At 47.7% G+C, this 144,179-nt stretch overlaps 2 protein-coding genes across 2 annotated transcripts; both read left to right on the top strand.

The window, feature by feature from the left end:
• The first annotated feature begins 17,770 nt into the window (after positions 1–17,770).
• Positions 17,771–19,532, top strand: LOC309546981 (E3 ubiquitin/ISG15 ligase TRIM25-like). Its single transcript, XM_082246751.1, has one exon. It carries the CDS (start codon positions 17,786–17,788, stop codon positions 19,352–19,354), a length of 1,569 nt encoding a protein of 522 aa, XP_082102877.1. The 5' UTR covers positions 17,771–17,785; the 3' UTR covers positions 19,355–19,532.
• Positions 19,533–45,974: 26,442 nt separating this feature from the next.
• LOC309547901 (uncharacterized protein) lies at positions 45,975–124,100 on the top strand (the record flags this gene model as incomplete). Its single annotated transcript, XM_082247903.1, is given in 3 exon segments — positions 45,975–46,719; positions 46,722–47,541; positions 122,259–124,100. Coding segments are annotated over 3 exon segments (3,225 nt in total). The 3' UTR covers positions 123,919–124,100.
• Between the last annotated feature and the right edge of the window lie 20,079 nt (positions 124,101–144,179).

Below are 144,179 nucleotides of genomic sequence, written 5' to 3'. Positions count from 1 at the left end.
CTTTAAGATAAAAACAACAGGAAGACAATCTTTAGCATTTTGTGGTATAACATCTACATACATTTATTTTGCACCTCCTAATGTGATAATATTGTAATTCACCAGCTAGAGCTTTGGTATATGCTGACTTTTACATTTAGCATGGATGGGTGGGTGGATGGGCAAGTAAAACTATGCCTTTATATATCAATAAGGGCTTGTGGCCACTGAACGTTTTAACATCATTACATAAACATACATAATCATAGGTTGGAATGGATGGACTGATGTCTTTAAGATAAATCATAAACTAGGTACTAAAACATTTGCAAAGGAATAATTGGTTCAGGGAAAGTCAGAAAATGACACAGATTCAATATACTGTTAACAGGCAATGCGTTTAGGGACACACAGGAGAGAATGCTGGGGTGGTTACTGGGTAATTTTAGAAATGGTTATGAAAATATAAATCTTTACTACTATGTGCATGCGGACAGAGGGTAGTTACAAAATAATGACATCTGTAATTTGATGTACATCCAAAATAAGCAAAATTCGGGTGAGATGACTAATACATGTAATGTAATCTAAAAAATTAAACATACCTTGATATAGTCCTTCTGCAAGATTTTGATGATAGCAGAGCAGGTCTCAGGGATGATGACTCCAAGAGCTTGGGGGTAGATGCCTGTGGTGAACTTGAGATCCTGCAGGCTTCTCCCTGTTGCAAGATATCTCAAAGTTGCAATTAACCTTTGTTCAGGAGTAATTGCAACCCGCATACACGTATCCTGCTTCAGAATATAGGGGGACACCAGGGCAAGAAGACGATGAAAGATGGGATCCGTCATCCTCAAATAATTCCTGAAGTCATCCGGATTATTTTCCTGGAGCTCCCTCAGCAAGGACATGTGTCAAAATTGATCAAGGTTAAGCAACCAATTTTTGGTCCAGGAGGTCCGCTTCTTCTTCCTCTTGCTCATAACTCGCCTCAGAGCCATAACTCCAAGCCCAACTACAGCAAGAGTCTAATCCTCGGTCTCCATAATAAATTCTCGAACGATGTCTCGGAAACTAGCGAAATGTCTTTAACCAAACAAATGCTACCGAAAATCACAGCGAGATGCCCAGAAGGGTCACGGCCAAAAACTCACTTCCTCTTTTGTAGCGTCGGACGTGCGTCGAACGTGCGTCGAACGCAGTGACGTCATTTTCTGTTGGCCAACAAAAGTCCAGTGCAGTCTAGGAGCACATTCCAACCAACAAAACAACACTGGACAAAAGTCGGCCGATCGGTCGGCCGATAATCGTTGCGTGTGTACGAGCCTTAAGAGTAATCTAGTCTTCAAATGGCAGATCAGTAGAATGAAAAATACATCTACTGGCACCTCTAACCAAGAGGAACCCATGGAAATACCTACAGGGACCATTCCCCAACCACCCAATAGAGAAATAGAACAAAGAGGGGGTTACATATCCCATAATAAACAACCCTACCAAGGTAATAAAGGAGGTGGGAGAAATCAGTACCATAATAAACAAACAATTATGGACCTTCTGTACATAATCAATATAATCAAAGACCGTTTTCCAATCATTGAAATGACCAGGGTCAAAGACCCCCTTCCAATGATTGGCAGATTCAAGGTCCATCTAATGCTAGGAATGCAAATTTTGTACATCCAACATTTACACCCAAACGAAAACCACCCATTTCCACTTACAACCGGTATGCGCCGCTTGAAGAAGAGGATTTGGATTCTCCATCTTTTAATAGGGTTATCACACAACACCCATACCATACCCCTAACCAAAGATGGAATCATAATAGGGATTAGTATCAAGATACTATGCTCTCCCCTCGGAGACCTTCCCAATACTCAGGACCCCCTCCCCAATATTACAATCCTAATCAAAATAGGAATCAGCACCCTGGGGATTTTCACAGGGGCAACAACAACCACAAACAAGATTTAGAACTAAGAGAGGGATCAGAGGGGGGAGGCGCAAGAGATCTCAAAAGAAGGCGGGTTTAACGGATGCAGGAATATTCAACCTTTCCAGGAAAGTGTTTACAGAGGAGGAAAAACTGGTCCTGAATAAGGGCCTAAAGTTTGCTCCTCCGAAAACTTTGAATAAGTTTGACACTTTCATGGATATACTGAAATACATTCGCAGGTTGAACGTAAAAAGATATTTAATTTCCAATCCCACCCGTACTTCAAATAATAGCGAAAATAGGTATACACATACTTCATTAGCTAATGCTTCCCTTTTCAATCCTCCCAATGCCATATCCCCACCTATTCAGGTGTTTAGAGATTTGGTAATAAAAGATTTGAATAACATTAGGATTACTAGACCCTCTAGTGACAACACACTTCAATTAGGTCTACAGCAATTATGCAATGATAAAAACATTGTTATTCGGCCCGCCGATAAAGGCGGAGGAGTTGTAGTCATGGACAAATGCGACTACATTACTGAGATGAACAATATTCTTGGTGACAGGGACACATACAAAGTTTTGAATGGGAATCCAACTTTTAAATATAAAAAGGAACTTCAAATTTTAGTTGATAAAGCCTTTACTAAAGGCATTTTAAATAAAAAAGAAAAAGCCTACCTGATCCTTTCTGCTCCACGATTGGCAGTCATTTATTTTTTGCCAAAGGTACATAAAGACCCTGTTAAACCGCCGGGTTGCCCCATCATAAGTGGGATTGACGCTTTATGTTCCCGTATTGGGAAATATGTTGACGAATTTCTCCAGCCCTTGGTTGTAAAAATGCCGTCATATCTAAAGGACACTACTCATGTGTTAAACATTGTACAAGATGTAGTCTGGAAAGATGGACTCATTCTGGTTACAGCTGATGTCAATTCACTGTATACCATAATTTCCCACCAACATGGGATGGAGGCAGCCAGACATTATCTTGACTTAGATGGTACATTAGCTGTGGAACAGAGAAACTTTGTCCTTCAGTTATTGGAATTTGTTATGACTCACAATTTTTTCTGGTTTGGGAACACATATTATTTACAGGATCGCGGAGTTGCCATGGGGGCTAAATTTGCCCCGAGCCTTGCTAATCTTTTCTTGGCCAAATGGGAGGAGGATGTCGTCTTTAGTGACCAACCGCCACAACTTATTATGTGGCGAAGGTACATAGACGACATCCTCCTCCTATGGGATGGCGACTCCGCATCCTTAGAATTATTTATGCTGGGCCTCAACTCTAATGATAAGGGTATAAAATTGGATTATTTTTGTAGCACCTCAGAAATCACTTTTCTTGATCTCAACCTAAGAATGCAAGATAACGGTCTAATTACTAACACTCATTTTAAAAAGACCGACCGCAATAGTTTTATATCAATAGACAGCTGCCATTATAAACCATGGCTAACAGGTGTACCACAGAGCCAATTTATGCGCTTACGGCACAATTGTACTCTTACAGCCGATTTATACAAACAGGCATCTGAATTGAGATCCAAATTTATTAATAAGGGCTACGATGGCCTTTCCCTTGACACTACTATTAACGAAGTGGCCAATTTAGATAGGAACACTTTGCTTTTGCCTAGTAACCTGAGTCATTCTCAGGATTCATATAAAAATACTTTTGTAACATCATTTTCCACCCAACATTATTTAATTTAAAAAATATTCCAGAAACATTGGCCCATAATTAAGAGTGACCGTATTCTTGGCCCTGCATTACCTGATAAACCTTCAGTAGCCTTTAGGGGGGTACCTTCCCTCAGACATAAAATAGCTCAAAATGTGATAGATATACTAAAGAGACTTACATTTTTTTCAGACCTGAAAGGTTATTACCCTTGCCATAGGTGTAACATCTGTGCCATTAATAGTTTCAAAGGTAGGAAAATAGAAACATTTATTTCAACACAAACTGGAAAGGAATATATAATAAACTCCTTTATAACACGTAACACCAAAAATGTTGTATATCTAATACAATGTAAATGCGGTAAACAATATATTGGCTGCACCACGAGGGCTCTTCAAGTCCGACTCGGTGAACATGTGGGTAATATTAAGAGAGGCTTTCCAGGCCATAGTGTGTCCAAACATTACAATTTGTCATCATAAAAATCCAAAAAACACCTTCTTTACAGCGATTGATAAACATACCCCACACTGGAGGGGCTCCAATGCAAAAAGGGAGATTTCACGTGCAGAAACCAAGTGGATTTACTGTTTGAAGACTTACGTTCCCTTTGGCCTTAACGTCGAATGGGACGTAAATTGTTATATCAACAATAGTTAGTTCCTTTGTCCTTTTCTATTCCCATTCTCTCTTTTTTAATTTTTAATGTTTTATTTTTTATTGTATTTGTTATACAGTAAATGTATTTATTTTTTATAGGATGTTTTTTAATTTCCATTTTTGTGCAATATTGATCATTTAATATGTTCATGTATAAGGGATATGTGTATAATATATTCAATCTATACATATTTTTGACCACAAGATGGAGCTCTGACCGGGATAAATATATATTTTTATATATTTTTTTATTTTTCATTTTATTAATTGCAGTTTGTATTTTACATACTGATAACAATATTCGGACAATACCGAAAGGTGTGATCGTTTTTTTCTTTATAATTTTTTATTTATCATCTGTCATACTTCAGTTACACTTATTCCGGTCCTTAATCGAGTTTCCTTATGTTATAAATAAACACTTCCGCCCTCCTTTTCTTCATTGTGTAGTGTATAGATGGCGGCATACGGTGCAACACTTCCGCCCTTACCCATGTAGCATTGCAGTGTCGTTTGTGGACCCGCCTATGGATCAATTAGGGGGATATTTATAGGCGTGGAGTCACGTCCGATGTACAAGCCCCTGATGATGTCAGACGTATGATGAAACCGGTCGGGCCAGCGCGACATCAGACGTGAGGAGACCACGCCCCCACTAGCCGGCTTCCTTGTGATGACAGCATGCTGGGAGACGCCGCTGCATTTCTTTATTTCATTTGACATTGGAGGAGAGACATCTGGTGGAGTTCCCTTGTATTACATCTAGCCTATATTGGTCTATCCATTCATTTGGGTGACCCATACATTCTGGTAAGCTGCTAGTTTGCTTACTCTGTGACCTTATTCTCCTGGTGTAGCTCCTTTATTTTTTCTCCTTTTATCTCACCTCTGTTTCCGGAACTTACCTGCTGAGACCTATGGTTTCCTCGTTTTTCCTTGACACCTTTACATCTGTTTTTTTTACACTTGTGGTGGATACTTCTTGAATATTGCTTTATACAGAATTACACTATGCCCCTGTTATCCTCCCTTTATTTATGACATTGTCTGCTGCTTGAGTGCTGAGTACCTATCGTGTATATTGGAGGAGAGACATCTGGAGAAGTTCTTTTATGAGCAACCGCCGAGTTTCCCACATAGTAACTTGTGCTGATTACTGGGTGGCCACCCTGCTGGATCCCCGTTACAAGGACAACGCACCGTCCTTAATTCCCTCACTGGATCGTGATCGGAAGATGCGCGAGTACAAGCGCACGCTGGTAGATGCACTTCTGGAGGCATTCCCAACTGACAGTGGGGGCACAGTGGAAGCACAAGGCCAAGACAGGGGAGGAGGAGGAAGAGGTCGTCAATGCTGCCAGGGCACCGCCAGCACCTCAGAAGGCAGGGTTAGCATGGCTGAAATGTGGAAAAGCTTTGTCAGCACGCCACAACAAGCAGCACCAGCTGATATGGGACGTCTTAGCAGGAGGCAGCATTTCACTAACATGGTGGAGCAGTATGTGTGCACACGCCTAGACGTACTGAATGACGGGTCTGCCCCCTTCAACTTCTGAGTCTCCAAGTTGGGCACATGGCCTGAGCTTTCCCTTTACGCCTTGGAGGTGCTGGCCTGCCCTGCAGCCAGTGTATGTCAACGGGTCTGTGGTAGTGAGCCCTTATAGAACCCCAGCTCAGGATTCCCCAGGGCGCGGAGTCTAAGCCCCAGCCTGCTTCTTCACCAGGGCCCCTGATGGTGGGGATGGACTTGCAGCAGACTGGAACCAGGTCGCGGCCCCCAGGTAGGCCCAGCTGAGAATGTGGAGACCGCTGGCGTGTGCAGGGTAAACAGGAGACTACAAGGAGATCCAAGAGACAAGCCGAGGTCAGGACAGGCAGCAGACAAACGTAGACGGAGAAACAAAGCCGGGTCGGTACACAGGAGATCAGATACAATAGCCAAGGGATACACGGATGGGAGCTCAGAGAACAGCGAAGTTGCTCAAGCAAGGAACAGTGCACTGAGCATGTGTGTATATAGGGAAGCAAACAGGGAGGTGACCCAAGAAGTAATTGACAGGAACAGGATATAACCCACAGTGGAGCAGGCGACGCCCATAGGAAACAGAGAAGCCCAAACACCACATGTGAAGGGAGGCAAAACAGAAGCACTGCAGCAAGGAGGTAAGAATATACAGACAAAACTATAGGCTAACTTGTGACAGTGTATTATCTGAATGGGTATTTAGCACGGCTGGGGGCGTTATCACAGACAAGCGCAGCCGCCTGTCCAGAGCCAATGTGGACAAGCTCAAGGCAAAGCTCCCACAGGACTACCGTACCTTGTGCAGAATAATCATGTATACCGGCCTTACCCAGCCATTGCTGTATTTGATCTTTCTTACTCTTTTGGAGCGTACCCGAATGTAAATTTCTCTTACGTCCTCCGACAGTCGCCGCCTCTTCATATTCGTCACAATGGGGTATTAGACTTTGCTCTAAAGGAGTAGCTAGGCAACAGAATATGTTAACATTAAAGCTTTTAACATATCCCACCCTCAAGGGGTGGTCCCCTCAGTCAATACCCTCCTACTTCCTGCAACCATATCTCAGTTTCAAGGTCTAGCTTGTCAGGAGTAGCTGGTTCTCTCTGTGCTGGGGCTTTGTACCCCAGCCTCTTTCTTCTTTTTTGATTTTTTGTTTGAGTTTTTTCTCTCTCTTTACCTAGCTGTTCTTTTTGTCAGCATTAGTTAGTTCTTCTGACGAAGAGGATCATGCGGGCTGGGTCTCGGGCTGATCCCCCTGGTCGCAGGTCGTGGATCAGTGGCTTCCCAGCCTGCCATCGAGCGTTCAGCCAGGTAACGCTCCTGGCACAGTGAACGACCCATCCCTGTTCGGTGCAGGGATGATTGGTGAGGTGGCTACCTCACTGGACGCTGTGCGGTTTCTTAACCCCCATTTTGTGCGTCTTGTATGCGACTCTCCCTGCCTCATGTGCAGCGGCTTGTTCGCCTGTGCGGGTCCCCCACAGCATTGAGAGGTAAGTGTATCTATGTGGGGACCTGTCTGTCTGGGGGGGTGTCAGTCTGGGACTGTGTAACCTGCCTCTGTTCACACTGTTTGTCTCCCTATCACTCTGCTGCATGCTGCGGGCTGCAAGGGGGGGGGGGAGCTGTGTGACACTGTCTGTGTCAGCCTTGTTCAGTGTGAGAAGCTGTGTGCTGTGGGGCATGTTTTGTGGCATGTTTGGGCACAATACAGCGATCGCTGCGGCGATCTGCCATGTTTTTTTATTTATGGATGGTGTTATGTGCATTACTGTACTGTAGGAGCGGCGGTTTCGGCGCCAAACGGCGCCATTTTGCCTGCACTCGCTCCGGCCGCATGTTCTACATGCATGGCGGCCATTTTCTTGTAGCCTCCCATAGGCTTTAATAGAGCGCCCTGGTCTCATCACTTCCTCTTCTCCTGGGTACACCGATCGAGGCAGCAGCAGCGGCGAGGGTCTCCTCAGGTTTTATCCTTCTGTTCTTGCTATATCCATTGCCTGTGTTCAGTTTATTGTTCCCTGTGGGGGTCTCATTGTGCTTGTGTGTGGTGCGGTGGGCTGCGCTCGCCGCGCTTGTTAAAGGGGCAGTTAACCCTTTATTCTCCGGCATATCATATTGGGGCAATGGATTCTCAGGAGGGCAAATTTCCTGCCACCTTGGTGGAAAGCCAGGGGACCGCTGTTTCCCCCCCAGGGGGTGATTTGGCTATTGTGGCCGGCCTTGCTGCTCAGGTGCAGATGCTGGTGGCTGCTCAATCTACTAAAAGACCCAGAGTTTCTATTTCCTCTGATTCTGAGGGTGAAGGTGATGGGGCTGTTATGGCGGGGGTCTCCTTATCGGGGTCCCGCTCCTCCCTGGATCTAGTGGGGTCCGAGGTGGAGGCTGAAGTTGAAGGGGTTGATAATTCTCCCCCTGGCTCGCCTGAAGAGCTTGCAATCATGGATGAATTGATTGCTTCCATAAAACAAACGCTGCGTTTGCAGGATGAAGTGTGTCCCCCCGCTGCCTTGGCAGCTTATCGGACGCAGAGAAAACGCAGGACGCCGCAGGTTTTTCCCTGCAATGATGATTTTCAGCGCGCTGTTAAGGAACAATGGCGCAATTTATGCAAACCTTTTGCTGTGCCAAGTAGGTTCAAGCTGCGTTATCCTTTTTCGCCTTCCACTGATGAAAGGTGGTGTGTGCCACCCCCGGTGGATCACGCAATTGCGGTTTTGAACAAATCCACTGCGACTCCTGCAGAGGATTCCCCGGTGTTCCGTGATGCCACGGATAGAAGAATGGAGTCTCTTGCCCGTCATACTTATTCTGTTACGGGTTCTATGCTTAAAGCTCTGTTTGCCTCTCTCATGGCGGCCCAGGCGGTCGCAAGTTGGACGCGGATGCTTAGGCGCGTCCTAGTGGCTGATTCGGCCTCGCCGGCGACCCTGGATATGGTGGATCAAATCCACCAGGGTGTCATGTATCTGTGTGATGCGGACTTGGACTTAGTCCCGTTGGCTGCACGTGTACACAGCGTGGCGGTGTTGTCTCGCCGCCTGGATTGGTTGAAGTGTTGGTCGGTGGACCAATCTTCACGTAAGACCTTAGCCAATCTGCCTTATGATGGGTCTCGCCTTTTTGGGGAGTCCTTGGATGTGTTGATTAAGGGGATCACCGGAGGTAAGAGCACTCTCTTGCCCCATTTCCCCAAGGCTAAGGGGGCTTCTGGGAAGAAGCATGCTAATTTTCGGCCCCCTCAGGGGTCCTTTCGTGCCTTTCGGTCGCACTACAAGGGCAAACCGTTCAAGGGACAAGGCTCTCAAAAGAAGCCCTGGTCTGGTAAACAGAAGTCCGGTCAGTCCGGACCCGCTGCCCATAACAGTGCGGCCTGAAGGGGCGCCCTCACCCAGTTTTGGGGTGGGGGGACGCTTGCTCGGTTTTCTTCAACCCTGGTTGGCCCGCGTGCGGGACAGGTGGGTTCAGGAGATCGTTCGATCTGGTTACAAGATCGAGTTTCTCTCTCGGCCGGAGAGCAGATTTTTTCCCTCAAATCTTCAACTGTCTCCAGAGCGTTTACGGGACCTGCACCTGGCGGTGCGAAACCTGAGGGCTCAGGGAGTGGTGGTTCCGGTGCTTCATCGGGACAGATTTCGGGGGTTTTATTCCAATCTGTTCACCGTGCCCAGGAAGGAGGGCAAGGTTCGTCCAATTATTGGACTTGAAGGCTCTAAACCGCTCTGTGCGGGTTCGCAAGTTCCGCATGGAATCCCTGCGGTCGGTGGTGGCTGCCCTGGTTCCAGGGGAATTCATGGCCTCCATCGATTTGAAGGATGCGTATCTTCACATCCCCATTTTCGAGGGTCACCAGAGGTACCTTCGATTCGCCATTGCGGAGGATCACTACCAGTTCGTGGCGTTACCTTTTGGTCTCGCCTCGGCTCCGCGGGTTTTCAGCAAGGTGCTTGCACTGGTTCTGGCATTATTGAGAGCCCAGGGCATCTCTGTCCTGGGGTATCTGGACGACATTCTGGTTCGGTCTGCGACCAGCCAGGGTCTGGAGAAGGACCTGTCTGTCACGCTGCAAACTCTGCAGGAGTTTGGTTGGATGATAAATTTTCCAAAGTCGACACTGAGTCCGTCGGTTCGTCTTCCCTACCTGGGAATGATCCTGGACTCGGTTCAGGCGAAGGTCTTCCTGCCGGAAGACAAACTCGGAACTCTTCAGGAGGAAGTCAGGTCCCTCAGGGACTTTCCGCACTCGTCTCTGTGGACGTGCATGAGATGTCTGGGATTGATGGTCTCGGCCTTCGAGGCGATTCCCTTCGCCCAGTTTCACACGCGGGGTCTCCAAGCGGAGATCCTGTCCAGGTGGGACGGGCGACCTCAATCTCTGGATCTTCAAATCTCGTTGGGCCATCGCACCAGAAGGGACCTTCTGTGGTGGCTCCAGTCCCCGATGGTGTTGGGGGGCAAGTCTTTTCGTCCTATATCGTGGACGGTGATCACCACGGATGCCAGCCTGTCGGGCTGGGGTGGTGTTCTGGGCATTCTGTCCACCCAGGGAACTTGGTCGGAGGGGGAGTCCTCCCTTCCGATCAACATTCTGGAATTGCGTGCGATAAATCTCTGTCTTCATCGTTGGACGGACCGGCTGCAGGGCTGCCCGGTTTGGGTGCAGACGGACAATGCCACGGCGGTGGCCTACATCAACCACCAAGGGGGCACCAGGAGTGCCCGAGCGGCTCGAGAAGTGGCCGACAGTCTGTCCTGGGCCGAGACTCATGTCCCGGCGATAACGGCGGTTCACATTCCGGGGGTGGAGAACTGGCAGGCGGACTATCTGAGTCGCCAGACCCTGGATCAGGGGGAATGGTCTCTCCACCCGGCTGTCTTCCAGATGTTGTGCGCGAAGTGGGGTCTTCCAGATGTGGACCTGTTCGCGTCTCGTCTCAACGACAAGGTGAGAAGGTTCGTGGCAAGGACGCGCGACCCTCGGGCAGACGCGTCGGACGCGTTAGTGGCCCGTGGCATCAGTACAAGCTGATGTACGTGTTTCCACCGATTCAGTTGCTGTCCAGGTTCCTTCGCAGGTTACACTCGGAACGCAGCACGGTGATTCTTGTGGCGCCGGATTGGTCACGCCGGTCCTGGTACGCAGACCTCGTGAATCTGGCGGTCGACGCCCCGTGGCGTCTGCCTCTTCGAGACGATCTCCTGTCTCAAGGGCCGATATACCATCCTGCTTTACAGTCACTGGCTTTGACGGCCTGGCTGTTGAGACCGAGGTCCTGAAGGAGAGGGGTCTCTCCCCTGAGGTCGTTCATACCTTGATCAACGCGAGGAAGTCTTCCTCGGGGAAGGTTTACTACCGTACTTGGAAGGCCTATTTTGCCTGGTGTGAGTCCAGGGGGTTTTCACCCCGCACGTACTCGGTTTCCCGAGTGTTGTCCTTCCTTCAAACAGGTGTCGATCAGCGTTTGGCGCTGGCTACGATAAAGGGTCAGGTGTCTGCGCTGGCCGTTCTTTTTCAACGTCCCGTGGCTTCCAACTCCTTGGTTGGCACTTTCGTTCAGGGAGTGCGGCATCTGGTTCCTCCTAGGAGGGATCCTCTGCCCCCTTGGGACTTGAATCTCGTTCTATCTGTGTTACAACGTGCTCCTTTTGAACAGATCAGGGAGATCTCGTTGTCTATGTTGTCCAAAAAGGTCGCCTTTTTGGTTGCGATCACTTCGGCTCGCAGAGTGTCGGAACTGGCGGCTTTGTCCTGCAAGTCTCCGTATCTGGTTATTCACTTGGATAAGGTGGTCTTGCGACCTAATCCTTCTTTTCTTCCGAAGCGAGTTTCGGAATTCCATCTCAATGAGGATATTGTCTTGCCTTCGCTGTGCGCGAAGCCTAGACATCCGAAAGAGGTGAGACTACATTCTTTGGATGTTGTTCGGGCGATAAGGGTTTACCTTAAATCGACTGAGTCTTTTCGAAAGACGGATTCCTTGTTTGTTCTTCCAGAGGGTCCTCGGAAGGGCATGGCAGGGTCGGCCTCTACCATCTCCAAATGGATCAGGCAGACCATTGAACAGGCCTATGCTTTGCAGGGGAAGGTTCCCCCTGTGCCTGTGAAGGCGCACTCTACTAGATCTCTGAGTACGTCTTGGGCCTGTCGTCATGGGGCTTCTGTAGCCCAGGTGTGTAAGGCGGCGACCTGGTCGACCGTACACACTTTCACAAAATTCTACAAGGTAGATGTTCAGGCATCGGCGGATGCTTCCTTTGGCTGCAAGGTTCTTAGTGCGGCTGTTCCCTAGGATCTCCTGTTGGGATCCCTGGCTGTTGGGATATGTCTTTTATCCCCTGGTTATTTGTTTTTCCTGGGTTGTTGCTCCTGTTGAGCAAGTTTTTTCCTTTTGCCCAGCTGGTTTCCTTCCTTTGGTAAGGTTCCTTTCTTTAATGCGGAGACTGCGTTGCCTTACGGCGCGGATGCGTTTCCCACCCCTCATGTTTGCACTGCTTTGGGACGTCCCCATTGTGACGAATATGAAGAGGCGGCGACTGTCGGAGGACGTAAGAGAAAACTGAATTTTTGTAAAATCTTACCTGTAAAATTCCTTTCTCTGAGTCCTCCGACAGTCGCCGCCCCCGCCCCTCTTTTGGGGTTTTGGTTATATACTCTACTGCTATTCCACTGAAACTGAGATATGGTTGCAGGAAGTAGGAGGGTATTGACTGAGGGGACCACCCCTTGAGGGTGGGATATGTTAAAAGCTTTAATGTTATCATATTCTGTTGCCTAGCTACTCCTTCGGAGCAAAGTCTAATACCCCATTGTGACGAATATGAAGAGGCGGCGACTGTCGGAGGACTCAGAGAAAGGAATTTTACAGGTAAGATTTTACAAAAATTCCGTTTTTTTTTAAAATTAAAAATCAAAACCAGCGTTGGCTACCTCGTCCTTCTCCTCCACTGCCGCCGCCGCTTCCACCTACACCGCCATATCCACCGCCATATCCTCCGCCACCTCGACCTCCTACTCCATATGGGCCTCGTCCTCCTCCTACATCATTCAAGATGATTATTTTTTATTTTTATGTTTTTTATGTTCTTTTAAGTTATTTCCCTATCCACATTTGTTTGCAGAGCACTTGCCATGCTCTTAAGATGGTTTTGCTGCCATTTGCAGCCCTCTAGCCCTTTCCATGTTTGTTTTAGAGGCATTTTAGTGCTCAAAAGTTCGGGTCTCCATTGACTTCAATGGGGTTCGGGATCGGGACAAAGTTTGGGTTAAGTCCGGGTCACGAACCCGGACTTTTTTTTCAAGTTCGGTCAAACCCGACGAACCCGAACATCCAGGTGTTCGCTCAACTCTAGTTATCAACACCAAGATAAGATGGCCTCCTACCATAACAAGGAGACCTGTAAAGACCAACAACATCTGTGGTGTGACCCCACCATGGCCTCTATTATGTCATGGAAAGATGGATAGTAATCCTGAAGGAGATATCCACACGTCCAGTCCACCTCCGCAATTATAGAGATGTCATTCCCCATTAAAAACCATAGCAATCGCCATAGTGTAAAACCGTATTATTTATTGTAAAATGTATAAAAGATTGCACTTACGGTAATATATATATATATATATACATAATCATATACAGTATCTCACAAAAGTAAGTACACCCCTCACATTTCTGTAAATATTTTATTCTATCTTTTCATGTGACAACACTGAAGAAATGACACTTTGCTACAAGTAGTGAGTGTACAGCTTGTATAACAGTGTAAATTTGCTGTTCCCTCAAAATAACTCAACAAACAGCCATTAATGTCTAAACCGCTGGCAACAAAAGTGAGTACACCCCTATGTGACAATGTCCAAATTGGGCCAAATTAGCAATTTTCCCTCCCCGGTGTCATGTGACTCGTTATTGTTACAAGGTCTCAGGTGTGAATGGGGGGCAGGTGTGTTAAATTTGGTGTTATCGCTCTCACTCTCTCATACTGGTCACTGGAAGTTCAACATGGCACCTCATGGCAAAGAACTCTCTGAGGATCTGAAAAAAAGAATTGTTGCTCTACATAAAGATGGCCTAGGCTATAAGAAGATTGCCAAGACCCTGAAACTGAGCTGCAGCACGTTGTCCAAGACCATACAGAGGTTTAACAGGACAGGTTCCACTCAGAACAGGCCTCGCCATGGTCCACCAAAGAAGTTGAGTGCACGGGCTCAGCGTCATATCCAGAGGTTGTCTTTGGGAAATAGACGTATGAGTGCTGCCAGCATTGCTGCAGAGGTTGAAGGGGTGGGGGGTCAGCCTGTCAGTGCTCAGACCATACGCCGCACACTGCATCAAATTGGTCTGCATGGCTGTCGTCCCAGAAGGAAACCTCTTCTAAAGATGATGGACAAGAAAGCCGCAAACAGTTTGCTGAATACAAGCAGACTAAGGACATGGATTACTGGAACCATCTCCTGTGCTCTGATGAGACCAAGATAAACTTATTTGGTGTCAGATGGTGCCAAGCGTGTGGCAGGAACCAGGTGAGGAATACAAAGACAAGTGTGTCTTCCTACAGACAAGCATGGTGGTGGGAGTGTCATGGTCTGGGGCTGCATGAGTGCTGCCGGCACTGGGGAGCTACAGTTCATTGAGGGAACCATGAATGCCAACATGTACTGTGACATACTGAAGCAGAGCATGATCCCCCTCCCTTCAGAGACTGGGCCGCAGGGCAGTATTCCAACATAACGACCCCAAACACACCTCCAAGACCACCACTTGCTAAAGAAGCTGAGGGTAAAGGTGATGGACTGGCCAAGCATGTCTCCAGACCTAAACCCTATTGAGCATCTGTGGGGCATCCTCAAACGGAAGGTGGAGGAGCGCAAGGTCTCTAACATCCACCAGCTCTGTGATGTCATCATGGAGGAGTGGAAGAGGACTCCAGTGGCAACCTGTGAAGCTCTGGTGACCTCCATGCCCAAGAGGGTTAAGGCAGTGCTGGAAAATAATGGTGGCCACACAAAATATTGACACTTTGGGCCCAATTTTGACATTGTCACTTAGGGGTGGGGACTCTGATATGATATATGGAGGGGCATTGAGAACTCTGATATGAAAGGAGTGGGGGGGGGGCAGAGGACTCTGATATTAGGAGGTGGACTAAGGACTATTATTAAACTGAGGGTGTACTGAAGACTCTGATATGAAAGATGGGGGGGAGGGGGTGAGGACTCTGATATGAAAGAGGGGGGTGAGGTCTCTGATATGGAATTGGAAGGGTACTAAAGACTCTGATATGAAATTGGGGGGGGGGTACTGAAGACTCTAATATGAAAAAGGAGGGGGGTGAGGACTCTGATATAAGGAGGGGGACTGAGAGGGAGTTACTGCAGACAATGATATAACAGAAGGGGGGAATGAGGACTGTAATGTGGAAAAGGGGGGCTTCTGATGTGATGACCCATTTTAGACTGGGGGGGGGGGGACTCTGATTTTCTTTACTTTCAAAGGATGCAATGACTAAAAAAGGGTGAGAAACTGCTATACTGAATGTCCAGCAGAGGGCAGTAGAGGACTCTACACACTGTTCAATAAAATGAAAGGAACAATTTGTAATCAGAGTAGAGCATCAAGTTCCAGTAAACTCCTGGGATATTGATCTGGTCAGTTAAGTAGCAGAGGGGGTTGTTAATCAGTTTAGCTGCTTTGGTGTTAATAAAATTAACAACAGGTGCACTAGATGGGCAACAATGAGAAAACCTACAAAACAGGAATGGTTTTGCAGGTGGAGGCCACTGACTTATTTCCCTACCTATCTTTTCTGACTGTTTGTCACTAGTTTTGCATTTGGCTAGGGTCAATGTCACTACTGGTAGCATGAGGCCATACCTGAACCCTATAGAGGGGGGTCAGTGTCACTACTGGTAGTATGAGGCCATACCTAGACCCTATAGAGGGGGTCAGTGTCACTACTGGTAGTATGAGGCCATACCTAGACCCTATAGAGGGGGTCAGTGTCACTACAGGTAGCATGAGGAGATACCTGGACCCTATAGAGGTTGCACAGGCAGTCCAAATCCTCCAGGATGGCACATCAATACGTCCCTTTGCCAGAAGGTTTGCTCTGTCTCCCAGCATGGAGGGGATTCCAGGAGACAGGCAGTTACTCTAGGAGAGCTGGACAGGACCGTAGAAGGTCCTTAACCCATCAGCAGGACCGGTATCTGCTCCTTTGTGGAAGGAGGAAATGGATGAGCACTGCCAGAGCCCTACAAAATGACCTCCAGCAGCCACTGATGTGAATGTCTCTGAGCAAACAATCAGAAACAGACTTCATGAGGGTGGCCTGAGGGCCCGACGTCCTCTAGTGGGCCCTGTACTCACTGCCCGACACCGTGGAGCTTGATTGGCATTTGCCATTGAACACCAGAATTGGGAGGTCCACCACTGGCACCCAGTGCTTTTTACAGATGAAAGCAGGTTCACCCTGAGCACATGTGACTGACGTGAAAGTGTCTGGAGAAGCCATGGAGAATGTTATGCGGCCTTTAACATTGTTCAGCATGACCGGTTGGGTGGTGGGTCAGTGATGGTCTGGGGAGGCATATTCATGGAGGGACGCACAGATCTCTACACTAGGGATGAGCTTCGAGTTCGAATCGAGCATAAGTTTGACTCGAACATCGGCTGTTCACTTGTTTGTTGAATGACGGAGCTGTCAAACTCAGATAGAAGCTAGTTACCCAGACAGAGTCCAAAGTAATGCGACTGCCTTGGTGGCCTAGCTGGTAGAGTAACCTACTTGCAACCAAAAGGTTGTGAGTTTGAATCCCCAGGCCAGCAGGTGATTAATATTAATTTTGGATTTTAATTAAAACCTATTAATTGTCCCGCCCCTTCTGAAGTGACGTCAGTAATTTATTCACTGCACCTGAGCAATGGATTATGGGGCGCTGGTGACGCCAGAGCCCTATAAAAGAGCTTTCAATCTCAGATAGAGAATTGTTAGGCAGAGAGAGTCCTAAGTTACTCAGCTGCCTTGTTGGGGTAGCTGTCAGAATAACAGGCTAGCAAGTGAGAAACTATGAGTTTGAATCCTTTGCCCAACGGGTGATTAATAGTCACTTACATTTAAGCCTTAAAATGAGGATTTTTCGTGTTCGTATGTACCGAACAGGGGGGTGTTTGGCTCATCACTACTCTACAGGCTAGACAATGGCACCCTGACTGCCATTAGGTATCAGGATGAAAACCTTGGACCCATTGTCAGACCCTACGCTGGTGCAGTGGGTCCTGGGTTCCTCCTGGTGCACAACAATGCCCGGTGAGAGTATGCAGCCAGTTCCCAGAGGATTAAGGAATTGATACCATTAAATTGCCCCCAAACTCGCCTGACCTAAACCCAGAAGAACACCTCTGGGACATTTTGTTTCCATCCATCCAACACCGCAGGTTGCACCTCAGTCTGTTCAAGAGCTCAGTGATGTCCTGGTCCAGATCTGGGAGGAAATAACCCAGAACACCATCTATCATCTCATTAGGAGCATGTCCCGATGTTGTCAGGCATGCATGCAAGCACACGGGGGCCACACACACTACTGAGGACCATTCTGAGGTCCTGCAATGAAATTTCACCAAAATGGACTCGCCTGGTGCATAATTTTTTTCACTTTGATTTTCGGGGTGTCTTTGAATTCAGCCCTCTGTAGGGTGATAATTTTCATTTCCATCAAACAATGTGGCATTCTTTCATTCCTAACACATTACCCAGTCCATACCAGTATAGATCCCAACACATCACCCAGTCCATACCAGTATAGATCCTATTGTGAATTGTTAGACGGACAATCTGGTTGTTTTACTGGCTGGCTGGTCAGTGTGCTGGGAAATCTTTTGTTTGTGATGTGTAGGAGGATGTCACCCCTCCCCCCTCCCAATGCATTCCTCTCCGGTGTCAGAGACTTTCAGATTCCTTTCTCTTCTGCTGTCAGCGATGGCGTCTGCAGATCTGAGAGCTGAGCTGGTATGTTCCGTCTGTCTGAACATTTATACAGATCCTGTAACCCTGAGATGTGGACATAACTTCTGCCGGGTCTGTATTGATGGTGTGCTGGATACACAGGAGGGGTCTGGAGGATATTCCTGTCCTGAATGCAGAGAGAAGTTTCCAGATCGTCCTGCACTGCAGAAGAACATGAAACTACGTAACATAGCAGAGACTTTCCTGTCTGCTCAGCCACATCAGGAGGAGTCCGGAGTCTTATGTAGTCACTGTGTGGACTCTCCTGTACTTGCTGTTAGATCCTGTCTGCTCTGTGAGGTTTCTCTGTGTGATAAACACCTGAGAGTCCACAAAAAGTCCCCAGAACACATCTTATGTGACCCCACCTTGTCCATGGAGAGCAGGAAATGCTCCGTCCATAAGGAAGTGTTGAAGTTTTTCTGCACTAAAGATGGCAGCTGTGTCTGTATGTCTTGTTATGTGATTGGAGGACATAAAGGACATAAGATGGAGTCACTGGATGAGGCTTCTGAGAAGAAGAAGGAGACACTGAGGAATGTTCTGCAGAAACTTCTGACAAAGAGAGAGGAGACGGAGGAAAGAGTCCAGAGTCTGCAGGAACACAGGAGGAAAGTAAAAGAAGAAGCAGCTGGTGACACCGAGAGAGTCACTGCCCTGTTTATAGATCTCAGGAGACGTCTGGAAGACCTGGAGAAGAGAGTCCTGAGGGAGATCTCCGGGAGGGCAGAGCGGATCTCCATCTCCATCCGGGATCTGGAAATAAAGAAGGAGGAGCTGTCCAGGAAGATGGTGGACATTGAGGAGCTGTGTAACATGACGGATCCACTGACTGTCTTACAGGAATCAGACACAGGTGACTTGTGTGATACTGAGGATGGAGATAATGAGGACAGAGAGAGACATGAGGAACTCATCCATGATGGAGGGGGTCTGGGTGTGGCGGGGGTCTTACACACAGGTTTATCTGATATAATAAGAGAGGTAAATGTATACTTCCCAATACAGGGAGCTGCAGACATATTACTGGATGGAAACACAGCTAGTAATAATCTACAGATATCATATGACAGGAAAACCGTATCCTGGTCAGATATAGATCAGAATCACCCAGAAACACCAGAGAGATTCCAGTGTCCTCAGGTGATGAGCAGTAAAAGGTTCTCTTCAGGCAGACATTACTGGGATGTGGATGTCAGGGGGTCAGAGAGCTGGAGAGTCGGGATGTGTTACCCCAGTATAGACAGGAGAGGGGTGGAGTCACTGATTGGATATAATAAGAAGTCCTGGGGATTGCTCAGGTATAATAATCAGTATCGGGTGAGACATGACAGTGATGAGATCCGCTTACCCCCCAATCCCTCCAGTAACAGAGTCAGGATAGATTTGGATTATGAGGCTGGGCGGATCTCCTTTTATGATCTGTGTGACCCGATCCGACACCTCCACACCTTCACCACCACCTTCACTGAGCCCCTCCATGCTGGGTTATGTGTAGGGGGAGGTTGTATAAAGATATGTGGGGGGAGGGGGGAGATGTGAGAACTCCGCCCACAGTCTGGTGACATCACAGGGACGGGGGGTGGGATTGGTTCATTGATCAGCCAATGATTGGAGGAAGTGGTGACTCCTGGGAGAAGTATGATGGCTGCCATTGCAGGCCTCCTTCTGAAAATGCTAGTTCCCTGGCTGTGTGTAATGTAAGAACATATAAAGTGATAGTAAATTAAAAATAAAAAATGACAGATATGATGGCGTCTGTCACTGACATGAACACCGCAGTCTTTGTTTCTCGGAGTCCCCCTGTAACTTCCTTCTTTTACCTGTTGGATCCCAACTCTCTATATACCATACAATCCCCTATACACCGTACAATCCCCTATACACCATACATTCTCCTATACACCATACATTCTCCTATACACGTACAATCTCCTATACACCATACAATTCCCCATACACTGTACAATCTCCTATACACCATACAATCTCCTATACACCGTACAATCTCCTATTCACCGTACAATATCCTATACACCATACAATTCCCCATACACCGTACAATCTCCTATACACCGTACAATTCCCTATACACTAGGGCTGTGCATCTTCACTTACCTCACGATTCGATGCGATTACGATTATTAGGGTCGCGATTCGATACGATTCGATTCCGCGATGCATCACGATGCATCACGATTACTGCCCAATGCCCATGCCCATGCCCAGCCCACTGCCCAATGGTTTTCAAAACTTTATCAAAAAAACAAACAATCAAGCAGTCACAAATAAAAGAATCCTTTTTATTTTCATTTGCATAAAAGGACACTTTCCTGGACCCTGTCATTGCCTGCAAGCCCTGCATACTTTAGTGCACTTGCACTGCAAACATATAGGAAGGTCTGAAAATGCAAACAGCATAGCAGAGACAGACAATAACACTAGTATTTTACTAGAAGTGACAGTAAAATTAGTAAAAAACTGTAGTAGTGCAGTTTACTGCTTCATAAAAGAAAATATTAATATAAGCCAGGTCTACCACCATTTAAAGTACAACTAAAGGCAAAACTTTTTTGATTTTAGATAAAGTTTTGCCTATAGTTGTACTTTAAAGCCAAGATAGGAGCCAGCCAAGCTAATATTCTTGTGAAAATGGTCATCATAAATTCCCACAAAACATTATATATAAATCCTTTTATGTGAATGCATTGCAATAAATTCCAGGTGTGCCATAACCTGTCCTCTACAAAACAGAGCACTTCCTGACTAGTAGCAAACACCAAGGGTGAACCTGGCAATAGTGCACTGCTGCATAACTTCCATGTTCACCGTGATGTTTGTTTCCCTCTGCAACTGCAAGTCAACTCAAGTGAGTTGATGGCTGCTAGAGGGGAGTTACAAATATAAGCTTTAAGCTTATCAATTCACTTATGTCACTTTTATGTCACTTACTTTACAGAAAACTTGCCTTCAGTTGTCTAGATACACTTTTACCTTTAGTATTTGTTTGGTTGAGGGAACCCCCTACACTTGCTATTGCTACAGAGTACAACAGACACCAGACAGACAGACATGCGTTGCAATAAATTCCAGGTGTGCCATAACCTGTCCTCTACAAAACAGAGCACTTCCTGACTAGTAGCAAATATCAACGGTGAACCTGGCAATAGTGCACTGCTGCATAACTTCCATGTTCCGTGATGTTTGTTTCCCCCTGCAACTGCCAGTCAACTCAAGTGAAGTGAGTTGATGGCTGCTAGAGGGGAGTTATACAAATATAAGCTTAAGCTTAAATATCAATTCACTTATGTGAATGGACCATTTTTGAAAACAAGCCATTCTCCATCTCTCCAGTGCGAGAAAAGCTGTAAAAAATATAAAATGTTCCAGGTTCACTGTGATTGTGTTTGCCCCTGCCATTGCCAGTCAACTAAACACAGTGTGTGTGTGTGTGTCGTGACTCGTGACAACTCAAAAGCTTATACGCAGCCTCAGCATCAACTCAACACACACACACACACACACACACTGTGTGTGTGTGTGTGTGTGTTGAGTTAATGCTAGAGCTGCGTTATAAGCTCTTGAGTTGTCACGACAGTCAGTCAGTCACGTTACAGAAAGAAAACTTTACCTGCACTGCACTGAGCAGCACTCTACCACGTCGATTTCATCTGTAACTAAAGCCAAGCTAGCCAACAAGCCACCATTAGAGGAAGGAAAATCCTTGAGAGAATACATTGTAAACTGAAGCTTAACCTTGAGGAAATCCTATGGGGGGTCACATTCACAAACTCACAAATATAGTATATTACACAAGAATCCACAATTGGAGTATTTATTTGTGATCCAATAAGATAAGATTTACTCGAGGTTAAGCTTCAAATGTACAAGTTATTTCTCTCAATGATTTTCCTTCCTATAATGCTGCTCCGTGGCTGGCTTGGTGTCAGTCAGTTGTCTAGAAGAAAATACACTTTAATATTATTTATTTGGTTGAGGGTTAAATGAACCCCTGCCTACTTGCCTAGACACTTTTAGTGTGAAGCAACGGAACGGATTATGGATTGGAAATGGACACATTGGACAGGACAATCTTCAAAAACAAGCCATCAGTGCTATAAAGCTATAAAACAAGACTGGTGATGTGACTGACTGGTGACTGGCAGCAGACTGAATTAGTAATTACTAATTCATTAAAAACATGAATTAGTAATTATTTCAGTGCTTAGCATTTGGGAACATGTAGGTTTTTCTGTAAGAACACTAGCTGATCCACATGCTCAGGTTTCAGACTGCTTCTTTTCGCTGTTATAACATCTCCTGCAGTAGAGAAAACCCGCTCTGCAGATACACTTGTACTTGGGATACACAAGTATTGCTTTGACAGCTGAGAGAGGAGGGGGAATATGACCTCATGCTCACGCCACCATTTTAAAGGGTCCTCAGCGAGAGGCAGAGGTGGGGCTTTACAATATTTTTCCATTTCGTCTTCTGCCTTGGCATAGGGGGTCTTAGGTTTTATTGCACCATCAGTGAAAACTGCCCCATCAAAGTCATAAGCAGCGATGTTGTGGCCTTTTTTTTGGGAGGAGAATGGCTGTCCTCAATGGGTGTTTCTTCTTCCACAGTTGCCTTTTCCCTAGGCACTTCATCCACATTTGTCCTTCTATTAGATGTAATCTGTGTGTTTGAACAAAAGATAATAGTATAAGAAGAGCTGAACTGACTAAGAGTGTGATTCATTGATGAGGTGTGGGAAACTGCACGGTAATCCATACCATACAGTTCCACTTCCCACACCGCATCAGTGAATCAGGGCATGTTATTACACAACACAATGTAGCTGAGCTTCTATCTGTCTGGGAGGAAACATGATGAAATTCTAATTACCTCCAAATATGCAGCCGCCTCAGTCACTCCTCTGTATATCTCCGATCTCTCCTTCTCTGTGAGAATAAAAGGCAGTCCTTTAAAGCGAGGATCCAGTGCAGAGGCTGTATGAAGGATCTTCTTCTCTGCCTCACTGCTGTACCTCTTCAGGAGTTCTGTTTTGATGGCATTCTTGATCTCATGGGTCATGGGTGTGTCTCCCATGGTGTCTGTCATGCTCTGGAGCAGTTGTGCATTTAGAGGGGCAATGAGAGACACTGTTGGGTTGCGCTCTTCTGACATCAGCAAGGTTGCATCCTTCATTGGCTTTAATGCACTCACAGCGTCCTCTGCATTTGACACATCTGTTTCATTGAGAGTGCAGAGCTCAGACTCTCCTTTTCTGACTTGTGACAGCAAAGTGGCACAAACTGCAGGTTGTTGTTCTAAGAACCTCTCGACCATGTCATATGCGCTGTTCCATCTTGTTGGCACATCAGTTATTAGCTTATGATTCTTCAGGCCCAGACATTTCTGTTTCTCTTTTAGACAGTGGCTTGCTCTAGTGCTGCGATGGAAGAATGTGGATATTCGTCGCACTCTGGCGAGAAGCCTGGAGAGCGTGGCCCCTTTCAGTGCCCGCTGAAATGCAAGATTGAGTGTATGGGCAAAACATTTAACATGAGGAAATTTACCAACTTGAGATGCAACTATCATGTTCGCCGTGCTGTCGGTCACAAGCACTACAGATTTATCAGACAGCTGCCATTCTTCCACGACATGAGACAGTAGCTCTGCCAGATGAGCACCTGTGTGAGACTCATAAATGGCTCTTGTTTGCAACACATGTGACAAGACCTGCCAGTCCTTAGTAACGTAATGTGCTGTTATTGTAACATAGGACTCCGTTGTGACTGACGTCCATGAATCACACGTTATTGCGACTCGACTGGCTTGGTTCATTGACGCAAGTACCTGAGCTATGGTGTCGTGGTAGAGTGCAATTATAACGTTTTCTGTAAAGTGACTGCGTGACGGGATCTTATAACGTGGCTCTAGCGTCTTCAAAAAGTAGCGAAACCCGGCTTTGTCCCCAACTGAGTAAGGCCGTAGGTCCTTGGCGATGAAAGCTGCCACAGCTTTGGTTAGATTCTTCCCTTTTTCTGAGTTGGGCGGATAAGTTGACAGTATGTCATTAATTCTTGGCTGATCTGGGTCTAGCAGTCTTTCCTTGGCAGTGGTGGCGACAGGTGTTACTAACTCAGAGTGAAAACGGCTAACATGGTTTCTCAAGTTCGTAGTATTCCCTAGGTATTTAATTTTTGTGTGACAGGCTTTACATACGGCGTGTGTCTTGTCCAACTCACGCTTCCCTGTGTGTTCGTAAAATCCAAAATGTGCCCAGATGTTTGCTCTTAAAACGCTAGGTGCATTTTTTATCTCTCGATCTTTTTCTCCTTCTGCCATTACCATACTACCACGTATGTGACGGAGACGGATGACGTAAGTTGCCAAACTCTGTCAGTGTTTTAAAAAAAAAAAAAACACTTGTAAACTAAACAAAGAATTGAACCGAGGTTCAGAAGGTGGGACTTTAAATGAGGCTCTACCTAATAGGGGCAAGATGCCTCCATCCCTATTCATGTTGAATATGAGGGGAATATCATAGCAAAACAATAAATAAATATAATACATCAGGCAGTGGGCTTGTACGGAGATAATAATGACGTAGAAGCATAGTAATATAGCAGTAATTATTGTACATCAGTACATAGGAGCCCACTGCCTACAAAAAGGTACAAAAATGGGGGGACGGTAAAAGAAGGGGGGAAAATGGGACTTTAAATGAAGTGTGAGGACATGCAGTTGGTAATAATCGGGTACTTGATTTGGACACTCTCCCCCTTTCTGTTCACTAGCTTTTCTGGTCTCACTCTCATTATTGGGTCTCTTGGTAGTGGTACTCTTTCTATGTCAATGCCTATTGGTTCCTATGGTACTCCATACCTATCTTCTCTATGTTCACTTTTTCCCCATACTTATCACCATACCTCTCTGGCATAGGCCACTTACATCACTGTTTTGGTATCCTACCTTTTTGTAAGAAACCTTCTCTACCTATCATTCTTTAAGTCACACTACTATAAATGTCACCATTTTTTGAATATTTATTCATATTTTTGTACTCACCCCTACAGATTACTTTGGTGACTGCTAATTTGAAACCGCCCCCTTGTTAATATCTTGGCTACACTTCCTCTCTATGAATGTCCTCTTGATGTGCCCCATGTGGCTGCTGGTTGGACTCCCTCAGCTCCCGGTGTGGACATGTTGCCCTCTTGACCCAAGCTACATGATGTTCTCTCAGTCTTGCATACTGATTCTACTGCTGTATATTTATATAGATTCTATGATGCACCTGCTCTTGATAAAGTGGTTATGTCCACGAAACGCGTCGAGCTTTTTATCGATGCATCTGCTCTACTACGATTTGGATTCTACAATATGTACCCATAGCTACCAAGGAACCTATGTACAAGTCTATTACATCATGTGTTTTCGATATTATGCTCTGTACTGTACCATGATCTGCCAATACTATATGCATGTACTATGCAATTGATGCAATGTTACACAAGTTTATATGTAATAATAAACCTGTTTTATTTTTTATCAATGTTCTCTAAACAATTATTACCAACTGCATGTCCTCACACTTCATTTAAAGTCCCATTTTCCCCCCTTCTTTTACCGTCCCCCCATTTTTGTACCTTTTTGTAGGCAGTGGGCTCCTATGTACTGATGTACAATAATTACTGCTATATTACTATGCTTCTACGTCATTATTATCTCCGTACAAGCCCACTGCCTGATGTATTATATTTATTTATTGTTTTGCTATGATATTCCCCTCATATTCAACATTTCCACTTGTAAACTAAGCCGCAACAAGTCAACCAAGCAACATCTTTCATAAAATATGACTGTCTGTCTGTCTGTCTGTCTGTTAGACTCCCTCCCTCTGCATGCACTGAGCCAGAGCCACTGAGACCCCCCCTTACCCCACAGCTGCCTGCCTGTCACAGTGACAGAGATCCCCCTCCCCCCACAGCTGAGCTGACAGCCTGACACACTGACAGAGACCTGGATGTCCCACTGTCCCACACCTTCCCCACCCCACAGCACTGACAAACACTGAGTGAGTCCCCCCCTTGCCCAGACCCCCACAGCTGACACTGACAGAGACCCCCCACTGACACTCAGAGAGAGCCCCCCTGGCTGCCAGCCTGCCACAGCAGAACAGTACCCCCGGGCCCCGACCGACCGTCCCCTGTCCCAGGCCCCCCCCATCACAGACATCCCCCCCCCAGAGATACAGACTTGAGACCCCCATGAATGATTATACAATTATGAATTATTCGTTCGGACTTAACATACCTGCTGTGTGACTGTGTGGGTTGTTGTTGTGCACTGCATTGCAGAGGAGGACAGGTGCTGTGCTGCTCTCTGGGCTCAGTGGCGGGCGGCTGGCGTCACTGGCAGTGGCGTGGCGGCTGGGCCTGGGACGGTCGGCTACGGTGAGGCGGGCGGTGCTGGCTGCGATGGGGACGCACTTGGGGCTCCTGTGTGTGGAGTCTGTGGACTGGCTTCTGGTTTGGCTGGCTTCTTGGCTGCAAGGCCGCAGGTGGGACGCCGATACACGCGGGGGATGTTCTTGCTGCGCCTCGGCCCGGGTCAAAGAGATGGAAGAGGAGGGGCGGAGCCTTTTTATTAAGCTCCCGCACTAATCCACCAATCAGCTGCGATCTTGTGACTTTTTCTCCCTTGCGCGATAGGGTGTGGCTGCGGCTCATGACGTCATTTCCTAATCGATTATGCTGGCAACCCGCATCGATGCAGAATCGCGAAGGGTCGAATCGCGATGCATCGATCTTTAGATTATATTCCGCAGGCCTACTATACACCATACAATCTCCTATACAGCGTACAATCTCCTAGCGTACAGTGATATAGCAGATTGTACAATCATATTGTATGGGGTATAGCAGATTGTACAATCAGATTGTATGGTGTATAGCAGATTGTTCAATCATATTGTATGATGTATAGCAGATTGTACAATCAGATTGTATGATGTATAGCAGATTGTCAGGGTTCATACACATTTTCACCAATGAAATTCCATGACTTTTCCATGACTTCACGTAAATATTCATGACCTAATGTTTCATGAAATGTCTATGTATACATGTTAAATAAGAAGAAAATCTATGTCACACCCAGCATATTTTTACTAATATAAATGACCAGCTTTGTAGTGTACAGTGGAATATGAAATATTTATTTAAATAACGCTTGCACAGTAACGTTTTTAAAGCTGCATTTCCCTGGCATTGCTGTAACACTGTGAACGGACTGGTATGGATGGCACAGACAGTCAGATGCACAAAATGCAGCACTTACTCTTTTAGGCCCAAGCCACAGTCATGAGGTGCAGGGAGACTGGTATGGATGGCACACATCTGATGCACAAATGCGGCACTTACTCTGGAAGAACAGTAATGGGTGCTCCTGCTTGCCAAAATAAAGCAGTTCAGGCAGTCATGATGCAGCTGGACACTGTGATATGGATGGCACAGTTAAATGCATAAAATGCGGCTCTTACTACTCTTAGGCTGAACCTAACAGTCCTACAAACAGGCAGAGAAGAGTTAACAGAAAGGCGCCACTCAGGATTGGATGCTTAATAATTTTATTGACATGAACGTTTTTCATGTCATGTTCATGTTTTATTTATTATCTTACTAGACATTAAGCCCGTTAAATTAACGGGCGCTAGAACATATGGCTGACTGAGCGGGGGCTGCGCGCATGGTACAGGGGAATGCGGGGCTGCGCGCATGGTACTGGGGAATGCGGGGCTGCGCGCATGGTACTGGGGAATGCGGGGCTGCGCGCATGGTACTGGGGAATGCGGGGCTGCGCACATGGTACTGGGGAATGCGGGGCTGCGCACATGGTACTGGGGAATGCGGGGCTGCGGACATGGTACAGGAGAATGCGGGGGCTGCGGGCATGGTACAGGGGAATGCGGGCATGGTACAGGGGAATGCGGGGGCTGCGGGCATGGTACAGGGGAATGCGGGGCTGCGGGCATGGTACAGGAGATGCAGTGCTGCAGGCATGGTACAGGAGAATGCGGGGCTGCGGGCATGGTACAGGAGAATGCGGGGGCTGCGGGCATGGTACAGGAGAATGCGGGCATGGTACAGGGGAATGCGGGGGCTGCGGGCATGGTACAGGAGATGCAGTGCTGCAGGCATGGTACAGGAGAATGCGGGGACTGCGGGCATGGTACAGGGGAATGCGGGCATGGTACAGGAGAATGCGGGGGGCTGCGGGCATGGTACAGGGGAATGCGGGGCTGCGCGCATGGTACTGGGGAATGCGGGGCTGCGCGCATGGTACTGGGGAATGCGGGGCTGCGCGCATGGTACTGGGGAATGCGGGGCTGCGCACATGGTACTGGGGAATGCGGGGCTGCGTACATGGTACTGGGGAATGCGGGGCTGCGGACATGGTACAGGAGAATGCGGGGGCTGCGGGCATGGTACAGGGGAATGCGGGCATGGTACAGGGGAATGCGGGGGCTGCGGGCATGGTACAGGGGAATGCGGGGCTGCGGGCATGGTACAGGAGATGCAGTGCTGCAGGCATGGTACAGGAGAATGCGGGGCTGCGGGCATGGTACAGGAGAATGCGGGGGCTGCGGGCATGGTACAGGAGAATGCGGGCATGGTACAGGGGAATGCGGGGGCTGCGGACATGGTACAGGAGATGCAGTGCTGCAGGCATGGTACAGGAGAATGCGGGGACTGCGGGCATGGTACAGGGGAATGCGGGGACTGCGGGCATGGTACAGGGGAATGCGGGCATGGTACAGGAGAATGCGGGGGGCTGCGGGCATGGTACAGGGGAATGCGGGGGCTGCGGGCATGGTACAGGAGATGCAGTGCTGCAGGCATGGTACAGGAGTACCATGCCTGCAGCACTGCATCTCATGTAGTATGCCTGCAGCCCCCGCATAATGGCAGGCAGTGCAGCAGTGGAGGAGTCTAACTTACCTGTTCCTGATATGTGCTGGGGAGGATGGGGGAGCTCCTCGGTGTTGGAGGCCGGTTCCCGGGTGTTGGGGGTCACCCCTGATAATGGTGCGGTGTGAGGGCCGTTCTGAATTCCTATGTGCTGGGGGCGGGCACTGACCTTTTTAGGCTGGGGGAGCTCCTCGGTGTCTGAGGCCGGGTGTTGGGGGGTCACCCCCGATGATGCTGCGATGTGAGGGCCGTTGTACTGCCGATCGTTTCAGTAGCCACCGTCTGATCCGTATGTGCTGGGGAGGCGGGAGGCGGAGTTCCGATCCGTTGCCTTAGATTTAAAAATGGCGCCACACGTCATTGCGTATACGCCGCTGCTCGGTAATTTCCGGGAATACCCAAACGTATCCGAGCTTTCCCGAGCGGCGGCGTATACTCAATGACGTGTGGCGCCGGGTGGCGCCATTTTTAAATCTAAGGCAGCGGTTCGGAACTCCGCCTCCCGCCTCCCCAGCACATACGGATCAGACGGTGGCTACTGAAACGATCGGCCCTCACACCGCAGCACCGTGAGCACCGGTAGTACAACGGCCCTCACACCGCAGCATCATCGGGGGTGACCCCCAATACCTCTGACACCGAGGAGCTCCCTCAGCCTAAAAAGGTCAGTGCCCGTCCCCATTCCCAATCCCATTGGCTGTCTGTGGTGCACATGCGCAGTAGCGCACTTCCACGGACACACGGAATCTTGAATCTGCGGACGCAGAGACACTGGGGTTTTATTAATATAGATTCCGTAATGTTTTATTGCCACTGTGTGCCACATACTATTTACTTTGCCTTCCGGGTCCGCGGTATGCCCGTGCGATGCCCACGTGATGACGTGGGGGTGCCGTAACCGAAACGGTTACCGCCCCCTTCCGCGTCATCATCACATTCATGCGGCCGGCCCGCCCTCCAGTGACGCTTCCGCTTCCTGTGATTGGTTTGTCATCTCCCGGCTGTTATTGCTGCTGCTGGCCAGTCACTTCCAGGCAAACCGCGACCGGCCCTCCCCGCTGCCAGTGATTGGTTCACGATCATCTCCTCGGCTGCTGCTGGCCAGTGACAGCGCACGGGCATACCGCGGACCCGGAAGGCAAAGTAAATAGTATGTGGCACACACTGGCAATAAAACATTACGGAATAAGATAATAAATTAAACTAATATTAAGCATCCGCTCCCCGCTCCTCCCCAGTCAATATTTCCATGACTTTTCCAAAACCTTTGTGTGTTTCCTAAGATTCCATGACCTTTCCAGGCCTGGAAAGTGTCATCTCCAAATTCCAAAACTTTTCCAGGTTTTCAAGGACCGTACGAACCCTGGATTGTGCAATCAGATTGTATGGTGTATAGCAGATTGTACAATCAGATTGTATGGTGTATAGCACATTGTACAATCCGATTGTATGGTGTATAGCAGATTGTACAAACAGATTGCATGGTGTAGGGCAGATTATACAATCATATTGTATGGTGTATAGCAGATTGTACGGTCAGATTGTATGGTGTATAGCAGATTGTAAAATCAGATTGTATGGTGTAGAGCATATTGTACAATCAGATTGCATGGTGTAGAACAGATTGTAAAATCAGATTGTATGGTGTAGAGCACAGGTTGTACAATCAGATTGTATGGTGTAGAGCAGGTTGTACAATCAGATTGTATGGTGTATAGCAGATTGTACGGTCAGATTGTATGGTGTATAGCAGATTGTAAAATCAGATTGTATGGTGTATAGCAGATTGTATGGTGTATGATTAGACAGTTGTGGGACTTTATAGGCAGCTAACAGATAAATTGATGAAAACGGATATTTATTAGGAATTATCGGTAACAGACAGGAAACGTGAAATATAATGAGATGGAGAACTCAAACGGTGATGATCCAATCTGGCATCCTCCACCCGACGTGTTTCAGCATCTCTATGGCTCCTTCATCGGGGGGGAGGAGGTAACCTTGTAGTCAGTGATTGGTGGATGAAAAAAAATCCACCGCCCGACACGTTTCAGCGTCTCTATGGCTCCTTCATCGGGGGGGGGGGGGGGTAACCTTGTAGTCTGTGATTGGTGGATGGAAGAACATTCTCCGACCTTAGAGGTAACGTGTGTTGTACTGGATAGAAGAGCCAATCGTAACGAGGAGCTACTCAACCTGGAAACAGCAGGGGGCACTGAGGCCGGGCAGACAGGGCCCTGCCCCCATACACCCATTATGGAATGGCAGATCTCACACTGAGTAGTGATAGAAGTATGGGATCGCTTTACACAGCACAGCTAGAATGATGTGTCCTCCATACTGCCCCTCCCCCAAATCATTGCACAGGACAAGGTCCATAAAGACATGGATGAGTGAGTTTGGGGTGGAGGAACGTGACTGGCCTGCACAGAGTCCTGACCTCACCCCCATAGAATGCCTTTGGGATGAATTATAGTGGAGACTACGAGCCAGGCCTTCTCATCCAACATCAGTGCCTGACCTCTGGAAGAATGGTGAAACATTCCCATAGACACACCCCTAAACCTTGTGGACGGCCTTCCCAGAAGAGTTGAAGGTGTTATAGCTGCAAAGGGCGGAGCCAACTCAATATTGAACCCTCCGGACTAAGACTGGGAGGCCATTATAGTTGTTGTGTAAAGGAGGCGTCCCAATACTTTTGGTAATATAATGTATAATCTGCCACACCCCCAACTAAGTGCCCCCCTACATGTACTGCCAGTAAGAGGGGCGTCTCCATGTGCTGCCACCTTGTGTCATTTTTCAGAAGTGCACTGAGCCCGTCACCCCCCCTCCCCCACACATTACACGAGTACCCCCCTCCCCCACACACATTACAGGACTACCCCCCCACATTACACCATTATATACCCCCCCACACATTACACCATTATATACCCCCCCCACACATTACACCATTATATACCCCCCCCACATTACAGGACTACCCCCCCACATTACAGGACTACCCGCCCACACACATTACACCATTATATACTGTAAAATATAGAATATATCTAATATTCTAATCTCTTTAGGCGTTTAGATTTGATTAGCATTGATAGCCAGACTGACTTTAACCACTTACCGCCCGCCCGCCGTCATATGACAGCGGGACGGTGCGGCTATTATCCTGGGCGGACGTCATATGACGTGACCCAGGAAATGCAGGGCAGGCGCGCGATCGCGGGCGCGCCGCCGTGCACTGCCGGTGTCGGCGTGTCACCGGGACACAGCCGGTCACCGGCAGGGGGGAAACAGCCAATAGGCATTGCTGTTTCCCATGTGATTGGCTATGTTGCAATGACATAGCCGATCACAACAGTAGATGCCGGTGTTCCGTGAAAAATCCATACCCGTGAGAAAACCATACCCTCGTCACTTCCGGTGCTCCTACGGAGGGTATGGATTTCTCACGGTAGTTAAACTTGCGGCGCTTACATTAAAACAGCTCCTCTGCAACATAAATCATCTCCGCTCTTCGCCTCTCACTTCCCTCATCTCCGCTCCTTCCCCTCTCACTTCCCTCATCTCCGCTCCTTCCCCTCTCACTTCCCTCATCTCCGCTCCTTCCCCTCTCACTTCCCTCATCTCCGCTCCTTCCCCTCTCACTTCCCTCATCTCCGGTAATAAATATAAAAGGGGATCACGGAGCCGCGATCGCCGTCAAATTTACATCTCATACTCCCGCCACCGCTTTTATATTTATTACCGGAGATGAGGGAAGTTACAGCGATAGCAGAGGAGATGATTTATGTTGCAGCCGAAGTGTTTTAATGTACCCGCCGCAAGTATTACATTAGACACAGTGCCGTGATCATTTCATGCCCACCGAGCATGCGCACTTGTCTAATTCTTTAATGTTCAATCACGTATCCGGGGCTCTGAGCATGCGCACTGCTGCGCTGCTCAGCTGTTTCAGCCCGGAAGTGACGAGGGTATGGTTTCTTCACAGGGTATGGTTTTTTAACGTTACACCGGCAGAAGACCGCGCATGCGCGATCGGGAGTGTGCAGCGCGGTCATGTCGGTGGCTCTGTGTTCCGTAGGAACACAGTTGTCACCGGCAGTAGTAAACAGTCACTGACAGTGAATCCATTCACAGCCGATCACAAAATGTAAACACAGAGCAGTAACTCACTGTTACAGTTTCCAGTGTGAGGAGAGAAGAGCTAGAAACAGTGAGTTACTGCTCTGTGTACCTGTCACAAAGTGAAAGCACAGAAATAAAGGTCCCCACACAGTCCTCAGTCCCCCCCAATGTCCCCTGTCACCCAACAGTCACCTCATCAGTGCCCAGAAATTGACACCCATAACGTTCACATGTGAGCGCAGCGATCGCAGGCAGAATCACCGCGATTCTGCCGCGATCCGGAAATCATTGCAAATTGCAGGACGCCTGTGCGTTGCCCGTTTTTTGCAATAGCACCCCAAACGCTGTGCGATGTTGCCCCCATTTCCGCCTGCTGAATCGCGGTAACATCGCGCAAACCGCATGACGCCCAAAAAAGGCACAAGAGCTTCTTTGGGGCGTCATGCGTTGTTTGCGTGATGTTACCGCGATTCGGCAGGCGGAAATCGCAGCAACATCGCACAGCGTTTGGGGTGCTATTGCAAATCAGGGGCATCGCACAGGCGTCCCGCGATTTGCAATGATTTCTGGATCGCGGGCGGAATCACAGTGATTCTGCCCGCGATCGCTACGCTCACATGTGAACATAGCCTAAAGTTCACCGGTCACCAGAGACTGCCATCAGTACCGCCGTGCACCATCGCCCGTCACCTGTCACCCATCAGTGACCATCGCCCGTCACCCGTCACCCCATCAGTCATCGTCATCTGTCACCCCATCAGTCATCGTCATCTGTCACCCTATCAATCATCGTCACTTGTCACCCCATCAATCATCGTCACATGTCACCCCATCAATCATCGTCACATGTCACCCCGTCAGTGATTGTCATCTGTCACCCCATCAATCATCGTCACTTGTCACCTCATCAATCATCGTCACATGTCACCCCATCAATCATCGTCACATGTCACCCCGTCAGTGATTGTCATCTGTCACCCCATCAATCATCGTCACTTGTCACCTCATCAATCATCGTCACATGTCACCCCATCAATCATCGTCACATGTCACCCCGTCAGTGATTGTCATCTGTCACCCCATCAATCATCGTCACTTGTCACCTCATCAATCATCGTCACCTGTCACCCCATCAGTCATCGTCACCTGTCACCCCATCAGTCATCGTCACCCCATCAGTCATTGTCACCTGTCACCCCATCAGTCATCGTCACCTGTCACCCCATCAGTCATCGTCACCTGTCACCCCATCAGTCATCATCACCTGTCACCCCATCAGTCATCGTCACCTGTTTGCCATATACATGCAATCACTTACTGACCGCCTAACGACTATATGCGTCGGCCATTAAAAGCTAAATACTGTGGTTATGGCAGCAGATAGCCCCCATAACCCCGGTATTTTTTGAAACGGCGGGCGGTTGGCTTTCAGATAAGGGTGGTCCCAGTGGCGGATTCGCCGCAGAATTACCCTTACGGTGCAGGGGAAGAGGTGCCCCTCCCGCCGCGTCCCAGACGTTTTCCCAGCTTACCGGACCCGCCGGCAGCGGGGAAAACTATCCGGTCCCGGATCCTCAGAGACAGGAAATCGAGTGAGGGCAAGATGGCCCTCACTCGACTCTATGGTCTTGGAGGACCGGAGCTACGTCAAAAGACTTTTCCTAGCAATCGGTTTAAAGGGACGGTTTTTTTTTTTCCTCTTTCAACAATTTTTTTTTCTTTTTTTTTTTTCCTCTTTCAACAATTTTTTTTTTTTTCTTTTTTAGTGTAGTTGTGAGGTGTGAGGTCTTTTTGACCCCAGATCTCACAATAAAGAGGACCTGTCATGCCTATTTCTATTACAAGGGATGTTTACATTCCTTGTAATAGGAATAAAAATGATCAAAACATTTTTTTTTTTAAACTGTGTAAAAATAAAAAAATAATAAATAAAATAAATAGGAAAAAAAAAAAAAATTAAAGCGCCCTGTCCCCGTTAGCTCGCGTGCAGAAGCAAACGTATACGCAAGTCCCGCCCACATATGTAAACGGTGTTCAAACCATACATGTGAGGTATCGCTGCGATCGTTAGAGCGAGAGCAATACTTTGAGCCCTAGACCTCCTCTGTAACTCTAAGCTAGTAACCTGCAGAAATTTTTAAAATGTTGCCTATGGGGATTTTTAAGTACCAATGTTTGGCGCCATTCTGTGAGCATGCGCAATTTTTAAGCATGACATGTTGGGTATCTAATTACTCGGCGTAACATTATCTTTCACATTATGGGAAAAAATTGGGCTAAATTTACTGTTTTCTTATTTTTTAGTTCAAAAAAGTGAATTTTTTTTCAAAAAAATCGCATTTGGAAGACTGCTGCGCAAATATGGTGTGATAAAAAATATTGCAATGATCTCCATTTTATTCTCTAGGGTCTCTGCTAAAAAAAAATATATAATGTTTGGGGATTCCAAGTAGTTTTCTAGCAAAAAAAATGATTTTAGCTTGTAAACACCAAGTGTCAAAAATAGGCCCAGTCTTAAAGTGGATAAATGGACAACTTTGTGAAAAGTGCTACTTGGATGTTAGGCCTCTGTATGTGGCCAGGCTGTGATAAAGTGTTACACATGTGGTATCGCCATACTCAGGAGGAATAGCAGAATGTATTTTGGGGTGCAATTTTTGCTATGTACATGCTATGTGTTAGAAATATTGCATAAATGGACAGCTTTGTGTAAAAAAAATGTGTTTTCATTTTCTTTCCACATTTTCCAAAAACTTGTGGAAAAAAATGACATATTCAAAAGACTCATTATGCCTCAAAAATTATACGTTGGGCTGTTTGCTTTCCAAAATTGGGTCATTTTATGGGGGTTTCCATTGTCCTGGTGCTCCAGGGCCTTCAAAAGTGCGATAGGTTGTCAGGAAATTATATGTGTAATTTGTGCTCCTAGAATGCCGGACGGTACTACTTGGATGTTAGGCCTCTGTATGTGGCCAGGCTGTGAAAAAGTCTCACACATGTGGTATCGCCATACTCAGGAGGAGTAGTAGAATGTGTTTTGGGGTGTAGTTGCAAGTATACATATGCTGTGTGAGAGAAATAACCTGTTAATACGTCAATTTGTAAAAAAAAAAAAAAAAATAAAATCTTCATTTTGCAAAGAGTTGTGGGAAAAAATGACAACTTCAAAAAACTCACCATGCCCCTTATTAAATACCTTGGAATGTCTACTTTCCAAAAAGGGGTCATTTGGGGGGTATTTGTACTTTCCTGACTTTTTAGTGTCTCAAGAAATGAGATAGGCCTTCAGTACATCAAGTGTGATCAATTTTCAATGATTAGCACCATAACTTGTGGACTCTATAACTTTCACAAAGACCAAATAATATACACTTATTTGGGTTATTTTTACCAAAGATAAGTAACAATATAAATTTTGGCCAAAATTTGTGAAGAAAAATTACTCATTTGCTAAATTTTATGACAGAAACAAAGAAAAATGCGTTTTTTCACAATATTTTCAGTATTTTTTATTTATAGCACAAAAAATAAAAAACCCAGTAGTGATTAAATACCATCAAAAGAAAGCTCTATTTGTGTGAAAAAAAGGACGCAAATTTTTTATGGGTACAGTGTTGCATGACTGAGTAATTGTCATTCAAAGTGTGAGAGCGCTGAAAGCTGAAAATCAGTCTGGGCAGGAAGGGGGTGAAAGTGCACTGTAGGCAAGTGGTTAAAAACAAAGTGTGATTTTATTCAAACACACTTGGCATCAACAATACAATGTAAAAGGTATAACAGTTCAGTTGAGTACATTGTAAGTGAATAAGAAGGAATATTAGTTGCCTGCTAGCTCTGCTTCCAAAGGTGTCTGAGAAACAGCTGTTGTAGTTAGGCTGAGTGTGTAGGCCTAAAGAAAACAATGAAATGAGGTTTCAGCATGTATGCGTTACCCTTCAGTGTGAAGGAGTCTGTGTGTTGTGAGTCTCTGATGTCTGATGTCCTAGTCTGTGTGTGAGTGTCCTGCCGAGGTCCGAATCGCCTGGCAATTTATCTTACATGTATACGTCATGAACTTCCAATACTCCAAGCCTTGTATGGCATCATCCATAATTTCTGCTAACTTCAGTAGTTCTATAGAAGAGGAGGTACTAAGCTCATAAAGTCATATATGGTCTTTGATTGACAAGCCCACATGTAACACTCTATTCTTGTCCTCTAATGTGGTTAATGTCATGTACCAAATAACCATCATTTATCTTACACAAAAGTAACACATATAACCAACTTATACAACTTGTATAACATTAAGTAAATACATACAAATACTATTAATTATGACTGGGATTACACTAATCCTAACTAACATTATTTAAACTAATATATGTATATTTCCTAGTATTACACATGGATCCTATTCTTGTCTTCCATGACATTCTATCCCACAGATACCTTATATGTCATCTCCCAACTAGCTACATACTCCAGAATTATCTGACATTTTACTGTCTCAGCTCAGATGAAGAATCTCATTGTTAATCACCGGATCATGGTCATTCACACATAATAATACTACGATTAATCATAAAATCACATATATTTTGCAAGCTTGCTGTGAATATAATATAATTCCAATAAGTGCCGAATTATGAATTTGGAATAAATATCTAACATATACCCACCCGCACATTACACCATTATATAACCCCCCCCCCCACACATTACACCATTATATACCCCCCCCCGCACATTACACCATTATATACCCCCCCCCCGCACATTACACCATTATATAACCCCCCCCCCACACATTACACCATTATATAACCCCCCCCCCACACATTACACCATTATATACCCCCCCCCACACATTACACCATTATATACCCCCCCCCCCGCACATTACACCATTATATACCCCCCCCCCGCACATTACACCATTATATACCCCCCCACACATTACACCATTATATAACCCCCCCCCCCCCACACATTACACCATTATATAACCCCCCCACACATTACACCATTATATAACCCCCCCCCCCCACACATTACACCATTATATAACCCCCCCACACATTACACCATTATATAACCCCCCCCCACACATTACACCATTATATACCCCCCCCACACATTACACCATTATATAACCCCCCACACATTACACCATTATATAACCCCCCCCCACACATTACACCATTATATAACCCCCCCACACATTACACCATTATATAACCCCCCCACACATTACACCATTATATACCCCCCCACATTACAGGACTACGCCCCCCCCCCACATTACAGGACTACGCCCCCCCCCACATTACAGGACTACCCCCCCCGCACATTACACCATTATATACCCACCCACACACATTACACCATTATATACCCCCCCCCCCACACATTACACCATTATATAACCCCCCCCCCACACATTACACCATTATATAACCCCCCCACACATTACACCATTATATAACCCCCCCCACACATTACACCATTATATAACCCCCCCACACATTACACCATTATATAACCCCCCCACACATTACACCATTATATACCCCCCCACATTACAGGACTACGCCCCCCCCCCCACATTACAGGACTACGCCCCCCCCCCACATTACAGGACTACCCCCCCCGCACATTACACCATTATATACCCACCCACACACATTACACCATTATATACCCCCCCCCACACATTACACCATTATATACCCCCCACACACACATTACACCATTATATACCCCCCCCCCACACATTACACCATTATATACCCCCCCCCCACACACATTACACCATTATATACCCACCCGCACATTACACCATTATATACCCCCCCACACACATTACACCATTATATACCCCCCACATGCACATTACACCATTATATACCCCCCACACACACATTACAGGACTACGCCCCCCCCCACATTACAGGACTACCCCCCCACACACATTACACCATTATATACCCACCCGCACATTACACCATTATATACCCCCCCCACATTACAGGACTACCCCCCCACACACATTACACCATTATATACCCACCCGCACATTACAGGACTACCCCCCCATATTGCAGGACTACCCCCCCCCCCCACGCACACACACATTACACCATTATATACCCCCCCCACATTACAGGACTACCCCCCCATATTGCAGGACTACCCCCCCCCCCCACGCACACACACATTACACCATTATATACCCCCCACACACATTACACCTTTATATACCCCCCCACATACACATTACACCATTATATACCCCCCCCACACACATTACAGGACTACCCCCCCACACACACACATTACACCATTATATACCCCCCACACATTACAGGACTACCCCCCCACATTGCAGGACTACCCCCCCCCCCCACGCACACACACATTACACCATTATATACCCCCCACACACATTACACCTTTATATACCCCCCCACATACACATTACACCATTATATACCCCCCCACACACATTACAGGACTACCCCCCCACACACACACATTACACCATTATATACCCCCCACACATTACACCATTATATACCCCCCACACACATTACACCATTATATACCCCCCACATTACAGGACTATGCCCCCCCCACATTACAGGACTACCCCCCACACACATTACATTATTATTTACCCACCCACATATTACACCATTATATACCCCCCCACATTACAGGACTACCCCCCCCCACATTGCAGGACTACCCCCCCCCACACACACACACACACATTACACCATTATATACCCCCCCACATACACATTATATACCCCCCCACACACATTACACCTTTATATACCCCCCCCCCACATACACATTACACCATTATATACCCACCCGCACATTACACCATTATATACCCCCCCACATTACAGGACTACCCCCCCACACACATTACACCATTATATACCCACCCGCACATTACACCATTATATACCCCCCCCCACATTACAGGACTACCCCCCCACATTGCAGGACTACCCCCCCCCCCCCACGCACACACACATTACACCATTATATACCCCCACACACATTACACCTTTATATACCCCCCCACATACACATTACACCATTATATACCCCCCCCACACACACATTACAGGACTACCCCCCCACACACACACATTACACCATTATATACCCCCCACACATTACACCATTATATACCCCCCCACACACATTACACCATTATATACCCCCCACACACACATTACACCATTATATACCCCCCCACATTACAGGACTACGCCCCCCCCCACATTACAGGACTACCCCCCACACACATTACACCATTATATACCCACCCACACATTACACCATTATATACCCCCCCACATTACAGGACTACCCCCCCCCCCCCCCACATTGCAGGACTACCCCCCCCCCACACACACACATTACACCATTATATACCCCCCCACATACACATTATATACCCCCCACACACATTACACCTTTATATACCCCCCCCCCACATACACATTACACCATTATATACCCCCCCACACACATTACAGGACTACCCCCCCACACACACACATTACACCATTATATACCCCCCACACATTACAGGACTTCCCCCCACACACACATTACACCATTATATACCCCCCCATATTACAGGACTAACCCCCCCCCCCATATTACAGGACTACCCCCCCCCCACACACATTACACCATTATATACCCACCCGCACATTACGCCATTATATACCCCCCACATTACAGGACTACCCCCCCCGCATTACAGGACTACCCCCCACACACACACATTACACCATTATATACCCCCCCACATACACATTACACCTTTATATACCCCCCACATACACATTACACCATTATATACCCCCCACACACACATTACAGGACTACCCCCCCACACACACACATTACACCATTATATACCCCCCCACACATTACAGGACTACCCCCCACACACGCATTACACCATTATATACCCCCCACACACATTACAGGACTACCCCCCAAACACACATTACACCATTATATACCCCCCCGCACATTACACCATTATATACCCCCACACACATTACACCATTATATACCCACCCGCACATTACACCATTATATACCCACCCGCACATTACACCATTATATACCCCCACATTACAGGACTACCCCCCCCCCCACATTACAGGACTACCCCCCCCCCCCCACACACACACACACACATTACACCATTATATAATGGGGCTTCTGATGTGATGAAATGAAAGGAACACTTTGTAATCAGAGTAGAGCATCAAGTCCAGTAAACTCCTGGGATATTGATCTGGTCAGTTAAGTAGCAGAGGGGGTTGTTAATCAGTTTAGCTGCTTTGGTGTTAATGAAATTAACAACAGGTACACTAGATGGGCAACAATGAGAAAACCTACAATACAGGAATGGTTTTGTAGGTGGAGGCCACTGACTTTTTTCTCTACCCATCTTTTCTGACTGTTTGTCACTAGTTTTGCATTTGGCTAGGGTCAATGTCACTACTGGTAGCATGAGGCCATTCCTGGACCCTATAGAGGGGGTCAGTGTCACTACTGGTAGTATGAGGCCATACCTGGACCCTATAGAGGGGGTCAGTGTCACTACTGGTAGCATGAGGCCATTCCTGGACCCTATAGAGGGGGTCAAGAGGGGGTCAGTGTCACTACTGGTAGCATGAGGCCATACCTGGACCCTATAGAGGGGGTCAGTGTCACTACTGGTAGCATGAGGTCATACCTGGACCCTATAGAGTGTAACGCTCCTGCGTTTCATGTATGGTGTGGATTTTCAGCTGCAGAAATATTCCACTTCAGTAGTCATGTAAGAGATATGCTGAGATACCATTCCCAACCTCAATGACTCATCATGTGTGGAAGGTCTTAATTCAGCTAGTAAATACACACACTCAACAAGCTGGTTCCTAGAGTGACTTTATGTATGTAGTAACACAGTGATGAAGATTTAAGAGACAGGTTGAGTGGAGGTGGTAGGTGACAGACACATGAAGGTAAGACAGTAGTAGATGGATGCAGGTAGGTTTAGCAATCATGTATGGTAGCAGATGACAGAGTAGCAGGTGGACATACAAGAGTGATCAACCCAGTGCAGGAATAAGTAGCAGTAGTCTTAAGAGCTAGCAATCTAGATATGCAGATGTGATAAATAGTCTTTACTATGCAGAGCTAGATAGTGTAAGCTTAGTATAAGTTTATAGAGGGTTCCCCTGCGGGGTACTTAGCACTAATAGCAATACAGCCGAAGGTTGGTTCAGGAGGAGCGGATGATCCGGAAGCGGGATGCAGGGATCAGCGCAGCGAGGTTCCGTCAGCGAGGTAGGCTTGCAAGCACGAAAGCTTCAAGCCAAGTTAGCATCCAGGTAAGGGTGTTTGAACGAACACATGTGAGTGAGAACCGGCGATTTAAATAGCCATCTAGTCCGGCGCTGAGTGATGACAGCTTCAGTCTTAAAGGTGTATGCGCACCTTTCCAAAAGAGAATGGTGGGGCGCATACACTTGTGAAAAGAGTAATTTAGGGTACCAAAGGTACCAGAACATTACATAGAGGGGGGTCAGTGTCACTACTGGTAGTATGAGGCCATACCTGAACCCTATAGAGGGGGGTCAGTGTCACTACTGGTAGCATGAGGCCATACCTGAACCCTATAGAGGGGGGTCAGTGTCACTACTGGTAGTATGAGGCCATACCTGAACCCTATAGAGGGGGGTCAGTGTCACTACTGGTAGTATGAGGCCATACCTGGACCCTATAGAGGGGGTCAGTGTCACTACTGGTAGCACAGGCAGTCCAAATCCTCCAGGATGGCACATCAATACGTCCCATTGCCAGAAGGTTTGCTCTGTCTCCCAGCATGGAGGGGATTCCAGGAGACAGGCAGTTACTCTAGGAGAGATGGACAGGACCGTAGAAGGTCCTTAACCCATCAGCAGGACCGGTATCTGCTCCTTTGTGGAAGGAGGAACAGGATGAGCACTGCCAGAGCCCTACAAAATCACCTCCAGCAGGCCACTGGTGAGAATGTCTCTGAGCAAACAATCAGAAACAGACTTCATGAGGGTGGCCTGAGGGCCCGACGTCCTCTAGTGGGCCCTGTGCTCACTGCCCGGCACCGTGGAGCTTGATTGGCATTTGCCATTGAACACCAGAATTGGCAGGTCCACCACTTGCACCCTGTGCTTTTCACAGATGAGAGCAGGTTCACCCTGAGCACATGTGACAGACATGAAAGTGTCTGGAGAAGCAATGGAGACTGTTATGCGGCCTTTAACATCGTTCAGCATGACCGGTTGGGTGGTGGGTCAGTGATGGTCTGGGGAGGCATATCCATGGAGGGACGCACTAGGGATGAGCTTCGAGTTCGAATCGAGCGTAAGTTTGACTCGAACATTGGCTGTTCACTTGTTCGTTGAATGACGGAGCTGTCAAACTCAGATAGAAGCTAGTTACCCAGACAGAGTCCAAAGTTATGCAGCTGCCTTGGTGGTCTAGCTGGTAGAGTAACCTACTTGCAACCAAAAGGTTGTGAGTTTGAATCACCAGGCCAGCAGGTGATTAATATTAATTTTGGATTTTAATTAAAACCTATTAATTGTCCCCCTTCTGAAGTGACGTCAGTAATTTATTCACTGCACCTGAGCAATGGATTATGGTGTGCTGGTGACGTCAGAGCCCTTTAAAAGAGCTTTCAATCTCAGATAGAGAATTGTTAGGCAGAGAGAGTCCTCCTAGGTTACTCAGCTTCCTTGTTGGGGTAGCTGTCAGAATAACAGGCTAGCAAATGAAAAACTATGAGTTTGAATCCTTGCCCCAGCGGGTGATTAATAGTCACTTACATTTATGCCTTAAAATGAGGACTTGTGATTTTTCGTATGTTTGCTACACCCCCCTGTTCGAGATGTTCTGGTGCGTACCGAACAGAGGGGGTGTTTGGCTCATCACTACTCGACAGGCTAGACAATGGCACCCTGACTGCAATTAGGTATCAGGATGAAATCCTTGGACCCATTGTCAGACCCCACGCTGGTGCAGTGGGCCCTGGGTTCCTCCTGGTGCACAACAATGCCCGGCCTCATGTGCTGAGAGTATGCAGCCAGTTCCCAGAGGATTAAGGAATTGATACCATTAAATTGCCCGACACGTCTGTTTGTACACTGTCTGTCTACTTCATTCATGAGGAATAAAAGAAACCTTTTTGATTTCACCATATACCTTGAGTGCGGTGTCAAATTTTGGATTTCTTCAGTTCTCGGATGACGGATCTGACCTGCACCAGGTTTGGAACACACACCTGAGCGGCTTCCCCCTTCTCATTGCTTCACCATTAAATTGCCCCCACACTCGCCTGACCTAAACCCAGAAGAACACCTCTGGGACATTTTGTTTCCATCCATCCAACACCGCAGGTTGCACCTCAGTCTGTTCAGGAGCTCAGTGATGTCCTGGTCCAGATCTAGGAGGAAATAACCCAGAACACCATCCATCGTCTCATTAGGAGCATGTCCCGACATTGTCAGGCATGCATACAAGCACATGGGGCCCCACACTACTGAGGACCATTCTGAGGTCCTGCGATGACATTTCACCAAAATGGACTCGCCTGCTGCATAATTTTTTCACTTTGATTTTCGGGTGTCTTTGAATTCTGCCCTCTGTAGGGTGATAATTTTAATTTCCATCAAACAATGTGGCATCCTTTCCTTCCTAACACATTACCCAGTCCATACCAGTATAGATCCTAACACGTTACCCAGTCCATACCAGTATAGATCCTAACACATTACCCATTCCATACCAGTATAGATCCTAACACATTACCCAGTCCATACCAGTATAGATCCTAACACATTACCCAGTCCATACCAGTATAGGTCCTAGCACATTACCCAGTCCATACCAGTATAGATCCTAACACGTTACCCAGTCCATACCAGTATAGATCCTAACACATTACCCATTCCATACCAGTATAGATCCTAACACATTACCCAGTCCATACCAGTATAGGTCCTAGCACATTACCCAGTCCATACCAGTATAGATCCTAACACGTTACCCAGTCCATACCAGTATAGATCCTAACACATTACCCATTCCATACCAGTATAGATCCTAACACATTACCCAGTCCATACCAGTATAGATCCTAACACATTACCCAGTCCATACCAGTATAGATCCTAACACATTACCCATTCCATACCAGTATAGATCCTAACACATTACCCAGTCCATACCAGTATAGATCCTAACACATTACCCAGTCCATACCAGTATAGATCCTAACACATTACCCAGTCCATACCAGTATAGGTCCTAGCACATTACCCAGTCCATGCCAGTATAGATCCTAACACATTACCCAGTCCATACCAGTATAGATCCTAACACATTACCCAGTCCATACCAGTATAGATCCTAACACATTACCCAGTTCACACCAGTATAGATCCTAACACATTACCCAGTCCATACCAGTATAGGTCCTAGCACATTACCCAGTCCATGCCAGTATAGATCCTAACACATCACCCAGTCCATATCATCCTAACACATTACCCAGTCCATACCAGTATAGATCCTAACACATTACCCAGTCCATACCAGTATAGATCCTAACACATTACCCAGTCCATACCAGTATAGATGCCAACACATTACCCAGTCCATACCAGTACAGATCCTAACACATTACCCAGTACATACCAGTATAGATCCTAACACATTACCCAGTACATACCAGTATAGATCCTAACACATTACCCAGTCTATACCAGTATAGATCCTAACACATTACCCAGTCCATACCAGTATAGATCCTAACACATTACCCAGTCCATACCAGTATAGATCCTATTGTGAATTGTTAGACGGACAATCTGGTTGTTTTACAGGCTGGCTGGTCAGTGTGCTGGGAAATCTTTTGTTTGTGATGTGTAGGAGGATGTCACCCCTCCCCCCTCCCAATGCATTCCTCTCCGGTGTCAGAGACTTTCAGTTTCGTTTCTCTTCTTCTGTCAGCGATGGCGTCTGCAGATCTGAGAGCTGAGCTGGTATGTTCCGTCTGTCTGAACATTTATACAGATCCTGTAACCCTGAGATGTGGACACAACTTCTGCCGGGTCTGTATTGATGGTGTGCTGGATACACAGGAGGGGTCTGGAGGATATTCCTGTCCTGAATGCAGAGAGAAGTTTCCGGATCGTCCTGCACTGCAGAAGAACATGAAACTACGTAACATAGCAGAGACTTTCCTGTCTGCTCAGCCACATCAGGAGGAGTCCGGGGTCTTCTGTACTCACTGTGTGGACTCTCCTGTACCTGCTGTTAGATCCTGTCTACACTGTGAGGTTTATCTGTGTGATAAACACCTGAGAGTCCACAAAAAGTCCCCAGAACACATCTTATGTGACCCCACCTTGTCCATGGAGAGCAGGAAATGCTCCGTCCATAAGGAAGTGTTGAAGTATTTCTGCACTAAAGATGGCAGCTGTGTCTGTATGTCTTGTTATGTGATTGGAGGACATAAAGGACATGAGATGGAGTCACTGGATGAGGCTTCAGAGAAGAAGAAGAAGACACTGAGGAATGTTCTGCAGAAACTTCTGACAAAGAGAGAGGAGACGGAGGAAAGAGTCCAGAGTCTGGAGGAGCACAGGAGGAAAGTAGAAGAAGAAGCAGCTGGTGACACCGAGAGAGTCACTGCCCTGTTTATAGATCTCAGGAGACGTCTGGAAGACCTGGAGAAGAGAGTCCTGAGGGAGATCTCGGGAGGGCAGAGCGGATCTCCATCTCCATCCGGGATCTGGAAATAAAGAAGGAGGAGCTGTCCAGGAAGATGGTGGACATTGAGGAGCTGTGTAACATGACGGATCCACTGACTGTCTTACAGGAATCAGACACAGGTGACTTGTGTGATACTGAGGATGGAGATAATGAGGACAGAGAGAGACATGAGGAACTCATCCATGATGGAGGGGGTCTGGGTGTGGCGGGGGTCTTACACACAGGTTTATCTGATATAATAAGAGAGGTAAATGTATACTTCCCAATACAGGGAGCTGCAGACATATTACTGGATGGAAACACAGCTAATAATTATCTACAGATATCAGATGACAGGAAAACTGTATCCTGGTCAGATAGGAAGCAGAATCACCCAGAAACATCAGAGAGGTTCCAGGATTATCCTCAGGTGATGAGCAGTCAGAGGTTCTCCTCAGGGAGACATTACTGGGATGTGGATGTCGGGGGGTCAGAGAGCTGGACAGTCGGGATATGTTACCCCAGTATAGACAGGAGAGGGGAGGAGTCAGTGATTGGAAGGAATAAGAAGTCCTGGGGATTGGTCAGGTATAATAATCAGTATCGGGTGAGACATGACAGTGATGAGATCCGCTTACCCCCCAATCTCTCCAGTAACAGAGTCAGGATAGATTTGGATTATGAGGCCGGGCGGATCTCCTTTTATGATCTGTGTGACCCGATCCGACACCTCCACACCTTCACCACCGCCTTCACTGAGCCCCTCCATGCTGGGTTATGGGTATTGGAAGGTTGTATAAAGATATGTGGGGGGAGGGGGGAGATGTGAGAACTCCGCCCACAGTCTGGTGACATCACAGGGACGGGGGGTGGGATTGGTACATTGATCAGTCAATGATTGGAGGAAGTGGTGACTCCTGGGAGAAGTATGATGGCTGCCATTGCAGGCCTCCTTCTGAAAATGCTAGTTCCCTGGCTGTGTGTAATGTAAGAACATATAAAGTGATAGTAAAGAGAAAATAAAAAATGACAGATATGATGGCGTCTGTCACTGACATGAACACCGCAGTCTTTGTTTCTCGGAGTCCCCCTGTAACTTCCTTCTTTTACCTGTTGGATCCCAACTTCCTATAACAGACCAATCTGTCCAGCAGAAGTGGCAGTTAGAGGGTTGGGACAAACCATTTACCACTGACAGGGGTGCTTACAATGATCGGCTTTTATTAGTTTATGGAAAACCTTTATCCCAAAAAGAGACACAATCCCCTATATACCATACAATCCCCTATACACCGTACAATCTCCTACACACCGTACAATCTCCTACACACCGTACAATCTCCTACACACCGTAAAATCTCCTACACACCATACAATCTCCTATCCACCATACAATCCCCTATACACCGTACAATCTCCTATACACCGTACAATCTCCTATACACCGTACAATTCCCTGTACACCGTACAATATCCTATACACCATACAATTCCCCATACACCGTACAATCTCCTATACACCGTTCAATATCCTATACACCATACAATTCCCCATACACCGTATAATCTCCTATACACCGTACAATCCCCTATACACCGTACAATTCCCTATACACCATACAATTCCCTATACACCGTACAATCTCCTATACACCGTACAATCTCCTATACACCGTACAATCCCCTATACACCGTAGAATCTCCTATACACCGTACAATCTCCTATACACCATACAATTCCCTATACACCGTAGAATCTCCTATACACCGTACAATCTCCTATACACCGTACAATCCCCTATACACCGTAGAATCTCCTACACACCATACAATCTCCTATCCACCGTACAATCCCCTATACACCGTACAATCTCCTATACACCGTACAATCCCCTATACACCGTACAATTCCCTATACACCATACAATTCCCTGTACACCGTACAATCTCCTAGTGTACAGTGATACAGCAGATTGTACAATCAGATTGTATGGGGTATAGCAGATTGTACAATCAGATTGTATGGTGTATAGCAGATTGTTCAATCATATTTTATGATGTATAGAGGATTGTACAATCAGATTGTATGATGTATAGCAGATTGTGCAATCAGATTGTATGGTGTATAGCAGATTGTACAATCAGATTGTATGGTGTATAGCAGATTGTACAATCAGATTGTATGTTGTATAGCAGATGTATAGCAGGTGTATGATTAGACAGTCGTGGGACTTTATAGGCAGCTAACAGATAAATTGATGAAAATGGATATTTATTAGGAATTATCGGTAACAGACAGGAAACGTGAAATATAATGAGATGGAGAACTGAAGGGGTGATGATCCAATCTGGAATCCTCCACCCGACGCGTTTCAGCATCTCTATGGCTCCTTCATCGGGTGGGAGGAGGTAATCTTGTAGTCAGTGATTGGTGGATGGAAGAACATTCTCCGACCTTAGAGGTAACGTGTGTTGTACTGGATAGAAGAGCCAATCGCAACGAGGAGCTACTCAACCTGGGAACAGCAGGGGGCGCTGAGGCCGGGCAGACAGGGCCCTGCCCCCATACACCCATTATGGAATGGCAGACCTCACACTGAGTAGTGATAGAAGTATGGGATCGCTTTACACAGCACAGCTAGAATGATGTGTCCTCCATACTGCCCCTCCCCCAAATCATTGCACAGAGCAAGGTCCATAAAGACATGGATGAGTGAGTTTGGGGTGGAGGAACGTGAGTGGCCTGCACAGAGTCCTGACCTCACCCCCATAGAATGCCTTTGGGATGAATTATAGTGCAGACTGCGAGCCAGGCCTTCTCATCCAACATCAGTGCCTGACCTCTGGAAGAATGGTGAAACATTTCCATAGACACACCCCTAAACCTTGTGGACGGCCTTCCCAGAAGAGTTGAAGGTGTTATAGCTGCAAAAGGTGGGCCAACCCAATATTGAACCCTCCGGAGTAAGACTGGGAGGCCATTATAGTTTGTGTGTAAAGGAGGCGTCCCAATACTTATGGTAGTATAATGTATAATCTGAACCCCCTAAGTGTCCCCTACATGTACTGCCAGTAAGAGGGGTGTCTCCATGTGCTGCCACCTTGTGTCATTTATCAGAAGTGCACTGAGCATAGACATTTATACCCTTCACCCCCCCCCCCCCTCACACACATTACAGGACTACCCCCCTCCTCCACACACATTACAGGACTGTGACGGTGGCGGGTATCAGACCCCTGGCCTTCTCATCCACCTCGTGACCAAAGACCAAGCAATCTCACACCCTGCCGTCACTTGCGTAACAATGCCACTCTCAGCTGCACCCGGCACACAGATTGTCCAGCTTGCAGGACCACAATCTAGATGCCAGCAGACTGAGAGCGATTGTCACCGGGCTAATTAAACAATTAACCCTTTCACTGCCACCACCTCTACGTTATAATGAGCCCAGAGGACGCTCGTGATTTTACAAATATCAATTATGACCTTAGAATAACCTTCTGTAACACACACTGTCACCTCAGACAAGAATGGTTCAGATAGGTTAGCCTAAACAGTAGCGCTCTTCAGGAGGCCGGTTCTTTTGGGTCAGTTTGCGTTTAAGAGCTTAGAGACAAAATTAACACTTTTCAAAATAAGGTTTAATTATAAGAAAGGTTAAAATTGGTGCTGTAGGAGCGTGGGACATGCTCCTCCATCTTTAGTATCCATTTAGTATATCTATGTGTTTAAACTCCATTCTGCACGTATCTCGCAAATGATGACCAGTATAGCGTGTTCTAATTATACTATCATGTTTCCTGTCGCCTTATAGTTTAGTTCCTCTTTATGAGGATGAGATCAGAAATGTCTAAGCTTTCATTATTAACCAATAGAATTTACTGAATAAGTTAATGCCTGTAAATGGAGCGTGTTTCCTATAGCTTGAAATTGATTAGTTTATACCCCCTTATAAGGAATGTACCCTAGACACCCCCCCCCCCTTTTTACTGTGCATCCTGTATTCTTTGTATAAGATCTCTGGATTTGTATTAAACAGACGAGAAGTCCTTTGTATCACACGCAGACTACTTGTGTTTATTCCAGTGACAAAGGACTCTTCCGGAGGCTCCGCTCTTACATAGAACAGATTAGACTTAACTATAGTGAGGATGGGATTGACCAAATCACTAACAGGTGCGAATAAAAATATTTACAGAAAAAGGGGTTACAAAGAAATAGAGACACAATACAACAATTCGGAAATATGAGAATAAAGAATGAAAATACTTGCATTAAAACGGTCCTGGTATTACCTTCGTTTCAGAAGCTGAACCGGTATGATTGGTTCCCCTTGGGCGATGTTATGGCTTCGATGGTAGGATGAGAACTGACTGCTCTCTCAGTTCCTGTCCTTTTCTCTGACCCTCCAGGGGGTGTCACCAGAAGTCTATAAACTGCTAAGGGACCTCCCGGTTTGACAGATTAATAAAAGCACTCATATCTTGTGCTATGAAACGGTTACATGCTTGAAACCGATATTTTATGGTCCGGTTTTGAATGTCCTATCTTTAGACACTAAGGTGTCCTTTTATGAACGGGTGAATTTTTTTCTCCGTTGGCTTCTCTGCAGTTCTCCAGGGAAAATGATCACATCTGGCACCCATTTTATGAATCGGAGAACTTCAGTTCGCCCAGGGTGATCAGAGGAGAACTGTTTTCTCGGAGATCTGTGTAGAAGTCAATGGAGTGTCTGTAATCTCGTGAGACAAAGCGAGATTACAGTAGTATGAAAATCACTGGCGCGCTTTAACAAGCAGTGATAAATTATCACTGCTGAGTACATGAGGTTAATAAATAATAGTCCCCTTATATAAATATATATATATATACACTGAATACACACACACATACATTGTATATATATATATATATACACATTAAATATATATCTACATGTATGTGTGTATATATACATAAATATGGCAGGGGGACATGATTACTGTGTTGGGGGGTCTAAACGAGGAAGAAGGAAGTCGATAATCTTCCTTTTTCCCCCTCAGTTCTCCCCCGATTCTGTCTTCACTCCCCGCTTCACAACCTCCAGGCTGGTGAACCCGGGAGTGTGAATTCTGGCACAGATCACCAGTGAAGTGCGGGGATCGCAGCTTCATAGTCTGGCTGTTTCTGTGTCAGTCAATGACAGATTCCCGTGTGAAGAGATGATCAGCAAAGAACATGTTCTCCCCCCATCATTTCTGTTTCATAAACTGAGAATGATCGGGAATGAGCTGCAATCAGCAGGATCACTGCTCATCTCCGATTCATAAAAGGACACCAAAACATGGGTTATCTCGGAATAACCTCTGACCTGTAAGGCATCTGATCGCTAGCTTGTCTCCCCTAGGCATGAGGGGGTTCATGTTTGATATTAATTCGATCAGTATTTTATGTGGCACCCAAATATCTACTTTCTAGAGACATATCTTGCTTGGGTATAAAGTTAGGAAGTTTTGTGGTTAACTGTGTCATTTTCGAATGACCTAGGAGCCATATGCTGTGTTCAGATTACCAATTAACTCTAGAGCACGAGGAGACGGAATGTCTGCTTGTGTATATTAAAGGTGTGAAAAGTGTCAGCTACGCAGGAACCTGCATTCAGTGACACTAATTGAGGTGGGGTGGAGCCTGGGTCACTGAACAAAATGGATGCCGAGGACAAGATGGTGTCCTCACGCACGATACCATTACAAGGACTACCCCCCTCCCCCACACACATTACAGGACTACCCCCCACACACACACACACATTGGACTCCACATATAGGGGCAGTTATTCCTGGAAGAGGTTCCGGGTGACTTCCTCTGTGACTGAGCCGGGTAGTGATCTCCATGGAGACAGAAGGACTGAGCCCAGGACCGCACCACACATTACAGGACTACCCCCCCCCACATTACACCATTATATACCCCCCCCACATTACACCATTATATACCCCCCCCCCACACACACATTACACTATTATGAACCCCCCACCACCACACATTACACCATTATATACCCCCCACACACACATTACACCATTATATACCCCCACCCCCCACACATTACACCATTATATACCCCCCCACACACACATTACACCATTATATACCCCCCACCCCCACACATTACACCATTATAATCACCCCCACAAACATTACACCATTATATACCCCCCCCACACACACATTACACAATTATATACCCCCCACACACATTACACCATTATATACCCCCCCACACACACATTTCACCATTATATACCCCCACCTCCACACATTACACCATTATATACCCCCCACACACATTACACTATTATATACCCTCCCCCACACACACACATTACACCATAATATACCCCCCACACACAAATTACACCATTATATACCCCCCCCACACACATTACACCATTATATACCCCCCACACACATTACATCATTATATACCCCCCCCCACACACACATTACACCATTATATACCCCCCACACACATTACACCATTATAAACCCCCCCACACACATTACACCATTATATAGCCCCACACATTACACCATTATATACCCCCCCACACACATTACACCATTATATACCCCCCACACACATTACACCATTATATACCCCCCACATTACACCATTATATACCCCCCCCCACACACACACACACACATTACACCATTTTTATACCCACCACCCCCACACTTTACACCATTATATACCCCCCACACACATTACACCATTATACAGTATACCCCCCCACACACACATTACACAATTAAATACCCCCCCCCCCCCACACACACATTACACCATTATATACCCCCCACAGACATTACACCATTATATACCCCCCACACACACATTACACCATTATATACCCCCCCACACACATTACACCATTATATACCCCCACCCCCACACATTACACCATTATATACCCCCCACACACACATTACACCATTATATACTCCCCCACACATTACACCATTATATAACCCCCCCACACACATTACACCATTATATACCCCCCACACACATTACACCATTATATACCCCCCACACATACATTACACCATTATATACCCCCCTCACACACATTACACCATTATATCCCCCCCCCCACACACACATTACACCATTATATACCCCCCTCCCCCACACACATTACACCATTATATACCCCCCACACACATTACACCATTATATACCCCCCCCCCCACACACATTACACCATTATATACCCCCACACACACATTACAACTTAATATACCCCCCACCCCCACACATTACACCATTATATACCCCCCCACACACATTACACCATTATATACCCCCCACCCACACACATTACACCATTATATACCCACCCACATTACACCATTATATACCCCCCCCCCCACACACACATTACACCATTATATACCCCCACACATTACACCAAATCATCTCATTCATTTATAATATCCAAAGAAAACTTCTCCATCCATTCATCCATCCATATCCCCATCCATCCATATCTCCATCCATCCATCCATATCTCCATCCATTCATCCATATCTCCATCCATTCATCCATATATCCATCCATTCATCCATCCATATCTCCATCCATTCATCCATCCATCCATATCCCCATCCATCCATATCTCCATCCATCCATCCATATCTCCATCCATCCATATCTCCATCCATTCATCCATATATCCATCCTTTCATCCATATCTCCATCCATTCATCCATCCATCCATATCCCCATCCATCCATATCTCCATCCATCCATATCTCCATCCATCCATCCTTCCATATCTCCATCCATTCATCCATATATCCATCCATTCATCCATCCATCCATCCATATCTCCATCCATCCATCAATGTCTCCATCCATCCATGTCTCCATCCATCCATTTGTTCATCCATTTATGTCTCCATCTTTCTATCTATCCTTCCATCCAAGTCTCCATCCAACCATCCATCCATGTCTCCATCCATCCATGTCTCCATCCAAGTCTCCATCCAACCATCCATCCATGTCTCCATCCAAGTCTCCATCCAACCATCCATCCATGTCTCCATCCAACCATCCATCCATGTCTCCATCCAACCATCCATCCATGTCTCCACCCAACCATCCATCCATGTCTCCATCCATGTCTCCATCCATCCATGTCTCCATCCATACATGTCTCCATCCATGTCTCCATCCATCCATGTCTCCATCCATCCATGTCTCCATCCATCCATGTCTCCATCCATGTCTCCATCCATCCATGTCTCCATCCATACATGTCTCCATCCAACCATCCATCCATGTCTCCATCCAACCATCCATCCATGTCTCCATCCATGTCTCCATCCATCCATGTCTCCATCCATACATGTCTCCATCCAACCATCCATCCATGTCTCCATCCAACCATCCATCCATGTCTCCATCCATGTCTCCATCCATCCATGTCTCCATCCATACATGTCTCCATCCAACCATCCATCCATGTCTCCATCCATGTCTCCATCCAACCATCCATCTATGCGAGTTTGGCACATTGCAGATCTGGCAGACAGATTATTGGGCGGGGGTGGAGATGACCCAGCGGTCATGGTGCATGTGGGCACTAATGACAAAGTTAAAGGTAGGTGGAGGATCCTTAAGAACGATTTCAGGGACTTAGGTAATAGATTGAGGAAAAGGACCTCCAAGGTGGTTTTCTCTGAAATACTGCCTGTACCTCGAGCCACACAGGAGAGGCAGAAGGAGCTTAGGGAAGTTAACAAGTGGCTGAGGAATTGGTGTAGGAAGGAGGGGTTTGGGTTCCTGGAGAACTGGGCTGACTTCTCAGTCGGCTACCGGCTCTTTAGTAAGGATGGGCTGCACCTTAATGGGGGCGGTACAGCTCTTTTGGGGAGAAAGATGGCCACCGAGTTGGAGGGGCTTTTAAACTAGGAGACGGGGGGAGGGCTCAGAAGTAGATTCAGTCAGGAGGGAGCAAAGGACAGAAGGCAGCTGTAGGGTCAGCAGCGACAGTAGGTCCACAGCGTCAATCGGTAGGTCTGTGCGGGAAAATCTCAGACCAAACAGGAATAAACATAACCAATCACGTTTAACTTCTGTAAAACTAAGAGGGGTATATGCTAATGCCAGGAGCCTAGCTAATAAAATGGATGAGTTGGAAATGTTAGTACATGAGGAGGACATAGACCTTGTGGGAATAACAGAGACTTGGTTCGACCCCTCACATGACTGGCTGGCAAATATCCAAGGGTATTCGGTGTACCGGAAGGACAGGGTAGGAAAAAGAGGGGGAGGGGTATGTCTCTACGTCAAGAACAATATAAAGGTGACAGAAAGGAGTGACATTACGGAAGGGATGAGCATGGATTTAGAATCTGTGTGGGTTGAACTCCATAGGGAAGGAGAAAAGGGAAAAGTAATTGTGGGGGTTTGCTATAGGCCACCTAACCAAGGGGAGGGGGTAGAGCTGGAATTTTTAGCACTATTGGGTAAAGTGGCAAAACTGGGATCAGTCATCATATTGAGGGACTTCAATTATCCCGACATTGATTGGGATGAGGGGACTGCACACTCACAGAAGGCCCGTCTATTCACGGAAACCTTACAGGACAACTACATATCACAGTTGGTGGATTCTCCTACCAGAGAAAACGCAGTCCTGGATCTATTGATCACTAATGACCCAGACATAATCTCGGAGGTAGGAGTCCAGGACAACCTGGGCTCTAGCGATCACAGGATGATCACATTTAGTGTAAATAACAATATAACAAGGCAAGTGGGGAACATAAGAACCCTAAACTTCAGAAGGGCAAACTTTCCAAAATTGTACTCATTGATGGAAAGGGTTAACTGGGACCAAACCCTGGGATCCCTGACCACAGAGGAAAAATGGGAATGCTTTAGGAACATATTAAACAAAGGCATCTTGCAGTGCATTCCTATGGGAAATGCATTTAGAAGAGACAAAGCCAAACCTGGCTGGCTAAACCGTAACGTTAAAAAACTTATTAGGGGAAAAAAATTGGCCTTCAGGAAATATAAATCAGAGGGCACAGTATCGGCTTTCCAGCAATACAAGGAGGAAAATAAGAAAAGTAAACACGAAATCAAGATGGCTAAAATCAACTTTGAGAGACAAATAGCGGAGGATAGTAAAAAAAAAACTCAAAGAAATTCTTTAACCACTTAAGCCCCGGAAGATTTTACCCCCTTCCTGACCAGGGGTTTTTTTGCGATTTTTTACTGCGTGATTTTAAAGGACAATTGCGCGGTCGTGCGACGCTGTACCTAAACAAATTTGACGTCCTTTTTTTCCCACAAACAGAGCTTTCTTTTGGTGGTATTTGATCACCTATGCGATTTTTTGATCATGCGCTATAAACAAAAAAAGAGCGTAAATTTTGCAAAAACAACAATATTTTTCACATTTTTGTATATGAAATTCCCCAAAAAAATGTAAAAATCAAAATTTTTTAACATTTTTGGCCTATTTGTTTTATGCTACCTATGTTTGGTAAAAAAAATCGCAAAAAGCGTATTTTGATTGGTTTGCGCAAAAGTTATCGCGTTTACTAACAAAGGGAAAGATTTTTGTCATTTTTGGTGTTTTTTTTTTTTTAACGCGTAATGGAGGCGATCTGCGATTTTTTTTTCGGTACTGCGACATTGTGGCGGACAGATCGGAACCTTGACTGACATTTTTGACACTTTTGGGGGTACCAGTGACATTACTGCAGTAATCAGTGCTATACATATGCACTGTTACTGCAAAAATGACACTGGCAGGGAAGGGGTTAACTTTATTGGACAGGGAGGGGTTAAGTGTGTCCTAGGGGCATGATTCTAACTGTGCAGGGACATTGCTATTGGTGTAAAAACAAAGATCAACGGTTCTACATAGTAGAACCGTCTGATCTTCATTTTTACACAGGGAGAACTGACAGGCCGCTTGTTTACACAAGCCGCTCTGTCTTTCTCCCTTCACAGGAGCGATCGTAGTGTGACTGGCGCACATTGGGTCCGCCGGTCACACGCACTGACTTGTCTGTGAACGAGCCGCGGCGGGCGCGCGCCCGCCCGCAATTGGCTCGCAAGTCAGTGACAGGCGAGTGACGTACCGATACGTCACTCTGCCTGGCCGGGGCTGACCGCCGCAGTATATAGTCGTGCGGCAGTCGGCAACCGGTTAAATATATCAACAGCAAAAAAACGAGGGCAGAGCATATTGCACACATAATTAACAATGCTGGGAGGATGGTTACAGAGGACACTGAAAAAGCAACCGTGCTGAAATCTTTTTCTCGTCAGTTTTTACACAGGAAAAGGAGGGGTACACTGACCATGACTGTATGGGGTACACTGACCATGACTGTATGGGGTACACTGACCATGACTGTATGGGGGTACACTGACCATGACTGTATGGGGTACACTAACCATGACTGTATGGGGTACACTGACCATGACTGTATGGGGTACACTGACCATGACTGTATGGGGTACGCTGACCATGACTGTATGGGGTACACTGACCATGACAGTATGGTTAGTAGTAATACACAGGACTTGCCACTATGGCTAACAGAGGGTGAAATCAGGGAAAGGCTGGATAAACTTAACACAAACAAATCACCAGGCCCGGATGGCGTACATCCAAGAGTACTCAAGGAACTCAGTAAGGTTATATCTAGGCCACTGTTCCTGATCTTTGCTGACAGTATTAGGACAGGAGATGTACCAGGGGATTGGAGGAAAGCTAACGTGATTCCGATATTCAGAAAGGGCCAGAGGCATATCCCGGGAAATTATAGGCCTGTCAGTCTGTCATCGATAGTATGTAAACTTCTGGAGGGGATGATAAGGGACTATATCGTAGAGTTTGCTCTACGATATAGAGTTTGGTTACACTGTTAAGTTTATCCAGCCTTTCCCTGATTTCACCCTCTGTTAGCCATAGTGGCAAGTCCTGTGTATTACTACTAACCATACAGTCATGGTCAGTGTACCCCATAAAGTCATGGTCAGTGTACCCCATACAGTCATGGTCAGCGTACCCCATACAGTCATGGTCAGCGTACCCCATACAGTCATGGTCAGTGTACCCCATACAGTCATGGTCAGTGTACCCCATACAGTCATGGTCAGCGTACCCCATACAGTCATGGTCAGTGTACCCCATACAGTCATGGTCAGCGTACCCCATACAGTCATGGTCAGCGTACCCCATACAGTCATGGTCAGTGTACCAAACTCTAGACTGCACTAAACCTGACTGCACTTTTGTTACTCCAATTTAGAGGCTTCTCCCAAAAACAAAAATTCAAAAATTCAAAATTGTAGTTTGTTCTTTATATTTTTCTAGGGTCCTCTATTAAATTCGCACAATACCCCACATCAGTCTCCTAATAGTTACCCAAATCAGGACAGCAACAGGGTGGAGTTCACTAAAGCTGTGGCCCTAGGACTGTATATGCCCATTAAAAAACTTAACCTGAGATATTTGGATTAATCTATTTTGATCTCAAGATATCACCCAAATCATCCACTCTGCTCCTCTTAAGGCATCCTGATCTCCAGCTCACTTGTTACCTCCTCCCAGGCCCACTATCAGTACTGCTCCAGAATCTATAGAAGCCCATACTCCAGTATGTCCAGCCAGCTCTTACCCCCGTCCACCAGTAGGTGATCCCTGAAAACTCATTTATTCAGGGAAGCCTACTCTGCTTTCACCAAGAACTTTACCTCAGCCAACTCCATCAGATCATTTCCCCCTGCAGCTATTATCTTTTTGTACAACCGCCTCCCCTTGGATTATAAACCCCTTAGGTAGGGCCCTTCTATTAACGCATGGCAGAAACTGCGGGCGCTATTCAAATCCTGTTGCCCAAAGTTTAACTACCAAACTTTTAACTCTGCCCCAAATCCCAAAGGAAGTTTCTGTAGATGTAAAGGGGTGTCATGTTTGATATGAAGTATTTTCTCTGGGGTAATAGTGGTACGTCCCGGTGTTCCTGCTATATCCATGCCAAGGACAAGACAAGATGTGCAATAGATCCCCGAGGTAGTGTACCCCGCTGAGTACAATTTAACCTGATGCTGAACACAGTGCATCACCAGACATACACTGATAGTAGCACCAGTGCCCTGGTCTCAAATAATTTTAACTTTGTTTAGGACAGGTTGGGACAAAACCTCGGCATTCGTGACACATGACCCCTTCCTTTTCCAGCATTGCTCACTCATGATTCTGTCTTATTTCCTTTGACATAACACAACACTTTCCTTTCTCCAGCATCCATCAATATCAATCATTTGAGGTTGTCCGGACTCATAAACCATCAGAACATAATGGACTCTGGGGAGTAACACTGTAGAGTCGGATAGGATAGTACCCAAATTGACCAAGGTATACGCACGATGTTCAGTCCCTGCAATCAGGGACGAGAACAGTGCAAATCTGGTTTTGACAGCCATGGAACGGAGTCATCCACCAATCCATATGACTCGTAGTAAACTTGGATACTACCCCCACCTGCCTGTCTTTGAGAAGTGGAAATTGTCCCACTAAGGAAGAGGCAATCTGTCAGGGAACTAGCCGCATGAATACGCACGCACGTATTGCAAACGCACGTCCGCTAGGGCGAAGACGTGTGCGTGCTGGCCCACAAAGTGGATGTCCAATCCCAGCACCCTCTGGCCTTTAAAAGGATATCTGTGGCACATGAACATTGCTGACTGGTCTTCAGCTTCCTGTTTCCTGTTTCCTGCTTCCTGTGTTTGTTGCTGCTTCTGATCACCTGTTGACAACCCGGCTTGTTCTTGGATTCCTCTTGTCTCGCTCCCAGCTCTGACCTCGGATTGTTCACGGATCTTCTCTTGTCATCTGCCCTGTGTATGACCCCGGCTTGCCTAACCACGACTCTGCTATCTGATCTGCTGACCTCTGGCTTACTGACCTCTGCTTCTGTCCCCGACTACGCCTTTGGCTGTGCCTTGTCTGCTGTGATCTGCCTTGGTGCCCACCTGCTGTACCCAGCCTGCAGAACCTGCTTCCAGTACTTACCTGTTGATCCTGCCAGCTGCACTCTCCATTACAAACTACTTCCAGCCGTGTGCAGTCTGCAACTACCACAGCACTCCTGGGTCCTAGTGCTCACCTCCTCTGGTGTTCACCTGCAGAGATATATTCCTACCATCAACCCTCATCTGGGGCACAGCTGGCAATCCCTGCTACTTTGGGCTTCGTGCTTCCTGTTACCACCTTCAGGGACACCAAGCACTCAGCCGCAAGGAGAGCCCTCTCGGCATTTCGGCTTCAGGACCAGGTACGTGACAGTACCAGTCAGCCATAAAATGTCTGAAGCCGACAGAGGTGCGTCTCCGCTAGAGGCTTTGTGCCAACAAGTTACAGCCCTCACACAAGCCGTACAGAATTTACAAGAAGGCTATATGCAACTAGAAGGTCGCCTGCACAGCATACCCTCTACGTCCTTTTCTGCTTGCCAGAATACCGCACATGAGGTCTCTGCTCCAGCCTCTGCTGTTTTTGAACGCACCGCTGTCATACCCACAGTAGTGGTACCTCCACCTGAACCAAGGGTCCCCATACCCGAACGTTTCTCCGGGGACCGAAGAAAATTCAGAGCGTTTAAAAATGCTTGTCAGTTATACCTAGCTCTGCAGCCACGGACTTTCTCCCTTGAAACTGTCAAAGTCGGTTTCATCATCTCCTTGCTGACAGAAGAACCTCAATCCTGGGCCCATCATCTTATGGAACAAAGTAACCCAGTCCTAGACTCAGTTTCAGCCTTTTTTGAAGCCATGGCACAGCTGTATGATGACCCCCAGCGAATGGCTTCGGCCGAAGCGGCCCTGCACACACTCCAGCAAGGGAATCGGCCTGTAGAGGACTATACGGTTGAATTCCGCAAATGGTCAGCAGATACAGACTGGAATGAAGCCGCACTCAAGTACCAGTTCCGGCTTGGTCTGTCCGAGGCGCTCAAAGATGAACTGGCCCGGGTGGAAGCTCCCACTACCCTTGAACGCCTTATACAGTTGGCTATACAGCTTGACCGCCGATTACGGGAGCGGCGCTTTGAACGGACTCAATCTTACAAACCTCCAGTAACCACCACTACACCCATGCAATTCGGCCTGTTGCGGCCTTCCCTGACCCCTGAAGAGAGGATCCGCCGGCGGCAAGCCAACCTTTGTCTATACTGTGGCGGTACGGGACATTTCCTTCGAAACTGCCCTGTGAGACCCAGTAAGTTCCTGTCCTCTCGTCCCACATATGCCTCGGTCGCTGGATCCTCCCCCGCTCATATCATCTTGCCTGTCTCACTGCAAGTGGCAGAAGGGGAAGTCAAATTCCGAGCCATTGTTGATTCAGGCGCCTGCAGTTGTTTTCTGGATCTTACATTAGCTAAGAAATTACAGATTCCACTTAGACCTAAAAGACTGAGTCTTACTGTTCACCTGGCAGACGGCACCATTCCCAAGTCGGGGCCCATTACCCAAGAGACTGAACCAATTCTAACGATTACTGACTCTGGACATCAAGAGTTCCTATGTTTCGATGTCCTCTACTCCCCCTTGTTTCCGGTAATACTCGGCCTTCCCTGGTTGAGGGCCCATAATCCCAAGATTGACTGGTCTAAAGGGGAGATCATGTTCCCTTCAGCCTACTGCCAGCAGCATTGTTTCGCTCCTGAACCATTGGACTCTCCCAGCTGCCTGACCGTTCAGGCAGTCTCAGATATCGGTCAGTATGTGCCTACTAGCTATCATGACTTCCTGGATGTGTTCGATAAGAAGAAAGCTGATGTGTTGCCACCTCATCGCTCTTATGACTGTCCTATTGAACTACTTCCAGGTGCAGAAATTCCTTTTGGTCGGATTTTTCCATTATCAGAAATAGAGCTGGAGGCTCTACGACTCTACATAAACGAGAATCTGGAAAAAGGATTTATCCGTCCATCCTCTTCCCCTGCAGGAGCAGGAATCTTCTTTGTTCAAAAGAAGGATCATACACTCAGACCTTGTGTAGATTACAGGGAATTGAATAAAATTACGGTCAAGAACCGCTACCCGCTACCTCTCATACCAGAACTGTTTCAACGATTTCGAGCTGCTCGAGTTTTCACTAAACTGGATCTACGAGGTGCATACAATTTAGTCCGAATTAGAGAAGGCGACGAGTGGAAAACGGCCTTCCGAACCCGTTTTGGACATTTTGAATACCTTGTGATGCCTTTTGGACTTTGCAATGCCCCAGCCACTTTCCAACACCTTGTAAATGACATCTTTAGAGAATTTCTGGATTACTTCCTTATAGTCTATCTTGATGATATTCTCATTTTCTCTGCATCTCTTGAATTGCATCGTGTGCACGTAAAGAAAGTCTTGTCTACCCTCAGGAAACATGGACTCTACGCCAAGGCAGAGAAATGCGAATTTGAGAGACAAACCATCCAGTTCCTAGGATTGATCATATCCACTGATGGTATCGCTATGGACCCCCAAAAGGTGTCTTCCATTCTGGAATGGCCTGCCCCAGTGGATAAAAAAGGAATCCAAAGATTTGTGGGGTTCGCCAACTTTTACAGGAGATTTATTAAAGGGTTCTCATCCATTATTGCTCCCATTACCCAGCTCACACGTCAACATTCCCGATTTCAGTGGTCCCAGGAAGCCCAGGCGGCCTTCAATAAACTGAAAGCTCTTTTCACCTCCGCTCCAATACTTCGGCACCCAGACCCTGCTCTGCCTTATGTCTTGGAGGTTGATGCCTCCGAGGTCGCCACTGGGGCAATCTTGTCACAACGTATGGGGCCTAAAGCCTTGCTCCATCCGGTAGCTTTTTTTTCTCGGAAGCTGAGTCAAGCAGAAAGGAATTATGATGTCGGTGATCGGGAGCTACTGGCTATCAAAACAGCCTTAGAAGAATGGCGATATCTTTTGGAAGGAGCTGCCCATCCAGTGATGATATTTACAGATCACAAGAATCTGGAATATCTTAGGACTGCTAAACGCCTTAGGCCTCGGCAAGCACGGTGGGCTTTGTTCTTCTCCCGATTTAATTTTCATATCACCTACAGGCCAGGGTCAAAAAACGGCAAGGCCGATGCACTTTCACGAATGTTTCCAGAGACCCCTGAAATAGCCTCCTCCAGTACCATCCTTTCACCACAAAACTTTTTGTTGTTGCAACCTGATTTAAAATCAGCCATCCAGCAAGCTTCCACTCAGTGTCCGGAGTCTGAAGTTTGTTCCTTGAAAAAACAAGACAATTTTTTCTGGCAAAATAACAAGATCTTCGTTCCACAAGAAGCAAGGACCCTAGTCCTGAAGGCATGTCATGACCATCAATTAGCGGGTCATTTCGGGGTACACAAGACCATTGAGCTCATTCAACGATCTTTTTGGTGGCCAGGCCTGAATCAGGACTGTAAGGATTATGTTGGCTCCTGTACTACGTGCCTTCGTAATAAGGGAAGTAACACCAGAGCCTGGGGCCTGCTAAGGCCGTTACCAATTCCTGATTTGCCCTGGAAGATGTTGTCAATGGACTTTATAGTGGACCTGCCTCCGGCTGAGGGATTCACATCCATCTTTGTAGTAATTGATCGATTATCTAAGATGTCGCATTTTGTGCCTATGGTGGGCACACCTTCAGCCACAGACACGGCTCAGGCTTTTATTAAAGAAGTAGTAAGACTTCACGGCTTGCCCAAAAGCATTGTATCAGACAGAGGTGTGCAATTTACCTCCAAATTCTGGAGAACCCTTTGCAAAGCTTTAAATATTGATGTCTGCTTGTCCTCAGCCTACCACCCACAAAGCAATGGTCAGACAGAGAGGACCAACCAGACCTTAGAGCAGTATCTTCGGTGTTTCTCCACCTTTTCACAGGACAACTGGGTATCTCTGCTCCCCTGTGCTGAATTTGCCTACAATAACTCAGTGCACGCGGCTACCAACCAAACCCCATTCTGGGCTAACTATGGCTTTCATCCATGCTTTTTTCCAGATTCTCTGCCAGAAACTGATGTGCCCGCAGTACAAGATAGATTAACCTCCATCTTTACGAATTACCAGACCCTGCAGGAGGCAATACAAAAGGCCCAGGATGACTATAAAAGGAATTATGATAAGAAGAGAAGGGAGAACCCGGCCTTCAAGGTTGGTGACAGAGTGTGGCTGTCTACGGCCAACCTAAAACTCCCCTGTCCTTCTCGTAAGCTGGGACCAAGGTTCATCGGACCTTTCGGAATTAAAAGAATCATCAATCCTGTGGCTTTCGAACTTTCTCTTCCGCAATCTTACAAAATTCACCCAGTCTTCCATGTGTCTCTTCTTAAACCTGCTGTTCCAGATCGTTTCCCAGGAAGGGAGAACCCACCGCCACCTCCAATTACTATTGGCGAGGAAACTGAATTTGAGGTGGAAGCAATACTGGATTGCAGAAAGCGAGGAAGACATATTCAGTATCTTGTTAAGTGGAAGGGATATCCACCTGAGGAAAATTCATGGGAGCCTGAGGTAAATATTCATGCCCCCAGGTTACTGCAAGAATTCTTCAACAGAAACCCTGAGAAGGTGTCACGTTTGGGCATCCGGAGGCTGCCCATAAGGGGGGGGCACTGTCAGGGAACTAGCCGCATGAATACGCACGCACGTATTGCAAACGCACGTCCGCTAGGGCGAAGACGTGTGCGTGCTGGCCCACAAAGTGGATGTCCAATCCCAGCACCCTCTGGCCTTTAAAAGGATATCTGTGGCACATGAACATTGCTGACTGGTCTTCAGCTTCCTGTTTTCTGTTTCCTGCTTCCTGTGTTTGTTGCTGCTTCTGATCACCTGTTGACAACCCGGCTTGTTCTTGGATTCCTCTTGTCTCGCTCCCAGCTCTGACCTCGGATTGTTCACGGATCTTCTCTTGTCATCTGCCCTGTGTATGACCCCGGCTTGCCTAACCACGACTCTGCTATCTGATCTGCTGACCTCTGGCTTACTGACCTCTGCTTCTGTCCCCGACTACGCCTTTGGCTGTGCCTTGTCTGCTGTGATCTGCCTTGGTGCCCACCTGCTGTACCCAGCCTGCAGAACCTGCTTCCAGTACTTACCTGTTGATCCTGCCAGCTGCACTCTCCATTACAAACTACTTCCAGCCGTGTGCAGTCTGCAACTACCACAGCACTCCTGGGTCCTAGTGCTCACCTCCTCTGGTGTTCACCTGCAGAGATATATTCCTACCATCAACCCTCATCTGGGGCACAGCTGGCAATCCCTGCTACTTTGGGCTTCGTGCTTCCTGTTACCACCTTCAGGGACACCAAGCACTCAGCCGCAAGGAGAGCCCTCTCGGCATTTCGGCTTCAGGACCAGGTACGTGACACAATCACCTCTCCTGGGTCCTGGAACACCTCTCATTGTACCTGGGTGCTGGACAGAGTAAGTGAGATTTTCTAACCCCTTCACCAACATGTAGCTCCAGACTCCCCAATGTGTTCCTGAGTACCTTCCGGTCGATAGTGTTTAAAGCACCCAGCGCCACCCCTCCAGCTCATGCAGTCTCCATTAAACTTCTTTAACCTAACTATGGGAATAGTCTGAATACCCGGATTGAAATTAACCTTCCAACATGTACACCTGATTCTTTACAAAGGCTGCACACCTTGTGACCCGTTTGTCAATCCGGTAATCAGACAATGTTATCCTTCCCCCCATACAACATAAACTGCATACAGTATTCCGATAGGACTCACATGGAATGCAGGAGTATAGTACAGCACTGGGGCACTGGTCTTACTGGCATGCAGGACACAGAATACTAGTTAAGGTACACAATGAGTCTAGGACAGGAAGGACACCTATGGGCACCAACTGAGCAGAATACAGCATGCTCACACATAACAAAAGTGAGGGCCCTTTGAACGGTCAAGGCACAAAGTCCTAAGCTGGCAACACACCATACAATATGAGGCCAGACCTAAACACTCTCAAATTGGATGTAACCAGGCAGGCCCTTGTACCACATATCCAAAGGTAAATCTAAAGGAAACTGAACAACAAAAATTGCATAATGTGTATCCAGCTCAAGGAACTTCTGCTACTGGGCACAAACGACCAATATCGAAAAGCCACATAAAAACAAACAGGAAACTTTAAGAGCAGATAGTTGCATGGTGTCACTGGGCAGGAAATAACCTTGAAATACACTTGGGGACACACAGAGAGACTGCTAGGAAGACAAAATTACATTATCCCTGAGGCAATGAGCTAAGTTTGAAAAGAAAGGACTGGCTGGGTGTGTGGCTAATTAACTTAACAGCAGGGGGTGGTTGTCTTAAACACAAGTCTTGTGGGATAACAGGTAACGAACCTCCAAGTACCAGCATGACTACTGTTCTCTGGGCATAACACTGACAGAGATTCATAACACTTCTTTAAAGTGGAGTTCCACCCTGGTTATACTTTTGTAATAAAAATACCCCTGGAACAGTCAGGGCTAGTACATTCCACTTGAAGAGACAAGGACTCACTGCTCCAGGTGGTGTAATCGCCTGTGAAAACTTGATAAAAGAAAAGGAATTGGCAGCACTCCAGGTTGAGTCAAAATCCAGATTTATTGACTGGACATCCAAATATGACAATCGTGACAAGATAGACGCGTTTCACACACTGAGTGTGTGCTTAATCTTTACGTAATTATTAGTAATGATTAAGCACACAGTCAGTGTGTGAAACGCGTCTATCTTGTCACGATTGTCATATTTGGATGTGCAGTCAATAAATCTGGATTTTGACTCAACCTGGAGTGCTGCCAATTCCTTTTCTTTTATCTAGTACATTCCACAATGGCTAGACTCTGATCTGTCCCGGGTTGCACTTACCTTTTAGGAGAAATACTTACCTTGAAAAAGTATTGTCCAGCGCTGCCATCTCAGGTGTGGGCAGCTTGAAGCCAGCGCGATCCTCTTCTGTGTCCTCTTCCTTCTTCTTCGGTGCCACGATGCACTGCACCGGCCCCGACGTCACTTCCGGTGCGCGCGCGTCATCCCTCCACAGCTTCTGGGCATGCCCAGAAGCTGTTTAGAAGGGAATGACGCGCCTGCACCGGAAGTGACGTCGGGGCCGGTGCAGGTGCAATGATTCCTGGGAGCGATGACGTTCAGCTCCCAGGAATCATTGCAAAAGCCAGGAAGTGACGACGGGCCGCGGCCGAGGAAGGAGGAAGAGGAAGTAAGGTAAGTATATTTTCTTCTATACGAGGTAAGTAAAAAAAAAAAAAAATTGCGATTATCCATTTGTTTTTCAGGTGACCCGGAGCGAGAAGATGGAGGTAAGTATAAAATTAGGGAGGAACTCCGCTTTAAACTAATATAGGTATTAGAGTGTCAATTTTCCACTGCAGTCCTAATCAAATTTTCATCTGTAGAAACTAAGTATGACTGGAGATGACCAATCATATTGTCAGTGGAAATGGGGGATAGCAGACTTTAACTAGTTGGTTTTGCTAATCAGTTGAGGAAAGAAACTCATTAATACCAGGGCTCTACATATGTTGGATCAGAACATACACCACACATGGTCTAGAACCAAGCACAGCCAAATGGACTGACATCAGAAGTCCCATCTAAATAAACCTAAAAAAGAAAAATGTATTATTTTTTTCCAAATATTTTATTTATTAAAAATGGTACATACAAGGGAGGGGGGAAATTCATTTTTATATAAAACGTTGTCTCTGAAGGCTGTGATCTCCTTTGGTTCTGAAAGCCATGAAACCCAATTATGGAATCTGAAGGATAAAACATCAATAAAATTTAGAATTACAAATAAACATTACATTTCTTTTTCCTCCTCCTAAAAATAAACCGATGGTTAGGTACATGTGACAAAAAATTAGCAAATGAAACACACAATTATACAATACATTACATTCCATAAAGAAAGACTTAAACATTTTTCCTAAGTTGTTTTGGAACAGTGCACTTTTTCAAATACCAAAAATTGTTGAGCTCAAACTAATTACCACGTGGATTTTGTTTATGGTATACCATTAATTCCCCCCAAAAAAATTTTCACCATGGTCAAAAATGAGCAGCTCGTAAAAAAAAAAAATATTTAGGTGGTACCATTTATTCACAAATCACAATACCTCACCACAATGACACTTCTCAGAACTGTTTCTCTGGAAAACAAAACACGTGTTAGTGAATACACATCTCAATTCACTATTACTAATGCCCCGTACACACGTACCGATTGTCGGCCATAAATATTCGGCCGACGACTGATCGGCCGATTGTAGGCTTGTTAGTATGATGCTTCCGACAGCCGACAGCGCATTTTCGGCCGAACAGAATCTGTTGTGCAGGCATTAAAATTTTTGTATGCCGACACCAGAACGGCCGATTGTTCGCAAGTCAGTACAGAATTCGGCCGACAATCAGCAGATTTGCAAGACTGGGCATGCTCAGAGAAGAAAAAACACACGGAAAGTTAACCATCACATGACATCACTTCTGCAGTCGGCTGTTGGCCGACAAAATTCGTGTGTAGTCTTTTGCAGTTTTCAACAGACATCGACAGCCCTGGACAAAAGACAGTCGATTGGTCGGCCGACGATCGGTATGTGTGTACGAGGCAAGAGATCTCACCTTTCACTTTAATGAATTACCAGGCAATTTGCATGACGATACACTCACAGATCTGGCTAGAAAGGAGTGGGGTCAGTGGGCTGTCAGCAGCTGTGATAAACATCAGACAACACAATATATATATAGTCCATGTATTTCACAGACCAAACTTACTCTCACAATTAGCTAGGTTAAAGTCAAATTCTAGACACTACAAATACCGGCATGTTTTCTATAATAACCTGTACGTCTTCCTTTCAATTCCTTAAAATCTGTTTGGTAAGTTTGAAATTCTTTCAAAGACCCATCCCAAATCTTTTCCTCATTCTCATCCTGTATGGACGCGTTCTGTAATTTAGGATTTTGGAATGGGACCCATGATCTAGGCTGTTCATACTTATTACCCCTAGGCGACGTTGCAAAGCGCGCCGAGTACACTTCAAAATCACGTCTGGTTGTCCTGTATGGATTTTGTTTCACTACGTTTTCAATGGGACGTGATAGACAGAATCGAGCTATGTGGCCAATAGTCCACATACATAACATTTTATCTTCTCTAAAGTTGTACAGCGTCTCTTAACATCAGGCTTTGTTTTAGATGACTGAGAATGTTCGATGGCTACGACTGGAAAGGTTCCAACTGGATTCGAAGATTTTTCTGGTACTTTACAAGATATAGGGGCAATTTTGTGAGAACTCCTACCTTCCATGGATTTATCCCTATTGGTACAAACATTCGGACATAACCAAATCAGTTGCTTTGTTATCCACCCTTTTTGGCAGGTGACAGATAATGATTTTACTTCACTTTCTGCATCCTTCAGTCTTTTTACCAGCTGATGAACTTCTTCCTGTAATCTCTGGTTTTCTATTACTAGGTGAAGGTAGCTAGCATCAGAATTTGACTTAGAAACTTCTAAAGCACTGATGTTACTTTTGGCTATGTCTAGAGCTTCGTTTAGGGACGTGTTTTGCCGTTTCAAATGTTCATGCTGTACAATGCAGATCCTTTGGTGTTTCTGTGACTCCCAATCAGCTATATTCCTTTCAATAGCAGTTGCAAGTGACAACAAGGAAGAGAGGGGCTTATCTCTCCAGTCTGGATTTGCAGTCATCAATTTTTCCCTGATTTTTCCTCTCAACCCAGTAATGAAGCTGTGTATTAATACGGGTGACAGGGCGCTGTTAGAAATGTCCCCACCAGCTGATTCCACGGCTTGTTTAAAGTGATTGTAGTAGGTCAAACAATCTTCCTTTGGTCCTTGGGTCACTCCTGACACCTTGGTCCAAGACTGGGGAGGATAGACTGTTTTAATCAGTTGTGCCAATTGCTTAGTGAGTACACATCTTTGATGACTGGAGTCAACATATAGGGTCTGTGGAATATTTGTTTTACTGAGGATTTCACCAAAGTCCCCGTCTCCACAAACCCTTTTCATTATTTGAAGCATATCACCCCAATTTGCATTGTAGCTTGCCTGGGTGTCCAGCAGCTCTTTCGCAAATTTAATTGGATCAGTCCTTGGATGGGGGATAACACTCAGAAATCCCTTCATCTCAGAGGGAGTCCAAGGTACGTGATGTGTCATCTTTCCAGTGGATCTCCCATTATAATCATAAACGACCTGCTCTCTTACAGGATAGACAGATATGTCATCTGAAAAAGATATTAACTGTTGTTTGGTCTTTTGGGGTTGTGCCACAGAATTCCAATAGGACTGGGAAAGATTGTTGCTGCCAGGTGGGGGCACTTTATCTAACTGCAAAGTGTCTTGAAGGGTGGCATTAACAGTTCCAGGGTATACAGGTGTGCCCACATTGGGTGTTACCATTTCCCTGTTAGATTGACACCACACAGGTCCTTGTTTTGGAGTACTCATCACTCGGGGGCATAAAGGTACATAGGCAGTGTACCCAGTACCAGAACTGCCAGTGTTGCTTTCAGCAGCAGCATTGCTCTTTACCTGCTGTCTAGGGGAGAATGCTGGCTTGCAGTCAGTAAATGGAGAATTACTGTATTCGGGAGGTTCTTCCGTCAGAGGTGAAGAAAGTACCCCTTCTGACGGTATATGAACTTTGGTACTGGGGAGACTTTTTTCCCTTAATGTCAGCATTCGGTTCCCCTGTCTTGCTGCGCTGTCTCTCTTCTTTTGTTTCAGTGCTTCACAGGAAGAGTCTCTCTGTGATTCATCCAGGGTTTTAACTGGGGTGTCAAATTTAGCAGCAAGTTGTGGCTTTCCCTTCTGCTGAAAGATGACAATTCAGATCATTTCTTGAGTATTTTTCTAACAAGGACCGGGCGATTGCATAAGGCCCTAATCCTGACAAATCCTCATCTTCCCCCTGTTCATCACTGTCACTACTCTGGGGTTGTGACTTGTGTGACAGTTTCTGCTTGTCCCTACATTGAAGTGTTGTTTGGAAAGATTTCTCCCTAAATCCCAAAGCAAAAACATTCCCTCCCTCTGCCCTGTTCAATGATTCTAGCATCCATATACTCCAAGCATCTCTTTCATTTAGGCGTGTCATCTTTTTGTAATGAGCATGACACAGCTCCTCCCATGCTTTAACCTTAAAAGTCCCTCTTTTAGAATACTTCTTCCCAGTCCAGCGATCCCAATCTTGAATATATTTTACAACCCAAGGCCCATATTTATCAATCATCTCTTCCTTCGGGGTCAAGTGGTAGGGTTCACCACGGTTAGACGCCCTCTTTGAAGCGATTTTATTACCCATCCTTACGGATTATGGATCCTGAATTGATTTCCCAACCTTAAGCGGTTGCCCCCCCAGAGGTAGCTAATCTCTGGCCAATGATTGGGTTGACAGATACCGCCCCTGTCACCGTTGCTGCATTTTCACTACTTGTCAGTACAGGATTTTTTTCCTATCTTGACTATAGTCCTTCAAAGTTAGCCTGGAGATTCCCTGAACTTCCTGCGAGTTCAAATCCCCCCCCCCCCCCCGTGGACTTTTCCAAAGTATTCTAGAAAAAAACAATGCTTAAAGTACGACTATTACTTCTGTTATCATAAGAAACACACTTGGATAATCAGAACCCTTTGAGTGCTTGGAGTACAGAAGGCAGTTAATAAGGGCACAATTATTTGCAAAGCTTACAATCTCCAGTTAGTAGATTACAAAGAAAGATAGACCCATTACACATCAAGATCATTCAGTGTGACTTAGGCCCACAGTTGCGTTTCAATCACGAAGATTGGGAAGCGTCTTTTAGACCAAATCTCATTCAAGGCTCAACTGAAACTGCTTTTTGGCAGAAAAACACTGATTGTATAGCCACTGCCTTCAAGCGTCCAATCAGAGCCCTTATCATTCACACTTGCACCCTCCTGCAATGAGGCGCAACTGAGCAGTTAGGATGTTTTCTCATTCACTCTCAGTACAATTTTATTTTAATTATACTGTTCATATCAGTATAATATGATACTGTTTCAGTATACTGTAATATGATACTGATTATACTCTTTCAGTATAATATTATACTGTTCATATTATACTGTTCATATCAGTCTCATCAAAGTATTAGCACAGACAACTGGTAAAATAAAAAGAATGAGTACTAAGATGTTTGCTAGTCTGGGAAGACAGAGGTGAAGACAAAGACATAAATAACGCTTACCGTTTTTGGAGTTGGAATTGTCTGTTTCAGCTCTGGCTTACACACAAGAAGTTACACCCAAGCGTTAAGCTCCTCACACGAGGCACCATCTGTTATGGCGATTTTTTCCTACCACACTTATTCCTTTGATCCTTACTGCGATTATAAATATAATAAGTGATCTACACCTTTTTATATGTTAATATCAACCTTATTGTATCTCTTACAGTAAAAGAATATTAATAATGAATAACCACTGTGCTAAATAAGAGAAAACATTTATTACAGAAGGGAAACTTGTCACTAATAACATTAAATAAAATGAACCGAAAAGTAAGTGAATAATACAATAAAAAATGATGTTACAATGGAAATACAAATGCTATCAATATTATAGGACAAATTGTAAGATGGAAAGAGTTACAGAAGGGAGAAACAAGAAAAAATAAAAGTGATACATTAAATAGACCTCCCGATGTTCTGGAGGTCTGTGCTCAGAGACTTCAGCCCATAGTAAGGCTCCATGTACACGGGACGCTGGAAATGGCCGTTTAGGAGCAGTTGGGCATTTTTTTCAGAAGCCCCTGAACCAAGCTACATGTAATCTTATCTGTCCATGTACACATGGTCGTTTACAGTCATTTGCAGGCAGTTGCGTTCAGGGACTTTTTTTAGAACGCAATTATTTGCGTTCGAACGTGTGTTTCCCGGCGTTTCAAATGCAGAAACGCGCCCGAACGTGACTGAACGTGATGAACCTACGTTCAGCCACGTTGTAAGTTTTTTTCTTCCATTCAAAATCAATGGTTCCCTATGGGAGCCTATTGATTTGAATGGAAGTCGCACCGCAAGTCGGATCCGACCTGCACTGTGAGAATCTTGAGGGGGAACTCCACGCCAAAAATAGGAAAAAAACTGCGTGGGGGTCCCCCCCAGGTTCCAAACCAGGCCCTTCGGGTCCGGTATGGAATTTGAGGGTAGCCCCACGCCGAAAAAACTGCGTGGGGTCCCCCCCAAAATCCATACCAGACCCTTATCCGAGCATGCAGCCCTGCAGGCCAGGAAAGGGGAGGGGACGAGCAAGCGGCCCCACCCCCCCCTGGATCACACCAGGCCACATGCCCTCAACATGGGGGGGTGTTGGTGCTTTGGGGCAGGGGGAGCTCTGCACCCCCCACCTCAAAGCACCTTGCCCCCATGTTGATGAGGACAAGGGCCTTATCCCCACAACCCTGGCCGGTGGTTGTGGGGGTCTGCGGGCAGGGGGCTCATCGGAATCTGGAAGCCCCCTTTAACAAGGGGGCCCCCCAGATCCCGGACCCCCTCCCTATGTGAATGGGTATGGGGTACACTGTACCCCTACTCATTCACCACATAAAAGGCAGTGTATGGAAATAACGTCAGGAGACGTTTTGGAAAGTTTATTAAAAATCTTCATCTGGCTCTTCTTGTCTTCTCCTCTCCAGTCTTCTGCTCTTTTGCTGTCCGCTCTTCTTGTCTTCTCCTCTCTGGGGTCTTCTGCTCTTTTGCTGTCCGCTCTTCTTGTGTTCTCCTCTCCGGGGTCTTCTGCTCTTTTGCTGTCCGCTCTTCTGCTGTCCGCTCTTCTTTTCTTTTCTTCTCCTCTCCGGTCTTCTGGTCTTTTGCTGTCGGCTCTTCTTCTTCCTCCGGTCCTCCGACGACGACGTCTCCGGTGATTATGCCGGTCTCCGGTCTCTGCAGCTTATTATATAGCCATTAGGGGCGTGACACGAGGGGGTGGGGCCTCCCGATGACGTCATCTGGGCCACGCCCCTAATGGCTATATAATAAGCTGCAGAGACCGGCATAATCACCGGAGACATCGGAGGAGGAGGACCGGAGGAAGAAGAGCCGACAGCAAAAGAGCAGAAGACCGAAGAGGAGAAGAAAAGAAAAGAAGAGCGGACAGCAGAAGAGAGGACAGCAAAAGAGCAGAAGACCCCGGAGAGGAGAAGAAAAGAAAAGAAGAGCGGACAGCAGAAGAGCGGACAGCAAAAGAGCAGAAGACCCAGGAGAGGAGAAGACAAGAAGAGCGGACAGCAAAAGAGCAGAAGACCGGAGAGGAGAAGACAAGAAGAGCCGGATGAAGATTTTTAATAAACTTTCCAAAACGTCTCCTGTCATTATTTCCATACACTGCCTTTTATGTGGTGAATGAGTAGGGGGACAGTGTACCCCATACCCATTCACATAGGGAGGGGGTCCGGGATCTGGGGGGCCCCCTTGTTAAAGGGGGCTTCCAGATTCCGATGAGCCCCCTGCCCACAGACCCCCACAACCACCGGCCAGGGTTGTGGGGATGAGGCCCTTGTCCTCATCAACATGGGGGCAAGGTGCTTTGAGGTGGGGGGTGCAGAGCCCCCCCTGCCCCAAAGCACCAACACCCCCCCATGTTGAGGGCATGTGGCCTGGTGTGGTCCAGGGGGGGTGGGGCCGCTCGCTCGTCCCCTCCCCTTTCTTGGCCTGCCAGGCTGCATGCTCTGATAAGTGTCTGGTATGGATTTTGGGGGGAACCCCACGCTGTTTTTTCGGCGTGGGGCTACCCTCAAATTCCATACCGGACCTGAAGGGCCTGGTTTGGAACCTGGGGGGGACCCCCACACAGTTTTTTTTCCCATTTTTGGCGTGGAGTTCCCCCTCAAGATTCTCACAGTGCAGGTCACGCTGCAAGTCAGATCTGACTTGCGGTGCGACTTCCATTCAAATCAATAGGCTCCCATAGGGAACCATTGATTTTGAATGGAGGCAGAAAAACGCTGCTAAAAGCAACGTGGCCAAACGTGCAATAATGGAAAAAGCTACTGAAAGCACGTTTAGCAGCTGCTTTTTCCCGGCGTCAGAAATCGCTTTGCAGGATGTTTTTTCTAACGTCCCGTGTACATGGAGCCTAAGAGAGAGCGTTTTTTAGGGCTCTGGCTGTATATTTATATACCTCCCCAACCAACTCCTTTCAATGTTAACATGTTGATCAGGTTTTTAAATCAGATTTTTTTGAGTCCCCCCCCCACAGGTGATTCCCTCCCAGCATTGTTTATACCATACCATAGACAAGTTTTTCCAGATAACCAATTCTATCTGAAAAAGACCTTCTCAGATATTGCCTCTAGCTACAATACAAACAATAGTAAAAAACCTAGCTTTCCCGGTCTAGATACAACACAGCTTGTTTTATGATGTCAGCTGTAAGCAATTATCAGGTACACAGATGGGAGTCAAAAAAAGTTGAATATATGATGTTCATTTCATATAAAATATTAGAATTCAATATTTCCATTACAATGCGCAGTCTGGAGCCAGCCGATTGGTGAACGGCGGAGCTCGGTCTCTACTTGTATGGTGGGAATGTGTATGCGAGTTTACCCGCTGGCCAACCATCGCTGTACTTATATGGCGGCAGATTGGCTGTGTTATACCTAACGACGTACCTGTATGTCGTTTTGTGTAGCAGTTAGTGTAGGCGTGGCTAAAGAGGGAGCCAATTAGCGGGTCCGGCGGACGTAATGTCTGCGATCGCTCTCCATGGAGACAGAACGGCGGTGTGTCATTTTTACTTAGGAAGACCGCCGTTCTGTGATGAACACAGGGATCCTCCTATTTAGGGAACACAGTGTTCATCCAGCAAGTTCACCCCCCCCCCACAGTTAGAAAGCATCCCCTAGGGACACATTTACCCCTTTGACCGCCCCTGGTGTTAACCTCTTCCCTGCCAGCATAGGCGTGCGCACAGGGTGTGCCGGGTGTGCCTGGGCACACCCTAATCACCTAGGGCACATTAGCATTATCGCTCTGTTTGCCAGTGAGGAGATGGGAAAGATCTCCCTCTGACCTGCTCTGCCATAAGAGAAGTGCCACACACTTCTATTTCACTTTGCCAGCAGGGAGAGTAATGTACCGGGGCCATATACATGTAGGCAAACACATGCATGTGTATTTAAACTTTGGGGTGCACACCCTAATGCAATAGGCTGCGCACACCTATGCCTGCCAGTGTCATTAGTACAGTGACAGTGCATATTTATAGCACTGATTACTGTAGTAATGTCACTGGTCCCCCCAAAAAGTGTCAAAAATGTCAGTTAGGGGTCCGATCTGTCCGCCGCAATGTCGCAGTCCTGCAAAAAATCGCAGATCGCCGCCATTACTAGTAAAAAAAAAAAATGACATAAATCTTTCCCCTAGTTTGTAGACGCGACAACTTTTGGGCAAACCAATCGAAATACGCTTATTTTTTTTACCAAACATATGTTGCAGAATACAAATTGAACTAAAATGATGAAAAAATCGATTTTTTAATTTTGTTTTATAGTTTTTTGTTTTTTTTTTTGTTTATAGCGCAAAAAAAATAAAAATGGCAGAGGTGATCAAATCCCACCAAAATAAATCTCTGTTTGTGGGGGAAAAAGGACATCAATTTTATTTGTGTACAGCGTCGCACGACCGCGCAATTGTCAGTTTAAGTAATGCAGTGCCGTATCGCAAAATATGGCCTGGTCATTGAGGGGGTAAAATCTTCCGGGGCTTAACCACTTGCCGACTGCCTAACGACAATTTACTTCGGCAGTCAGCCCCTCACAGGCAAAGTGACATAGTACTACGTAGCTAGCCTGTGAGGCTCTAGGGAGCGAGCGCGCACCGCCAGAGGCGCGCTCCCACCCCCGCTCGCTCACGGACCCCCCCGTGCGAGTGACCGGCAAACCCGATGTCCGCCGGTCACTCGCGATCGTCCATTACAGCGGGAGAAAGGCAGGCGGCTAATGTAAACAAAGCCGCCTGTCACTCTTCCCTGTGTAACAGCAGAGATCATACAATCCTGCTATGTAGGACCGTAGATCTCTGCTGTTACACACACAGCCACATCCAATCACAGTAAGAATCACACCCCTAGGGACACACTTAACCCCTCCCTCTCCAATAAAATTAACCCCTTCCCTGCCAGTGTCATTTTTACAGTAACAGTGCATATATATAGCACTGATTACTGTAGAAATGTCACTGGTACCCCCAAAAGTGTCAAAAATGTCAGTCAGGGGTCCGATCTGTCCACCGCAATGTCGCAGTCCCGCAAAAAAAATCGCAGATCGCCGCCATTACTAGTAAAAAAAAGAAACAACAATAAAAATGACAAAAATCTTTCCCTTTGTTAGTAAACGCAATAACTTTTGCGCAAACCAATCAAAATACGCTTTTTGCGATTTTTTTTTCCAAACATATGTAGCAGAAAACAAATTGGCCTAAAATGTTAAAAAAATTTGATTTTTACATTTTTTTGGGGGGAATTTCATATAAAAAAATATGAAAAATATTGTTATTTTTGCAAAATTGTCGCTCTTTTTTTTGTTTATAGCGCAAAAAATAAAAATCGCAGAGGTGATCAAATACCACCAAAAGAAAGCTCTGTTTGTGGGAAAAAAAGGACGTCAAATTCGTTTGGGTACAGCGTCGCACGACCGCGCAATTGTCCGTTAAAATTACACAGTGCCGAATCGCAAAATAGGCCCTGGTCAGGAAGGGGGTAAAATCTTCCGGGGCTTAAGTGGTTAAGTGGTTAAGCCACATCCCACTGCCTGATCTGAGGCTGAGCCCATCAGTTCTCTCATTGGCTGGCTCCAGACTGCGCATGCACAGTACAAGGTAACCAAGAAGGAATTTGTTTTTCTAAAGTGTTTCACTGCCAGCTACTATTGAGTTGTGGGTGCCGGGTGGCCAAGCCAGCAAAGGATCTCAGATATATTTGTGTTTGCTTCCCTTTTGTTTTGCCCGCAGAAATGGCAGGTGCAGCAGAGTACGGGTAGCAGGGACAGTATTTGTAATGACAGGCCAGGATACTGCTGAGTAAGACAGGTGCTCTTCATTGTGACCCCCCCCCCCTTATTGTGGTGTTTGAGGGAGCTCAGGGAGATTCACAGCACAAGGCTAGCAGAGAATGCAGGGATAGGGGGTGTGCAGGCTGTAGGGCTGATAAGGACCTCTGTGCAGGGATCTCTGTTATCAAGCATGGGAAGGGGAGGGGGGGCACAGGAAGAATCACAGAGGCATCGTGCAGTGGCGGTGTTCTAAAATTTAATCGGACCCGTGAAAAATCCAGATTCTTGTCATTTCCAGTGACGCTACGTCACCACCAGCTGGTGCGGGGCCCGATGCGCATGCACACAAGACATTTTCCAGGTCCGATGAAATTTTAAGACTTAGCGAACAGCTGACTGAGAGGAGGCGGGGCTGAGGCACCGGGTATGTGCGGTCCACCAACTCCACTTCCGGGTCTATGCGTTCCAGACATAGATCTTTTTTTTGTTGTTTTCTTTTCTATCATTCCACACATCGAGAGAAATAATAAAATGTTTAATATTCATCGTATTATTCACTTGGCGTTAGAGGTCTAATTGTCTCCCTCAATGTGTCCCCACAACACCGTTCTATCCTGCGTTTTCCTGTGGTCTCCAGAAAAGTGTCCGCCGCCCTTTACTTCAATGAAATGGAAAGGCGGACACTCTTTTTTTTTTGTCAGCTGTTCGCTAAGTCTTAGAATTTCATTGGACCTTGAAAATGCTGACTTTACCTCCATCATCAGCCACAGAGAGAAGAGGAGGAGGGGAGGGAGCGCGTGGGAAGGATCACAGAGAAGAGGAGGAGGGGAGGGAGCGTGTGGGAAGGATCACAGAGAAGAGGAGGAGGGGAGGGAGTGCGTGGGAAGGATCACAGAGAAGAGGAGGAGGGGGGGGGGTGTGGGAAGGATCACAGAGAAGAGGAGGAGGGGAGGGAGCGCGTGGGAAGGATCACAGAGAAGAGGAGGAGGGGAGGGAGCGCGTGGGAAGGATCACAGAGAAGAGGAGGAGGGGAGGGAGCGTGGGGGAAGGATCACAGAGAAGAGGAGGAGGGGAGGGAGTGCGTGGGAAAGATCACAGAGAAGAGGAGGAGGGGAGGGAGTGTGTGGGAAGGATCACAGAGAAGAGGAGGAGGGGAGGGAGTGCGTGGGAAGGATCAGAGAGAAGAGGAGGAGGGGAGGGAGCGCGTGGGAAGGATCAGAGAGAAGAGGAGGAGGGGAGGGAGCGCGTGGGAAGGTTCAGAGAGAAGAGGAGGAGGGGAGGGAGTGCGTGGGAAGGATCACAGAGAAGAGGAGGAGGGAAGGGAGCACATGGGAAGGATCACAGAGAAGAGGAGGAGGGGAGGGAGCGCGTGGGAAGGATCGGAGAGAAGAGGAGGAGGGGAGGGAGCGCGTGGGAAGGATCAGAGAGAAGAGGAGGAGGGGAGGGAGTGCGTGGGAAGGATCACAGAGAAGAGGAGGAGGGAAGGGAGCACGTGGGAAGGATCACAGAGAAGAGGAGGAGGGGAGGGAGCGCGTGGGAAGGATCGGAGAGAAGAGGAGGAGGGGAGGGAGCGCGTGGGAAGGATCAGAGAGAAGAGGAGGAGGGGAGGGAGTGCGTGGGAAGGATCACAGAGAAGAGGAGGAGGGGAGGGAGCACGTGGGAAGGATCACAGAGAAGAGGAGGAGGGGAGGGAGTGTGTGGGAAGGATCACAGAGAAGAGGAGGAGGGGAGGGAGCATGGGGGAAGGATCACAGAGAAGAGGAGGAGGGGAGGGAGCACGTGGGAAGGATCAGAGAGAAGAGGAGGAGGGGAAGGAGCGCGTGGGAAGGATCAGAGAGAAGAGGAGGAGGGGAGGGAGTGCGTGGGAAGGATCAGAGAAAAGAGGAGGAGGGGAGGGAGCGCGTGGGAAGGATCACAGAGAAGAGGAGGAGGGGAGGGAGTGCGTGGGAAGGATCACAGAGAAGAGGAGGAGGGGGGGAGCACGTGGGAAGGATCACAGAGAAGGGGAGGAGGGGAGGGAGTGTGTGGGAAGGATCACAGAGAAGAGGAGGAGGGGAGGGAGCGTGGGGGAAGGATCACAGAGAAGAGGAGGAGGGGAGGGAGCATGGGGGAAGGATCACAGAGAAGAGGAGGAGGGGAGGGAGCACGTGGGAAGGATCAGAGAGAAGAGGAGGAGGGGAAGGAGCGCGTGGGAAGGATCAGAGAGAAGAGGAGGAGGGGAGGGAGTGCGTGGGAAGGATCAGAGAAAAGAGGAGGAGGGGAGGGAGCGCGTGGGAAGGATCACAGAGAAGAGGAGGAGGGGAGGGAGTGCGTGGGAAGGATCACAGAGAAGAGGAGGAGGGGGGGAGCACGTGGGAAGGATCACAGAGAAGGGGAGGAGGGGAGGGAGTGTGTGGGAAGGATCACAGAGAAGAGGAGGAGGGGAGGGAGCGTGGGGGAAGGATCACAGAGAAGAGGAGGAGGGGAGGGAGCGCGTGGGAAGGATCAGAGAGAAGAGGAGGAGGGGAAGGAGGGCGTGGGAAGGATCAGAGAGAAGAGGAGGAGGGGAGGGAGTGCGTGGGAAGGATCACAGAGAAGAGGAGGAGGGGAGGGAGCGTGGGGGAAGGATCACAGAGAAGAGGAGGAGGGGAGGGAGCGCGTGGGAAGGATCAGAGAGAAGAGGAGGAGGGGAAGGAGCTCGTGGGAAGGATCAGAGAGAAGAGGAGGAGGGGAGGGAGTGCGTGGGAAGGATCAGAGAGAAGAGGAGGAGGGGAGGGAGCGCGTGGGAAGGATCACAGAGAAGAGGAGGAGGGGAGGGAGTGCGTGGGAAGGATCACAGAGAAGAGGAGGAGGGGGGGGGGAGTGTGTGGGAAGGATCACAGAGAAGAGGAGGAGGGGAGGGAGCGTGGGGGAAGGATCACAGAGAAGAGGAGGAGGGGAGGGAGCGCGTGGGAAGGATCAGAGAGAAGAGGAGGAGGGGAAGGAGGGCGTGGGAAGGATCAGAGAGAAGAGGAGGAGGGGAGGGAGTGCGTGGGAAGGATCACAGAGAAGAGGAGGAGGGGAGGGAGCACGTGGGAAGGATCACAGAGAAGAGGAGGAGGGGAGGGAGTGTGTGGGAAGGATCACAGAGAAGAGGAGGAGGGGAGGGAGCGTGGGGGAAGGATCACAGAGAAGAGGAGGAGGGGAGGGAGCGCGTGGGAAGGATCAGAGAGAAGAGGAGGAGGGGAAGGAGCTCGTGGGAAGGATCAGAGAGAAGAGGAGGAGGGGAGGGAGTGCGTGGGAAGGATCAGAGAGAAGAGGAGGAGGGGAGGGAGCGCGTGGGAAGGATCACAGAGAAGAGGAGGAGGGGAGGGAGTGCGTGGGAAGGATCACAGAGAAGAGGAGGAGGGGGGGGGGAGTGTGTGGGAAGGATCACAGAGAAGAGGAGGAGGGGAGGGAGCGTGGGGGAAGGATCACAGAGAAGAGGAGGAGGGGAGGGAGCGCGTGGGAAGGATCACAGAGAAGAGGAGGAGGGGGGGGAGTGTGTGGGAAGGATCACAGAGAAGAGGAGGAGGGGAGGGAGCGTGGGGGAAGGATCACAGAGAAGAGGAGGAGGGGAGGGAGCGTGGGGGAAGGATCACAGAGAAGAGGAGGAGGGGAGGGAGCGTGGGGGAAGGATCAGAGAGAAGAGGAGGAGGGGAGGGAGCGCGTGGGAAGGATCAGAGAGAAGAGGAGGAGGGGAAGGAGCGCGTGGGAAGGATCAGAGAGAAGAGGAGGAGGGGAGGGAGTGCGTGGCATGGATCAGAGAGAAGAGGAGGAGGGGAGGGAGCGCGTGGGAAGGATCACAGAGAAGAGGAGGAGGGGAGGGAGTGCGTGGGAAGGATCACAGAGAAGAGGAGGAGGGGGGAGTGTGTGGGAAGGATCACAGAGAAGAGGAGGAGGGGAGGGAGCGCGTGGGAAGGATCACAGAGAAGAGGAGGAGGGGGGGGGGAGTGTGTGGGAAGGATCAGAGAGAAGAGGAGGAGGGGAGGGAGCACGTGGGAAGGATCAGAGAGAAGAGGAGGAGGGGAGGGAGCACGTGGGAAGGATCCGAGAGAAGAGGAGGAGGGGGGAGCGCGTGGGAAGGATCAGAGAGAAGAAGAGGAGGGGGGAGTGCGTGGGAAGGATCAGAGAGAAGAGGAGGAGGGGAGGGAGCGCGTGGGAAGGATCACAGAGAAGAGGAGGAGGGGGGGAGTGTGTGGGAAGGATCACAGAGAAGAGGAGGAGGGGAGGGAGCGTGGGGGAAGGATCACAGAGAAGAGGAGGAGGGGAGGGAGCGTGGGGGAAGGATCACAGAGAAGAGGAGGAGGGGAGGGAGTGCGTGGGAAAAATCACAGAGAAGAGGAGGAGGGGAGGGAGTGCGTGGGAAGGATCAGAGAGAAGAGGAGGAGGGGAGGGAGCGCGTGGGAAGGATCAGAGAGAAGAGGAGGAGGGGAGGGAGCGCGTGGGAAGGATCAGAGAGAAGAGGAGGAGGGGAGGGAGCGCGTGGGAAGTATCAGAGAGAAGAGGAGGAGGGGGGGGGAGTGTGTGGGAAGGATCACAGAGAAGAGGAGGAGGGGAGGGAGCGTGGGGGAAGGATCACAGAGAAGAGGAGGAGGGGAGGGAATGCGTGGGAAGGATCAGAGAGAAGAGGAGGAGGGGAGGGAGCGCGTGGGAAGGATCAGAGAGAAGAGGAGGAGGGGGGGGAGTGTGTGGGAAGGATCACAGAGAAGAGGAGGAGGGGAGGGAGCGTGGGGGAAGGATCACAGAGAAGAGGAGGAGGGGAGGGAATGCGTGGGAAGGATCAGAGAGAAGAGGAGGAGGGGAGGGAGCGTGGGGGAAGGATCAGAGAGAAGAGGAGGAGGGGAGGGAGCGCGTGGGAAGGATCAGAGAGAAGAGGAGGAGGGGGGGAGCGCGTGGGAAGGATCAGAGAGAAGAGGAGGAGGGGAGGGAGCGCGTGGGAAGGATCAGAGAGAAGAGGAGGAGGGGGGGAGTGTGTGGGAAGGATCACAGAGAAGAGGAGGAGGGGAGGGAGCGTGGGGGAAGGATCACAGAGAAGAGGAGGAGGGGAGGGAATGCGTGGGAAGGATCAGAGAGAAGAGGAGGAGGGGAGGGAGCGCGTGGGAAGGATCAGAGAGAAAAGGAGGAGGGGAGGGAGCGCGTGGGAAGGATCAGAGAGAAGAGGAGGAGGGGAGGGAGCGCGTGGGAAGGATCAGAGAGAAGAGGAGGAGGGGGAGGGAGTGCGTGGGAAGGATCACAGAGAAGAGGAGGAGGGGAGGAAGCGCGTGGGAAGGATCACAGAGAAGAGGAGGAGGGGGGGGAGTGTGTGGGAAGGATCACAGAGAAGAGGAGGAGGGGAGGGAGTGCGTGGGAAAAATCACAGAGAAGAGGAGGAGGGGAGGGAGTGCGTGGGAAGGATCAGAGAGAAGAGGAGGAGGGGAGGGAGCGCGTGGGAAGGATCAGAGAGAAGAGGAGGAGGGGAGGGAGCGCGTGGGAAGGATCAGAGAGAAGAGGAGGAGGGGAGGGAGCGCGTGGGAAGTATCAGAGAGAAGAGGAGGAGGGGGGGGAGTGTGTGGGAAGGATCACAGAGAAGAGGAGGAGGGGAGGGAGCGTGGGGGAAGGATCACAGAGAAGAGGAGGAGGGGAGGGAATGCGTGGGAAGGATCAGAGAGAAGAGGAGGAGGGGAGGGAGCGCGTGGGAAGGATCAGAGAGAAGAGGAGGAGGGGGGGGAGTGTGTGGGAAGGATCACAGAGAAGAGGAGGAGGGGAGGGAGCGTTGGGGAAGGATCACAGAGAAGAGGAGGAGGGGAGGGAATGCGTGGGAAGGATCAGAGAGAAGAGGAGGAGGGGAGGGAGCGCGTGGGAAGGATCAGAGAGAAGAGGAGGAGGGGAGGGAGCGCGTGGGAAGGATCAGAGAGAAGAGGAGGAGGGGAGGGAGCGCGTGGGAAGGATCAGAGAGAAGAGGAGGAGGGGGAGGGAGTGCGTGGGAAGGATCACAGAGAAGAGGAGGAGGGGAGGGAGCGTGGGGGAAGGATCACAGAGAAGAGGAGGAGGGGAGGGAATGCGTGGGAAGGATCAGAGAGAAGAGGAGGAGGGGAGGGAGCGCGTGGGAAGGATCAGAGAGAAGAGGAGGAGGGGGGGGGAGTGTGTGGGAAGGATCACAGAGAAGAGGAGGAGGGGAGGGAGCGTTGGGGAAGGATCACAGAAAAGAGGAGGAGGGGAGGGAATGCGTGGGAAGGATCAGAGAGAAGAGGAGGAGGGGAGGGAGCGCGTGGGAAGGATCAGAGAGAAGAGGAGGAGGGGAGGGAGCGCGTGGGAAGGATCAGAGAGAAGAGGAGGAGGGGAGGGAGCGCGTGGGAAGGATCAGAGAGAAGAGGAGGAGGGGGAGGGAGTGCGTGGGAAGGATCACAGAGAAGAGGAGGAGGGGAGGAAGCGCGTGGGAAGGATCACAGAGAAGAGGAGGAGGGGGGGGAGTGTGTGGGAAGGATCACAGAGAAGAGGAGGAGGGGAGGGAGTGCGTGGGAAAAATCACAGAGAAGAGGAGGAGGGGAGGGAGTGCGTGGGAAGGATCAGAGAGAAGAGGAGGAGGGGAGGGAGCGCGTGGGAAGGATCAGAGAGAAGAGGAGGAGGGGAGGGAGCGCGTTGGAAGGATCAGAGAGAAGAGGAGGAGGGGAGGGAGCGCGTGGGAAGTATCAGAGAGAAGAGGAGGAGGGGGGGGAGTGTGTGGGAAGGATCACAGAGAAGAGGAGGAGGGGAGGGAGCGTGGGGGAAGGATCACAGAGAAGAGGAGGAGGGGAGGGAATGCGTGGGAAGGATCAGAGAGAAGAGGAGGAGGGGAGGGAGCGCGTGGGAAGGATCAGAGAGAAGAGGAGGAGGGGGGGGGAGTGTGTGGGAAGGATCACAGAGAAGAGGAGGAGGGGAGGGAGCGTTGGGGAAGGATCACAGAGAAGAGGAGGAGGGGAGGGAATGCGTGGGAAGGATCAGAGAGAAGAGGAGGAGGGGAGGGAGCGCGTGGGAAGGATCAGAGAGAAGAGGAGGAGGGGAGGGAGCGCGTGGGAAGGATCAGAGAGAAGAGGAGGAGGGGAGGGAGCGCGTGGGAAGGATCAGAGAGAAGAGGAGGAGGGGGAGGGAGTGCGTGGGAAGGATCACAGAGAAGAGGAGGAGGGGAGGAAGCGCGTGGGAAGGATCACAGAGAAGAGGAGGAGGGGGGGGAGTGTGTGGGAAGGATCACAGAGAAGAGGAGGAGGAGAGGGAGCGTGGGGGAAGGATCACAGAGAAGAGGAGGAGGGGAGGGAGCGCGTGGGAAGGATCAGAGAGAAGAGGAGGAGGGGAGGGAGCGCGTGGGAAGTATCAGAGAGAAGAGGAGGAGGGGGGGAGTGTGTGGGAAGGATCACAGAGAAGAGGAGGAGGGGAGGGAGCGTGGGGGAAGGATCACAGAGAAGAGGAGGAGGGGAAGGAATGCGTGGGAAGGATCAGAGAGAAGAGGAGGAGGGGAGGGAGCGCGTGGGAAGGATCAGAGAGAAGAGGAGGAGGGGGGGGAGTGTGTGGGAAGGATCACAGAGAAGAGGAGGAGGGGAGGGAGCGTTGGGGAAGGATCACAGAGAAGAGGAGGAGGGGAGGGAATGCGTGGGAAGGATCAGAGAGAAGAGGAGGAGGGGAGGGAGCGCGTGGGAAGGATCAGAGAGAAGAGGAGGAGGGGAGGGAGCGCGTGGGAAGGATCAGAGAGAAGAGGAGGAGGGGGAGGGAGTGCGTGGGAAGGATCACAGAGAAGAGGAGGAGGGGAGGAAGCGCGTGGGAAGGATCACAGAGAAGAGGAGGAGGGGGGGGAGTGTGTGGGAAGGATCACAGAGAAGAGGAGGAGGGGAGGGAGTGCGTGGGAAAAATCACAGAGAAGAGGAGGAGGGGAGGGAGTGCGTGGGAAGGATCAGAGAGAAGAGGAGGAGGGAAGGGAGCGCGTGGGAAGGATCAGAGAGAAGAGGAGGAGGGGAGGGAGCGCGTGGGAAGGATCAGAGAGAAGAGGAGGAGGGGAGGGAGCGCGTGGGAAGTATCAGAGAGAAGAGGAGGAGGGGGGGGAGTGTGTGGGAAGGATCACAGAGAAGAGGAGGAGGGGAGGGAGCGTGGGGGAAGGATCACAGAGAAGAGGAGGAGGGAAGGGAATGCGTGGGAAGGATCAGAGAGAAGAGGAGGAGGGGAGGGAGCGCGTGGGAAGGATCAGAGAGAAGAGGAGGAGGGGGGGGGAGTGTGTGGGAAGGATCACAGAGAAGAGGAGGAGGGGAGGGAGCGTTGGGGAAGGATCACAGAGAAGAGGAGGAGGGGAGGGAATGCGTGGGAAGGATCAGAGAGAAGAGGAGGAGGGGAGGGAGCGCGTGGGAAGGATCAGAGAGAAGAGGAGGAGGGGAGGGAGCGCGTGGGAAGGATCAGAGAGAAGAGGAGGAGGGGAGGGAGCGCGTGGGAAGGATCAGAGAGAAGAGGAGGAGGGGGAGGGAGTGCGTGGGAAGGATCACAGAGAAGAGGAGGAGGGGAGGAAGCGCGTGGGAAGGATCACAGAGAAGAGGAGGAGGGGGGGAGTGTGTGGGAAGGATCACAGAGAAGAGGAGGAGGGGAGGGAGCGTGGGGGAAGGATCACAGAGAAGAGGAGGAGGGGAGGGAATGCGTGGGAAGGATCAGAGAGAAGAGGAGGAGGGGAGGGAGCGCGTGGGAAGGATCAGAGAGAAGAGGAGGAGGGGAGGGAGCGCGTGGGAAGGATCAGAGAGAAGAGGAGGAGGGGAGGGAGTGCGTGGGAAGGATCACAGAGAAGAGGAGGAGGGGAGGGAGCACGTGGGAAGGATCAGAGAGAAGAGGAGGAGGGGATGGAGCGCGTGGGAAGGATCATAGAGAAGAGGAGGAGGGGGGGAGTGTGTGGGAAGGATCACAGAGAAGAGGAGGAGGGGAGGGAGCGCGTGGGAAGGATCACAGAGAAGAGGAGGAGGGGGGGGGAGTGTGTGGGAAGGATCAGAGAGAAGAGGAGGAGGGGAGGGAGCACGTGGGAAGGATCAGAGAGAAGAGGAGGAGGGGAGGGAGCACGTGGGAAGGATCAGAGAGAAGAGGAGGAGGGGGGAGCGCGTGGGAAGGATCAGAGAGAAGAAGAGGAGGGGGGAGTGCGTGGGAAGGATCAGAGAGAAGAGGAGGAGGGGAGGGAGCGCGTGGGAAGGATCACAGAGAAGAGGAGGAGGGGGGGAGCGCGTGGGAAGGATCAGAGAGAAGAGGAGGAGGGGAGGGAGGGAGCGCGTGGGAAGGATCAGAGAGAAGAGGAGGAGGGGAGGGAGCGCGTGGGAAGTATCAGAGAGAAGAGGAGGAGGGGGGGGAGTGTGTGGGAAGGATCACAGAGAAGAGGAGGAGGGGAGGGAGCGTGGGGGAAGGATCACAGAGAAGAGGAGGAGGGGAGGGAATGCGTGGGAAGGATCAGAGAGAAGAGGAGGAGGGGAGGGAGCGCGTGGGAAGGATCAGAGAGAAGAGGAGGAGGGGGGGAGTGTGTGGGAAGGATCACAGAGAAGAGGAGGAGGGGAGGGAGCGTGGGGGAAGGATCACAGAGAAGAGGAGGAGGGGAGGGAATGCGTGGGAAGGATCAGAGAGAAGAGGAGGAGGGGAGGGAGCGCATGGGAAGGATCAGAGAGAAGAGGAGGAGGGGAGGGAGCGCGTGGGAAGGATCAGAGAGAAGAGGAGGAGGGGAGGGAGCGCGTGGGAAGGATCAGAGAGAAGAGGAGGAGGGGGAGGGAGTGCGTGGGAAGGATCACAGAGAAGAGGAGGAGGGGAGGAAGCGCGTGGGAAGGATCACAGAGAAGAGGAGGAGGGGGGGAGTGTGTGGGAAGGATCACAGAGAAGAGGAGGAGGGGAGGGAGCGTGGGGGAAGGATCACAGAGAAGAGGAGGAGGGGAGGGAATGCGTGGGAAGGATCAGAGAGAAGAGGAGGAGGGGAGGGAGCGCGTGGGAAGGATCAGAGAGAAGAGGAGGAGGGGAGGGAGCGCGTGGGAAGGATCAGAGAGAAGAGGAGGAGGGGAGGGAGTGCGTGGGAAGGATCACAGAGAAGAGGAGGAGGGGAGGGAGCACGTGGGAAGGATCAGAGAGAAGAGGAGGAGGGGAGGGAGCGCGTGGGAAGGATCATAGAGAAGAGGAGGAGGGGGGGAGTGTGTGGGAAGGATCACAGAGAAGAGGAGGAGGGGAGGGAGCGTGGGGGAAGGATCACAGAGAAGATGAGGAGGGGAGGGAGCGCGTGGGAAGGATCAGAGAGAAGAGGAGGAGGGGGGAGCGCGTGGGAAGGATCAGAGAGAAGAAGGGGAGGGGGGGGAGTGTGTGGGAAGGATCACAGAGAAGAGGAGGAGGGGAGGGAGCGCGTGGGAAGGATCAGAGAGAAGAGGAGGAGGGGAGGGAGCGCTTTGGAAGGATCAGAGAGAAGAGGAGGAGGGGAGGGAGCGCGTGGGAAGGATCAGAGAGAAGAGGAGGAGGGGAGGGAGTGCGTGGGAAGGATCAGAGAGAAGAGGAGGAGGGGAGGGAGTGCGTGGGAAGGATCAGAGAGAAGAGGAGGAGGGGAGGGAGTGCGTGGGAAGGATCAGAGAGAAGAGGAGGAGGGGAGGGAGCGCGTGGGAAGGATCAGAGAGAAGAGGAGGAGGGGAGGGAGCGCGTGGGAAGGATCACAGAGAAGAGGAGGAGGGGAGGGAGTGCGTGGGAAGGATCACAGAGAAGAGGAGGAGGGGAGGGAGCGTGGGGGAAGGATCAGAGAGAAGAGGAGGAGGGGAGGGAGCGCGTGGGAAGGATCAGAGAGAAGAGGAGGAGGGGGGGAGCGCGTGGGAAGGATCAGAGAGAAGAGGAGGAGGGGAGGGAGCGCGTGGGAAGGATCAGAGAGAAGAGGAGGAGGGGGGGGGAGTGTGTGGGAAGGATCACAGAGAAGAGGAGGAGGGGAGGGAGCGTGGGGGAAGGATCACAGAGAAGAGGAGGAGGGGAGGGAATGCGTGGGAAGGATCAGAGAGAAGAGGAGGAGGGGAGGGAGCGCGTGGGAAGGATCAGAGAGAAGAGGAGGAGGGGAGGGAGCGCGTGGGAAGGATCAGAGAGAAGAGGAGGAGGGGAGGGAGCGCGTGGGAAGGATCAGAGAGAAGAGGAGGAGGGGGAGGGAGTGCGTGGGAAGGATCACAGAGAAGAGGAGGAGGGGAGGAAGCGCGTGGGAAGGATCACAGAGAAGAGGAGGAGGGGGGGGGAGTGTGTGGGAAGGATCACAGAGAAGAGGAGGAGGGGAGGGAGCGTGGGGGAAGGATCACAGAGAAGAGGAGGAGGGGAGGGAATGCGTGGGAAGGATCAGAGAGAAGAGGAGGAGGGGAGGGAGCGCGTGGGAAGGATCAGAGAGAAGATGAGGAGGGGAGGGAGCGCGTGGGAAGGATCAGAGAGAAGAGGAGGAGGGGGGAGCGTGTGGGAAGGATCAGAGAGAAGAAGGGGAGGGGGGGGAGTGTGTGGGAAGGATCACAGAGAAGAGGAGGAGGGGAGGGAGCGCGTGGGAAGGATCAGAGAGAAGAGGAGGAGGGGAGGGAGCGCTTTGGAAGGATCAGAGAGAAGAGGAGGAGGGGAGGGAGCGCGTGGGAAGGATCAGAGAGAAGAGGAGGAGGGGAGGGAGCGCGTGGGAAGGATCAGAGAGAAGAGGAGGAGGGGAGGGAGTGCGTGGGAAGGATCAGAGAGAAGAGGAGGAGGGGAGGGAGCGCGTGGGAAGGATCAGAGAGAAGAGGAGGAGGGGAGGGAGCGCGTGGGAAGGATCACAGAGAAGAGGAGGAGGGGAGGGAGTGCGTGGGAAGGATCACAGAGAAGAGGAGGAGGGGAGGGAGCGTGGGGGAAGGATCAGAGAGAAGAGGAGGAGGGGAGGGAGCGCGTGGGAAGGATCAGAGAGAAGAGGAGGAGGGGGGGAGCGCGTGGGAAGGATCAGAGAGAAGAAGAGGAGGGGGGGAGTGTGTGGGAAAGATCACAGAGAAGAGGAGTAGGGGAGGGAGCACGTGGGAAGGATCAGAGAGAAGAAGAGGAGGGGAGGGAGTGCGTGGGAAGGATCAGAGAGAAGAGGAAGAGGGGAGGGAGCGCGTGGGAAGGATCACAGAGAAGAGGACGAGGGGAGGGAGCGCGTGGGAAGGATCACAGAGAAGAGGAGGAGGGGAGGGAGTGCGTGGGAAGGATCACAGAGAAGAGGAGGAGGGGGGGGTGTGTGGGAAGGATCAAAGAGAAGAGGAGGAGGGGAGGGAGCCTGTGGGAAGGATCAGAGAGAAGAGGAGGAGGGGAGGGAGCGCGTGGGAAGGATCACAGAGGCATCTGTGCTGAGGCTGCAACATGAAATCATCTCCGCTCCTACCCCTGTCACTTCCCTGATCTCGGCTACTAAATGTAAAAGCGGCGGCGGGTCTATAAGATTATAAATCACGGAGCCGAGATCTCCGTGATTTATATTTTCATACACCCGCCGCTTTTACATTTCGTAGCCGAGATTAGGGAAGTCACAGGGGTAGGAGCGGAGATGATTTCATGTTGCAGCCGAGATGTTTTAATTTTACCGCGCAACAGCTGATGCGGTGTAACATTACAACACACTACCATGAAAATTCCATACCCTCCGGACCTTCGAGCATGCGTACCGCTAAGCTCCTCAGCTGTTCAATGACGTATACCGGAACTGTGAGCATGCGTACCGCTAAGCTCCTCAGCTGTTCAATGACGTATACCGGAACTGTGAGCATGCGCACCGCTAAGCTCCTCAGCTGTTCCATTACGTATCCGGACCTTCGATCATGCGCACCGCTAACTCCTCGGCTGTTCAATGACGTATCCGGAACTGTGAGCATGCGCACTGCTAAGCTGCTTAGCTGTTCCATTACGTATATGACAGGAAGTGACGAGGGAAGGGAATTTTCACGAGGTAGGGTTTTTTAACGTTACACTGGGAAGCATCGTTTTCGTCCTTCCAGCCATGTGACAAGGGGATAGAGGGGGGACGGCAGCCTTCTCTCACTGCACAGCGGCGCTCTCTATTGCCACCTGCAGGCTGGAGGGAGGAGAAAGTCTAATCCTGTGTGACATCACTGGTTGCTAGACACCAAGCGGCAGGCCAACTAGCAACCAGTGTGTCCGCAGCGCGCAGCAGGCCAGGAAGTACAGCCAGGTGAGGGCCGCCCAGCCAGCACAGAGGGGAGGAGGGGAGGCACTAATAGTTATTTAAAATGAACAGGAGACTCTGGGCTTTTCAGGGGAACACTCGGGGCTATAGCCCTGGTCAGCCCCCCCCTGCCGACGCCACTGGGTAACATTGCAAAAAACTTCCATTCCCACCACAGCAAACACATAGAACTCTATATTCACAATACGTTAGGATGTCTCCAGGAAAGGACGGCATGAATATCTCCAATGGTCCAAAGAGAGCACAGAGGAGAAAAGATCGGTCTCCAGGGGACTGCAATGGTCCTAGTATAAATATATTCCATCTGAAAGGTTAGTACATGCATCTACTACCTTGGGCATGTATGCTTGGTAAGGTCCGGAGGGTGACTGGCTGGTGACTGCAGTTCGGTGGTCGGCATATCTGGTAAAAACAAAATAGGGAGCGATTGGTAATGGACCAATAAAGCCAGAATGGCTAGAGATAAAGGACAATACAATGGATACTGGAGAAATCTTATCCAAATGGATTGAGTAAGGGTGACCCCTCATGTACTGAAAGCTTAAAAATGAAATGTGGTGACAACCAACCGGTATGCCTCCTCCTTCCCCAGCAGCAACATGGGAGAGAGGAGGAGCCAGGGGTCCAATCAGGATAAGAAAGACACTGACCTAGTCACATGGGTGAGGTAGCCCAATGGTGTGAGCCAGGATTGTCGCCAAAAAGGGGGGCAATTGTGAATATGGGCAGACACAGCCCCTGGCTATCTAAGGAGACAGTGCCTCCAGTCTATCCCCCGCCAATGCCTCGGGATGTGAAAGCTGCAACTGATTTCACTTCCAGGGTGCGATGGGCATGCGCCATGACGTCACTTCTGCCTGCGGCCTCCATGATGGAAAAGGGCAGAAGTCACTAAGAGGAACGGTGCCGACACGCAGGAAACTCCAGAGAGGTAGAAATGGAAACTATAATGCTGACTCCTGGAGGAGAGAGAAAGGGACGTCACATTGGCTGTCAACGGGACATCTATCTCTCTAATTTACGCCCTAGACAAGCTAGAGGGGCCATGCGTGCCGGGTGCTATTGGACCTGGAGAAAGGAAAAAGTAAACCACTGGACCGGGGGCCATCCAACATTTGCATAATCATTATAATAAAGAGAAAACATGGAAAAGAATATAAAAAACCCTCCACAATACACCCAATAGCCTTTGACCAATAAAGCTACATGAGATGTTCGGAACGCCCTGAGGTGGGGCCCTCAAGGAAAGGCTTAGAACTGAGAATCTCATTGAGGCCGTGTGGTGGGGTGGCTTTGATCCTTTATATCCAGCGAATCTCTTTTTGTAGATGCAATTTGTTCCAGTCTGTAGAATTATTCTATTAATTCAGCTTCATTATAGACTTTGAGTTTATTCTATTTTCACAGATTCTCGTAACTGAGAACCTGGCATAGGTCAAATCCTGAAATAGGAGCGTGAATGTCATTTGTGTCCAGTTGTTCTCCTGTCCAGAGTTTATTGCTTTGGGTCAGTAGGTCAGCGGCTATTCAGTCAAAAATAACTACAGAGATATCTGAGACAAAAGAGTTAACCACTTAAGCCCCGGAGGATTTGGCTGCTCAAAGACCAGGGCCTATTTTGCGATTCGGCACTGCGTGACTTTAACGGACAATTGTGCGGTCGTGCGACGCTGTACCCAAATGAAATTGCAAATTTTTGCACTTTTGTCACTCTTCTTTCTTCTTTTTTCTTCTCTGTGGCTTATGCACTCTCCAACACTTTGATACTTTTTGTTTTCAACCTTCATATTCACTCTATGGTTTAATGCCTTGGGTATTTGGTTCCCGGGTATGGACATTCCACCATATCTCCCTACTAGTATATATAGCTTTTACCTTACTACTTCATTACGTTATTATTTTTCCAGAAACCTTTTTTGGTCAATGGAGATTTTGGTGGTCCCCACACGAGAATATACAACATCTATAGACCTATTACTATATCTACTCATGTGTGCAGGCTTTGCTCCCTCAGCTCCCGTGTCAGGCACACCCTCCAATGGCGCCTCCCCACACACCCTGCGACTCTACCCGGAATCTACCTGCAGAGTTTCAATGCTACAAGGGTTGAGTTTATAGAGCTGTATAATAGCCACATACATGACCATTTTACATATACATGTGTATATATATATATCATTTTTTCTAGATATACGAACTATACCCGCTCCTGATGAAGTGCTTATTCACGAAACGCGTTGAGCTTTCCATGAAGCAAATTCATTGTACCATTTTTGTTTCATCATGTACCTTACTGTATTGTTACAATTACTTGTATATATTGTTGACATTCATGTTGGCACACAACATGCATGTACTTATGGTGCCATCTATTTACCAATGTTGATATTTATACTAAACATTCATGTATGATCCCCATCCTTTGAGGTTGTTCTCCATGTACATTGCCATTATTTTTCTACCTTTTTTATGAGCCTAATAAAACGTGATCTATCTTGATCTGTTTTGTTTATTTTTATGTCATGGTTGCACAATTATCAGTCACATAGGGCCACACATCTCATATAAAGTCCCAAACTACAGAGATCCACAGATCTACAGAAAGTCCCAATTATACCCAAATGAAATTGACGTCCTTTTTTTTCCCACAAATAGAGATTTCTTTTGGTGGTATTTGATCACCTGTGCGATTTTTACTTTTTGCGCTATAAACAAAAAAAGAGCGACAATTTTGAAAACATAACAATATTTTTCACATTTTTTATATGAAATTTTTAAAAAAAAATGTAAAAATCAAAATTTTTTAACATTTCAGGCCAATTTGTTTTCTGCTACCTATGTTTGGTAAAAAAAAATCGCAATAAGTGTATTTTGATTGGTTTGAGCAAAAGTTATCGCGTTTACTAACTACGGGAAAGATTTTTGTCATTTTTATTGTGTTTTTTTTTAAACTAGTAATGGCGGCAATCTGCGATTTTTTTTTTGTGGGACTGCGACATTGTGGCGGACAGATCGGACCCCTAACTGACATTTTTGACACTTTTGGGGGTACCAGTGACATTACTACAGTAATCAGTGCTATAAATTTGCAATGTTACTGTAATAATGACACTCGCAGGGAAGGGGTTAACTTTACTGGTGATCAAGGGGTTAAATGTATCCCTAGGGGGCGTGGCTTGTGATGCAATCACAGAGACATACGATCCTACATAGCAGGATCACATAGCCTCTGTGCTTACATCAGGGAGAATGACAGACGGCTGTGTTTCTCCCTCTGCAGCGGGAGATTGTGAGTGACCGACAGCCATCGGAGCCACCAGTCACTCGCGCTGGCTCCCCAGGGAATGAGCGGGGGCTCGCCCCGCCACATGCGGCTGACCGAGTGACGTACCCCTACGTCACTTTGCCCAGCAGCGGCTGCCTGCCGCAGTATATCTGCGGTGGGTGGTCGTTATGTGGGGCTCGTAGGTTCTGGCACCATTGGCATGCACCACAGGGATTGTGACAAACTGACTCAGGACAGGGGTATTTGGAGGGGACTGCAGGGTAGCCCCTGCCTACAGACTATGGGCTCTGGCTTATGAGGGAACACTGCTCTTTGTGGGGTGTATGCTGGGGGTGTGACGGGAGTCACTTTGGTTGGGGGGGCTGTGGAACCCAGCTTACCTTAGAGAGATTGGGAAATCCCTCTCTCTGCCCCCTTGGCCCCTCTTATGTGTAAGCCACCCTGTGTCTATTAGGGACACAGGGTGACCAAGAAGCCCAGTCTGGCCTGCCCAAACCAGACTTTGACAGATTGATCGGCTATGAGAGCTCCATGTTCCTTGCTAGGACAAACTTACAAATTATGTGGAACTTTGTGAAGGAAGCTGCCATGATGGATTGACTCTTTGAGACTTGTTACCCGACTAACTCAGGCACAGACCGATTGAAGGTCTGGTACCTGGTTAGTCTACCTTTGGGGGAGAAGATATGTGACGGTACTCACCGTCACTGGGAATGAAAGACAGATACTATATGTGGGGCCGCACCAGAGGGAAAGGCTGGAGCAAAGGAGTCCCGGGGCCGGCGCTGTCAGGGAGTACATTGAGGAGATTTGACACTGGGGAGCTCAGCGGGACACATTGGATTGGCGGCACCTGCAGCAGATGTGTTCCCAGATCAGCCGGTACTGAACGGGGCTCACAGTGACCAGGAGAGGAGAGCCAAGCTCACCCATGCCGTGCCCCAGGTGGTAGTGCGCCCTAGGCGGCTGCCTATTTGGCCTGTAGGTGGCCCCGGCCCTGCCCAGGTTCAAACCCCCAACCAGAGCTGATCCGGCAGGTACGTGACATGGGCAGATATGGGCTTGAATCCAAAGTAACATTACTCCAAGGGTTCCCCCAGCATACACCTGTAGCAATACTCCCAAGGGAGCTGCCAGTTACGGGTCCCCCTGGGTTACCATTAGCAACAGTAGAACATTCTGGCATTTTCCAGGTGTTTTTACCTTAGACAAGAATCAGTCCAGTTTCTTTGGTTTTTATGTTTTATTAGGAACTTGGATAGGAGAAGGGATGAGTGGAATACTAAACAAATTATGCACAATATGCCGGGACGACTTGAATAAATGTTGGTTAACGCTGAGTAACGCTGAAATTGAGCTAGTCACAGCTAGGCCGCTGGTTTCAGTCTGTCACTGGCTATGAAGCAGAACTGAAGGAATTCTCGGAGGTAATCTGTACTCCGAAGCAATCTGAACTGTACTGCTGAACACCTTCAGGGCCCTTCCTGGCACCCCCTTTGAAAGACAGCCATCCACCTCCTCCTGGGACTTTTCTCCCGCCAAAAGACACCCTGCCACATGCTCCCTCTGTATTTATGGGCAATCCCAGGATGCATTGCAGCAATGCCCTCCCACTGGGACTGCCATAAAACACGATGTGTCACTGGCTAGGTTTCCTCCACTGTCCAACAAGCTCCCTCATTGGACACAGTGGGGACACTCCCTCAGACCCAGTGAATCACACCTGGAAACATGTGACAGGCAAAACTAACAGATCAGCTCCCCTGATAAGCAGCAGGAGCAAAAATGAAAGCTTTTACCGCGCACCTGTCTAGGAGGGTGCTACACACCTCACGAAGAGTAGTGTTCCCTTAAATGCAAGCGCCCATAGTAGGCAAGAGGCTGCAGTCCCCTCCAAAAGCCCCTGTTCTGAGTGAGATTGTCACATCTAACACAAATCGGAATGTGCAGGTAGGCATCTTTGTTGTCGATAGAGGCCAGGAAATCCCCTTAATGCAGAGAAACCACCACTCATCGAATAGATTCCATCCTGAACTTCTGCACCCGCACAAACCATTGAGGTCCAGAATCAGATGAACCTTGCCCTCCTTTTTCGGGACTGTAAACAGGTTTGAATAAAACCCTTCCAGCAACCGGAGCCGGGACGATTACCCTTTGACATAACAGGTCCTGCACTGCCCTGAAAAGAGCTTGCAGACGATCCGGAGGTAGACGCACATTGGAGAATGAACCTTTCCAGAGAACAGGAGGGAAACTCTATCTTGTAAGCAGATAGAATTACTTTGTGAACCCATTTATCATTTACTAGGAAGGTCCACCAGTCCGGAAACCAGCGAAGATGTCCCCCCACCCCAGACATGGGTGAGGGCAAACCTCCATCCCGAAGAGGCCTTGTCTGCAGGCCTGGTGAGACCCGCTCTCGGCTTGCCAGACCAGGGGGGCCTTGGAGTCTCCTAGGGAGGGCTTGAAATATTTATTTCCCTTGTCAGTCGTCCCAGGGGAACGAAAAACGTTTTATGCGCCAAGAAAGAAGGACCTCATCTACGACGAGGCTCCTTTCCTCTTCCCAGACTGTGGAAAGAAAGTACTCTTCCCCCGTGAGACTTTTGATAATGTCATCCAAGGTAGCCCCAAACAGGCGGTCGCCTTAAAAAGGCAAATCTGTGAGGGCCTTTTTGGAGGTTTGGTCTGCACACAAATTACATCACACACAAATTGCAGTCCCTGGGCCAACTGGTCCGCCAGATCAACGTAAGCTGGGGGAACCTGCTCACTACCCAGACCATGGCGCAAAAGTTTTGCCCACTCAGTCAGAGTTTGGGACACCAGGGCGGTGGCCAGGATGGGCTGCAATGCCAAACTGGCAATAGGAAACAAGTTGTGGGCCACAGACTCTGCTTTTCTATCAGCTGGCTCTTTAAAAGCCTGGGATTCCTCCACTAGAATCATGGTTGCCTTATTCAACCTGGAAATAGGATGGTCCACCACTGGTGGAACAGTCCACTTCTTCAGAAGTGATTTCTCAAAGGGATACCGCACTCCAAAAAGGGACCACAAAGGGATGTTATGGGCATTCCCAATCCTTGTAGACAAATTTGTCAAAGTAGGAGGGATAAGGAAAAGCTTTGGTCGAATGAGACGGCTTGTGAGTGCCAAAGGGGATGACCACATCCGCAGCTGCCTGTAGGGGTTGGGTAGGTCAGTGTAAGAGTCAGGTAGGTCAGCGTAGGGGGTTAGGTAGGTTAGGGTAGGGGTTGGGTAGGTCAGTGTAGGAGTCAGGTAGGTCAGTGTAGGGGTCAGGTAGGTCAGTGTAGGGGTCGGGTAGGTCAGTGTAGGGGTTGGGTAGGTCAGTATAGTGGTCGGGTAGGTCAGTGTAGGAGTCAGGTAGGTCAGCATAGGGGGTTAGGTAGGTCAGTGTAGGAGTCAGGTAGGTCAGTGTAGTGGTCGGGTAGGTCAGTGTAGGGGTTGGGTAGGTTAGTGTATGTGTCAGGTAGGTCAGAGTATGTGTCAGGTTGGTGAGTGTAGTGGTCAGGTAGGTCAGTGTAAGGGTGGGGTAGGTTAGTGTAGGAGTCAGGCCGGTAAGTGTAGGAGTCAGGTAGGTCAGTATAGTAGTCAGGAAGGTCAGTGTAGAGGTCAGGTTGGTCAGTGTAGGGGTCAGGTAGGTCAGTAAAGGAGTCAGGTAGGTCAGTGTAGTGGTCGGATAGGTCAGTGTAGGGGTCGGGTAGGTCAGTATAGGAGACAGGTAGGTCGGTGTAGTGGTCGGGTAGGTCAGTGTAGGGGTCGGGTAGGTTAGTGTATGTGTCAGGTAGGTCAGTGTATGTGTCAGGTTGGTGAGTGTAGTGGTCAGGTAGGTCAGTGTAAGGGTGGGGTAGGTTAGTGTAGGAGTCAGACAGGTAAGTGTAGTGGTCAGGTAGGTCAGTGTAATGGACACGAAGGTTAGTTTAGGTAGGTCAGTATAATGGTCAGGTAGGTCATTAGTGTTACATGGGCATGGCAAAGGGGGTGGAGTCAAGGGCAGAGCAAGGGGCTGGCAAAATGAGGTTTCGCCTAGGGTGTCAAAAATCCTTGCACCAGCCCTGAACCTGGGTCTCTGGAGCGGAAGTGCACAGACCTAGCCAGTGGAAAGTCTTGGTTTCTGCTGTTTTTGTACTTTGGACACTTTAGCTCCACCTGCCAACCAGCTGTAGAAGATCTGCAATTATTTCAGGCTATAAATACGGAACACTTCCTGTGTTCTGGGCCCATTGATTTGAGTTAGTTCCTGTCTGAGCTGCCTCTGTGTTATGAGCTGGATTTACACCGTGACTCTTGCCTGTTTCCTGACCATTCTTCTGCTTGCCGATTTTTCTACCTTGCTGCCCATTCGTGTCTTGACCTCTGCCTGCCTCATGACTACTCTCCTAGATCCCGACTTTGTACCCCGCATCTAGATCTCAGCCAGCCAGCCTGACCACGTCTTGGTCTAATCCTCAGCTTAAGATTCACTTTGAACTCAGTCTATTACAGGTGCATCACACCCCAAGGCACACAGACTCTAGGCCTAGGATCCATGTTAAAAGCCTAGCTGCCTATTACGAATAAAAAACTGCTCCACACAGTCAGACTCAGGCTAATATCATCAGCTCAACTACCTGTCTTCCACACATTGTAATTTGTGCTAATTAACTCACCTATTGTCTACTGTGGGGACGTGTTTACACTTATAATAATGTGTATTGTACTTCATGAGATCAATGCCGGCATGTCTGCTAGTTAATTAGCTCAAATAAATAAATCCGATTCAGCTATTAGTTGCTAGTGGGAAAGTAGTATACTGTTTGTGTTGGTTGTTCCTTAGATATGTTAACCACTTTAACACTGCCCACCGCAGATATACTGCGGCAGGCAGCCGCTGCTGGGCAAAGTGACGTATGGGTACGTCACTCCCTCAGTTGCCTGTGGCGGGCGAGCGCGTGCCGCCGGAGGCGCGCTCCTGCCCCCGCTCGTTCACTCGCGATCTCCCGGTGGAGAGGGAGAAAGGCAGGCGGCTGATGTAAACAAAGCCGTCTGTCATTCTCCCTGGTGTAACTGCAGAGATCATACAATCCTGCTATGTAGGATCGTATGTATCTGTGGTTACATCACAAGCCACGCCCCCCCACAGTTAGAATCACGCCCCTAGGGATACATTTAACCCACTGATCACCAATAAAGTTAACCCTATACACTGATTACTACAGTAATCAGTGTATAGCACTGATTACTGTAGTAATGTCACTGGTACCCCCAAAAGTGTCAAAAATGTCAGTCAGGGGTCCGATCTGTCCGCCGCAATGTCGCAGTCCCGCAAAAAAAATCGCAGATCGCCGCCATTACTCGTTTAAAAAAAAACAATAAAAATGACAAAAATCTTTCCCTTAGTTAGTAAATGCAATAACTTTTGCTCAAACCAATCAAAATACGCTTATTGCGATTTTTTTTACCAAAAATATGTAGCAGAAAACAAATTGGCCTAAAATGTTAAAACATTTTGATTTTTACATTTTTTTTATTGGGAATTTAATATAAAAAATGTGAAAAATATTGTTATTTTTTCAAAATTGTCGCCCTTTTTTTTGTTTATAGCGCAAAAAGTAAAAATTGCACAGGTGATCAAATACCACCAAAAGAAAGCTTTGTTAGTGGGGAAAAAAGGACGTCAATTTAATTTGGGTACAGCGTCGCACGACCCCGAAATTGTCAGTTAAAATCACGCAAAATAGGCCCTGGCCTTTGAGCAGCCAAATCCTCTGGGGCTTAAGTAGTTAATTATGTTTCTGTATACAATTTCATCTGCATATGATAATGTAATCTGGCACCTGACCTGGTGTGGTATATATTCAGTGTGAGTTTGTACGTTCCAGACCTTATACAAGCTATTATCGGCTAGACTTGTTTATTGCGGCAATAATATCTGATATCTATGTTTATGACTGGAGGAAGCGGTATCTGGACGGAAGCACACAAGCACATTGTGGGTTGTTCCTGTCACATTAGACTCCAGCGTTACCTCTATTTTGCTGTTTGGGAGGAGCAGTATCAGTTCATGGGGTTTCCCTTTGGTCTCGCCCCCGCCCCTCGAGTCTTCACGAAGGTGTTGCCCCCAATCTTGTCGTTGCTGCGTCAACGAGGAATTGCTGTGCTGGGTTATCTGGATGACCTTCTCTTGAGGGCAGAGTCCTCGTCTTAATTGACGGACAATGTGGCAATCACAATCCAGACTTTACAGGAGTTTGGTTGGCTCCTGAACTACCAAACGTTCGCTCTGACCCCGTCCAGAAAATTGGATTATCTGGGTCTGACTCTGGATTCAGCACTGACCAGTGTTCCCCCCTCTGGAGAAACTACAGAAGTTGCATTCCATGATTCATCTGTTGCTGTCCCACAGATGGTAATCCTTTTGGACTTGGATGCAGGCGCTGGACCTGATGGTGTCTACCTTTGAGGCGGTCCTGTTTGCTCAGTTCCATACGAGGCAACTCTAGATGGAGATCCTGTTAAAGTTGGACAAGTGTCCAAATTTTCTGGACAATCAGATATGTCTGAGCCGGGAGGCCAGGGTTTCTCTGATCTGGTGACTTTGATCTCTGGCCCTTCCTCAGGGAAAGTCCTTCTTGCCTTTGTATTGGACAGTGGTCACAACTGATGCCAGTCTGTCCGGGTGGGGAGGGGTCCTGGGGCTGAGATCAGCTCAGGGATGTTGGACGCGGGAGGAGTCCAGATTACCGATTAATGTCTTGGAGCTCCGGGCAATCAGGCAGTGCCTGAATCACTGGACAGATCGGCTCCAGGGGCGACTGGTACGGATCCAATCAGACAATGCTGTGGCAGTAGCTTATGTCAATCACCAGGGTGGAACAAAAAGTGTGCTGGCGGCATTGGAAGTCTCTGGCATCCTCTGGTGGGCAGAAAGCCATGTTCTGGCACTTTCCGCTGTGTACATTCCAGGCGTGGACAATTGGCTAGCAGATTACTTCTGTCGGCAGGTCCAGCCAAGGGGAGTGGTTCCTGCACCCGGACGTGTTTCATCTGCTGGGTCAGGGATGGGGCATCCCAACATGGATCTCTTGGCGTCTCAGCTCATCAGGAAGGTTCCGAGGTTTGTGGCAAGGTCATGGGATCCTCTGGTAGGCACCACAGGTGCCCTGGTGGCGTAGTAGAGCCAGTATCATCTGATTTACACCTTCCCTCCTCTCCAGCTTCTTCCGCAGCTCCTGCATAGGATCGAGGCAGAAGGAATTCAGATCATTCTCGTGGCCCCACTTGGTGGACAGTGTAGCTGGTTGCAGATGTTCTGTGGAGACTGCCTCTCAGGGAGGACCTGTTGACCCAAAGTCCAATCTTCCATCCTGCTTCACTATCCCTGGCTTTGACAGCCAGGTGTTAAGGGATAGAGTTTTGCCAGGGTCGGTGATTCTGACTATGCTGAAGGCAAGGAAGTCTACCTCTAGGAAGATATACCATTGTACTTGGAAGGTGTACATCTCGGGATGTGAGTCGTTTGGCGCTCATCCTCGATCCTTTTCGGTGGCTCGGATTTTTGCCTTTCTTCAATGGGGTGTTGAGCAGAAGTTGGCCTTGAGTTCCATCAAGGGCCAGGTGTCTGCCTTTGAGATCTTATTTCAGCGGCCCCTGGCCATGCATTCTTTGGTTTGTACCTTCATTCAAGGGGATCGACATATGTCTCCTCCAGTGTGATCTCCTTTGCCTACAATATACTCACAAACATAGGATAGGTACAAGCATGTAGGACATAGGGGCTGCTCGCTTCCAGGACACTTCTCTACTGTTGGATAGCGTGATGGCGTCCTCACAACCTTGTATGGCTTACGCATTTCGAGGGAGGACCCTCTTCCTTTGAGCCAAAGTTGTGGCAACTTTGGCTTGTGAATACAGACGAAAGACCAAAGAAGGGGCTGTCCACTTATTCTGCTACCATTTCCAGAGGGATCAGACAGGGTGTGACTCAGGCCTATTCTATTAAGGGTCAGGTTCCTCCTTTCCCTGTACTCGGGCGCTTATAGCACTTTTCCACTGCATGGAACCGAACGGTTCGACTTGCTTTTGTGCTTTTCCACTGCATGGTACGGTGTAGGAGCGGTTCGGTACGGTACAGCAGCGCTTTTCCACTACATGGAACGGAACGCTACCGATCGCTTAAACAGTACCACCTCAGTTGTGGTTCCAAGAGGGCCGTATCGATACCATATCCCACAATCCTTTGCATGCAGCCTTGACTGTTTGTCACTACTAGCCACTGATTGGCCAGAGAATCGTTGTTATCCCACCCACTTACTTTAGTACTACGTTAGTGGAAAAGCAAACCGTACCGAACTGTTCCAACACTGTACCATGCAGTGGAAAACCAAGCAGGGCCAAGTGGAGCCGAGCCGGTACTTGCAGTGGAAAAGTGCTATTAGTGCTTCTTGGGCCTTCCATCATCAGACGTCGGTAGCCCAGGGGTCAGGTTCCTCCTTTCCCTGTATTTGGGTGCTTAGTGCTTCTTGGGCCTTCCATCATCAGACGTCGGTAGCCCAGGGGTCAGGTTCCTCCTTTCCCTGTACTCGGGTGCTTAGTGCTTCTTGGGCCTTCCGTCATCAGACGTCGGTAGCCCAGGTTTGCCATGCGGTCACTTGGTCATCGGTGCACACTTTCATGAAGTTTTATAAAGTGGACGTTTTGGCATCTGCGGATGCTTCCTTTGGTTTTACAGGCTGCTGTTTAGAGGGTCTGTTCCCTCTTTGGGGGTGCGTTTCTTTCTGGTGGGGCTCCTGTTGTTCTTGTTAAGGTCCTGTTTCTCGGTTTGGCTTCTTGGTTTAGGCTTGGGTTTTTTATTGTCCCACAACTCATTTATCTTTTTAGCACTGCTCGGGGACGTCCCTATCGTTCTAAATATAGAGAGCTGTGTCCGTCAATGAGAAAACTGGATTTTTGTTAATGTAAAATCTATTTCTCTGAGTTCATTGATGGACACAGCTCCCACCCCTCTATGGAGTTTGTACTTCTGACACTGCTTGTTACTAAACTGGAGGCCTATAGCAGAGAGGGGTTTGTATACCAGCTAAGACTGCCCATAGGAATAGCCAAGTCTTTTTTTCTGCCTAATGTCCAACTCCTGTAGGAGGCGCTATAACCCCATGATTCTGGATATGGAGTGCTGTGTGTCCAGAGGTGGCTCTAGGCTTTGTGAGGCCTTAGGCAAATCTTAGACATGAGGCCCCACTCATGCCCATAATGCGAAAAATAATTTTGCGAGGCCCACTTAAGTGAGACACGCTCTTAACATGGCCTGAGCACAGCAACATTAAGGTCCCTTGTCCCTCAAAACGTGGGTTATGTGTAGGGGCATAGCATGGGTTTTCAGACAAGCAATTTGTACCCCCTAACTCATGGATTATGTCAGCCGTGGCTGCAGGGGGGAAGAGCGAGCACTTGACAATGACCAGTAAAACCTGGAGCGGTGAAATCACCCATAGGTTCCCATGTCCCATCCCTCTTCTCCCTGCATATACCACCGGAGCACACAAAGAATAACGTGACCAGACTGGAGAAGTCCGAAAACAGGGTTATACATATTCTCTACAAGGGTTAACCAGCATAGTCATTAGGAGGGGGATGGGAGAATTTTCTAAGGCTAGTTAGGTTTAAACTAGAAATTTGACATTCATCCCTCCCCATTGGTGGGCATTGGCGGAGTTATTTAAACTATTTGTGCTGCATTAGTGATCACTGGCAGTGTTAATTAACACTGATGCCACTAATGCAGCACAAAGGGGTTAAATAACTGCCACTGGTCACTAATGCACCACAGGCAGAACATTAACCCCTTCTTGCTGCACTTTTCTGACTAACGAAATTGCTAATAAATTGCTCCTTTACCCCCTCCAGAAGTCAACTAGTCCAGTTCACATGAAAGAGAGACGGGGGGGGGGAGGGTAAGAGAGAGAAAGGGGGATGAGAGAGGAGGGTGAGAGAGAGAGGGAGGGGGAGAGGGAGGATGGGAGGGAGGGAGGTGGGAGAATGAGAGAGGAGGGAGGGTGAGAGAGAGGGAGGGAGGGAGAGAGGGAGGGAGGGTGAGAGGGTGGGTGAGAGGGAGGGTGAAAGAGAGGGAGGGAGGATGAGAGGGTGGGTGAGAGAGAGGGAGGGTGAGAGGGTGGGTGAGAGAGAGGGAGGGGGTGAGAGAGAGGGAGGGAGGGTGAGAGAGGAGAGGGAGGGTGAGAGAGGAAAGGGGGTGAGAGAAAGGGAGGGAGGGTGAGAGTAAGGGAGGATGAGAGAGAGGGAGGGAGGGTGAGAGAGAGGGAGGGAGGGTGAGAGGGAGGGAGGGTGGGTGAGAGAGAGGGAGGGTGAGAGGGAGGGAGGGTGAGAGGGTGGGTGAGAGAGAGGGAGGGGGTGAGAGAGAGGGAGGGTGAGAGGGTGGGTGAGAGAGAGGGAGGGGGTGAGAGAGAGGGAGGGAGGGTGAGAGAGGAGAGGGAGGGTGAGAGAGGAAAGGGGGTGAGAGAGAGGGAGGGAGGGTTAGAGGAGAAGGTGAGGCTGAGGTCCCGGGCTTAGGAGAAGGTGAGGCTGAGGTCCCAGACTTAGGAGAAGGTGAGGCTGAGGTCCCGGGCTTAGGAGAAGGTGAGGCTGAGGTCCCCGGGCTTAGGAGAAGGTGAGGCTGAGGTCCCGGACTTAGGAGAAGGTGAGGCTGAGGTCCCGGACTTAGGAGAAGGTGAGGCTGAGGTCCCGGATTTAGGAGAAGGTGAGGCTGAGGTCCCGGACTTAGGAGAAGGTGAGGCTGAGGTCCCGGGCTTAGAAGGTGAGGCTGAGGTCCCGGATTTAGGAGAAGGTGAGGCTGAGACCCCGGGCTTAGGAGAAGGTGAGGCTAAGGCCCCGGGCTTAGGAGAAGGTGAGGCTGAGGCCCCGGACTTAGGAGAAGGTGAGGCTGAGGTCCCGGACTTAGGAGAAGGTGAGACTGAGGTCCCGGGCTTAGGAGAAGGTGAGGCTGAGGTCCCGGGCTTAGGAGAAGGTGAGGCTGAGGTCCCAGGCTTAGGAGAAGGTGAGGCTGAGGTCCCAGACTTAGGAGAAGGTGAGGCTGAGGTCCCGGGCTTAGGAGAAGGTGAGGCTGAGGTCCCGGACTTAGGAGAAGGTGAGGCTGAGGTCCCTGACTTAGGAGAAGGTGAGGCTGAGGTCCCAGGTTTAGGAGAATGTGAGGCTGAGGTCCCGGGCTTAGGAGAAGGTGAGGCTGAGGTCCCGGGCTTAGGAGAAGGTGAGGCTGAGGTCCTGGGCTTAGGAGAAGGTGAGGCTGAGGTCCCAGACTTAGGAGAAGGTGAGGCTGAGGTCCCGGGCTTAGGAGAAGGTGAGGCTGAGGTCCCGGACTTAGGAGAAGGTGAGGCTGAGGTCCCGAACTTAGGAGAAGGTGAGGCTGAGGTCCCGGGCTTAGGAGAAGGTGAGGCTGAGGTCCCGGACTTAGGAGAAGGTGAGGCTGAGGTCCCAGACTTAGGAGAAGGTGAGGCTGAGGTCCCGGGCTTAGGAGAAGGTGAGGCTGAGGTCCCGGGCTTAGGAGAAGATGAGGCTGAGGTCCCGGACTTAGGAGAAGATGAGGCTGAGGTCCCGGACTTAGGAGAAAGTGAGACTGAGGTCCCGGACTTAGGAGAAGGTGAGACTGAGGTCCCGGGCTTAGGAGAAGGTGAGGCTGAGGTCCCGGGCTTAGAAGGTGAGGCTGAGGCCCCGGACTTAGGAGAAGGTGAGGCTGAGGTCCCGGACTTAGGAGAAGGTGAGACTGAGGTCCCGGGCTTAGGAGAAGGTGAGGCAGAGGTCCCGGGCTTAGGAGAAGGTGAGGCTGAGGTCCCAGGCTTAGGAGAAGGTGAGGCTGAGGTCCCAGACTTAGGAGAAGGTGAGGCTGAGGCCCCGGACTTAGGAGAAGGTGAGGCTGAGGCCCCGGACTTAGGAGAAGGTGAGGCTGAGGTCCCGGATTTAGGAGAAGGTGAGGCTGAGGTCCTGGACTTAGGAGAAGGTGAGGCTGAGGTCCCGGGCTTAGGAGAAGGCAAGGCTGAGGTCCCGGACTTAGGAGAAGGTGAGGCTGAGGACCCGGGCTTAGGAGAAGGTGAGGCTGTGGTCCAGGACTTAGGAGAAGGTGAGGCTGAGGTCCCGGGCTTAGGAGAAGGTAAGGCTGAAGTCCCAGACTTAGGAGAAGGTGAGGCTGAGGTCCCGGGCTTAGGAGAAGGTGAGGCTGAGGTCCCGGACTTAGGAGAAGGTGAGGCTGAGGTCCCGGACTTAGGAGAAGGTGAGGCTGAGGTCCCAGACTTAGGAGAAGGTGAGGCTGAGGTCCCGGGCTTAGGAGAAGGTGAGGCTGAGGTCCCGGACTTAGGAGAAGGTGAGGCTGAGGTCCCGGACTTAGGAGAAGGTGAGGCTGAGGTCCCGGGCTTAGGAGAAGGCAAGGCTGAGGTCCCGGACTTAGGAGAAGGTGAGGCTGAGGACCCGGGCTTAGGAGAAGGTGAGGCTGAGGTCCAGGACTTAGGAGAAGGTGAGGCTGAGGTCCCGGGCTTAGGAGAAGGTAAGGCTGAAGTCCCAGACTTAGGAGAAGGTGAGGCTGAGGTCCCGGGCGTAGGAGAAGGTGAGGCTGAGGTCCCGGACTTAGGAGAAGGTGAGGCTGAGGTCCCGGACTTAGGAGAAGGTGAGACTGAGGTCCCGGACTTAGGAGAAGGTGAGACTGAGGTCCCGGGCTTAGGAGAAGGTGAGGCTGAGGTCCCGGGCTTAGGAGAAGGTGAGGCTGAGGCCCCGGACTTAGGAGAAGGTGAGGCTGAGGTCCCGGACTTAGGAGAAGGTGAGACTGAGGTCCCGGACTTAGGAGAAGGTGAGGCTGAGGTCCCGGGCTTAGGAGAAGGTGAGGCAGAGGTCCCGGGCTTAGGAGAAGGTGAGGCTGAGGTCCCGGGCTTAGGAGAAGGTGAGGCTGAGGTCCCGGATTTAGGAGAAGGTGAGGCTGAGGTCCCGGGCTTAGGAGAAGGTGAGGCTGAGGTCCCGGTCTTAGGAGAATTTGAGGCTGAGGTCCCGGGCTTAGGAGAAGGTGAGGCTGAGGTCCCGGGCTTAGGAGAAGGTGAGGCTGAGGTCCTGGGCTTAGGAGAAAGTGAGTCTGAGGTCCCGGGCTTAGGAGAAGGTGAGGCTGAGGCCCCGGACTTAGGAGAAGGTGAGGCAGAGGCCCCGGGCTTAGGAGAAGGTGAGGCTGAGGTCCCGGGCTTAGGAGAAGGTGAGGCTGAGGTCCCGGATTTAGGAGAAGGTGAGGCTGAGGTCCCGGACCGGACTTAGGAGAAGGTGAGGCTGAGGTCCCAGGCTTAGGAGAAGGTGAGGCTGAGGTCCCAGGCTTAGGAGAAGGTGAGGCTGAGGTCCCAGACTTAGGAGAAGGTGAGGCTGAGGCCCCGGACTTAGGAGAAGGTGAGGCTGAGGTCCCGGGCTTAGGAGAAGGTGAGGCTGAGGTCCCGGGCTTAGGAGAAGGTGAGGCTGAGGTCCTGGACTTAGGAGAAGGTGAGGCTGAGGTCCCGGGCTTAGGAGAAGGTGAGGCTGAGGTCCCGGGCTTAGGAGGAGGTGAGGCTGAGGTCCCGGTCTTAGGAGGAGGTGAGGCTGAGGTCCCGGTCTTAGGAGGAGGTGAGGCTGAGGTCCAGGACTTCCTTCATTTTCTGGGTATTTTCGGCCTCTCGCCTCAACCAGAACCCCGTTATTTCATCCTTCTGCCCGGCTCCAGGTTATCCAATGCCGGCCTGCAGTTCTGTTTCTCCGATCTATGAGGTGCCCCCACCCCCCGCTCTTCTGTTCAAATTTTTTAGCTCACCTGTTCTCAAAAATGTACTAATGTGACCTAACAATCCCCTCCCCCCTCCCCGTTCTCCAGGCACTCCCCAGTCCTGCTGTTTGTGTGGCTGTTGGGGTTCGATTACACATGCAGTTGGGGCGATAAATCTGGCTGTTCAGTTCCCCCCCCCCAACACTTCAACACTCCCATCCCAAACACTGACACCCCACATTGACCCCCCAAAACAGACATCCTCCGCACACCCCAAAAACACTGACACCCCACATTGACCCCCAAAACAGACATTCTCCCCACACCCCAAAAACACTGACAACCAACAATGACCTCACCAAAACAGACATCCTCCCCACACCCCAAAAACACTGACACCCCACATTGACCCCCCAAAACACTGACACCCCACATTGACCCCCCCAAAACACTGACACCCCACATTGACCCCCCAAAACAGACATCCTCCCCACACCCCAAAAACACTGACACCCCACATTGACCCTGAAAGATTGTATTAACATGCCTTATACTATTTCATATATATTTCAGCTTATGCCCATTCTATGATGGAGTGTGGGCCCTTGCATTTACATAGTAACGAGCCAGACTGACACTCATTCATACGGTCCTGAACATCAGACAGCTGTGGTTTGCATTTAGACGACATGTTAAACACCTTTTCATTCATTCATTTGGACACTTGACAGGGTTAAGTCTGCGCATGGAAATTACTGACACCACCTAAACACATTGGACAATTGCTTGCATTAACACATGACAACTGAATACAGACTGGGCGACTCTACCACAAAACACAGATTCAGATACAAGAACACCTCATATTGACACAGATGCATAGCGAAAACAAAAGCCCTTTCATGTACTGTTCTGTGAGATATGTGCTATTGTTAATTTGACTGATGAATTGTAACCAGTTTGGAGTAGTATTTCCCGCTCAAAACGTGCCTTAAATATGAACGAAACTTGCAATAAAATCAGTTGTGTCTGCGCTAAGTTTGAGTGGTATGTGTAGTCACAACTCCCAGCTGGATGAGGGGAAATTCACTATCTAGGGGGGGTTAGCCACTGAAGGGCCATATATCATCTTTTAATTGCCTCCTGACGAGATATGAGCTAACAGTTTGGTGTCAGAAAGTTGGATCTGCCAAAACACAGTATGGGGTAAGTAATTATATTTTTTATTATTATTATTACTACCCTATACTGTCAGAGCAGATAAACGGTACCCAGTTAACCGCTATTTTTATCGCCTCCCGGGAATCTGATATTCCCAAAGATAAGATGGGGTCTGATACTCCAGGGCCTGAAGCCCCGAAGATAAGATGGGGTCTGATATCCCAGGGTCCGAAACCCGTTTACGAAGCAGTACTGTGTGTGATAGTGAATTCTCCCTCTAAAACTTGTATATTTGCTGTATAGTGTATTTTTAGTCGATATAAGATTGCATGCCATTGTATAGATGTATGTGGAGATTGTATGTGATATTAAGCTGAGCTTGAAGGTATACACTTGCCCACCAAGGATAGTTAACAGAAAACCATAAGTCGGTTGTAGATAAATCTGATTAGAAAGTCGCAGGAAACCACATAAGTTGGGAAACTAGGTTTTCCATTAAAGTCTAAATACTGACCTCACCATCCCTATATATATATATAAACCTTCAAACTCAGCTGATCTCACTTTGTATTCTGAGCTTAGATAATGGGAAATTCTCAAGGTAATCCCGAAAAAATGATGAAATTTACGTTTAGGAAAATTGTATGAAAATTGTATTGTGTATGGGCAACCTTAGATCCATGAATCGTTATGTTGTGTTCGTTTTAACACTGTTCCTAAAGGTGCTGTATCGGCAAAGCATTTCATAACACTGAATGAATACTGGTTGCATAATAATTTGTTTTGTGTTTATTACTTATGTTTTAAAGTGATGTGATTTTGCCACGAAAAAGGTAACAAATCCGTACTATGCTGGTCATGGCAGCTTTTAGAAGCAAGGAAATATATATTTGGTGTGTAAAGTGTGACCTTAAGGACTAAAATTGTATTTCTATCCTTAAAAATCGTAAGCAATTTTGAACTTTTATCATTAAGGTTTTGTGTCACCGACTTTTCTTTCTTTATCATTGACTTTAAAAGAAAAATATATATATATATTTTCTGGTGCCTTTTTAGCAAACAACCCCCCCCCCCCCCTCCCCCCTCTCCTGTCTGTGACACAGGTAACTGCAAAAGGAACTGTAAATAGTTGTATTGTCATACAAATTAACTATCAGTGTTGCTTTTGTAGAAAAAAAAAGAAACCAGTTTTGAAGGATGTTCCAAATGGGTGAGAAGAATGGTGATGGTGACGTATGGGTTCTTGTATCCAAATGTGAAATTACTAATGTTTATTCTTGAGCTGCTCATTTTATAACCATGGTGAACAATAATAATTTTTTTCTTTAAGTTTATGGTATACCATAATATAAAAAGATATATAGAAATCCACGTGGTAATAATTAATTTGACGTCAACAAATTTTGGTATTAGAGAAGTGCACTGTTAGGAAGGAAAATGTTTGACATGCTTACTGTATGCTAAATTCCTCTAACCGTTGGTTTATTTTTAGGAGGAAAATTAAAATGTTTTGTTACTAAACCTTTCTTGATGCTTATTCCTCAGATAAGTTTAATTTGAGACTTTCAGAACGAACAATCACAGCCTTCAACGACAACTCAACCTTATGGGAGTATTGTTTACAAATTGTTTTTTTTCTGATTGATTAGACTGTTTTTATTGGGTGTCAGATATTTGATGTGTTCTAATTTGACATATATGAGCTCTGGCATTAATGAGGTGCTATGCTTTAGATAATTAAGCATCTCTTATAAAGTTTTCTTTTAGGATATTGTGAAAAAAAAAATAGGATGGAATTGGGTGACTTGTTGATAGTGTGCTAAGAATTATAATGAATTTATGCCAGTGTTACTACTTTGATATTGTTAAAGATTTAAAATTTTAAGGTAACCTCCTGCGGTGAATTCAATTAGTTGCCAAGCCATCTCTTTTCATTCTAAGGTGACTCATTGCCCAGGTTTTGCATATAAATGGTCCTTGAAGTCAGATCCTGTGTCTCCAAGGCTATTTGGTTTCAATTTCCTGTTCGGTGTCACCAAGCAATTGTGCAAACCCGTATAAATTTATGTTTGCATGAGTACTGACTTCTAGCTGTTTTGTGTGTCTATGTGTCCATGTACACAAGAATTTCACTCCCTGCTGTTCAGTGATCACAGCATCTTAGCCATGCAAGGGATTCTCAGTTCTAGGTAGCTGCCTGCTTGGGTGAGTCAGAGGACTGCAAGCCAACCCGTCTCCACCTTCGGAGGAATACAAGGCAGTTCAACCCCTCCAAGGGCCCTTACCATTGTTGCATGCGTAGACATGCTGTGTTCTCCCAAAACAGTGCCATTAGGTATCCTTCCTGTCTTAAAATTACCTGCCTTCCTGTAGGCCCTAAACCCCAGTGCTGCGAGTAGTTTTTACTAACATTTATTTTTGCTGCCTGCCTGTATGCCAGAAGCCCAGTGCCGCAATATACTCCTGCCATTCTTGTAAAACTTGTATTCTTGTCTCTGTACTTACCTGCTATTTTTCTAAAGTCAGAATGACTCCAGACCCGTCCCAACCCCATGAGTCCATTTATTCTCATATCTAGAGATTTTGCAAGAGGAATATGTGGCAGAATTAATTAGAAAAAATTAAACAGTGATTATGGTGATATTTCGCTCTTGTTTAGTTTGCCAACAGGTGCACCAACCCACCCATTCAAGCCTGGAGACAGACGGAAGCCCCACCCCTGGACCAGACAAATGACTGGAGATTGTGACGAGCACCAGACGAATGACTGGAGATTGTGACGAGCACCAGACGAATGACTGGAGATTGTGACGAGCACCAGACGAATTGCTGGAGATTGTGACGAGCACCAGCCGAATTATTGGAGATTGTGACAAGCACCAGCCGAATTATTGGAGATTGTGACGAGCACCAAATTCCAGCTGGATCTAGACAGACGCATTGGTACAATGCCAACGGACACCCCTACTCCTGGAAGACTTTGCATTCGTGCGACAGTGGTACGCTTTGTAGCAAGCTGAGCACTAGTAGCCACTGTCTGGTTACTTGCAACATGTGCTCACCACCCGGTGAACCTCTCCTCATTTCGCCCTTCCTCACCCCAGGAAAAGAGAGAGACACGAGACATTCATGTCTCCACTTTACAGTAGAAGTCAAGCCGATTGGACACAAAGGACAGTGTTTTACGTTGTAACCGCCAGGGACTTAGTCTGACCGCTCTGATGACGAGGGTCGAAAGGGAATTTTTTCCTCCCATTGAATGTGGGGGTTTATTTTTGCCCTTTCCTGGCAAAGGCTTTAGGACATGTTGAAAAATCACATGCCATAGTCAACAGGTGGTATGTGCTGCCATGGTCTATTTGTAGTGACTTTATTGCCATAATAATGGAGTTGGATTTTTCAGGCCTTGGATTCTTGCAAGCTGTTACGAACCTCAGCGTAAAAAGGAATGAAACCGCCGTTAAGTGGATGTACCATCTTTGCAGCATGTACGAATTACCCCTGTAGCACGCCAGCATACGAATAATCATCCAAAGAGAGCCCCAAACAATCGAACGGCTTTCTGTATAATTAATCCCCCTCCAAAAACGAGACAAAGCTCAGAGTTGAGGGTAAAAACAGAAACAGGAGGAGGGGGGGGGGATGGGCTGTAACATTACATTACATTAACTCAATGCCATGAGTCCTGCCATCTTCCTTTGTTCAGAGGATGAATAAAGAGGAAATAAAATGCAATAAAAGTGCAATGTCCCAAACTCATATGAAAATGACACGAAGGGGTTTACAATCCAGGGACAGGGTGATCCGTCACACATAGTGTCCTAGTCACATCTCTTCCCCCCAAAGGTAGACTAATTCCAGGTACCAGACCTCCAACTGGTCTGTGCCTGAATTAGTCGGATAACAAGTCCCAAAGAGTCAATCCAGGGAGTTCCAAGTAAATCTGCCATGGCCCTCCCAAACCAAAACCTATCCCATATGACCGCACTCCATCCAAACATTCAAGCATCTGGACCTCAGAATGTAAGTAGGTCTCCGTGATGTGGGCCCGGGATCTGGACCGGCAGGAATGCTGAGGTCAAGTGGCCTAGGTCGTTCCCCAGTAAGACATCGGTGGGGAGCTCCTGTATCAACCCCACATCAATCATACCTGACCCAGCACCCCAATTCAAGTGGACCCTCGCAGTGGGTATCTGGTGCACCCCTCCCCCTGCTACCGTACCACTACTGAACCTCCAGTTCGGGTGGCATCTGGGACCAAATGTCACTTGACCAAAGTTAGAGTGGCTCCCGTGTCTCGGAGACCTCGCACAGGCTTTCCATTTAACTGGACAGATTGGCAATGGTGCTGGCGGTTCTCTGTAGCGGCTTTCACTGGGTCAGCTTCGTGAAGGGTACCCAATTGCATCTCGGTGGGTTTGAATATTGGTATGACTGGGGGAGCCTCTGCGTGATAGTAGGGGACCGTTGTCTTTACTGGAGGGGGTGACCCTGGTCGGATCCATGCAGCTTGGTCCCTGCTCTGGGTACAGTCTCGTTGGTAGTGCCCAACCTGCTTGCACCTGTAGCACTGTACCCCACTGCGGGATTGGTATCTGTGTGCCTGCGAGTTGGAGGAGTCCCCCCCTCTCTGTGGTAGGGGTGGTCCAAGATTGGTAATCCAGGGCTTGAGCATTGGTCTGAGGCTAGGTTGTTGCTGCCTGTGGCCATGGTAGTAGTGGACGGCTTGGACCGGGTCTGCTTCATGGAGGACGCCCCAACATTCCTTCTGCTCAATGCAGTGAGCAGCAGGCTGGTAGTTGCGTGGATTTCCGCCGGCTGGCCGTCTCCATGACTGCGCCTGGTTGGCTGTGTTCAACGGGCACTCCGGCCTTTTGTGCCCAAGCTGTTTGCATCCAAAGCACCGGATGGGTTGTGAATAATCCCTGGAGTTAAAACGGGGTGGCTGGGCATAGCTGTCGGTTGCAGGCAAAGCTGGGGTGCGGTGTGCTGGAGTCTGGTAAATAGTAGTATTGGTGGGTGCTGCTTGTCGGTATTCCACCCTGGCAGGAGCTTTGGGCACATTATCATCCAGCTTACGAGCGTCTGTATATTCATCTGCCAATTGAGCGGCTTCCGGGAAAGTGGAGGGTTTACGGTCCCGGACCCATTCTCGGACCCCGGCAGGTAACTTGTTGAAGCAATGTTCCAACATAAACACTTTTAAGATCTCCTCCCCAGATACAGCTTGGCATCCTGCCATCCAGTGGGTTGCTGCACGGTGTACTCTGCATGCCCACTCCATATAGGAGTCACTCGCTTGCTTGGGGGTCTCTCTGAACCTCCGCCGGTATACTTCTGGCGTTACTGCATACCTGGCCAACAGGGCATTTTTAACGGCCTGGTAATCTATAATTTCCTCCTCTGGGATGGCCCGAAAAGCATCGCTGGCCCGGCCGGACAATTTCCCAGAGAGGATGGTGACCCATTTGTCCGTGGGCACCCTGTGTAAGGTACACTGCCTTTCAAAGTCTGCCAAAAATCCATCAATCTCCCCCTCAAATTCCACAAAATTTTTAAACGCAGCAAAAGGTACCTTCTTTCTTCCCACATTATTATGGGGTGCCTCCGCTGCTGCAGCTCCTCTTCCTTGCAGTTGGGCTGTTACCGCTGCTTGCACTCGTTCCACAATGTCAGCTGTAGGGTTGGGGCCAAAATGAGCCAGCCTTATTTGCACTGCCTGGTTAAATTGTATTTCCTCGGGTGTTAAATCCAAGATGCCGGTCACATTAGCTCTCTCCCTTTCTTGTGCATCCATCTCCAACAATTGAGCAATAATCTCTTGTTTATTTAAATTACCTGCTTGTCTCGTTCTTGGGGGGATTCACTGTATGCTGTTGGAGACTGATTGCTAGGAGTGTAAGCTGATGTATGCTTTTCCTGTTCGTCTGCTAGCAGCTATTCGTGAGGTTCCAGGTTGGAGTGCTATTTTGTATCCAGTTCGGGAGTTTGGTGTCCTGCAAGTAGCTGTGCCTGTCTCTCAGAAAGGGGCATATCGCATAAACGGATTTTAACCCCTTGTCTGCTGAAACGGTCTGTTACACAAGCTATGACCCTCCCCATTGAACATGTCTGTTTTTGATTTGATAGAATTTTTAGAAGTTATATCCCTATGTGCACACAACCAAGTCACCAGCCTACCTACACTTTAGAATATAATGTCACCTGTTTTGTGCAAATCAGTTACCAATAATATGACATGCACTCATACAAAAACACAACCCAGGTATGTCAAGAATGTCCAGCTCATTCATAGTTGGACATATATCCCAGGAGGGCACATAGTGCTATTCAAGACTCTAAGTGATCCAACCGTTATGAATAAAGTTGGGATCAAAGGTTGGGTTGAAAGATTGTATTCACATGCCTTATTATATTTCATATATATTTTAGTTTATGCCCATTCTATGATGAAATGTGGGCCCTTGCATTTACATAGTAACGAGCCAGACTGACACTCATTCATCCACCCTGGACACCAGACAGTTGGATATTTTGCATTTAGATGACGTTAAACACCTTTTCATTCATTCATTTGGACACTTGACAGGGTTAAGTCTGCGCATGGAAATTACTGACACCACCTAAACACATTTGACAATTGCTTGCATTAACACATGACAACTGAATACAGACGGGGCGACTCTGCCACAAAACACAGATTCAGAAACAAGATATTGACACAGATGCATAGAAAAAACAAAAGCCTTTCATGTACTGTTTGTGTGAGACATGTTCTATTGTCAAATTGACCGGTAAATTGTAAACCAGTTTGGAGCAGTCTTTCCCGCCCAAAACGTGCCTTAAATATGAGCAAACTTGCAATAAAATCAGTTGTGTCTGCACTAAGTTTGAGTGCTATGTGTCGTCACAACTCCCAGCTGGATGAGGGGAAATTCACTATCTAGGGGGGGGGGGGCTAGCCACTGAAGGGCCGTATATCATCGTGATTGCCTCCTGACGAGATTTGAGCTAACAGTTTGGTGTCAGAAAAGTTGGATCTGCCAAAACACAGTATGGGGTAAGTAATTATATTTTTTATTATTATTATTACTACCCTATACTGTCAGAGCAGATAAACGGTACCCAGTTAACCGCTATTTTTAGCGCCTCCCAGGAATCTGATATTCCCAAAGATAAGATGGGGTCTGATACTCCAGGGCCTAAAGCCCCGAAGATAAGATGGGGGTCACACATTACACCATTATATACCCACCCGCACATTACACCATTATATACCCCCCCACATTACAGGACTACCCCCCCACACATTACACCATTATATACCCCCCACACACATTACACCATTATATACCCCCCCACATTACAGGACTACCCCCCCCCCACATTACAGGACTACCCCCCCACACACATTACACCATTATATACCCACCCGCACATTACACCATTATATACCCCCCCACATTACAGGACTACCCTCCCACATTACAGGACTACCCCCCCACACACACACACATTACACCATTATATACCCCCCACACACATTACAGGACTACCCCCCCACACACACACATTACACCATTATATACCCCCCACACATTACAGGACTACCCCCCACACACACATTACACCATTATATACTCCCCCACATTACAGGACTAACCCCCCCCATATTACAGGACTACCCCCACACACATTACACCATTATATACCCACCCGCACATTACACCATTATATACCCCCCACATTACAGGACTACCCCCCCCCCCGCGCATTACAGGACTACCCCCCCACACACACCTTACACCATTATATACCCCCCACATACACATTACACCATTATATACCCCCCACATACACATTACACCTTTATATACCCCCCCCCACATACACATTACACCATTATATACCCCCCACACATTACAGGACTACCCCCACACACACACATTACACCATTATATACCCCCCCACACATTACAGGACTACCCCCCCACACACATTACACCATTATATACCCCCCACACATTACAGGACTACCCCCCAAACACACATTACACCATTATATACCCCCCCCCCGCACATTACACCATTATATACCCCCACACACATTACACCATTATATACCCCCCCCACATTACAAGACTACTCCCCCCCCAAATTACAGGACTACCCCCCACACACACATTACACCATTATATACCCACCTGCACATTACACCATTATATACCCACCCGCACATTACACCATTATATACCCCCTCCCCACATTACAGGACTACCCAACACCACACACATTACACCATTACATACCCCCCCACATACATATTACACCATTATATACTCCCCCCCATACACATTACACCATTATATAATGGGACTTCTGGTGTGATGAAAGGAAAGGAACACTTTGTAATCAGAGTAGAGCATCAAGTCCAGTAAACTCCTGGGATATTGATCTGGTCAGTTAGGTAGCAGAGGGGGTTGTTAATCAGTTTAGCTGCTTTGGTGTTAATGAAATTAACAACAGGTACACTAGATGGGCAACAATGAGAAAACCTACAATACAGGAATGGTTTTGCAGGTGGAGGCCATTGACTTTTTTCCCTACCCATCTTTTTTGACTGTTTGTCACTAGTTTTGCATTTGGCTAGGGTCAATGTCACTACTGGTAGCATGAGGCCATACCTGAACCCTATAGAGGGGGGTCAGTGTCACTACTGGTAGCATGAGGCCATACCTGGACCCTATAGAGGGGGTCAATGTCACTACTGGTATCATGAGGCCTTTCCTGGACCCTATAGAGGGGGTCAGTGTCACTACTGGTAGTATGAGGCTATACCTGAACCCTATAGAGGGGGGTCAGTGTCACTACTGGTAGCATGAGGCCATACCTGGACCCTATAGAGGGGGGTCAGTGTCACTACTGGTAGCATGAGGAGATACCTGGACCCTATAGAGGTTGCACAGGCAGTCCAAATCCTCCAGGATGGCACATCAATACGCCCCATTGCCAGAAGGTTTGCTCTGTCTCCCAGCATGGAGGGGATTCCAGGAGACAGGCAGTTACTCTAGGAGAGCAGGACAGGACCGTAGAAGGTCCTTAACCCATCAGCAGGACCGGTATCTGCTCCTTTGTGGAAGGAGGAACAGGATGAGCGCTGCCAGAGCCCTACAAAATGACCTCCAGCAGGCCACTGGTGAGAATGTCTCTGAGCAAACAATCAGAAACAGACTTCATGAGGGTGGCCTGAGGGCCCGACGTCCTCTAGTGGGTCCTGTGCTCACTGCCCGGCACCGTGGAGCTTAATTGGCATTTGCCATTGAAAACCAGAATTGGCAGCTCCACCACTGGCACCCTGTGCTTTTCACAGATGAGAGAAGGTTCACCCTGAGCACATGTGACAGACGTGAAAGTGTCTGGAGAAGCCATGGAGAATGTTATGCGGCCTGTAACATTGTTCAGCATGACCGGTTGGGTGGTGGGTCAGTGATGGTCTGGGGAGGCATATTCATGGAGGGACGTACAGACCTCAACACTAGGGATGAGCTTCGAGTTCGAATCGAGCGTAAGTTCGACTCGAACATTGACTGTTCGCTTGTTCGTTGAATGACGAACAAATGGGCTTGATCGCAGGAACTTTGAGTTCCCGCATTATCATGGACTCTCTGACTTCTAGAATTCCAATAAATAAATCACTGGTTGGCAGGGGGAATTGAAGTCACAGCTCTTATCATTGCAAGTCTGGTATTCTACCACCCACGCCACTAAGCCTTTGTAAGCCTGTGTAAGCTGGACATACTCTTGCTAACTTTTATCTCATCCACTGTGTGTAGGGTGATGAGTCGCCGGCCACCTGAAAAATAGAAAAAAAAAAAAAAAAAGAAGAAGCTCCTGCTTCCCATTTTGATCTTGACAGCTCTTTTATAGTGACCTGACGTCACAAGCCATCCCACAATGCACTGCTCAAGTGCAGTGAATAAATTACTGACGTCAGTAATTTATTCACTGCACCTAAAGCAAAGGATTATGGGGAGCTGTCAAACTCAGATAGAAGCTAGTTAGCCAGACAAATTCCAAATTCAACTGGCTTGGTGGCCTAGCTGGTAGCGCAACCTACTTGCAACCAAAAGGTTATGAGTTTGAATCCCCAGGCCAGCAGGTGATTAATATTAATTATGGATTTTAATTAAAACATATTAATTGTCCCGCCCCTTCTGAAGTGACGTCAGTAATTTATTCACTGCACCTGAGCAATGGATTATGGGGCGCTGGTGACGTCAGAGCCCTGTAAAAGAGCTTTCAATCTCAGATAGAGAATTGTTAGGCAGAGAGAGTACTAGGTTACTCAGCTGCCTTGTTGGGGTAGCTTTCAGAATAACAGGCTAGCAAGTGAGAAACTATGAGTTTGAATCCTTGGCCCAGCAGGTGATTAATAGTCACTTACATTTTAGCCTTAAAATGAGGATTTTTCGTGTTCGTATGTTTGCTAGAACATTTCCCCTGTTCGAGATGTTCTGGTGCGAACCGAACAGGGGGGTGTTTGGCTCATCACTACTCTACAGGCTAGACAATGGCACCCTGACTGCCATTAGGTATCGGGATGAAATCCTTGGACCCATTGTCAGACCCTACGCTGGTGCAGTGGGTCCTGGGTTCCTGTTGGTGCACAACAGTGCCCGGCCTCACGTGGTAAGAGTATGCAGCCAGTTCCCAGAGGATTAAGGAATTGATACCATTAAATTGCCCCCACACTCGCCTGACCTAAACCCAGAAGAACACCTCTGGGACATTTTGTTTCCGTCCATCCAACACCGCTAGGTTGCACCTCAGTCTGTTCAGGAGCTCAGTGATGTCCTGGTCCAGATCTGGGAGGAAATAAGCCAGGACACCATCCATCATCTCATTAGGAGCTTCCCCCGATGTTGTCAGGCATGCATACAAGCACATGGGGGCCACACAAACTACTGAGGACCATTCTGAGGTCCTGCAATGAAATTTCACCAAAATGGACACGCCTGCTGCATAATTTTTTCACTTTGATTTTCGGGGTGTCTTTGAATTCAGCCCTCTGTAGGGTGATAATTTTAATTTCCATCAAACAATGTGACATCCTTTCATTCCTAACACATTACCCAGTCCATACCAGTATAGATTCTAACACATTACCCAGTCCATACCAGTATAGATCCTAACACATTACCCAGTCCATACCAGTATAGATCCTAACACATTACCCAGTCCATACCAGTATAGATCCTAACACATTACCCAGTCCATCCCAGTATAGATCCTAACACATTCCCCAGTCCATACCAGTATAGATCCTAACACATGACCCAGTCCATACCAGTATAGATCCTAACACATTACCCAGTCCATACCAGTATAGATCCTAACACATTACTCAGTCCATACCAGTATAGATCCTAACACATTACCCAGTCCATTCCAGTATAGATCCTAACACATTACCCAGTCCATACCAGTATAGATCCTAACACATTACCCAGTCCATCCCAGTATAGATCCTAACACATTCCCCAGTCCATACCAGTATAGATCCTAACACATGACCCAGTCCATACCAGTATAGATCCTAACACATTACCCAGTCCATACCAGTATAGATCCTAACACATGACCCAGTCCATACCAGTATAGATCCTAACACATTACCCAGTCCATTCCAGTATAGATCCTAACACATTACCCAGTCCATACCAGTATAGATCCTAACACATGACCCAGTCCATACCAGTATAGATCCTAACACATTACCCAGTCCATACCAGTATAGATCCTAACACATGACCCAGTCCATACCAGTATAGATCCTAACACATTACCCAGTCCATACCAGTATAGATCCTAACACATGACCCAGTCCATACCAGTATAGATCCTAACACATTACCCAGTCCATACCAGTATAGATCCTAACACATTACCCAGTCCATACCAGTATAGATCCTATTGTGAATTGTTAGACGGACAATCTGGTTGTTTTACAGGCTGGCTGGTCAGTGTGCTGGGAAATCTTTTGTTTGTGATGTGTAGGAGGATGTCACCCCTCCCCCCTCCCAATGCATTCCTCTCCGGTGTCAGAGACTTTCAGTTTCGTTTCTCTTCTGCTGTCAGCGATGGCGTCTGCAGATCTGAGAGCTGAGCTGGAATGTTCCGTCTGTCTGAACATTTATACAGATCCTGTAACCCTGAGATGTGGACATAACTTCTGCCGGGTCTGTATTGATGGTGTGCTGGATACACAGGGGGGGTCTGGAGGATATTCCTGTCCTGAATGCAGAGAGAAGTTTCCGGATCGTCCTGCACTGCAGAAGAACATGAAACTACGTAACATAGCAGAGACTTTCCTGTCTGCTCAGCCACATCAGGAGGAGTCCGGGGTCTTCTGTACTCACTGTGTGGACTCTCCTGTACCTGCTGTTAGATCCTGTCTACACTGTGAGGTTTCTCTGTGTGATAAACACCTGAGAGTCCACAAAAAGTCCCCAGAACACATCTTATGTGACCCCACCTTGTCCATGGAGAGCAGGAAATGCTCCGTCCATAAGGAAGTGTTGAAGTATTTCTGCACTAAAGATGGCAGCTGTGTCTGTATGTCTTGTTATGTGATTGGAGGACATAAAGGACATAAGATGGAGTCACTGGATGAGGCTTCTGAGAAGAAGAAGAAGACACTGAGGAATGTTCTGCAGAAACTTCTGACAAAGAGAGAGGAGACGGAGGAAAGAGTCCAGAGTCTGGAGGAGCACAGGAGGAAAGTAAAAGAAGAAGCAGCTGGTGACACCGAGAGAGTCACTGCCCTGTTTATAGATCTCAGGAGACGTCTGGAAGACCTGGAGAAGAGAGTCCTGAGGGAGATCTCCGGGAGGGCAGAGCGGATCTCCATCTCCATCCGGGATCTGGAAATAAAGAAGGAGGAGCTGTCCAGGAAGATGGTGGACATTGAGGAGCTGTGTAACATGACGGATCCACTGACTGTCTTACAGGAATCAGACACAGGTGACTTGTGTGATACTGAGGATGGAGATAATGAGGACAGAGAGAGACATGAGGAACTCATCCATGATGGAGGGGGTCTGGGTGTGGTGGGGGTCTTACACACAGGTTTATCTGATATAATAAGAGAGGTAAATGTATATTTCCCTATACAGGGAGCTGCAGACATATTACTGGATGGAAACACAGCTAGTAATAATCTACAGATATCATATGACAGGAAAACTGTATCCTGGTCAGATAGGAAGCAGAATCACCCAGAAACATCAGAGAGATTCCAGGATTATCCTCAGGTGATGAGCAGTCAGAGGTTCTCCTCAGGGAGACATTACTGGGATGTGGATGTCAGGGGGTCAGATAGCTGGACAGTCGGGATGTGTTACCCCAGTATAGACAGGAGAGGGGGGGAGTCACTGATTGGATATAATAAGAAGTCCTGGGGATTGCTCAGGTGTTATAATCTGTATTGGGTGATACATGACAGTAATAGGACCCTCTTACCCCCCAATCTCTCCAGTAACAGAGTCAGGATAGATCTGGATTATGAGGCCGGGCGGATCTCCTTTTATGATCTGTGTGACCCGATCCGACACCTCCACACCTTCACCACCGCCTTCACTGAGCCCCTCCATGCTGGGTTATGTGTATGGGGAGATTGTATAAAGATATGTGGGGGGAGGGGGGAAATTTGAGAACTCCGCCCACAGTCTGGTGACATCACAGGGACGGGGGGTGGGGATTGGTTCATTGATCAGCCAATGATTGGAGGAAGTGGTGACTCCTGGGAGAAGTATGATGGCTGCCATTGCAGGCCTCCTTCTGAAAATGCTAGTTCCCTGGCTGTGTGTAATGTAAGAACATATAAAGTGATAGTAAAGAGAAAATAAAAAATGACAGATATGATGGCGTCTGTCACTGACATGAACACCGCGTGTTTCTCGGAGTCCCCCTGTAACTTCCTTCTTTTACCTATTGGATCCCAACTTCCTATAACAGACCAATCTGTCCAGCAGAAGTGGCAGTTAGAGGGTTGGGATAAACCATTTACCACTGACAGGGGTGCTTACAATGATCAGCTTTTATTAGTTTATGGAAAACCTTTATCCCAAAAAGAGACACAATCCCCTATATACCATACAATCCCCTATATACCATACAATCCCCTATACACCATACAATCCCCTATACACCATACAATCTCCTATACACCGTACAATCTCCTACACACCGTAAAATCTCCTACACACCATACAATCTCCTATCCACCGTACAATCCCCTATACACCGTACAATCTCCTATACACCGTACAATCTCCTATACACCGCACAATCTCCTATCCACCGTACAATCCCCTATCCTCCGTACAATCTCCTATACACTGTACAATCCCCTATACACTGTACAATCTCCTATACACCATACAATCTCCTATACACCATACAATCTTCTATCCACCGTACAATCCCCTATACACCATACAATCTCCTATCCACCGTACAATTTCCTATACACCGTACAATCTTCTATACACCGTACAATCTCATATACACCGTACAATCCCCTATATGCCATAGAATCTCCTACACACCATACAATTCCCCATACACCGTACAATCTTCTATACACCGTACAATCTCCTATATACCGTACAATCTCCTATCCTCCGTACAATCCCCTATACAGCGTACAATCTCCTATACACCGTACAATCCCCTATACACCGTACAATCTCCTATATACCTACAATCTCCTATCCTCCGTACAATCCCCTATACACCATACAATCTCCTATACACCGTACAATCCCCTATACACCATACATTATCCTATACACCGTACAATCTCCTATACACCATACAATTCCCCATACACTGTACAATCTCCTATACACCATACAATCTCCTATACACCGTACAATATCCTATACACCATACAATTCCCCATACACCGTACAATCTCCTATACACCGTACAATTCCCTGTACACCGTACAATATCCTATACACCATACAATTCCCCATACACCGTATAATCTCCTATACACCGTACAATCCCCTATACACCATACAATTCCCTATACACCATACAATTCCCTGTACACCGTACAATCTCCTATACAGCGTACAATCTCCTACACACCTTACAATCTCCTAGTGTACAGTGATACAGCAGATTGTACAATCAGATTGTATGGGGTATAGCAGATTGTACAATCAGATTGTATGGTGTATAGCAGATTGTTCAATCATATTTTATGATGTATAGAGGATTGTACAATCAGATTGTATGATGTATAGCAGATTGTGCAATCAGATTGTATGGTGTATAGCAGATTGTACAATCAGATTGTATGGTGTATAGCAGATTGTACAATCAGATTGCATGGTGTAGAGCAGATTATACAATCAGATTGTATGTTGTATAGCATATTGTACAATCAGATTTTATGGTGTATAGCAGATTGTACAATCAGATTGTATTGTATATAGCAGATTGTATGGTGTAGAGCAGATTGTACAATCATATTGTATGGTGTATAGCAGATTGTACAGTCAGATTGTATGGTGTATAGCAGATTGTACAATCATATTGTATGGTGTATATCAGATTGTACAATCATATTGTATGGTGTATATCAGATTGTACAATCAGATGGTATGGTGTATAGCAGATTGTAGAATCACATTGTATGGTGTATAGCAGATGTATAGCAGGTGTATGATTAGACAGTTGTGGGACTTTATAGGCAGCTAACAGATAAATTGATGAAAATGGATATTTATTAGGAATTATCGGTAACAGACAGGAAACGTGAAATATAATGAGATGGAGAACTGAAGGGGTGATGATCCAATCTGGAATCCTCCACCCAACGCGTTTCAGCATCTCTATGGCTCCTTCATCGGGGGGGGGGGGGAGGAGGTAACCTTGTAGTCAGTGATTGGTGGATGGAAGAACATTCTCCGACCTTAGAGGTAACGTGTGTTGTACTGGATAGAAGAGCCAATCGCAACGAGGAGCTACTCAACCTGGGAACAGCAGGGGGCGCTGAGGCCGGGCAGACAGGGCCCTGCCCCCATACACCCATTATGGAATGGCAGACCTCACACTGAGTAGTAATAGAAGTATGGGATCGCTTTACACAGCACAGCTAGAATGATGTGTCCTCCATACTGCCCCTCCCCCAAATCATTGCACAGAGCAAGGTCCATAAAGACATGGATGAGTGAGTTTGGGGTGGAGGGACATGACTGAACCCCCATAGAATGCCTTTGGGATGAATTATAGTGGAGACTGCAGGCAAGGCCTTCTCATCCAACATCAGTTCCTGACCTCTGGAAGAATGGTGAAACATTTCCATAGACACACCCCTAAACCTTGTGGACGGCCTTCCCGCCTTCCCAGCAGAGTTGAAGGTGTTATAGCTGCAAAAGGTGGAGCCAACCCAATATTGAACCCTCCGGAGTAAGACTGGGAGGCCATTATAGTTGGTGTGTAAAGGAGGCATCCCAATACTTATGGTAATATAATGTGTAAGTGCCCCCTACATGTACTGCCAGTAAGAGGGGTGTCTCCATGTGCTGCCACCTTGTGTCATTTATCAGAAGTGCACTGAGCATAGACATTTATACCCTTCACCCCCCCCCCACACACATTACAGGACTACCCCCCTCCCCCATACACATTACAGGACTGTGACGGTGGCGGGTATCAGACCCCTGGCCTTCTCATCCACCTCGTGACCAAAGACCAAGCAATCTCACACCCTGCCGTCACTTGCGTAACAATGCCACTCTCAGCTGCACCCGGCACACAGATTGTCCAGCTTGTGGGACCAGAATCTAGATGCCAGCAGACTGAGAGTGATTGTCACCGGGCTAATTAAACAATTAACCCTTTCCCTGCCATCACCTCTACGTTATAATGAGCCTAGAGGACGCTCGTGATTTTACAAATATCAATTATGACCTTAGAATAACCGTCTGTAACACCCACTGTCACCTCAGACAAGAATGGTTCAGATAGGTTAGCCTAAACAGTAGCGCTCTTCAGGAGGCCGGTTCTTTTGGGTCAGTTTGTGTTTAAGAGCTTAGAGACAAAATTAACACTTTTCAAAATAAGGTTTAATTATAAGAAAGGTTAAAATTGGTGCTGTAGGAGCGTGGGACATGCTCCTCCATCTTTAGTATCCATTTTGTATATCTATGTGTTTAAACTCCATTCTGCACGTATCTCGCAAATGATGACCAGTATAGCGTGTTCTAATTATACTATCATGTTTCCTGTCGCCTTATAGTTTAGTTCCTCTTTATGAGGATGAGATCAGAAATGTCTAAGCTTTCATTATTAACCAATAGAATTTACTGAATAAGTTAATGCCTGTAAATGGAGCGTGTTTCCTATAGCTTGAAATTGATTAGTTTATACCCCCTTATAAGGAATGTACCCTATTTTATACCCCCCTTTTTACTGTGCATCCTGTATTCTTTGTATAAGATCTCTGGATATGTATTAAACAGACGAGAAGTCCTTTGTATCACACGCAGACTACTTGTGTTTATTCCAGTGACAAAGGACTCTTCCGGAGGCTCCGCTCTTACATAGAACAGATTAGACTTAACTATAGTGAGGATGGGATTGACCAAATCACTAACAGGTGCGAATAAAAATATTTACAGAAAAAGGGGTTACAAAGAAATAGAGACACAATACAACAATTCGGAAATATGAGAATAAAGAATGAAAATACTTGCATTAAAACGGTCCTGGTATTACCTTCGTTTCAGAAGCTGAACCGGTATGATTGGTTCCCCTTGGGCGATGTTATGGCTTCGATGGTAGGATGAGAACTGACTGCTCTCTCAGTTCCTGTCCTTTTCTCTGACCCTCCAGGGGGTGTCACCAGAAGTCTATAAACTGCTAAGGGACCTCCCGGTTTGACAGATTAATAAAAGCACTCATATCTTGTGCTATGAAACGGTTACATGCTTGAAACCGATATTTTATGGTCCGGTTTTGAATGTCCTATCTTTAGACACTAAGGTGTCCTTTTATGAACGGGTGAATTTTTTTCTCCGTTGGCTTCTCTGCAGTTCTCCAGGGAAAATGATCACATCTGGCACCCATTTTATGAATCGGAGAACTTCAGTTCGCCCAGGGTGATCAGAGGAGAACTGTTTTCTCGGAGATCTGTGTAGAAGTCAATGGAGTATCTGTAATCTCGTGAGACAAAGCGAGATTACAGTAGTATGAAAATCCCTGGCGCGCTTTAACAAGCAGTGATAAATTATCACTGCTGAGTACATGAGGTTAATAAATAATAGTCCCCTTATATAAATATATATATATATACACTGAATACACACACACATACATTGTATATATATATATATATACACATTAAATATATATCTACATGTATGTGTGTATATATACATAAATATGGCAGGGGGACATGATTACTGTGTTGGGGGGTCTGAACGAGGAAGAAGGAAGTCGATAATCTTCCTTTTTCCCCCTCAGTTCTCCCCCGATTCTGTCTTCACTCCCCGCTTCACAACCTCCAGGCTGGTGAACCCGGGAGTGTGAATTCTGGCACAGATCACCAGTGAAGTGCAGAGATCGCAGCTTCATAGTCTGGCTGTTTCTGTGTCAGTCAATGACAGATTCCCGTGTGAAGAGATGATCAGCAAAGAACATGTTCTCCCCCCATCATTTCTGTTTCATAAACTGAGAATGATCGGGAATGAGCTGTGATCAGCAGGATCACTGCTCATCTCCGATTCATAAAAGGACACCAAAACATGGGTTATCTCGGAATAACCTCTGACCTGTAAGGCATCTGATCGCTAGCTTGTCTCCCCTAGGCATGAGGGGGTTCATGTTTGATATTAATTCGATCAGTATTTTATGTGGCACCCAAATATCTACTTTCTAGAGACATATCTTGCTTGGGTATAAAGTTAGGAAGTTTTGTGGTTAACTGTGTCATTTTCGAATGACCTAGGAGCCATATGCTGTGTTCAGATTACCAATTAACTCTAGAGCACGAGGAGACGGAATGTCTGCTTGTGTATATTAAAGGTGTGAAAAGTGTCAGCTACGCAGGAACCTGCATTCAGTGACACTAATTGAGGTGGGGTGGAGCCTGGGTCACTGAACAAAATGGATGCCGAGGACAAGATGGTGTCCTCACGCACGATACCATTACAAGGACTACCCCCCTCCCCCACACACATTACAGGACTACCCCCCCCCCACACACACACACATTGGACTCCACATATAGGGGCAGTTATTCCTGGAAGAGGTTCCGGGTGACTTCCTCTGTGACTGAGCCGGGTAGTGATCTCCATGGAGACAGAAGGACTGAGCCCAGGACCGCACCACACATTACAGGACTACCCCCCCCCACATTACACCATTATATACCCCCCCCACATTACACCATTATATACCCCCCCCCACACACACATTACACTATTATGAACCCCCCACCACCACACATTACACCATTATATACCCCCCACACACACATTACACCATTATATACCCCCACCCCCCACACATTACACCATTATATACCCCCCCACACACACATTACACCATTATATACCCGCCACCCCCACACATTACACCATTATAATCACCCCCACAAACATTACACCATTATATACCCCCCCACACACACACATTACACAATTATATACCCCCCACACACATTACACCATTATATACCCCCCACACACACATTTCACCATTATATACCCCCACCTCCACACATTACACCATTATATACCCCCCACACACATTACACTATTATATACCCTCCCCCACACACACACATTACACCATAATATACCCCCCACACACAAATTACACCATTATATACCCCCCCACACACATTACACCATTATATACCCCCCACACACATTACATCATTATATACCCCCCCCCACACACACACATTACACCATTATATACCCCCCACACACATTACACCATTATAAACCCCCCCACACACATTACACCATTATATAGCCCCACACATTACCCCATTATATACCCCCCCACACACATTACACCATTATATACCCCCCACATTACACCATTATATACCCCCCCCCCACACACACACACACACATTACACCATTTTTATACCCACCACCCCCACACTTTACACCATTATATACCCCCCCCACACATTACACCATTATACAGTATACCCCCCCACACACACATTACACAATTAAATACCCCCCCCCCACACACACACATTACACCATTATATACCCCCCACACACATTACACCATTATATACCCCCCACACACACATTACACCATTATATACCCCCCCACACACATTACACCATTATATACCCCCACCCCCACACATTACACCATTATATACCCCCCACACACACATTACACCATTATATACTCCCCCACACATTACACCATTATATAACCCCCCCACACACATTACACCATTATATACCCCCCACACACATTACACCATTATATACCCCCCACACATACATTACACCATTATATACCCCCCTCACACACATTACACCATTATATCCCCCCCCACACACACATTACACCATTATATACCCCCCTCCCCCACACACATTACACCATTATATACCCCCCACACACATTACACCATTATATACCCCCCCCACACACACATTACACCATTATATACCCCCACACACACATTACAACTTAATATACCCCCCACCCCCACACATTACACCATTATATACCCCCCCACACACATTACACCATTATATACCCCCCACCCCCACACATTACACCATTATATACCCACCCACATTCCACCATTATATACCCCCCCCCACACACACATTACACCATTATATACCCCCACACATTACACCAAATCATCTCATTCATTTATAATATCCAAAGAAAACTTCTCCATCCATTCATCCATCCATCCATATCCCCATCCATCCATATCTCCATCCATCCATCCATATCTCCATCCATTCATCCATATCTCCATCCATTCATCCATATATCCATCCATTCATCCATCCATATCTCCATCCATTCATCCATCCATCCATATCCCCATCCATCCATATCTCCATCCATCCATCCATATCTCCATCCATCCATATCTCCATCCATTCATCCATATATCCATCCTTTCATCCATATCTCCATCCATTCATCCATCCATCCATATCCCCATCCATCCATATCTCCATCCATCCATATCTCCATCCATCCATCCATCCTTCCATATCTCCATCCATTCATCCATATATCCATCCATTCATCCATCCATCCATCCATATCTCCATCCATCCATCAATGTCTCCATCCATCCATGTCTCCATCCATCCATTTGTTCATCCATTTATGTCTCCATCTTTCTATCTATCCTTCCATCCAAGTCTCCATCCAACCATCCATCCATGTCTCCATCCATCCATGTCTCCATCCAAGTCTCCATCCAACCATCCATCCATGTCTCCATCCAAGTCTCCATCCAACCATCCATCCATGTCTCCATCCAACCATCCATCCATGTCTCCATCCAACCATCCATCCATGTCTCCACCCAACCATCCATCCATGTCTCCATCCATGTCTCCATCCATCCATGTCTCCATCCATACATGTCTCCATCCATGTCTCCATCCATCCATGTCTCCATCCATACATGTCTCCATCCATCCATGTCTCCATCCATGTCTCCATCCATCCATGTCTCCATCCATACATGTCTCCATCCAACCATCCATCCATGTCTCCATCCAACCATCCATCCATGTCTCCATCCATGTCTCCATCCATCCATGTCTCCATCCATACATGTCTCCATCCAACCATCCATCCATGTCTCCATCCAACCATCCATCCATGTCTCCATCCATGTCTCCATCCATCCATGTCTCCATCCATACATGTCTCCATCCAACCATCCATCCATGTCTCCATCCATGTCTCCATCCATCCATGTCTCCATCCATACATGTCTCCATCCAACCATCCATCCATGTCTCCATCCAACCATCCATCTATGCGAGTTTGGCACATTGCAGATCTGGCAGACAGATTATTGGGCGGGGGTGGAGATGACCCAGCGGTCATGGTGCATGTGGGCACTAATGACAAAGTTAAAGGTAGGTGGAGGATCCTTAAGAACGATTTCAGGGACTTAGGTAATAGATTGAGGAAAAGGACCTCCAAGGTGGTTTTCTCTGAAATACTGCCTGTACCTCGAGCCACACAGGAGAGGCAGAAGGAGATTAGGGAACTTAACAAGTGGCTGAGGAATTGGTGTAGGAAGGAGGGGTTTGGGTTCCTGGAGAACTGGGCTGACTTCTCAGTCGGCTACCGGCTCTTTAGTAAGGATGGGCTGCACCTTAATGGGGACGGTACAGCTCTTTTGGGGATAAAGATGGCCACCAAGTTGGAGGGGCTTTTAAACTAGGAGATGGGGGGGAGGGCTCAGAAGTAGAGTCAGTCAGGAGGGAGCAGAGGACTGAAGGCAGCTGTAGGGTCAGCAGCGACAGTAGGTCCACAGCGTCAATCGGTAGGTCTGTGCGGGAAAATCTCAGACCAAACAGGAATAAACATAACCGCCAATCACGTTTAACTTCCGTAAAACTAAGAGGGGTATATGCTAATGCCAGGAGCCTAGCTAATAAAATGGATGAGTTGGAAATGTTAGTACATGAGGAGGACATAGACCTTGTGGGAATAACGGAGACTTGGTTCGATCCCTCACATGACTGGCTGGCAAATATCCAAGGGTATTCGGTGTACCGGAAGGACAGGGTAGGAAAAAGAGGGGGAGGGGTATGTCTCTACGTCAAGAACAATATAAAGGTGATAGAGAGGAGTGACATTACGGAAGGGATGAGTATGGAGTTAGAATCTGTGTGGGTTGAACTCCATAGGGAAGGAGAAAAGGGGAAAGTAATTGTGGGGGTTTGCTATAGGCCACCTAACCAAGGGGAGGGGGTAGAGCTGGAATTCTTAGCACTATTGGGTAAAGTGGCAAAACTGGGATCAGTCATCATATTGGGGGACTTCAATTACCCCGACATTGACTGGGACGAGGGGACTGCACACTCACAGAAGGCCCGGCTATTCACAGAAACCTTACAGGATAATTACATGTCACAGTTGGTGGATTCTCCGACTAGAGAAAACGCAGTCCTGGATCTATTGATCACTAATGACCCAGACATAATCTCGGAGGTAGGAGTCCAGGACAACCTGGGCTCTAGCGATCACAGGATGATCACATTTAGTGTAAATAACAATATAACAAGGCAAGTAGGGAACATAAGAACCCTAAACTTCAGAAGGGCAAACTTTCCAAAATTGTACTCATTGATGGAAAGGGTAAACTGGGACCAAACCCTGGGATCCCTGACCACAGAGGAAAAATGGGAATGCTTTAGGAACATATTAAGCAAAGGCATCTTGCAGTGCATTCCTATGGGAAATAAATTTAGAAGAGACAAAGCCAAACCTGGCTGGCTAAACCGTAACGTTAAAAAACTTATTAGGGGAAAAAAATTGGCCTTCAAGAAATATAAATCAGAGGGCACAGTATCGGCTTTCCAGCAATACAAGGAGGCAAATAAGAAAAGTAAACACGAAATCAAGATGGCTAAAATCAACTTTGAGAGACAAATAGCGGAGGATAGTAAAAAAAAAAAACAAAGAAATTCTTTAACCACTTAAGCCCCGGAAGATTTTACCCCCTTCCTGACCAGGGGTTTTTTTGCGATTTTTTACTGCGTGACTTTAAAGGACAATTGCGCGGTCGTGCGACGCTGTACCTAAACAAATTTGACGTCCTTTTTTTCCCACAAACAGAGCTTTCTTTTGGTGGTATTTGATCACCTGTGCGATTTTTTGATCATGCGCTATAAACAAAAAAAGAGCGTAAATTTTGCAAAAACAACAATATTTTTCACATTTTTTTATATGAAATTCCCCAAAAAATGTAAAAATCAAAATTTTTTAACATTTTTGGCCTATTTGTTTTATGCTACCTATGTTTGGTAAAAAAAATCGCAAAAAGCGTATTTTGATTGGTTTGCGCAAAAGTTATCGCGTTTACTAACAAAGGGAAAGATTTTTGTCATTTTTGGTGTTTTTTTTTTTTTAACGCGTAATGGAGGCGATCTGCGATTTTTTTTTCGGTACTGCGACATTGTGGCGGACAGATCGGAACCTTGACTGACATTTTTGACACTTTTGGGGGTACCAGTGACATTACTGCAGTAATCAGTGCTATACATATGCACTGTTACTGCAAAAATGACACTGGCAGGGAAGGGGTTAACTTTATTGGACAGGGAGGGGTTAAGTGTGTCCTAGGGGCATGATTCTAACTGTGCAGGGACATTGCTATTGGTGTAAAAACAAAGATCAACGGTTCTACATAGTAGAACCGTCTGATCTTCATTTTTACACAGGGAGAACTGACAGGCGGCTTGTTTACACAAGCCGCTCTGTCTTTCTCCCTTCACAGGAGCGATCGTAGTGTGACTGGCGCACATCGGGTCCGCCGGTCACACGCACTGACTTGTCTGTGAACGAGCCGCGGCGGGCGCGCGCCCGCCCGCAATTGGCTCGCAAGTCAGTGACAGGCGAGTGACGTACCGATACGTCACTCTGCCTGGCCGGGGCTGACCGCCGCAGTATATAGTCGTGCGGCAGTCGGCAACCGGTTAAATATATCAACAGCAAAAAAACGAGGGCAGAGCATATTGCACACATAATTAACAATGCTGGGAGGATGGTTACAGAGGACACTGAAAAAGCAACCGTGCTGAAAGCTTTTTCTCGTCAGTTTTTACACAGGAAAAGGAGGGGTACACTGACCATGACTGTATGGGGTACACTGACCATGACTGTATGGGGTACACTGACCATGACTGTATGGGGGTACACTGACCATGACTGTATGGGGTACACTAACCATGACTGTATGGGGTACACTGACCATGACTGTATGGGGTACACTGACCATGACTGTATGGGGTACGCTGACCATGACTGTATGGGGTACACTGACCATGACTGTATGGTTAGTAGTAATACACAGGACTTGCCACTATGGCTAACAGAGGGTGAAATCAGGGAAAGGCTGGATAAACTTAACACAAACAAATCACCAGGCCCGGATGGCGTACATCCAAGAGTACTCAAGGAACTCAGTAAGGTTATATCCAGACCACTGTTCCTGATCTTTGCTGACAGTATTAGGACAGGAGATGTACCAGGGGATTGGAGGAAAGCTAACGTGATTCCGATATTCAGAAAGGGCCAGAGGCATATCCCGGGAAATTATAGGCCTGTCAGTCTGTCATCGATAGTATGTAAACTTCTGGAGGGGATGATAAGGGACTATATCGTAGAGTTTGCTCTACGATATAGAGTTTGGTTACACTGTTAAGTTTATCCAGCCTTTCCCTGATTTCACCCTCTGTTAGCCATAGTGGCAAGTCCTGTGTATTACTACTAACCATACAGTCATGGTCAGTGTACCCCATACAGTCATGGTCAGCGTACCCCATACAGTCATGGTCAGTGTACCCCATACAGTCATGGTCAGCGTACCCCATACAGTCATGGTCAGCGTACCCCATACAGTCATGGTCAGTGTACCAAACTCTAGACTGCACTAAACCTGACTGCACTTTTGTTACTCCAATTTAGAGGCTTCTCCCAAAAACAAAAATTCAAAAATTCAAAATTGTAGTTTGTTCTTTATATTTTTCTAGGGTCCTCTATTAAATTCGCACAATACCCCACATCAGTCTCCTAATAGTTACCCAAATCAGGACAGCAACAGGGTGGAGTTCACTAAAGCTGTGGCCCTAGGACTGTATATGCCCATTAAAAAACTTAACCTGAGATATTTGGATTAATCTATTTTGATCTCAAGATATCACCCAAATCATCCACTCTGCTCCTCTTAAGGCATCCTGATCTCCAGCTCACTTGTTACCTCCTCCCAGGCCCACTATCAGTACTGCTCCAGAATCTATAGAAGCCCATACTCCAGTATGTCCAGCCAGCTCTTACCCCCGTCCACCAGTAGGTGATCCCTGAAAACTCATTTATTCAGGGAAGCCTACTCTGCTTTCACCAAGAACTTTACCTCAGCCAACTCCATCAGATCATTTCCCCCTGCAGCTATTATCTTTTTGTACAACCGCCTCCCCTTGGATTATAAACCCCTTAGGTAGGGCCCTTCTATTAACGCATGGCAGAAACTGCAGGCGCTATTCAAATCCTGTTGCCCAAAGTTTAACTACCAAACTTTTAACTCTGCCCCAAATCCCAAAGGAAGTTTCTGTAGATGTAGAGGGGTGTCATGTTTGATATGAAGTATTTTCTCTGGGGTAATAGTGGTACGTCCCGGTGTTCCTGCTATATCTATGCCAAGGACAAGAGAAGATGTGCAATAGATCCCCGAGGTAGTGTACCCCGCTGAGTACAATTTATCCTGATGCTGAACACAGTGCATCACTAGACATTTGATTGCAGCACCAGTGCCCTGGTCTCAAATAATTTTAACTTTGTTTAGGACAGGTTGGGACAAAACCTCGGCATCCATGACACATGACCCCTTCCTGTGCCAACATTGCTGACTCATGATTCTGTCTTATTTCCTTTGACATAACACAACACTTTCCTTTCTCCAGCACCCGTCAATAACAATCATTTGAGGTTGTCCGGACTCATAAACCATCAGAACATAATGGACTCTGGGGTGTAACGCTGTAGAGTCGGATAGGATAGTACCCAAATTGACCAAGGTATACACACGATGTTCAGTCCCTGCAATCAGGGACGAGAACAGTGCAAATCTGGTTTTGACAGCCATGGAACGGAGTCATCCACCAATCCATATGACTCGTAGTAAACTTGGATACTACCCCCACCTGCCTGTCTTTGAGAAGTGGAAATTGTCCCACTAAGGAAGAGGCAATCACCTCTCCTGGGTCCTGGAACACCTCTCATTGTACCTGGGTGCTGGACAGAGTAAGTGAGATTTTCTAACCCCTTCACCAACATGTAGCTCCAGACTCCCCAATGTGTTCCTGAGTACCTTCCGGTCGATAGTGTTTAAAGCACCCAGCGCCACGCCTCCAGCTCATGCAGTCTCCATTAAACTTCTTTAACCTAACTATGGGAATAGTCTGAATATCCGGATTGAAATTAACCTTCCAACATGTACGCCTGATTCTTTACAAAGGCTGCACACCTTGTGACCCGTTTGTCAATCCGGTAATCAGACAATGTTATCCTTCCCCCCATACAACATAAACTGCATACAGTATTCCGATAGGACTCACATGGAATGCAGGAGCATAGTACAGCACTGGGGCACTGGTCTTACTGGCATGCAGGACACAGAATACTAGTTAAGGTACACAATGAGTCTAGGACAGGAAGGACACCTATGGGCACCAACTGAGCAGAATACAGCATGCTCACACATAACAAAAGTGAGGACCCTTTGAACGGTCAAGGCACAAAGTCCTAAGCTGGCAACACACCATACAATATGAGGCCAGACCTAAACACTCTCAAATTGGATGTAACCAGGCAGGCCCTTGTACCACATATCCAAAGGTAAATCTAAAGGAAACTGAACAACAAAAATTGCATAATGTGTATCCAGCTCAAGGAACTTCTGCTACTGGGCACAAACGACCAATATCGAAAAGCCACATAAAAACAAACAGGAAACTTTAAGAGCAGATAGTTGCATGGTGTCACTGGGCAGGAAATAACCTTGAAATACACTTGGGGACACACAGAGAGACTGCTAGGAAGACAAAATTACATTATCCCTGAGGCAATGAGCTAAGTTTGAAAAGAAAGGACTGGCTGGGTGTGTGGCTAATTAACTTAACAGCAGGGGGTGGTTGTCTTAAACACAAGTCTTGTGGGATAACAGGTAACGAACCTCCAAGTACCAGCATGACTACTGTTCTCTGGGCATAACACTGACAGAGATTCATAACACTTCTTTAAAGTGGAGTTCCACCCTGGTTATACTTTTGTAATAAAAATACCCCTGGAACAGTCAGGGCTAATACATTCCACTTGAAGAGACAAGGACTCACTGCTCCAGGTGGTGTAATCGCCTGTGAAAACTTGATAAAAGAAAAGGAATTGGCAGCACTCCAGGTTGAGTCAAAATCCAGATTTATTGACTGGACATCCAAATATGACAATCGTGACAAGATAGATGCGTTTCACACACTGACTGTGTGCTTAATCTTTACGTAATTATTAGTAATGATTAAGCACACAGTCAGTGTGTGAAACGCGTCTATCTTGTCACGATTGTCATATTTGGATGTCCAGTCAATAAATCTGGATTTTGACTCAACCTGGAGTGCTGCCAATTCCTTTTCTTTTATCTAGTACATTCCACAATGGCTAGACTCTGATCTGTCCCGGGTTGCACTTACCTTTTAGGAGAAATACTTACCTTGAAAAAGTATTGTCCAGCGCTGCCATCTCAGGTGTGGGCAGCTTGAAGCCAGCGCGATCCTCTTCTGTGTCCTCTTCCTTCTTCTTCGGTGCCACGATGCACTGCACCGGCCCCGACGTCACTTCCGGTGCGCGCGCGTCATCCCTCCACAGCTTCTGGGCATGCCCAGAAGCTGTTTAGAAGGGAATGACGCGCCTGCACCGGAAGTGACGTCGGGGCCGGTGCAGGTGCAATGATTCCTGGGAGCGATGACGTTCAGCTCCCAGGAATCATTGCAAAAGCCAGGAAGTGACGACGGGCAGCGGCCGAGGAAGGAGGAAGAGGAAGTAAGGTAAGTATATTTTCTTCTATACGAGGTAAGTAAAAAAAAAAAAAAATTGCGATTATCCATTTGTTTTTCAGGTGACCCGGAGCGAGAAGATGGAGGTAAGTATAAAATTAGGGAGGAACTCCGCTTTAAACTAATATAGGTATTAGAGTGTCAATTTTCCACTGCAGTCCTAATCAAATTTTCATCTGTAGAAACTAAGTATGACTGGAGATGACCAATCATATTGTCAGTGGAAATGGGGGATAGCAGACTTTAACTAGTTGGTTTTGCTAATCAGTTGAGGAAAGAAACTCATTAATACCAGGGCTCTACATATGTTGGATCAGAACATACACCACACATGGTCTAGAACCAAGCACAGCCAAATGGACTGACATCAGAAGTCCCATCTAAATAAACCTAAAAAAGAAAAATTAATTATTTTTTTCCAAATATTTTATTTATTAAAAATGGTACATACAAGGGAGGGGGGAAATTCATTTTTATATAAAACGTTGTCTCTGAAGGCTGTGATCTCCTTTGGTTCTGAAAGCCATGAAACCCAATTATGGAATCTGAAGGATAAAACATCAATAAAATTTAGAATTACAAATAAACATTACATTTCTTTTTCCTCCTCCTAAAAATAAACCGATGGTTAGGTACATGTGACAAAAAATTAGCAAATGAAACACACAATTATACAATACATTACATTCCATAAAGAAAGACTTAAACATTTTTCCTATGTTGTTTTGGAACAGTGCACTTTTTCAAATACCAAAAATTGTTGAGCTCAAACTAATTACCACGTGGATTTTGTTTATGGTATACCATTAATTCCCCCCAAAAAAATTTTCACCATGGTCAAAAATGAGCAGCTCGTAAAAAAAAAAAAATATTTAGGTGGTACCATTTATTCACAAATCACAATACCTCACCACAATGACACTTCTCAGAACTGTTTCTCTGGAAAACAAAACACGTGTTAGTGAATACACATCTCAATTCACTATTACTAATGCCCCGTACACACGTACCGATTGTCGGCCATAAATATTCGGCCGACGACTGATCGGCCGATTGTAGGCTTGTTAGTATGATGCTTCCGACAGCCGACAGCGCATTTTCGGCCGAACAGAATCTGTTGTGCAGGCATTAAAATTTTTGTATGCCGACACCAGAACGGCCGATTGTTCGCAAGTCAGTACAGAATTCGGCCGACAATCAGCAGATTTGCAAGACTGGGCATGCTCAGAGAAGAAAAAACACACGGAAAGTTAACCATCACATGACATCACTTCTGCAGTCGGCTGTTGTTGGCCGACAAAATTCGTGTGTAGTCTTTTGCAGTTTTCAACAGACACCGACAGCCCTGGACAAAAGACGGTCGATTGGTCGGCCGACGATCGGTATGTGTGTACGAGGCAAGAGATCTCACCTTTCACTTTAATGAATTACCAGGCAATTTGCATGACGATACACTCACAGATCTGGCTAGAAAGGAGTGGGGTCAGTGGGCTGTCAGCAGCTGTGATAAACATCAGACAACACAATATATATATAGTCCATGTATTTCACAGACCAAACTTACTCTCACAATTAGCTAGGTTAAAGTCAAATTCTAGACACCACAAATACCGGCATGTTTTCTATAATAACCTGTACGTCTTCCTTTCAATTCCTTAAAATCTGTTTGGTAAGTGAAATTCTTTCAAAGACCCATCCCAAATCTTTTCCTCATTCTCATCCTGTATGGACGCGTTCTGTAATTTAGGATTTTGGAATGGGACCCATGATCTAGGCTGTTCATACTTATTACCCCTAGGCGACGTTGCAAAGCGCGCCGAGTACACGTCAAAATCACGTCTGGTTGTCCTGTATGGATTTTGTTTCACTACGTTTTCAATGGGACGTGATAGACAGAATCGAGCTATGTGGCCAATAGTCCACATACATAACATTTTATCTTCTCTAAAGTTGTACAGCGTCTCTTAACATCAGGCTTTGTTTTAGATGACTGAGAATGTTCGATGGCTACGACTGGAAAGGTTCCAACTGGATTCGAAGATTTTTCTGGTACTTTACAAGATATAGGGGCAATTTTGTGAGAACTCCTACCTTCCATGGATTTATCCCTATTGGTACAAACATTCGGACATAACCAAATCAGTTGCTTTGTTATCCACCCTTTTTGGCAGGTGACAGATAATGATTTTACTTCACTTTCTGCATCCTTCAGTCTTTTTACCAGCTCATGAACTTCTTCCTGTAATCTCTGGTTTTCTATTACTAGGTGAAGGTAGCTAGCATCAGAATTTGACTTAGAAACTTCTAAAGTACTGATGTTACTTTTGGCTATGTCTAGAGCTTCGTTTAGGGACGTGTTTTGCCGTTTCAAATGTTCATGCTGTACAATGCAGATCCTTTGGTGTTTCTGTGACTCCCAATCAGCTATATTCCTTTCAATAGCAGTTGCAAGTGACAACAAGGAAGAGAGGGGCTTATCTCTCCAGTCTGGATTTGCAGTCATCAATTTTTCCCTGATTTTTCCTCTCAACCCAGTAATGAAGCTGTGTATTAATACGGGTGACAGGGCGCTGTTAGAAATGTCTCCACCAGCTGATTCCACGGCTTGTTTAAAGTGATTGTAGTAAGTCAAACAATCTTCCTTTGATCCTTGGGTCACTCCTGACACCTTGGTCCAAGACTGGGGAGGATAGACTGTTTTAATCAGTTGTGCCAATTGCTTAGTGAGTACACATCTTTGATGACTGGAGTCAACATATAGGGTCTGTGGAATATTTGTTTTACTGAGGATTTCACCAAAGTCCCCGTCTCCACAAACCCTTTTCATTATTTGAAGCATATCACCCCAATTTGCATTGTAGCTTGCCTGGGTGTCCAGCAGCTCTTTCGCAAATTTAATTGGATCAGTCCTTGGATGGGGGATAACACTCAGAAATCCCTTCATCTCAGAGGGAGTCCAAGGTACGTGATGTGTCATCTTTCCAGTGGATCTCCCATTATAATCATAAACGACCTGCTCTCTTACAGGATAGACAGATATGTCATCTGAAAAAGATATTAACTGTTGTTTGGTCTTTTGGGGTTGTGCCACAGAATTCCAATAGGACTGGGAAAGATTGTTGCTGCCAGGTGGGGGCACTTTATCTAACTGCAAAGTGTCTTGAAGGGTGGCATTAACAGTTCCAGGGTATACAGGTGTGCCCACATTGGGTGTTACCATTTCCCTGTTAGATTGACACCACACAGGTCCTTGTTTTGGAGTACTCATCACTCGGGGGCATAAAGGTACATAGGCAGTGTACCCAGTACCAGAACTGCCAGTGTTGCTTTCAGCAGCAGCATTGCTCTTTACCTGCTGTCTAGGGGAGAATGCTGGCTTGCAGTCAGTAAATGGAGAATTACTGTATTTGGGAGGTTCTTCCGTCAGAGGTGAAGAAAGTACCCCTTCTGACGGTATATGAACTTTGGTACTGGGGAGACTTTTTTCCCTTAATGTCAGCATTCCGTTCCCCTGTCTTGCTGCGCTGTCTCTCTTCTTTTGTTTCAGTGCTTCACAGGAAGAGTCTCTCTGTGATTCATCCAGGGTTTTAACTGGGGTGTCAAATTTAGCAGCAAGTTGTGGCTTTCCCTTCTGCTGAAAGATGACAATTCAGATTATTTCTTGAGTATTTTTCTAACAAGGACCGGGCGATTGCATAAGGCCCTAATCCTGACAAATCCTCATCTTCCCCCTGTTCATCACTGTCACTACTCTGGGGTTGTGACTTGTGTGACAGTTTCTGCTTGTCCCTACATTGAAGTGTTGTTTGGAAAGATTTCTCCCTAAATCCCAAAGCAAAAACATTCCCTCCCTCTGCCCTGTTCAATGATTCTAGCATCCATATACTCCAAGCATCTCTTTCATTTAGGCGTGTCATCTTTTTGTAATGAGCATAACACAGCTCCTCCCATGCTTTAACCTTAAATGTACCTCTTTTATAATACTTCTTCCTAGTCCAGCGATCCCAATCTTGAATATATTTTACAACCCGAGGCCCATATTTATCAATCATCTCTTCCTTCGGGGTCAAGTGGTAGGGTTCACCACGGTTAGACGCCCTCTTTGAAGCGATTTTATTACCCATCCTTACGGATTATGGATCCTGAATTGATTTCCCAACCTTAAGCGGTTGCCCCCCCAGAGGTAGCTAATCTCTGGCCAATGATTGGGTTGACAGATACCGCCCCTGTCACCGTTGCTGCATTTTCACTACTTGTCAGTACAGGATTTTTTTCCTATCTTGACTATAGTCCTTCAAAGTTAGCCTGGAGATTCCCTGAACTTCCTGCGAGTTCAAATCCCCCCCCCCCCCCGTGGACTTTTCCGAAGTATTCTAGAAAAAAACAATGCTTAAAGTACGACTATTACTTCTGTTATCATAAGAAACACACTTGGATAATCAGAACCCTTTGAGTGCTTGGAGTACAGAAGGCAGTTAATAAGGGCACAATTATTTGCAAAGCTTACAATCTTCAGTTAGTAGATTACAAAGAAAGATAGACCCATTACACATCAAGATCATTCAGTGTGACTTAGGCCCACAGTTGCGTTTCAATCACGAAGATTGGGAAGCGTCTTGACCAAATCTCATTCAAGGCTCAACTGAAACTGCTTTTTGGCAGAAAAACACTGATTGTATAGCCACTGCCTTCAAGCGTCCAATCAGAGCCCTTATCATTCACACTTGCACCCTCCTGCAATGAGGCGCAACTGAGCAGTTAGGATGTTTTCTCATTCACTCTCAGTACAATTTTATTTTAATTATACTGTTCATATCAGTATAATATGATACTGTTTCAGTATACTGTAATATGATACTGATTATACTCTTTCAGTATAATATGATACTGTATCAGTATCATATTATACTGTTCATATTATACTGTTCATATCAGTCTCATCAAAGTATTAGCACAGACAACTGGTAAAATAAAAAGAATGAGTACTAAGATGTTTGCTAGTCTGGGAAGACAGAGGTGAAGACAAAGACATAAATAACGCTTACCGTTTTTGGAGTTGGAATTGTCTGTTTCAGCTCTGGCTTACACA

Source organism: Pelophylax lessonae (assembly GCF_965119305.1).
Source record: "Pelophylax lessonae genome assembly, chromosome: 2".
NCBI classification, from domain to species: Eukaryota; Metazoa; Chordata; class Amphibia; order Anura; family Ranidae; genus Pelophylax; species Pelophylax lessonae.
Note: the sequence above shows the minus strand (reverse complement) of the source record. Positions and strands in the feature narration are given on the sequence as shown.

What these genes read in the sequence shown, in the direction of transcription:
- LOC309546981 (XM_082246751.1), top strand. Translation starts at nt 17,786, where the DNA reads ATGGCGTCTGCAGATCTGAGAGCTGAGCTGGTATGTTCCGTCTGTCTG.